Source organism: Choloepus didactylus, chromosome 22, assembly GCF_015220235.1.
Source record: "Choloepus didactylus isolate mChoDid1 chromosome 22, mChoDid1.pri, whole genome shotgun sequence".
In the NCBI taxonomy this organism is placed as follows: domain Eukaryota; kingdom Metazoa; phylum Chordata; class Mammalia; order Pilosa; family Megalonychidae; genus Choloepus; species Choloepus didactylus.
The window spans coordinates 3,971,203-4,115,381 of record NC_051328.1 but is presented as its reverse complement, the minus strand read 5'-3'; the positions used below and the strand labels follow the sequence as shown (position 1 = coordinate 4,115,381).

Here is a 144,179-nt window from a genome sequence, read left to right as displayed (position 1 = left end):
GGTTGAACAATATTCCATTGCATGTATTATGACATTTTGTTTATCCATTCATTTGTTGATGGACACTTGAGTTCCCATCTTTTTGTTATTGTGAATAATGTCGCTCTAAACATTGGTATACAAATATCTTTTAGAGACCCTGTGTTTTACTTTCTGAGCTACTAAAACAAATAACAAACAATGGGTGGCTTAAATAATGGGAATTTATTGGCTCACAGTTTTGAGGCTAGAAGTCCAAAATCAAGGCATCAGCAAGTAATGCTTTCTCCCCAAAGACTGGCCTTCTGGGGCTGGTAATGGGATCCTTGACTTTCCTGCCATGTGACAAGGTACATGGCACCATCTTCTCCTTTCTCTTCCAGGTTCCATTGACTCCAGCTTCTAGCTGCTCCCCATGGCTTCTCCTTCTGTGTCCAATTTCCTTTGTTTAAAAAGACTTCAGCCATATTGGATTAAGGCCCACCCTCATTCAGTTTGGGCACATCTTAACCAATAATAGCATTTTCAAAAGTTCTATTTACAAAAAATATTCACAATCACAGCACCAAGGGTTGGGACCCAAATGTGACTTTTCTGGAGGACATGATTCAATCCTCAACATTAACCAAGAGAAATGAAAACATATGTCCACACAAAGTCTTGAACAGGGAATTTTCAAGGTAGCTTTACTCATAATAGCCCCAAATTGGAAACAACTCAAATATCCACCAACAGGTGAACGAATAAACAAACTGTAATATATCCATACAATGGAAACTAGTCAGCTACAAGCAAACAAACAAATGTTAGACACAACATGGATGAATCTCAGAAACATTATGCTGAAGGAAAATTGGAGGTTAAAACATGGGAAAGTATACCAGTGAATCTTGTAATGGACAATGTGATGAACTTATAAATCTAAAAAAGTTCTTTCATTAACTACAGTAAATGTACGACACTATTACATGGAGTTAATAATAGAGGGGTATATGGGGGAAAATGGACTATATTTAACAGTAATATTTTAAGACTCTTTCATTAACAGTAACAAATGTACCATGCCAATACTACGGATCAATAATAGGAGGGATAAGGAGTATGGGAGAATTAGGCTTTTCTTTTTTCTTTTTATTTCTTTTCTGAAATAATAAAAATGTTCTAAAATTGATCATGGGGATGTATGCACAACTATGTGACGATACTGTGAGCCAGTAATTGCATACTTCAGATGGTTTCTATGGTGTGTGACTATATCTCAATAAAATTGCATTAAAAAAAATAAGCTGAGAGAAAGAAGCTTGACTCAAAAGAATACTTAACTGCATGATTATATGTAAGTGAAATTCTAGAAATGACAAATCTAATCTTTAGTGAGAGAAAGCAGACCAGTGGGGCACAAGGGCACCTTCTGAAATGATGGAAATGTTCTATATTTTGAAGGCGGTAGCAGTGTACACCTGGGTGTATACATTTGTCAACACTCATTGATCTGTAAACTTAAAAACATGCATTTTATGGCATGTATATTATACCCCAATAAAGTCTAGGTCTAATGACTTAAAGCATGGCACCACTGAATTAAGGAAATCAAAATGATTTTCAATATAGTGAGAAAAGGTAAGTTTATTTAGAGATGAAACTTTCCTACTGCACAGCCCTTTCCCAAATGCTCCACCCTCTGCTGGCGTCTCCCAGAGAGCCCAGACTATATTCTTATACTGCCCAGAATAACATCTCTTCAGTATGATAGTCCTTGAAATATGTAAAGAAAGAGAAATCTTTGTAGCGACAACTCCCAGAGTGAGCAGTCGAAAGCCCCTCTGCTTTGCTTCTGGCCAGTGGAGCTGCCAGCCTTGGTCAAGAGAGTGACTTCACTTTGACAATCCTCAGTCTTCTTATCTGCAAAACTGGGGTAATCCCCAAGAGCCCTGATGACTGTTGAGAGGGCAGTTTGTTGAGGTGATGAAGGCAGGAGCCAGGTCTAAGGGGATTTTGAAAGATGGTTCTGAAGAATAGATTATTTAGCATTTCAGATGTTTCATCCAGCTTACTGCAGTTCTTAACTATAGTAGATAGTTCAGTTAAGTCAAGATAACTGGCATGTAAGCCCTTTGTCAATTAAGGGCTAAGCATTCATCAGGGATTGGCATTTTGTCCCACTCCTGCATTTTCTCCCTTCTCCTTTAGTTCCAGTGGTTTTCTAGGGACAGCTCTCTCCCTTGATGTATGTGACTGCACATAGAAAAGGCCAAAGGGCTGGCTTATCAAATTGTATTCCCTTTCTTGCAGTCCAAGTCCTTTTCCTCTAGTCTGTTCCCTCTTTCCCAGTATAATGTCAAAAACTGTAATGCAATCTGTGCTGGAATTAGCCATTTGAAGTAGCTACAATTACGCTGCATGAAAACAGTTTAAAATTAAAGTGCACTCAGACCCAGTCAGAAGTGGAGCACTTTCACCACACCTGAGCATGGCAGGGCTGATCCTGATTTACGCTCAACTTCCCAGGAAAAATACCAGTTATTTGAATATACCTTCATTATTTTTGCTGTATCGCATATCACACAGTAATTTTCTTTAAATCAACTCATATTTTTTAACTTAGCTTATTCTAAACAACAATAACCAAACCATGGGATTGATGTGTTAATAATATTTTTCCCTACTTAAACCATTTATTTATTCATTCATTCATTCATTAGTTCATTCATTTATCTCTCATGTTCATCCATGTACCCTTAATATCATTTCATGTGCCATCAGGTTCCACGTACCACACTTAGGGAAACAACACCTGAACTCACAGTAATAATCCAAGACCACCACTGGGAAGGTCTGTGCTCCCCTCCAAGGCCTCAACTTTGCAGTCATACCTGTTGACATACTCACTTTTTTAATAGGGCTGCCACTGCATCTGCTCAGTCTGGATTGAGGTTGTTGCAACGGCGGGGAAGGTCCACATTCAGCCTACGAGAAATGAGTCAAGGTCATCAGATGTGGTGGCTTTTAGAGTGCACTTTGATGTAGAAGGAATCGTTGGGGGAATCAGATTGCAAGGGATTTCATAGGAAAAGTTAAACTTCAAAAATGAAATGAGAAAAAAAACAACAAGCAAGATGAAGGTCCAAACACCTGAAAATAATGCTCATGGCCAAGAATAGCTTTTGGTCAAAAATATCGACAAGTTCCTAGAACATCCTCAATCTTGTCAAAGCAACCAGAGAGTCATCTGGTAATAAATGGAACTGGGCAGGCATAAATGTAACTGACTGAGAGGTCCCTATTCAAAAGGAATGAGTGTAGGACATCTCAGGAAAATAAGGGAGAAATGCAGGTGTCAGTATGTTTCAGGCACTATCCAGAAGCAGGTAGAGAGGGAGAGTTGGGGGCAGATGACTGACCTAGGGATGCCAGTATCTGGAGCCACCTTACATGGGACATCATGAACCATGCCCATATAAGATGGCAAACTTAATTGACAAATGCTGTGTGCGTTCTGACTGATGCATTAAGTAGAGTAGAGCTGGATGCATCAAGATGGCCCACCTGATGTCACTGATCATTAGGATGATCCATCTAACATCCTTCCTACAAAGATCTGTCAACTTGTGCCCATCATGAGCACAAGAATAGAGTTAGATTGATGTGTTATGTTTCTCACGGTTTATCAATCAGCCTCCTGTAGGCATGCGTGTGGGGCAGCTTCCAAATATTCCAGCTCCTATCCTTCAAGGCACCTCTTAGGATTGTGTTTCCCCACCCCTTTGAAATTAGGCATGGCCACAAGACTTACTTTGGCCAATGACATGGGACACCTGCAAGTAGAAGCTTTAAGAGACAGTGAGGCCCAAGGGAGTGAATCTCCCTGGCAACGTGGAATATGACTCCTGGGGAGGAATGTAGACCCGGCATTGTGGGATGGAGAACATCTTCTTGACCAAAAGGGGGATGTGAAAGGAAATGAAATAAGCTTGAGTGGCAGAGAGATTCCAAAAGGAGCCGAGAGGTCACTCTGGTGGGCACTCTTATGCACAATTTAGACAACCCTTTTTAGGTTCTAAAGAATTGGGGTAGCTGGTGGTGGATACCTGAAACTATCAAACTACAACCCAGAACCCATGAATCTCGAAGACAATTGTATAAAAATGTAGCTTATGAGGGGTGACAATGGGATTGGGAAAGCCATAAGGACCACACTCCACTTTGTCTAGTTTATGGTTGGATGAGTAGAAAAATAGGGGAAGGAAACAAACAAACAGACAAAGGTACCCAGTGTTTTTTTTACTTCAATTGCTCTTTTTCACTTTAATTATTATTCTTGTTATTTTTGTGTGTGTGCTAATGAAGGTGTCAGGGATTGATTTAGGTGATGAATGTACAACTATGTAATGGTGCTGTGAACAATCGAATGTACGATTTGTTTTGTATGACTGCGTGGTATGTGAATATATCTCAATAAAATGAAGATAAAAAAAAAGAGAGAGACAGTGAGGGATTTGCTGTGGTCCTTTTCTTGCCACTGTAGTTGCTGAACGAGAGCCCCTCTCGGCCTGGATACTTGAGGGACAATGATGAGCAGAACCCCTGCTGACCCGCAACAGATATGTAGCATAAGCCAGAAATACACTTTTGCTGTGTAAAGCCACTGATCTTTGGGGATTATTCATTGCTACTGCAGAACCTAGCCCATCCATTCTGACAGTTAGTGAAAGCCGATACTGCTGAGTCTGTTCACCTCTAAGTATATGGGAAAGAAAAGAAGAATTTCTGAACCAATAAAGCCTAGAACCAGACCTTGAAACAAAGTGGCCAATCTGAGTGGCTAACTAGTCTTCTTTCTGCTTTACCATCTTTTCTTCATCATGCAATCACTTGACTTGTTAACAGTAGCCAACTATGGGATGAAGTCCACATTTTATATCATGCCACAAAACCAGCTGCCCATGGGCCATACCCCACCCACAGATCTGTTCATTTGGTAGTGCTTAAAATATTTAAGTAGTTAAAATAGAAAGATTTCACGTAAAAAGTATGGATTTCTGGCCTCTCAAGAATTTAGACTATCTAGCCCTCTTGGTCCTGCATTCTTCTATGACTTGAAGTGAATTTGGAGCTTCTGCCTTCAGATGGGGAATGAGCATATCAGAATGCCACAATCGCCATCATTCCCTCAATTGACTACATTCATTTATGTTACGTGCCTGAACTCTGAGAGCATTTGAGTTTGTGATCGTGGTGTCTACTGCCATCTCTTCATCCCAGTCACTCCATCTGCCTTACCTTTTCCCAAATGTTCTTTTTCACTCCTCTTTGTCTTTGTACACTCTATTTCCTCTGTCTAGGATTCCCTTCTTCATTTCTATTTACTGAACTAAACCTGTTCATCTGTCATGATACAGTTCAAACATCACCTTCTGGAGCAGCTGATGCCTACTCAACATCCATTTCCCCTCCTGTATCTCCTAGCCTTGCTTGGGCCAAGGGATACACACATTCTAAGTACTGGAAGGTGATGCAAAAATGGAAGTTTGTTTCCAGAGGGCTGCCTAAAGGAAAATGTCTCGACTAGGAATTACCCTGCAGTTTAGGCTCTAGAATGTAGATGCGTCCTCATCTGTTACATTCTCACCTCCTAAAACACTCTTCTCAACTCTCACTTCTAATTCAGACCTTTTGCAATCATCTTATTTAAAATATTGATCCTTCCCCTCGCCAGTACTCCCGATCACCCTCTGCCTGACCTTTTTCTCCATGGCATTTACCCCCCATTGTACTATATCATGTACATACAGGCATACCTCATTTTATTGCATTTGCTTTATTGTGCCTCACAGATACTGTGGTTTTTGCAAATTGAGGGTTTGTGCCAACCCTGCATCGAGCAAATCTGTCTGCACCATTTTTCCAATAGCATGTGCTCACTTAATGTCTCTGCATGACATTTTGGTAATTCTCACAATATTTCAGACTTTTTCCTTATTATTATATCTGTTATGGTGATCTGTGATCTGTGATCTTTAATGTTACTTTTGTAATTGTTTTGGGACACCATAAACCATGCCCATGTAAGATGGTAAACTTAATTGACAAATGCTGTGTGTGTCCTGACTAATCCATGACCAGCTATTTACCCTTCTCACTCCCTCTCCTCAGGCCTCTCTATTCCCTGAGAAACAACAATATTGAAATTAGGCCAATTAATAATCCTACAATGGCCTCTAAGTGTTCAAATGAAAGGAAGAGTCACACGTCTCTCACTTTAATGATTAAACTTAGTGAGGAAGGTATGTCAAAAGCCAAGATAGGCTGAAAACCAGGCCTCTTGCACCAAAAAGTTAGCCAAGCTGTGAATGCAAAGGAAAAGCTCTCAGAGGAAATTAAAAGTGCTACTCCAATGAACATGTAAATGATAAGAAAACAAAAGAGACTTATTGCTAATTGGAGAAAGCTTTAGTGGTCTGGATAGATGATCAAACCAGCCAAATTAAGCCAAAGCCTAATCCAGAGCAAGGCCCTAACTCTCTTCATTTCTGTGAAGGCTGGGAGAGGCGAAGAAGCTACAGAAGAAAAGTTTGAAGCTAGAGAGGTTGGTTCATCAGGTTTAAGGAAAGAAGCCTTCTCCATAACATGAAAGTGCAGGTGAAGCAGTAAGTGATGATGCAGAAGCTGCAGCAAGTTCCATAAGTTCTAGTTTAGATAATTGATGAAGGCGGCTACACTAAACAACAAATTTTCAATGTAGATGAAACAACTTTATGTTGGAAGAAGATGCCATCTAGGACTTTCATATCTTGAGAGGAGAAGACGATGCCTAGCTTCAAAGTTTCAAAGGACCACAGAAACAGAGTTCAGAATCCAACTAGAGATACGAATGAAGTGGACCTGGTCAGGACCAGAGCACAGCAGACTAAAGGGTAAAGGATGATATTGACTGTGTTTTAAAACTTCAAATTTTGTATAAGACCAAAGGAAGATAAGTTTCTTTGATGCAAAATCTATATTTTCTGTAGCACACCAGATAATTTAACTTGTACAATCAGTTTACTCAAGCACCATAAGTACATGGAACTTTGAATAGGGAGTGAGATATAGTTGGTTTGTACAGGTTAGTGTGAAACCTCTGTACATCCCAAAGTAATTTGGGCAGAGAATAAAAATGTATGTGCAGAGCCCCTCTGAGGGACTGGTGGAAAACGTGGAAATATTAAACTTCCCCACCTGGGAAATTACTGGTATTCTCACAAGCATTGGGGACTACCAATTTAGAAGGTTGAGTCCTCAGTATTGGGGCTGGCATTATGAAGCTTGTTACTGCAAAGGAGAGGTTAAGACTACTTACAATTATGCCTAAGAGTCACCACCAGAGAACCTCTTTCATTGCTTAGATGTGGCCTCTCTCTCTAAGCCACCTCTGCAGGTAAACTCACTGCCTTCCCCCTACATGAGATATGACTCCCAAGGGAGTGAATCTCCCTGGCAATGTGGGACATGACTCCCAGGGATGAACCTGGATCTGCCATCATGGGACTGAGAAAGATTTCTTGACCAAAAGGCAGAGGAGAAATGAAACAATGTAAAGTTTCAGTGGCTGAGAGATCTCAAATAGAGACAAGAGGTCATTCTGGAGGTTATTCTTACACATTACATAGATATCCCTTTTAGTTTTTAGTGTATTGGAATAGCTAGAAGGAAATACCTAAAACTGTTGAACTGCAACCCATTAGCCTTGATTTTTGAAGATGATTTTATAACTACATAGCTTACATAGTGTGACTGTGTGACTGTGAAAATCTTGTGGCTCACATTGCCTTTATCCAGTGTATGGACAGATGAGCAGAAAAATGGGAACAAAAAGTAAATGAATAATAGAAGGATGGGATGTTTTGAGTATTCTTCTTCACTTGTATTTTTTTTTTTTAATTTTTTTAATTTTTTTTTGGAGTAATGAAATGTTCAAAAATTGATGTGGTGATGAATGTACAACTACATGATGGTACTGTGAACAACTGATTGTACACTGTGGATGATTGTTGGGTATGTGAATATATGTCAATAAAATTGAATAAAAAAAGATATACAATGGGATGACAGACACAAAAGTGAAAAACTGGAATGTCCTTAACATAAAAATTTGCAAAAAAGAAAAAAGAAGTTTCAAAGGACAGGCTGACTCTCGTGTTAGGGGCTAATGCAGCTTGTGACTTTAAGTCTCTTAACATGAATGAATTTTGAAGGCACAAAACGACAAATACTGTATGATCTCACTGATATAAAATAACTACAATAAGCAAATTCATAGAGTCAGAAATAGAACACAGGTTAACAGTGACCAGGGCATGGGTTGGGAATGGGGAGTTAATGCTTAATTGGTACAGAGTTTCTGTTTGAGATGACGGAAGTTTTGGTAATGGATGGTGGTGATGGTAACACAACATTTCGAATCTAATTAGTGCCTGTGCTGGTTTGAATGTATTATGTCCCCCAGAATGCCATTATCTTTGATGCAATCTTGTGTGGGCAGATGTATTAGTGTTGATTAGATTGTAATTCTTTGATTGAGTGTCTCCATGGAGATGTGACCCACCCAACTGTAGGTGATAATTCTGATTAATTTCCGTGGAGGCGTGGTCCCACCCATTCGGCATGGGCCTTGATTAGTTTACTGGAGCACTATATAAGCTCAGACAAAAGGAATAGCCTTGCTACAGCTAAGAGGGACACTTTGCAGAATGCACAGAAGCTGAGAGAGTAGCTGCAGATGAGAGGCAGTTTGAAGAAGGCCGTTGAAAGCAGACTCTTGCTCCAGAGAAGCTAAGAGAGGACAAACACCCCAAGAGCAACTAAGAGTGACATTTTTGAGGAACTGCAGCCTGGAGAGGAACGTCCTGGGAGAAAGCCATTTTGAATCCAGAACTTTGCAGCAGACACCAGCCAGGTGCCTTCCCAGCTAACAGAGATTTTCCGGACACCATTGGCCATCCTCCAGTGAAGTTGCCCCTTTGTTGATGGACACTTTATGGCCTTAAGACTGTAACTTTGTAACCAAATAAACCCCCTTTTATAAAAGCCAATCCATTTCTGGTGTTTTGTATTCTGGCAGCATTAGCAAACTAGAACATATGTATTTATTTGTTTATGTATAAAAGAAGTCCTGTAGATAGCCCTTGCATATCATCTCTCAGATTTGTCTGTCTTCCCTATCCCCCCAACCTTATTTGAGTTTGAATCTTCATCTCTCTCTAGTTACTGCAATAATTTCCTAACTGCCTTCCCTCTCCCAATCCTTTCTTTAAATCTTTCTGCAGCTCCCATTGCCCTCAGTGGACTTATATGTTCTGCCTTACCATGCCTCTTTATCATCTCATCCATCCACACCAGACTTCAGACTTACAGGACTCCATACAGTAGGCCAAAGAGCTCTCCTGCAGACCTTCATATGTCCTTCTCCTTCTGCCTCTTTTGCCAGACTTGCTCCTACTTGTCCTTGGGGACTTATGTACCACCTCCTCCAGGAAGCCTTCCTTAACTGATCCTCTGGCTGGCTGAGCTGCCCCTTCTCTGTATTCACATATCATCCCACACATATCCCTTTCAGTTTTCCTTTTTTCCCATGATGTCACGTATGCCCTATAGACAAGAGTTTTTTCACATCCTGTAATCCTAGAGGCATTATATGAGAAGAGGAGGAAGGAAAGAAGAAAGAGAAGGAAAGGGGAAAAAAAGGAAGGAAATCACTGGGTCACAAACACTCAGCTCCCTCAGGGCACATGGGTGGAGTGGCACTTTCCTACCCACTTGAACTCAGGCATGACCATGTGCCCTGCTTTGTCCAGTGAAGTGTGAGTGAAATGACCTGTGTCACTTCTGGGCAGAAGCTTCTAGGCCAGCATATGATATCCCTGCCCTTTTTCACTGTCTCTGGAATAGCGTGTTGAGATCTCTGTCAGCCTGGGCCCTGAGCGACCAGATAAGCAGAGCCCCTGCTGACCTGCAGTAGACATGCAGCCTGAGTGAGAATCACACTCTGCTCTTTTAAAGTGCTGAGATCTTACGGATTTTTGTTAATCCAGCATTACCAAGTCTACTTTAACTGGTGCAGTTGGTTTGAGATATTGGTAAAAATCACATCATTTAAAACTTTTATTCCCTGAAACTCTCAGACATTACCTTGCCTTTCCCATGGTCACGTGATTTTTTTTCCCAAACTGGTGAACAGGAATTTATTTGTATGTTTGTGTGTGTGTGTGTGGTTAAAGTTTTAATACTTTTTTAAATTTTGAAATATGTTCAAACTTATAGAACAGTTACAAACATAATACAAAACCCATAAAACAAACTCCGGCATAACCCTACCCTTCAGATACCCAGATCCAATTCACCAAATTTTAACTTTTTGGAATATTTGCTGTATCATCTATCTATCTATCTATCTATCTATCTATCTATCTATCTATTTTCTGAATACTTGGGTGTAGATTGTACACAACATGCTCCTTGAATACTTAATATTGCCATGTACATTGCTTAAGAATAAGGATATTCACTTATGTAACCACTTTAAATGCAGTTACCAAGTTCAAGAAATTTAGCATTGAACTGAAGCTTACAGTCTATATTCCAACTTTATCATATGTCCCAATAATGTCTCTTAGAGTTGTTTCTCCTCCCTTGTTAGATCCCATCTAGGATCACATATTGCATTTATGGATCTCTTTAGTTTAGTTGCTCTTTTTTTTTTTTCTTTTTTAGGCTTTTATAAAGGGGATTTATTAGTTCACAAATTTATAGTTCTAAGGCCATAAAAGTGTCCAAACTAAGGCATCAACAAGAAGATACCTTCTCTGAGGAAAAGGCCAATGGCATCCAGAACACCTCTGTCAACTGGGAAGGCATGTGGCTGGCATCTGTTGATCCTTTGCTCCCAGGCTGCATTGCTTTCAGCTTCTGATTCCAGTGGCTTTCTCCCTAAGTGTCTGTGGGTTCTCACTTAACTTCTCTGGGGTAAACTCTGGGCTTCATCTCTTAGCTTAGCATCTCCAGGCATCTGGGTCTGTGTTGATCTGTTAAGGACTCCAGTAATCTAAGACCCATCTTGAATGGACGCAGGTCACATCTCCATGGAAATAATCTAATCAAAGTTCCCACCCACAATTGGGTGGGTCACATCTGCATGGAAACAATCTAATCAAAATGTATCACCCACAATGGGTCTGTCCCCACAAGATTGGATTAAAAGAACATGGCTTTTTCTTGGGTACATAATAGATTCAAACCAGCACACTCCACCCTCTGGACCACAAAAGACATGTTCTTTCCACATGCAAAATACATTCGTTTCATCACAATATCACAAAAACTTAAATCTTTTTAGTAACAATAGGTAAGTACAAAGTCTTATCAAAATCAGTTGCAGGCATGGTTTGTCCTAAGGCAAAATTCGCCTCTGGTTGTGGACTGTGAAACTTAGAATAAATTATCTGCTTCCAATATACAAAGGAGGGATAGTCATAGGATAAAGATTCCCACTGCCATAGGGAGAAATTGAAAGGAAAACAAGGATCAGGTACCCAAACAGTTCTAAAAAACCTGCAGGGCAAACTCAGTTAGAGTGAGAGTTGTTTATAGAACCATGTTTTATCCTCGGGGCTTGAGAGTGGTGGTCCCAGCCTTTCCGAGGGCCTTCACAGCAGCCCTGTTCTCTCCAAATGCTGGGATGATTGTGCCAACATATCCAAGTATTGGGGAGGCAACTTTGTTCTCAGCGCCTACTTTCTCAAGCATCTGGACTAGGGCACATGCTCAACCCCTTCAGAACATTGGGGTGATGGTCAGGCTCTCCCCAAACCCTGGGGAATGTGCTCCATTCTCGTTGAACTCATCCGCTCCACATGCCTGGGTGGGTCTGCTCTCCAGGCCAGAGGTTTCTTGACTCCGGACCTCAGCTTCTGTGATTCTTCCTTTGAAGAAAGTTTCCTTTCTATCTGTCCCTCTTCTGTCCCTTTGAATCCAGACTGACAGTGGTTCCATTTATACAGATCTCACAAAAAAATGGTTGGTTTGGCATGCAGCGTACAGGAGTCAAAACTGTCAGACAATAAGACTTTCCACAAATCCTTCCTGGGTAACTCCATTTCCAATCCTGGCTTGTAAGGAAATGGCTGCCAGTTTCCATGTTTAGTTAAATCCTCTGTCATATGATTTTAATCCAGTGTTATGTTTTCTGAGGACTTCCTTTGGTCCTCACAAAGATATTATCTGGTAAACATGTCAAATAGGATCCCCTCACTTCACAAACTCAGAAAAAGCTTCTTTGAGTTCCCTGGCTGGGAGGGAGAGGGGCTGATACCAGCAACCAGGCCTCTGAACTCTTCACCCAGTGCTCATTCCCTGGCACCAGTAAATAAAATAGCACAGCTCTAAAAATAGACTAAAACTTGGGCCTCTACATATGAAACGGCTCCTTCTCTTGCTACAGAGGAAATATATCAAAATGGTTATAATCATGGTCCAGAGCTCCATCCCAGCTTCAGCCTTCACTCCCCAGTGACCAAGAGCACCTTGCTTCATCTCTCGATCTCTGTTCCCCCAGCCCTGTATTATGAGGATAACAATAATAACTACTTCATACTCTTGTTGTGAGTTTTAAATAAACTAATCCATAAAGAGGGCTTGGCAGGGCATCTGCCATATAATAAGTCCTCAGTAAGATCTAGCTATTACTGTCCTGTTATTGCAGATAGAATCCCTCAGTCCTTAATTCTTATCAGCAGTATTCTAGGAATGTAATTCTAGGCTCTTGCCACAGGGTGGCACTGTTATCTCTGGCCACCTTCCTGAATCACTAAAGCTTCATTTCTCGAATCGCCAAGTTGAGGAAGGATGGAAGCTGTCCAGAAACATATGACAAAGTCTGAGCACTCCAGCCAAAGAAGTCTCCTCTGTGTCACGACAGGGATGAAGGAAACTGCCTCATTCATTCATTTCTGCTGCCTCTTACAGCCAGGTCCCCAAGACGGGTTATGCAATAAGAAGAGGCTGAAGGAGTTTGTTAAATTGGGTTGTCCAGCCCCAACTGCCACAAACCATAGTTAAAATGAAGATTGCGAGTCAGCTGGTCTGGGATGGGCCTGGGGTTCTGTCTTTCTAACAAGCTCCTAAGTGACACTGATGCAACTGGTCCACAGATCACATACTAAATGCCAAGAGCCTAGAGGACCTGGCAAAGGGGCACAGCATGCACTTCCTGAATGCTTACTGTATGCTAGGCACCGGACTAAGCCCCTCACATGTCCATGTACTAATTCATTTAGTCCTCACAATAGCCTTGGGAGAGCAGAGTTATCATCTCTGTCTTATGGATGAGAAACAAAAACACTTAACTGTCCCAGGGAAAGAGAGATTTGAGGAGCAATTACCCCATGTGACCTGAGGGGATACGGGGTCGCGCTTCATGCTCTTCCAACAGTGACACCCTCCTCTCCACTTAAAGGGCGAAATGAGACAGCAGTGTCCCAATTAAATTAATTCACCAACCATTTATTGAGCACCTGCTGGGCAACAGAGTGGTATATGGGGCACTGAGGGGGCCCCACAGCTGCTTTCTCCATATTCGAGGAAGCAGTGGGGGATAGAAACAGACCCAATCCCCCTTGCTTGCCTGAAGTACTGGTTTTAAGCTTTTATGTCGGAGAAGAAAAGCCATGGTTGGATGTGGCTGTTGCTGCTTGCCAGCTTTCTTGCGGTTCCCTCTGAGGTCCCTTCCATCCATAGGAGTCTTTTACTGCCAATCACCCAGTTCCATTTACTTCGCATCCCAATGCAGCCCTGCCACCTACTCCCGACTCTCTGCCTCCCCTGAATTTCAGCGGGAATTGACTCCCTCACTCGGGGTGAAAGGGGCCCGGGAGTAAATCCTGCTCCGTCGCCCTCGGAGCCTGCAATAGTGCCGTAGGAACAGCAGGTGGCGCCGCGGACTTCAGTGCCGGGGAAAGGAGCCCGGGAGGAACCGAGGCGGCTTTGGTCGAGAGAGCGGAGGTAGACCAGATGTCTGCTGTACAGAGGGGCTCAATAAATACTCAATAAGTGAGTAAGTAGGTGTGTAAAACATGAACTCGTTTACCATTACACGGTCTCATGGTCTAAGCATCCAAGCCGTCAGGACTGTCAAGGAATGAGAACGTCCAGGCTAGAAGGGTTGGAAAACGAAGAGCCAACCTCCTCCTGTCACAGATGGGAGACACAGTCCAGGGAGCGGGGAAGGCTCACCCAGAATCACCCAGGGAGGGAAGCAGAGCCCAGACTCCTGACAGACCAGATCTTTGGCCACACTAAGATTCATAGACATTGCTTTTCCAAAATATGTTCTGCCATTAGCACATCCCCACAAAGTAGCGTGGTGCTTGGTCCTGAACCACCAATGCAGGTGAGCATTTTCCAATTTTGGGTCACCTACAACCCCCTTCATGATTTTTACAAGTTATCTACATACCACCCGTATTTGTCTTTAAATCAGCTCACTTTATAAGTTAAATTTAATTATTATAAGGGAAACGTTTATTGCTACAGTAACTGAGAGCCCAGTATTTCTCACCCTAAACATAAAGGAACTGTAAAAATAAATAACAACTATTTCTTAAAAGTCTGACTAATTACTACTGAAAATCCGTGGACATACCATCAGTGGTGTGTTTTCCACACTTTACGAAAAACTGAGATTCCAGTACAAACTCTTCCAGTAATTCTGAGTGGGATGAAGCAAGAGGTGGTGATGAGAGAGTAGCAGAAGGAAGCCCGAGAGAGAGAGGCTGTTACACTTTTTACCCCATTGCAGAACAAATGGGACCCTGGCCATGCAGCAAATTCCATGTCCTTCCTGCATTACGCACACAATTCTGGAGCTGAGTTATACTTTCCTCTGGAAAGCTGGAGGGGAAGGGCAGAAAACTGGTTTCCTGTGCATCTGCTCCACCCATTGGGGCCCTGGAGCCAAGCATGACAGCATCTCAGGGTGATCCTTAGCAGTCACCCGACTTCCTTCTGATGCCTAATTCCCTCCCCCACATCCTGCTGGGTGGACTTCTTGCCTCCTCCTGAGCTCATTGCCTGCTCTGAAGGTAGCCTATCGCAGGGCAGGAGCAAGGCAGCAAGAAAGATGTGTGTGACCTGGAGCTAGAGAAAGAGGAAGCAGGGGTGGCCGTTCCCTAGACACTGCCTCAGGGAGGCTGTCATTAAAAAGGTTTATCTACACTGGGTTAAGTTGTAGGAAAAGATAACCATGGGACTGTGAGCAAGCTGCTTCCTCTCTCTGAGTCTAGATTTCCTCATCTATAAAACAAAAAAGGGTAGATTAGACAGGGTCTGCTAGTCGGGAGCCAGCCCCAAATCCCTCTCCAGCCCCTCTGGACAGCTCTGCCTCCAGGTGCAGGCAGGAGTTTAGAAAAGGATGTCTACATGCTCTCCTCCATTTCTTCAGAGGACCAAAAGACAATGGTCAAGTGGAAGAAAGACCTTCCTCCTTGCTATGTCCTGCAATACTCAAACATGCTGCTGGGAGACATTGTTTGGACCCTCTTGTCCTAGAGATCTTTAAGTTAAGAAGACCCAGTTATAGGTCCTGAACCATCAGTGAATGAGCCTGGCACACATTTGAGTGTGGGCAAGTTCAAAGGGAGCCAGGCACGTGGGAGCCTCCATCCCTACAGGTTCTACAGGGTAGACTTCAATACCTGGAGTTGTGAGTCAGGCAGAGTAGGGCACCAGTTCTGACTCCATCCTCTCCCTAGTGTTGGGACCTCAGACATGTCACTTAACCTCACTAAGCCTCAGTTTCCTCATCTGTAAATTGGACACAATACCTACTGTGTAGAGTTGTTTGTGGGGGCAACATGACATTGTGCACATAGAATTGCTCAATCAACAGTTGCTGAGCACCTAGTTCTAGCATTGGGTGTATAGCCAGTTCCTTGTACAAGGTTTAGCATGCAAGGAGTATTTGGAAGAGCAATAAATAGATATGTGTGTTTATATAGAACATCATCCATGCCACAGCACTGCCATCCATTTCCCTTCCTCATATCTGGTCTCTTTCCCGCTCTGAACTCGCCTCAGCATTTGATAGCCATCTCTTGCAGTACTGACATTCTATCTTTTATTATGGAGACATTACCTTCCTTTACTCCCTCTCCAGGAAGGTCAGCTTGATCAGAGACCACCTTATTTATCATTGTCCCCCTCCTCCTTCCACCCCAGTATCTACAGAACACCTTGCCCACTATAGGCACTCATGTGATGTTTGTTATCTGCAATCCAACTGACCTGGGTGGTTTAGACCAAAGATCCCAGGAAGCAGACACAAGTTGTTTGGCCATTTCGTTCTGACAGTGTCTGTTACCAGCCATGTGTTAGATCTGATTGCAATATACACAGCTGAGCACCTGGGGTCCCACACCCAGCCTGGCAGTTCTACCCACTTATGTTCACCATATAGCCCCTCCAACCCTGGCTCAGACACAGGAAATTAGACTGTAAGGACTCTGAGGCCCTTGCACTTGGCAATTTGAAGACTCTATCAGGGAGCACTGATCACCTTCTATGGATTCGCATCATAATCAAGAAAGTCCAACAAGGCCTTCATGTTCCGTCCTCTGCCTGCCTCTCAATCTCAATCCCTTCTCCTCCCTCTCTTACCCCACTCTAGACACTCAGGCCTCCTTGCTGTTCTTCAAATACCTCAGAGGCTTTACACCAACTGTTCCCTCTGCCTAGAAGCTCTTCTCCAGATAGCTGCATGGTTCTCCTACTCCATTTAACTTTCTGCTCAACAAATGGCACCTTTAGGAGAGGCCGTCACAGTCCAGACTCACACACCTCCCCCGTTCCAGAACGCTCACCATAACCTTTCGTCATCTCCATTCCCCATATTGCCACGTGCAAGGAAATTGGTCAGACCGTCTCTCCCGCCCTGTCACACCCTCTTTTCCATGGGAAGATTGAGTTGTCTGATTGGTGAGTTTGGTAGGAGACAATGAACTCAGCTCAGCTCACCCCTCTCTTTGGGAGCCAGTCTGTCTGCATACACGTGTTCTTGTCTGTTCTCTGTCTCACAGGAGAGGGGTCCCACTGACCCAGGGAAAGTAGAAAGTAGAGAAGGCCTGGAGTGTCCAGTGTGCCACTCACTGGCTTCTGTCTGGTCCAGGATTAAGGCATTAATTAGCCACACCTTCCAATTAAAATTATCAGTTAAAAGTTTAAATATCAGTCCGGCTCCTATATCAGTTTCCTAGTTGATTATAAATTTATATGGCGTTTATTTTACCTATTGCTGTATAACAAACCACCCCAAAACCTGGTAGCTTCAGTGAACAGTTTATTGTTACTCATGAGTCTTTGGGTTGATTAGCTGGTTCTTTTCCTTTGTGTGGTGTCAGCTGGGATGCTAGACCAGCTAAAGGTCTAAATGGCCTGATTCACATGGCTGGTATTTGGTCTTGGCCACTCAGCAGGAGCTCACCTGGGACTATTGGCTGGGCAGAGGGGAAGTGGGGCTGTTTGTGATTTGGTTCTCCTCCGCATGGCTGTTAAGACTTCCTCTTGATATGGCAGCTAGGTCTCAAATAGAACTGCTCCACAAGCAAGCGGTCTAAGAGGAATGAAGGAAAAGCTGCCTATCTTCTTAAGACTTGATCTTGAAAGCCCCAGAATATCACTGCCACTGAATTCTACTGGTCAGTGCAGTCACTGGGCCAGCCAGATTTTTGATGTAAAGAGCCACATGCCCATACAGGGAGAGAAGAACCTGTTGAGGGGCATTTTTGGAGACTACCTACTACAGATTGGGAATAGAATATTGAGTCTGCTAATTTCCAAGTCACTACCCAGCACTATACTATTCATTGGTTCATTTGTTCAGTCATTCATTCATTGTCTGTTGTCCCCTGTAGTATGTAAGCTGATGAGGTCAAATGCTTTGCTTTGTTCATGGCTATATTCCCAGCACCTAGAACAATTCCTAGCACATAGCAGGTGCTCAGTAAATATTTGTTGAAAGAATGAGTAAATGAATCAATCATTAAATCTCTCCAACCACCCACAGGAAATTGGAAGAAGTGAGACTTAAGCTGGGCTTTAAAGACAGGTAGGCCTGGCAAGAACATGTTCTATGGATAAGCTGATGAGAAACAGTGATGGATAACGGGCGATTGTCCAGTCACTTGTTTGGTGGACACACAACCAAGCAGGATCCTTTCAACCCATTGTTATTCCACCCTCAACACCAGCAGCATGTTAGAGGGAACTCAGAGAGCTTTCATTAGATTTGATGTGTGTATGTGTGTCCTGCAGGGAGTATGTAGAAAGGAGGAGACTGATTTCCCAGTAGCTCAGCTCCAGCACAGGGATTTCTCTTATTTTGCACCGTAGACCAATGGTTTTTCAACTGGAGATGATTCCCTCCCTCCCCCCACCCCCCACCAAAATGCCTCTTAAATTCTTCCTCTCCATCTCCACTCCAACTTCCCTGACCAAGCCACCATCATCTCCTGCCTGGACCAATACCCTCTAGGTGCTCTTCCCATGTCCACTTTGGTGCCCCCTCTATGCTTTCTTTCCCAGGGAAGGGAGAGAGAATTTAGAGCACAAATTAGATGATGCGCTCACTGCTTAAAAACCAAAGAAGGCTTCCCATTGTGCTTAAAATAAAATACAAAACCCATAATTGGCCTGCCAAGTCCAGAAGGATCCAGCCTCATCCTACCTCTTGGTGCTGCCCTTTCCTCAATACACTCCAGCCAATGAGAGCTGCATGTTGGCCTGAATTCAGTTCCTGGGATACTTTAGCTTCAGGTCACTGCCCCAGTAGAGCTGACAATCTGATGGTGATGGACATAAATCAATTCTATCACACAAGCATAAAGCTGGCCCTAGTTCTAGGAACCAGGGGGCCACAGTGCCCAGGGAGCCCATGACAAGGGGATTTGGCCCATCAGAGAAGTCAGTGGACAAATTCTTGAAGAAGTGACTCTTGAGATGAGATCTGCAGGATGAGGAGGAGTTAACTAAGTGAAAAGGAAAGCAGAAGGAACAGCAGGTGCCAATGCCCTGAGGCCTTCAGGGAAGGGCCAGGTGGAGAAAGAAGCAGGGATTGAATATGCAGGAGACAGATCTTGCAACGGCAGCAGCCCAAAGGTAGGAGTTTGGATTTTATTCTGAATATGAGGGGAGAAGGAGGGAACTCTTCGAAGGTCTTAAGCAAGGGGTCAACTGATCGGATTTGCAGTTTGAGATGATCACCCTGGCTGCAGCCATCAACACTCATAAATAACTTCTCCCAACCTTGCAGCAGTTGTAGCTGTTGAAATTCAGAGAGTTCTGGAAGAATGTGGGGAGGAGACCCTTTAGGAGGTCGCTACGGTTGTCCAAGGGAGAGATGATGGTGGCTTGGACTGGTGACAGGGGAGATGAGACAAGTTGAACAGTTTGTATGTTTATTAAAACTCGTTTGTAGATGAAGCATTAATGTATCTGTGTTTTTTTTGCAATGAATTCCTGTCTTAACTCTAAAGCCCTAAATGTGACTACACCAAAGACACAGAACCCAGGAAGACAACACACCGACCTACAGGCTGCTAGCCAGGGAGGATCTTCAGTCTGGCTGGGTGTATTGAGTCTTTCTGACAACATGCCAAGGCAGCCAGGGGTGAGCAACAGGGAGCTGGTCATGAATACACATTATCTCCACTATGTACTTTTGCCATTAGAGCATAGATATAAGAGCACCTGGCACAGAGTCAGTCTGCTTGGATTTCAAGGTCTACTCCTATTGCTTTGCATATCAGCTGTGTGGCCTTGGGCAAGTTCCAGAACCCTCTATGCTTCTGTTTCCTCATCTTTAAAATAGGAATGATAATAATAGCAAACACTGTTGGCATTTTAGAAAGCCAGTAAACACTCTTTCTGCCCCTTCTTAGTTCAAAACAGAAATAAAGCAGGTGTCAGACAAGTAGAGATCAAAATGTCATCTTTATTACTAACAAAAGCTGGACTGGAGGATGTGGCTGAGTTGCAAATACCTCACCCAGTCACTGACACAGCGGGCAACCACAGACAGCAGATCACAGAGAACACTCTCCAGTAGCATGGTTTTGACCCGGCACTGAGACTTCTCAGAAAGTCATGGGTAAGAGAAGTCCCCTTCTGCTCTGCGGAAGACTGATTACAAGGCTGAAGGAAGTGGGATATGTTCCTCCATTCTTGCTCTGCTGGGGTTCAGGAACCCCCAACCCATGGATATATGAGAAACGGAGAATAAGTCATTCTCCCTAACACCTATCTTATGGGGTGGTCATGGGAATTAATTATAGGTAAAGAGCCTGGAATATAGACTCAATAAAGATCTCCTCTTGGGCATTAATTGTCTTGGGCAGGGAGGCCAGCCAGACAGGCCAGGCTGGTCAGCTGAGGGAAGCTGAGGTTCAGACACTGCACAAAGCAAAAGAGTTTCTTGGATGGAGATCGCTCTTTGTCTTTGCTCCCTTCACTCAAGAAACCTTGAGAATACCCTAAAGGGAAATGCTGACCAGATTGGATGAACTGACAACTGAGTAATAAATAAATAAATAAATAAATAACCAGACAACTGCATCTGTGGTGATACACCCACCCAGGAACTTAGGAACACAGTATAACGTCCCAGATTTTACGGGTGTGTTTATGCACTACTTTTTTCTTACAGTGTTGTGTGGTTTGTTTGTTTGTTTGTTTGTTTGTTTTGGGGGGGGTGTGAGTAGGGTGGTGGAAGGGGCTGTTGTATGCTATAACTTTTCAAGGTAGCTTCCCTCTTCGTCCCATACAATTAAGCAATTAAAAATCACTGGCAGAGATATCACTGGGACTTTGGAACCAGCCCTGGGGAAAGCCCTGTCCAATTTCTGAACAAGTGTATCTCCATTTAAGGTGAGCGCAATGAGAAAACAGGAAATAACGTGGAGTTTACTGCACTCTGCAATCTATAGGCAAGGCCACGCTCGCTCACCACCAGCTCTGCCTCAGCCAATCCCTGCTCATCTACCTGATGGAGCAAGGCTGTTACAGTAGTGTCTACATCAAGGGAAAAGCCCAGGGGAGCAGGAAGTTGATCTGTGAGACTAGTGGTTAAGCTTCCTTGCTGAGTCATTTCTTGGTGGGGCACTATAGGACCACACCTGCCTGAGTTTCTGAGGCATTTGGAAAATCCCCACAGCCTGGATCCCTGACATGTTTTACCTTGGGTAATCCCTCTTACCAAGGTCATTCCCACTGGGCATTTCCAACTGCAGGCTCTTTGAATCCCCTTCTTTCTCCTCAAGGGGGGAATCTACAGAGATGGAGCTGGCTCCCAGGCCCACCAGTTCAGACATATTACATAAAACTTCTTTTTCAGGAAAATTGAATCTTAAATACATTGCTAATTTGGCAATAATCATATGGCTAATATTTAGTGGGCATTTACCATGTCCAGATACTATAATTCTCACAATAGTAACAACTTTCATCTGCATTTTACAGATAAGGAGACTAAGGAATAGAGAATATTCCCATAGCCCCTAACTAGATAGTTATTAGATTATCCAGCCCAGAAGAAGGAAACCAATATTTTATCTTCCACAGTCTGTGGACTCAGAAAATGTAAGATCTGGAAAAGTCTTACAGACTCTTGATTTTTTTTTTTTTTAAGGAAAATCAAGTTTTATTTGATGGGAGACGCTTATAATAGAAAACGTGATTATATTCAATCTCATTTCTTTATTGGATAGATAAAAATAATTTTATAGGCAAAGGGTATTTCATTTATTAAGGGGAATTCACATAGACGAAATAATCTGAAATTCTGAGAGATTCAGTGGTCTATCTAATATCATACATATGTATCATATATTAGGATACAGCCAGGAATAAAATAATTTCCCCTGAGTTTCTGAGTTATTGTCCTCACTGGGCATGATTGGTTCTGGAAAGCTGACAAGAAGCATCTAATTAATAATTCTCTTTTAAACTGTAGCTGATTGATTTCATTTAATCTGTGACCCTTCTCTTTACATTCAAATGGAACACTGAGCTACAACAAAATCATTATCAAAAATTTTTGAGCCATCAGTGGCTGCCTAAAACTCTAATTCTTCATCATTTCTGGCATGTCATGCCTATAGATAATCTAAGTACTCTTCTGAGAGATGCGTAATATTGTCCAATAATTTCACATCATTATAGCTAGGATCCTTTCCTGAGCGCATCTTAGTTTCACATTAATTAATATGGTATGCATTAGTGTTAGCATAAGTGGGTAAATCATTCAACATCCTTTAAATTTACTTTGCTTATCTGAAAGTGGTGCAGATAAATGCCACATTCAGTTAAAATAAATATGAAATAACTATGTGCATTTACTATGCATTTTGTATATCATTCATGAAATATTAGTTGTATTCTCTCTCTTCTTCCATCCTATTCCTCTCTCTCTTCTTCCTTTTTTCTGTGGGCTATAGTAGATAGAGGCACAAAGAAAGCACATTTCTCCTCTATGTTCAGAGAAGGCATTTTCCTTTCCTGATGTGTTGATAAATATTAGTGCTACATTCAAAAGAAAATACCACATTCATCGAAGAGCTTACTTCTGGGGAAAGGGGCTAGAACAGAGTTTCTGAGGCTACAAGTCCAAAATCAAGGCATTGTCAAGACCAAACTTTCTGCCGAAAGCCTAGTGTTCTGGTGCTGGCTTGTTGCAGTCCTGGAGTCCCTTGGCTCCTATCTCCGACTCACATTACCTAGAGACATTTTCTCCTTTCTCCGTGCTCTTCTGGTTTCTACCCCAAACTCTTGATTTTGATGGAAAAACTGAGGCCAGGAGAGGGGTGAGGGCTTATTTGCCCAATACCCCACAGAAAAATCATGGGATGAGCTCCCAATCCCCTTCGCAATCCTCCCACCCCACACGCATGCCTCTTTCCCTCCCAGAAGAAATCAGGTTCCTGAATTTGTCTTAATCATTTCCTTGCTTTTCAATTCTCCAAACTTATTATTACCGTTTTCTTTTTGTCCCGTGACCATTTTTACTGGAAGGAAGAAGGAAGGGGGGGGGAAGAAAGGAGACAGGGAAGAAAGAAGGAAAGGAAAAAAAGCCCCATCAGCCTATTAATTAATGAGAAGCAGGATAGGGCTTCAAGATGGCTGAGAGCAAGTCAACTCCTTTGTGCGCTTTCTAGCTCTGGGCCTCAATTTCTCCTCGGTCAAACCAGAAATACACGCCTCTAAGTATGTACCAGATAGCATTGTGCCGTCACCAAAGTAAGCTGTCAAGACTGCCCTCAGTCAATATGGCGACTATGAGTGACGTCAACTTCTGGCGCCTCCGCCCTCTCCCCCCTCCCTTGGGGGGGCGGCGAGCCTGGATGACGGCCGCGGGCCGGGCGCATGCGCGGCGGCGGGGCCCGGCCCGCAGTGGCGGCGGAGAAAGGGTTCGCCGTCCGCAGTTGCCAAGCTCGGCTGCGGCGGCCAGATGGTGTAACCGGGTCTGCAGGCGGGTGGCGGGCTGCCGGCGGGGCGAGGCGGCCAAGGGCCGACGCTGCCTGACGGGCTTGGGCGCAGCGACAGCACGCTGAGGGGGCGTCGCCGCCGCGGGAGGCCGCGCCCGCCATGGCGGCCCGGGCAGTGCTGGATGAGTTCACGGCGCCGGCCGAGAAGGCGGCGCTGCTGGAACTGAGCCGCAGCCGCATCGAGGGCCTGTTCGGCGTGAACCTGGCGGTGCTTGGCGCGCTCGGCGCGGAAGAACCGCTGCCCGCGCGCATCTGGTTGCAGCTCCACGGGGCGCAGGAGGCGGTGCACAGCGCCAAGGTGAGTTCGGCCGCCGCCCCCGCCCACCTCCCCGGCGGGCCCCCCACTCCCTCCTCCTGTTGGGGGTGGGGGGACTCTGGGCCCCCCTTCCCCGCCTCCGTGTGGAGACGCAGAAAAGCGCAGTGGCTAAGAGCGCAGTCTCTGGAGCCAGCGGACCTGCGTTCTCAGCCTCCCGAACCATGTGACCTTGGGCTAGCGGATTAATCCCGGGGAATCTCAGTTTCCCCATTTGTAAAGGGGCGCTGATGATATCAGCTACCCCAGATGGCTGTCTCAAAGATTAGAGCGAGTGATGATAGAAGCCGAGCACCGTGCCTGGCACAGAGTAAGCGCGCAGCGAATGTTGACTGTAGTTATCTGTCCCCCGTCTGCGCAGGATGGTGCGCAGGGCTTGATGGCTGAACCCGCAGTTTCCTTGTCCACTATCTCGTCCTCCTTTTCCTCCTAGATCTCTGCTACAGGGATTTTGAACCTTTTGGGGATCCCAGTCCCCTTTGAGAGCCTTACAAAATCTTAATAGTAGTAAAATACCCAGAATGTCAAGGAAAGATAGAGATCTTTAATAATAATGTTAAAAATAGCATTATTACCGAAGAGGCTAGTCGAAGTGAGAACATGACAGCTCGGATATCAGGATTGAGGATTCTGGTGAATCAGATATCAGGATTTTTATTCAAAGACAGGAAGTAGGATGAGTGGTACTAGAGTTAGGGCATTGGGAAGGGAGGTGGTTTTAGGAGGGAAGATGCTAAATTTGGACATTTTCAGCATATAGCACTGTCAGACAACAAAGGAGAGCTGTCTTGTGGACAGTTGGAGGCAGGGGATAGCACCCAGTAGGTGTTGAGTTCAGCTGAATTGACTCTGGGCAGGAAAGGGTTAATACTGGAGGTGTAGATTTAGGTGGTGCTAAAAAAAATTATCACTCCTTGTATTGAAGTTTTGTATAACTTTTATAGAATGCTTATAGCACATCGAAAGTAATGCTGAATACTTTAGAAGGACTACCTCATGCAGCCCTTAAAAACCCCAATGAGGTAGATTTTACATAACCCCTCCCCCTTTTTTTAATTAACAGCTGGGGAAACTGAAACTCAAAGAAGTGACTCACCTTCTGTCTAAATCAGCATTTCAGGCTTACACAGACTCAACACTTTCATCTACTCCCCCCCCACTCTTTCCCAGGTGAAAAACAAAATACATCTCTCCTCCCAGGTACCCAAGGTCCTCCAGTTTTTTTCCAGCCAGCACTGGGGGAACCCAGGATTCATACCTAGGGAGTTTGCCTCCAAAGTTCTTGTTCTTTATATGTGCCTCCCAAGTGATGAGCCCTCTCATCTGGAGTGGGAAGGAGATCCTTGTTTTACATTCCATTTCAGAGGTTTCACAGTGACCTTGAAGACTCTGATTACCTGTAGATCCTGACTTGCCTAGATTAAAAAAAAGCTAGATCTTGCTTTTAACATCTTTGGATGGGATAGGACACTTAGCTGTATGATTCAGTTATTCTGATTTCACACAACTGGTCTTCTAGACCTTCTTCCCTGTCAGTTCCCTCCTTCCTTTCTCCCTAGCTACTCAATTTCTTCCAGTCTCCAGGGCTAAAAAAGTTTGACATGACTAAATCCTATAATTTCTTTTGAAAGTCTCTTATATGCTTTCATTCCTCTCCTTTCAATTGCTTTCACCCCATTCCTATACAACCCGCATTAGACCTCCTGTTGCCTAGCTCATCCAGTCTAAACTCCTCCCCTGGCTTACAAAACCCTTCTTAATCCAAAACCACCTTTTTATTTCCAGTTTTCCATCTTTGCAGTTCTCACCTTAAACCTCCACTGTAGTCATACTAGTCTCACTGCTCTTGCTGTTTGTTTTGCTTGCTCCCAGTTCTGCTTTTTCTCACTCCAAGCATGGACAGCGCTTCCCTTGCTCTAACAGGAAAACCCAGCCTGTCCTGCCAGACCCTCCCAACTGGAGTTCTCTTGGCTGTTCCAGTCACTCAGTTTAGCATAAACCAATTAGGACAGGTGTGTCTTAGAGTATCTTGGTAGTATGTATAACCTGCCCAGTTATCTATTACTCATAACCCAACCCGCCAGCTTGCTAAGAAATCCTTTCTTTACTTGAGATTCACTGGTAAGAATTGAATGCCACACTCAACAGATTTTGGTTTTCTTTCCAATTAATTCGTTTTGGAGCTTCTTTTACATTTTTTGAAGAAGAAAAAACTATTAACCTGATTTTAAAAATTAAAAACAGGAAAGCAAACTTCGTTTAACATCTACAGTATTTTAAGTTAAGCTGTGGAGGAGAAGAAAGTTGGGGGGAAGGAACATTTAGTCTAAGGAAGAGTTTTTAACACTACCTGGTATAGAGTCTCTGCTCAAAATAAGATGAGATCGGCTGTCCTGGGTCTTATTCTGTGGTTAACTTTGTTGTCAATGCTAATTCACTACCATTTGCCAATTCTAGGAAAAGAATATGGAGATTTAGTTAGCTTAGGACTCCATTTGCTGGTGGGTGGTGAGATGAGGGACTGATAGAAAGTGATGATACTAGAGTGGCCACTTTTGTCAAAGAGGAAATTTGGCTGTGGAAGTGGCACTTCAGCTGGGCTTCAAAGAGCAGTATTCCTGGGTGCCTGGCATTCTAGGAAGAAGTGGCTGTGAGCAAAGGCCTAGAAGCCAGGAGACACAGTGTTATGGTGGGACATATCAGGTTCCCTCTATGGGAGATGAAGCCTTGAGGAACCGAACACCAGGCTAAGACTTTTGGACCTTATTCCATAGCGGGTCAGAGAGGATTTTGAGAGGGGAATGACTTGAAACTGTACAGGATGACTTGGAAGCAGGGAGTTCTGACAGTGGAAGGAACAGAATTATGTTGTTCCAAGTTAGAGTTGGGCATGGGTAGAGGTGGGGTTGGGTGACAGTCTCACAAGGACCTGCTATTGAGTGGATGTGGGGATCAAGGTAGAGGTTTTGAGCCCAGGTGGCAGGCTCACCTCTTAGTTGGAGAGACTGCCAGGTAAACCAACCAGTGCTTCTCATGTGCCAGGAAATGCACCAGCTGTTGACCTTTGACCTCAAGGAACCCATACAACCTAACAAGGGAGACAAACATGGAAACAACAGTACAGAATGATACACGTATCAGAGGAAGTATGTACAAGGTGATAGAGTAATACAAAAAAGGAAGGATTATTCTGCAGAACTGGATTCTAAAGGATGAGTGAGTTCTCCAGGGGACAATGAGTTTCTGGCAGTGGGAAGAGCATGTGCAAAACCACAGGAGTATGAAACAGTGCAGCTTTATCACTGAGTACTCAAATGTAAGGGGAGGATGGAGGAAATGGCCAGAGGTAGAAAGGGACCAGGTCACAAAGGTTTTGAGGCCTGTTAAAGAACATGAATTTTATTCTACAGTGGAGAGTCATGTAAAGGTTGTGAGAAGTGAGAAATGCAGCCAGATATACATTTCTAAAAAGCTGTTCCATTTGTCAGTGTTCACACCTCCAGGATTGTACTACCCAGTGTGGTCCACAGACAGTGCTGATTTCTGACAGTATAGAAATTGAGAGTCACTGTTGAGCGACTTCGTTAGCGATTTGACATTGTTACCACATTTTAATGGCAAGTTACAAAAATAATTCAGTCTGCAGTGAGTTATGAGGTAAGGCCATGTGTGTAATTTACCTGTGCTGGGAGAGAGACTGGAGAGCAAAGGACCAGGGACAGGAGCTTAGGAGGATGCCTGTGCTTGGGGGACTGCAATAACCTGCACAGAGACCGGAGAGGCAATATTTGAAAGCGGGAGGAAAACTGGAAGAGGGCATTGCCCACAGGGGGAGGGGGCTGAAGTCAGTGGTGGAGTATGTTATGGAAGCAAAAGGAAGTTTAAGGAAAAAGAAAAAGCCTTCAGGTTTCAGAGAGAAAGTGGAGGTACTGACTAGATGCTGCTCATTTGCAAAGAGAAGAGATCAAAAATGCAAAACTGGGGTGGGATACTCTAGTCAAGCGTGATGGGAAGAGGTGAGATTGAGGAGCTCTCAGCCCAGGGAGTGAGAAGATTCACAATATCTTCTTCTGTTAGATCAGAGAGCCACAGCCTCACTTGGAATGCTCGCTGGGACCAGGCAGGGAGCCTGTATAGGGAAGCAGATGCTTGTTAGGGGGATCTGTGGTGCCCTGTCCGGGATGGCAGATGCCCATACTTGGTAGCACAATGTGGGCCCTGTGATGTCTGATCTTCTCATTCCCCAAGAGAAGCCAGGAGTCTGGATTTTATAATGTCAAAGCCGTTTCATTGTAAGTTGGCACTAATTTATGTTTTTAAAACCATGTATGCTGTGGATTTTATCTAAAAAATTTGCATTAATATTTTTTAAAGTTAAAGTAGGTACTCTAAAAAAAAAAAAAACACCCCCAAAGCGTTCATGTTAAATAAAGCGTATCAGTAGGCCCAGGTTCAGCTTTTGTCCTACCTTTTTGGGACCTCTGCTATAGATGGTGGAAGAAGACAGGATGGTGAAGATACACTTTTTTTTCCTCATTTACAGAAGAGGGCAATTGCAGGCTTTAGTGGCAGTACTGTGTCCGTACAGGAGGATGCTAATTCATTCCTAGAGAGGGAGGATGAGACTGCAGACAGTGGAACATGTCAGGATAGGTACTGCTGGGTGTGCATTGGGAAAGAAAGAAGATCAAAGGACTGATACAAGGTCCAGGGAAGGTTAGATACCATGAATTTATGATGTCACTTGAGCCAGAAATGCTCAAATGGATTCTAATTTCCCCCATTCTGGAGTAAAGAAGAATTGGAAATAAAGGAGTCTAAGGTGCAATTAACCAAAGCAAAATGGGGCCCAGAAACTGTTTCTGGATGGTCAACTTTTGAGGGGCTATGACAGTTCAAAAATATACAAGTCTTGCTTCCTGCTTTCAGTGAACTAACAGTCTGGAGGGATTCAGATTACAGAGGAGGTAGATAAAAGCAGAAGGGGCGCAACGAACTGTGAAAGTAAAGAAAGGGGCAAGACCTTAGACCCTGTCCCTTTATAGACTCAGGCAGTCATGCAGACAGGGGATGGTCATTCAGTGTTTGGGAGAATTCTAGAGGTTATGGTCAAAGAGGAATTACAGAACTCAGAATCTTGGCTGTGGAGAAATGTTGAGGATGACTGGCACCAAGGGGTTCCTCAGTGGTTGTGGGTGAAGTGGAAGTTTTTCTTTCAGCTTGGAGAAGTCAGAAGGAGGAGGAGGTCCAAGTGTGAGGTATCTGGAGATAGTCTGTGCTGAGGTCATTCAGCAGGGAATCAAGTGTCAGAGTCAGTAGGTGAGCAGGAGCCTGTCCTGGAGGCTAACGAATAAAGAGAAGGGAGGAGGAATGTGGTGTGGCTGTTTCTCCATGAGGCCCTTGGGTGCCTGGCTGAATTTGCTAACCCAGCTGCGAATCAGTAGATGTTTTGTTTCAGGCAGCAGCCTGGGCTTGCCTCATGGCAATGAGGAACCACTCTGAGGCCTAGCCAGTGGTCTACCAAGAGCAGGAGCCTGGAGAACTCACCATAAGGAGAGCAATTTGGAGGACTTCTCAATCTTAAAACATTGGAATTACAGTACGCCTAAGAAGCTGTGCTAACATAGACTAACATCCAGTCCATTTTTAATTTGTGATGAAAAGAAAAAGAGAGATGGGAAGAGAGGGTCTTGTGAAGAGCTGGTAATTGTACTTTTCCTAATGTCTAGTTTTTTATTTGCGTATTTGTCCAGTGAAGGAGGAAGAGAAAAATAAGAATAAAGAAAATGCAGTTCAGGTAGAGGTGGCCTATTACTACACTGACTTTAAAGGGTTAAACTGACCCTGGATTTCATTTCCTTTTCTGTGGAAGAACTTGGTACCTGGTTTCATGAATGAATTAGTTGAACAGTAGATTTGTTCATGGAAGAAATGATTTGTAGATGTAATACTGGGTAGTAACATAAAGTTTTTGTTTTGATTTTACCAGAAAAGAGGTTGGTGTCCTTTTTGTACTTCCTAGAATTATTATTTTTTTTTACTCACTATGGTTGTGAAAATCATCTTCTTAAGAAACAATGGTTTTTGTTCAGCATCTTTTTATGGTTAATATTCTGGGGTTATACCAGAATGTTGAAATAAGGGATACTCAGATTATTTGTGCTGAAACCAAAAGTGATTGCTCATGACTGTAGTTTCCTCTTCCTTATCCATTTTCTAGCCAGTATTTTAGGGTTTTAATTAAATCAAGGACCAAAGCTTGTTCTGTGTTGGCTTTTTGCTAAGTTGACATAATTGTATAATGCTAGCTGTCTTGAGTTTCAAAAACAAAATAATAGGAGGAAAAATGCTTGCAGATATTAAAGAACTTTTTATAAAACCGGTTATGTCATGGAAGCAACATAAGGAAAGTTATTTTGCTTAAAGAAATTAGAAGCTTTTGTTCAGTCTTAGTATTGACAGAATTAATCATTCACATTATATAAATTCATATGTGAATTTTCTGCATGGAAATAGTTGTGATTATGGCCTCTTTTGATTGTAACTCCCTATTTGCCAGTCATCTGGGATTTTTATCCATTCTTGAACCAACTCATTTAGTTCATAATATGCATCATTATTATTTTTTTAAACTTTATCATTGTCACATGTATACAACATAATTTCCATTTTAACCACTTTCAAGTGTACAATTTAGTAGTATTCGTTACATTCACATTTTTTTTCATGTTGTTCTGTCACTACCATACATTGCCAAAATTTGTCCATCACTCCAAACTGTAAATAGGTTTCATTATTGACCCTGGAATTTTTTTAAATTAGGATAATGAAGTTGTTACCTTGTTATAATGGGTAGGTTAATGCAGATAAACAATCTCTCTCAGTTAGGCAATGAATTTAGCTGCAGTAATAGAAGCCAAACAAAATAGGAGCTGAGTTTTCATCACTCAACAAGATGTCTAAATATAAGAAACAGTCCAAGGCTGAGTAGGGGTTAGAATCCACCAAAGTGGGGTGGGTCTCTGTAGTTTTCTTGGCCTTTCCCTCATGATCACAACATGATTGCTGCAGCTCCTGCCATCAGGTCTCTGTTTTAAGAAGGAAGAGAGAAAAGAGGAAGCAACACCTTTCCAGAAAACCCCAGCAGATTTTTGCTTGCCTCTCGTGGGCCAAAACTATGTCACATTGCCACTGTTAGCAGCAAAAGGAGCTAGGAAATAATTCAGTTTTAACTAGGTACTTTGCTACCTTGAACGAAATCTGGGTTCTGTGATTAAAGGAAAAGAAAATAGATATTGGTAGACGATTGGCAGTGCTGCCATATCATATTAAGTTATTTCAAAATATGTGCTAACTGCCTACAATGTTGCCTAAGAGTCACCTGCAGAGAATCTCTTTTGTTGCTTAGATGTGGCCTCTGTAAGCCCACTCAGCTGGTAAACTCACTGCCCTTCCCCCTACATGGGATATGACTCCCGGGGTGTGGATCTCCCTGGAAATGTGGGACATGACTCTCAGGTATGAGCCTGGACCCGGCATTGTGGGATTGAGAAAACCTTCCTGATCAAAAGGGGGAAGAGAAATTAAACAAAATAAAATTTCAGTAGTTGAGAGATCTCAAATGGAGTCAAGAGGTCATTCTGGAGGTTATTCTTATGCATTATATAGATATTCCTTTCTAGTTTTTAGTGTACTAGAATAGCTAGAAGGAAATACCTGAAATTGTTGAACTGCAATCCAGTATCCTTGATTCTTGACGACAGTCAAATAACTATATAGCTTATGTGGTGTGAATGTGTGATTATGAAAACCTTGTGGCTCACACTCCTTTTATCCAGTGTGTGGACAAATGAGTAGAAAAAAGGGGGACAAAAAGTAAATGAATAATGAGGGAAAAGGAGTATGAGATGTTTTGGGTGTACTTTTTTACTTTTATTTTTATTTTTATTCTTATTTTTTGGAGTAATGAAAATGTTCAAAAAATTGGTTGTGATGAATACACAACTATGGAATGATACTGTGAACAATTGATTGTGCACTTTGAATGATTTTATGTTATGTGAATATATCTCAATAAAATTGCATTAAAAGAAAGTGTGCTAAGTCACCCTACCCCATTTTTTTGGTAAATAGGAACTTTAAAAATGGGTGCTTCTTATTTTGTTTGTTTTTTAAATTAAAATATAATTTCTAAAACTGAAATGAGCATAAATCAAACCTTTAACTCATTTATGAAGGAGCCAGCAGGATGGGAAAACTACTTCAAAGACCATTGGAGGAATTGAGTACTTACAGATACTGAAAAAAGAATGTTGAAATACGATTGAATAAAAAACTGGTTAATGTCCTACAGGCTAATGAAACCATAACCTTTGGTGTTAGCTTTTATAACAGACAGAAATCATTTGTATCTCTTCTGGGCAAAAACCTGTAAGTTAACATGTAATTTCACAGGGCCTCGATATAAATTGTCAAACAAAAAGTACATTCCTATAGAGCATATGTCAGCAATTTTTTTCTGTAAAGGACTATGTAATAAATACTTTACAAAGTCTTAAGTATTTACTGGTGATGCAGGGTCTTACTCTTTCTTTCTCCTCTTCCTCTTCCTTCTTACAATCCTTTAAAAAATGTTAAAACATTTCTTAACTCAGGGACTGCAAAAATATTCTGGGAGCTGCATTTATACTGTCCAATACATGTGGCTATTTAAACTTAAATTATTTAAAACTCAAAATTAAATACCAATTCCATTTCAACAGCTCAATATCCACAGCTAGTGTCTACCAATTTGGTCAACGTAGATATAGACCATTTCTATCATTGCAGAAAGTTCTATCAGACAGTGCTGCCCTAGAGACTAAATAATCTTTGGATGCCCTGTTAGATAATACTCTAGTGAGATAGTGAAAGGACATGCAGCCATGCTTTTACCTATTTCCAAGGATTTTATAAATGTTGTTAATTGTGCTCCCTTGTGAGCCTAACTCCAAATATTAATCTTGATGACACACACACACCTACACACAGGCTGGTCTGATTGTATCTCAAGTATAGCAGGAGATATTAGCAATGAATAAGACTACAGAATTAACTTCTGGAAATTTCATAAGGAGTCTCAGATTGCATTTTCAGTAGCCAGATGGGCTTTTGATTGTTTTTGTTTTTAATTGCTGCTTTTACTGGCTTTTCCATTCCAAAGCTAGGAAACTAACCCCCCCAAAAAATCAAGAAAGTCGTCTCTACACATTTTACCTGCAGTGTCTATACTATATATTTGGGTGAATTCCTCTCTCCTCAAGGTTCCCAAAATATGCTGAAATTCCTTGCCTGCCAGGAAGTGGTTTTCTTTCTTGCTTGTAAGGCTGGGTCCCTGTAAGCTGTAAAATAGACCAGTTTCCCAAAAGGGATTTGAACATTGGTCCCACACATGGAGTACAATCCTTGTTCTTTAATGGTGGACTAGCCATGCCTGATTTAATGAGGTATACCCATAAATATGACCCTCTACTTTACCTGAGTTATACAATCAATTTGTCTAATTCTATCCTAGTGAAAAATAGGACAGATTCTTTTTTTTTAAGGCAGTTTTATTGAGATATATTCATATATCATATAATCCATACAAAGTGTACAATCAGTGGCTTTTAGTATATTCACAGAATTGTGCATTCATCACCACAATCAATTTTAGAACATTTTCATTACTCCAGAAAGAAAAACCCCATACCCATGAGCAGTCACCTCTCAATCCCTCTGTCCTTCCCCAGCCCTACATAACTATTAATCTGTATCAAACTCTATAGATTTATTTATATTTACATTTTATATAAATTGAATCATACACTATGTGGTACTTTGTGCCTGGTTTCTTTCACTTCACGTAAATTTTTTTAAATTATTATTATTTCTTCTAATCAGAATAGTTGTAGGTTTACAAAGAAGTAGAAAAAGACAGTGTTCCGTGTACTCCCGTTGTTGACACTTTGCTTTAGTGTGGTACCTTTGTTACAACTGAGGAAAGAATATTAAAATAATACTACATTAGGTGTATTTCTCCCTATATACCACCTATTGTTAACATCTTGTATTAGTGTCATACTTTTGTTGTAATTCATGGAAGAACATTCTTATACTTGTACTATTAACCACAGTCCATCATCCACAACAGGGATCAACTGTTACATAGTCTTGTGTTTTATCTTCTTTCATTCTAGTTAACATACACAACATTAAATTTCCCCTTTTAACCACATTCATGTACATAATTCAGCACTGTTAATTACTCTCAGCATAATATGCATTTCCAAACCTTTATTAAGTAGAAATTCTGTACAAATTAAGCATCAACTTCCCATTCTCTACCCCCAGTCTATCCTCTTGTAACCTATATAGATTCTAACACTGTGATTTTGCTTATTATAATTAGCTCATATCAGTGAGATCATACAATATTTGTCCTTTTGTGTGTGGTTTATTTCACTCAACATAATGTCCTCAAGGATCATCCATATTGGCACATGCATCAGGACTTCATTTCTTTTTACAGCCGAATAACATTCCATCATATGTGTATGCCATTGTTCCAGTTTGCTAATGCTCCCGTTATGCAAAACACCAGAAATGGATTGGGTTTTATAAAGGGGGGTTATTTGGTTACAAAGTTACAGTCTTAAGGCCATGAAGTGTCCAAGGTAAGGCATCAACAATAGGGTAACCTCACTGAAGGATGGCTGATGGCATCCAGAAAACCTTTTTTAGCTGGGAAGGCACGTGGCTGGCATCTCCTGATCCCAGGTTATGTTCCAGCTCCTCCCTTAGCTCCTGTGCATTCTTCATAGTGTTGCTCTTGGGGCGTTTGTCCTCTCTTAGTTTCTCTGGGGCAAAGTGTCAGCAAAAGTCTGCCTTCAAAGGCCATCTCCAAAATGTCTCTCTAAGCTGCAGCAGCACTGAGCTCCTTCTGTCTGAGCTCTTACAGGGCTCAGGTAAAACTAATCAAGACCCGCTGAATGGGCAGGGCCACACCTCCATGTAAATAATCTAATCAAAGGTTCTACCCACAGTTGGATGGGTCACATCTCCATGGAAACAACCTAATCCAAAGATTCCCATCCTAATCAACAGTAATACATCTGCCCCCAAAGATTGCATCAAAGAACATGGCGTTTTGGGGGTCATAATACATCCAAATCAGCACAGCCACATTTTGTTTATCCGTTCATTGATTAATGGATGCTTGGGGTTGCTTCCATCTTTTGGCAATTGTGAATAATGCCACTGTGAACATGAGTGTGCAAATATGTGTTCAAGTCTTTGATTTCAATTCTTGGTATATACTTAGTAAGGGGATTGACAGTGTTAGGTTTTTTGACCGGGAAGAGAAGAGACCAAAACTTAATTGAAGAAAGTTTTATTTATGCACAGGCAGGCTGAAGCCAAAAATGGCGACAGCCCTGAACAAAGGCAGGAGTACAATTTTATAGCTTTTGGGAGAGGAGTTGAAGTAAGATAGAGAAGTAAGAAGTTGGCATAAGGGGATTGGTTTGCTTAGGGTGGGTAAGATAAGAAGTTGACTTCAGGAGGTTGGTTTGTTTAGGGTAGGATAAGGAGTTGACATCAGGGAGATTATTAAGTTATGGAAAATCTTTGTTTTTTGTTCTTGCTCAGTCTGCTGCATTAGCTAAGAGTGGGTTTTATGTAAACAGTCACATCCACTGTGGTTGCGGAGGGCTTCCTGGAATATTTGCTAAGGGTGGGTTGTATGTGTGTTGGGGGTGGGGAGTTTTGCCTAACAACCAGATCATAAGTAATTCTATATTTAGCCTTCTAAGGAACTCACCATTTTACATTCCCACCAGCAATGAGTTAGTGTTCCTATTTCTCCACATCTTTTCCGACACTTGTAATTTTCTGTTGTTTTTTTTTTTAATAGTAGCCATTGTAGTGGCTGTGAAATGGTATCTCATTGTCGTTTTGATTTGCATTTCCCTAACAGCTATTGATGTTGAGCATCTTTTCATGTGTTTTTTAGCCATTTGTATTTTCTTTTTGAAGAACTATCTGTTAAAGTCTTTTGCCCTTTTTGTAATGGGCTTATTTGTCTTTTTATTATTGAGTTGTAGGATTTCTTTAAATATTCTGGATATTAAACCCTTATCAGATTATGTGGTTTCCAAATATTTTTTCTCATTGAGTAGGTTGTCTTTTCACTTTCGTGACAAAGTCCTTTGATACACAAAAGTTTTTAGTTTTGAGGAGGTCCCATTTATCTATTTTTTCTTCCATTGCTTGTGCTTTGAGTGTAAAGTCTAAGAAACCATTGCTTAGTGCAAGATCTTGAAGATGCTTCCCTACATTTTCATTCAGGAGTTCTATAGTCCTGGCTCTTCTATTTAGATGTTTGATCCATTTTGAGTTAATTTTTGTATAAGGTGTGAGATAGGGGTTCTCTTTCATTCTTTTGCATATGGATATTCAGTTCTCCCAGCACCATTGGTTGAAGAGACAATTCTTCCCCAATTGAGTGAACTCGGCAGCCTTGTTAAAAATCAGTTGGCCAGAGGATGGCAGATGGCGTCCAGAAAACCTCTGTTAGCTGGGAAGGCACATGGCTGGCGTCTGCTCCAAAGTTCTGGTTTCAAAATGGCTTTCTCCCAGGACATTCCTCTCTAGCAAGCTTGCTCCTCTTCAAAACGTCACTCACAGCTGCACTCAGTCCCATCTCCTTGAGCCAGCACGTTCATATGGCTCCACTGATCAAGGCCCACCCCCTGGAAGCTTGTAACTTTCAGCTTCTGGTCTCTTTGAACCCAAGAGTTCAGTTCTAAGTTTATCTCTTTCCGCTCGCATTTTACTATAAGCTTCAAGGAGAAGCCAGGTTATGTCCTCCCCATGTAGTCTGGAGATCTCCTCAGCTAAGTATTCCAGGTTGTTGCTTCCAGATTCTTCCTTCCATCTGACACCAGGACTCAATTTTGCCAAATTCTCTGCCACTTTAAAACAAGGATCGCCTTTCTGCCAGTTCACAACAAAACGTCCATCATTTCTGTTCAAGACCTCATCAGAAGTATCTTTAGAGTCCATATTTCCACAAACAGTCTCTTTAAAGCAGTTTTGGCCTTTTCTATCAAGCTCATCCCAATTCTTCCAGAATCTTCCCCTTATCCATTTAAAAAGCCGTTCCAACATGTTTGGTATTTGCAAACACAGCAGCAAAAGCACCCTACTTCTCTGGTATCTTCTTAACCAAAAGGGGGATGCAAAATGAGACGAAATAGTTTCAGTGGCTGAGAGATTCCAAATGGAATCGAGAGGTCACTCTGGTGGACATTCTTATGCACTATATAGATAGCACCTCTTAGGCTTTAATGTATTGGAATAGCTAGAAGTAAATACCTGAAACTATCAAACTCCAACCCAGCAGTCTGGACTCCTGAAGGCAATTATATAATAATGTAGATTACAAGGGGTGACAGTGTGATTGTGAAGACCTTGTGGATCACACCCCCTTTATCTAGTGTATGGATGAGTGGAGGAATGGGGATAAAAACTAAAGGACAAATGGGGTGGGATGGGGGGATGATTTGGGTGTTCTTTTTTCACTTTTATTTTTTATTCTTGTTCTGGTTCTTTCTGATGTAAGGAAAATGTTCAGAGATAGATTGTGGTGATGAACGCATAACTATGTTATCATACTGTGGACAGTGGATTGTATACCATGGATGATTGTATGGTGTGTGAGTGTATTTCAATAAAACTGAATTTAATAAAAAAAAAAAAAAGAAAAGAAAAAAAATCAGTTGGCCATAGGTGTGAGGGTCTGTTTCTGAACTCTCAGTTCAATTCCATTGGTTAATATATCTCTCCTTGTGCCAGTACCATGCAGTTGTGACCACTCTAGCTTTGTAATATGCTTTAAAATCAGTAGGTGTCAGTCCTCCAACTTTGTTCTTCTTTTTCAAGATGTTTTTGGCTACCTGGGGCCCCTTACCCTTACAAATAAATTTGATAATTTTATTTTCCATTTCTGCAAAGTAGGCTGTTAGAATTTTGATTGGGGTTGCGTTGAATCTGTAGATCATTTTGGGTAGAATTGACATCTTAGCAACATTTACCCTTCCAGTCAATGAACACAGAATGCTCTTCCATTTGTTTAGGTCTTCTTTGATTTCTTTTAGCAATGTTTTATCGTTTTCTGTGTACAAGTCATTTACATCCTTGGTTAAATTTATTCCTAGATACTTGATTCTTTTAGTTGCTATTATAAATGGAATTTTTTACTTGATTTCTTCCTCAGCTTGCTCATTACTGATAATAGAAACACTGCTAATTTTTGCATGTTGATCTTGTACCCCACCACTTTGCTGAAGTTGTTTATTAGCTGTAGTAGCTTTGTTGTCAGTTTCTCAGGACTTCCTATATATGGGATCATGTCATCCACAAATAGTGGAAGTTTTACTTCTTCCTTTCCAATTTGGATGTCTTTTATTTCTTTTTCTTCCCTAATTATTCTGGCTAGGACTTCCAGTACAATGTTGAATACCAGTGGTGAGAGCGTGTGTTCCGGTTTGCTAAAGCTGCCATTATGCAAAATACCAGGAATGGATTGACTTTTGTAAAGGGGATTTATTAGGTTACAGATTTACAGTTCTGAGGCCATAAAAGTGTCCAAACTAAGGCATCAACAAGAGGATACCGTCACTGAAAAACTGCCAGTGGCATCTGGAACACCTCTGTCAACTGGGAAGGCATATGTCTGGCATCTGCTTGTCCTTTGCTCGCAGGTTGTGTTTCAAAATGGCTTTCTTCTGAACATCTGTGGGCATCTGTCTTAGCTTCTCTCTCTCAGCTTCTCTGTGTCCTTGCTTCTTTCTCCCAGGACATTTCTCTCTAAGCATCTGGGGATCCTCTCTTAGCTTCTCCAGGGCAAACTCTAGGCTTCATCTCTTAGCATCTCCAAATATCCTTCTGCCCACATCTCCAAGCATCTCTAAGCATCTGTGTGTGCTCCTGAACTCTTTTAATTACTCCAGTGAACTAATCAAGATTCACTGTGAATGGGCAGCATCCACCCCTCCTTGAACATAATTTAATCAAAGGTCTCACCCATAGTTGGGTGAGTCACATCTCCATGGAAACACTCAATCAAAAAGTTCCACCCCACAGGATTAGATTAAAAGATCCTGTCTCTTCTGGGGTCCATAACAGTTTCAAATTGGCACCATGGGCAACCTTGTCTTGTTCCATACCTTAGAGGGGAAGATTTCAGTCTTTCACTGAGTATGACGTTAGCTGTGGGCTTTACATGTATACGCTTTGTCATATTGAAGACATTTCCCTATTTTCATAAGTACTTTTTTATCAAGAAAGGATGCTGAGTTTTGTAAAGTGCCTTTTCTGTGTCAATTGAGATGACCATGTGGTTTTATCTCTTTGTCTTACTGTTGTGGTATATATTACACTCATTGATTTTCTTATGTTGAACCACCCTTGCACAACCTGGGATAAAACCGCTTGATCGATAAGTCTTCAGATGGGCTGTTGGATTTGACTTCCAAGTATGACTTTTGCATTAAAGTCTATTTCCTTTTGCATCTATACTCATAAGAGAAATTTGTCTGTAATTTTCTTTTCTTGTGGTATTTTTATCTGGCTTTGGTATTAAGAGCGATATTGGCCTCATGGAATGAGTTAGGGTTCTCCTCTTCAATTTTTTGTAAGAGGTTGGGAAGAATTCACATTAGTTTTTCTTGGAATGATTGGTGCAGTTCACCTGTGCAGCCATCCGGTCCTGGGCTTTCTATTTTGGAAGGTTTTTGAGGACTGATTCAATATTTTGCTTCTAATTGGTCTGCTGAGGTCTTCTTTTTCTTGTAAAGTCAGTGTAGGTTGTTAGTGTGTTTTCTAGGAATTTGTCCATGTCATCTAGGTTGTCTTAATTTGTTGGCATACAGTTGTTCATAATAGCCTCTTTTTTCCCCCCTCTTAAATAGTTGTTTGTTGGCAGTGGGCTGGAAAGGATGGAATTAATGTATACAGACAACACCACGCACCAATATCACAAGGGAAGCAAAAGAGTGATGGGAAAGAGCAGCCTGGAGGCCCAGATGGGCCCCTCCTCAAGAGTGAGTGGAGGAGGGGGCAGGGGCCTGGAGTGTTGAGGGGGCAGCCTTAAGACACCTCTGCTTAGTAGGCATGGTTAGAGATGAAGAGGGACTCGCTGGCTGCAGCCCCAGCCGGACCGCTTGGGGTGTACTTTCCTTGGCAGGCGAGACTGTTGGCCAGGGCTCGCTTGACGTACTCTTCCTGGGCAGCCTTCAGGTTCTCCTTCTTCCCACCCCAGGCCTTCAGGGCAGAGGCCTGAAGGACTTGGCCATAAAAGGAGGTTAGGGCTCAGGGCTTCAGCACGGGGCACTTGTTGATGGTGTTGGGGTTGATAGATGCCTCCTCCTCACTCTGACCTCCAGACAGAAAGGTGACTCCAGGGACAGCAGGGGGCACTGTGTGACACAGTGTTGTGACAGTTGCCATGGCAGTCTCCTTGTGAGAAAGCTTCTGGGTGCAGGCGGACCTGAGGTTACCATATTGGGCTTCAGCAAAGTGCCTTCCAGGTAGACACGGTGGTCACTCAGAGCCTTGTAAACAGCAGCTAGCACCTTCTCGGTTACATGCTGACAGTGTTTCAAGTCATGGTCCCCATCGGGGAGGATCTCTGGCTCCACGATAGGCACAGTGCCGTTCTGCTGACAGATGCTGGCATAATGGGCCAGTGCATTGGTGTTCTCCAAGATGGCAAGGGTGGAGGGGGTATGCTCCCCGATCTTCAGCGCGCAACTTGGCAAAGTCAGCTCCATCTTTCTTGTATTGGGCACAGCGCTCAGCCAGCCCATCTAGCCCTTGGGTGGTGGTCTCACCATTTGTTCCTGCCAAGGGTGCCACGCCCTTGTCTACCTTGATGTCTACAACACTGCCCTTGGATTTGATGACTTGGGGGAAGGGACTTCCATCATCTGCTTTCTGGTAGAGCGTCTCATGGAAGAGAATGACACCGCCGATGCAGGGGTTCACGTGGTCGTCATCAGTCAGCAGCAGCTAGCGGTAGAAGCTCCGGTTCTCCTCAGTGTTCTCTGTGCCGATGGACTGCAGCTGCTTGGCAGTGCTTCCAGTGGACTCATCTGCAGCCAGGATGCCCTTACCCGGAGCCACGATACATTGAGCGATGTCAGAGAGCGCCGCCTTCTGCTCTGGGGTCAGCGCTGGATATGGGTAGGGCATGGTGGTGGTGGTGGTGGTGGTACGTTCCAGCACTTCAGAGAAAATGTCTTCCGTTGAAAAGGCCCTGGGTTGTCACGAGAAAGTAACTTGGGACAGGGATCTGTGGGGAGGGAAGAAAGGGTGAGGGGCACTCGGGTCATCCATAGTAGCTTGTTATGATCCTTTTTATTTCTGTGCGTGGTCAGTAGTAATGTTCCTCCTCACATTTCTGACTTATTTACATTTCCTCCCCCCCTCCCTTGGGTCAGTGTAGCTAAGGTTTTATCAATTTTATTAATCTTTTCAAAGCACCAACTTTTGGTTTTGTTCTCTATCTTTTTAAATTGCCAATTACACTTTATTTCTGCTCTTATCTTTATTTCTTTCCTTCTGCTTGCTTTGTGGTTAGTTTGCTGTTCTTTTTCTAGTTCTTCTAGAGCTGCAGTTAGTTTTTTGATTTTAGCTCTTCTTTTTTAATTTAAGTATTTAGTGCTGCCTTTGCTACATCCCATAAATTTTGATATGTTGTGTTCTCATTTTTATTTGTTTCAAGATATTTACTGATTTCCCTTGCAATTTCTTCTGTGACCCACTGATTGTTTGAGTGTTGTTTAACTTCCCTTTATTTGCGGATTTTCCAGTTCTCTGCCTGTTATTGATTTTGAGCTTCAATCCATGATGGTCAAAGATGCTTTGTATGATTTCATTCTTTCTAAATTTATTGTCACTTGTTTGTGATTTAACATGTGATCTGTCCTGGAGAATTATCATGTGCAATTGAGTAAAATTTATCTCCTACTGTTTGGGGCAGCAGTGTTCTGTATATGTCTCTTAGGTCTAATTCATTTATCATATTATTCAAGTTCTCTGTTTCTTTATTGATCTTCCATTTAAATGTTCTATCTATTGATGAGAGTGGTGTAATGGAATCTCCAACTATTATTGTAGAGATGTCTATTTTTCCCTTTGGTTTTGCCAGTATTTGCCTTACATATTTTGGGGCACTATGGTTAGGTACGTAAATATTTATGATAGTTATTTCTTCTTGGTAGAGTGCCCCTTTTATTAATATATATTGTTGTCCTTTGTTTCTTGTAACATTTTTGCATTAAAGTCTATTTTGTATGATATTAGTATAGCTACCCAAGCTCTTTTTTAATTACTATTTGCATGGAATATCTTTTTCCATCCTTTCACTGTCAACCTATTTGCATCTTTTAGTCTAAGATGAGTCTCTTGTCTGGCAGTTTGATGTACTGAGCCCTCAATCATGGGACTTGCCCTTATGAAGCTCGTTACTGCAAAGGAGAGTCTAAACTTGCATGTAATTGTGCCTAAGCATCTCCTCCTGAGTACCTCTTTGTTGCTCAGATGTGGCCCTCTCTCTCTCTAACTGAGCAATCTCAACAGGTGAACTCTCTGCCCTCCCCGCTATGTGGGACCCGACTCCCAGGGTTGTAAATCTCCCTGGCAATGCAGAATATGACTCCTGGGGATGAATATGGACCCAGCATCGTGGGACTGAGAGTATCTTCTTGACCAAAAGGGGGATGCAAAATGAGACGAAATAGTTTCAGTGGCTGAGAGATTTCAAATGGAGTCGAGAGGTCACTCTGGTGGACATTCTTATGCACTATATAGATAACACATCTTAGGTTTTAATGTATTGGAATAGCTAGAAGTAAATACCTGAAACTACCAAACTCCAACCCAGCAGTCTGGACTCCTGAAGACAATTATATAATAATGTAGATTACAAGGGGTGACAGTGTGATTGTGAAGACTTTGTGGATCACACCCCCTTTATCTAGTGTATGGATGAGTAGAACAATGGGGATAAAAACTAAAGGACAAATGGGGTGGGATGGGGGGATGATTTGGGTGTTCTTTTCTCACTTTTATTTTTTATTTTTGTTCTGGTTCTTTCTGATGTAAGGAAGATGTTCAGAGATAGATTGTGGTGGTGAACGCATAACTATGTTATCATACTATGGACAGTGGATTGTATACCATGGATGATTGTATGGTGTGTGAATGTATTTCAATAAAACTGAATTTAATAAAAAAAAAAAAAGATGAGTCTCTTGTAAAAAACATATAGTTGAATCATGCTTTTTTAATCCATTTTGCCAACCTGTGTCTTTTAATGGGGACTTTAATCCATTAACATTCGATATTGTTACTGTAAAGGCAGTACTTCACCCATTGTCCTTTGGATTTATGTGTTGTATCTTTTTTTGTGTCTCTCTTTTCCTTTATTGCAACTCCTTTTCTGTATAGTTGATCTTTTGTGATGTATCTCACTGATCATTTTCTCACTTCTGTTTCTGTATGTTTTTAAAATACTCTGTGGTTATATCGGGGTTTAGATCATACAACTTACATCTGTAACCTAATTTGAAAAGATACCAACTTAGCTTCAATACCATACTTGTTCTCTACTCCCATGTCTCTGTTTCCTCTCTTTATGTTGTTTTTGTCCCACTTTACCACTTTTTATTTTGCATGTTTGTTGTCAGGAAATATGCATTTTTCTTATACAATTGTATTCTGATTCTTATATGAATTAAAGAGTCGAGTTGTATATTGAGGGTACAGGACTGTTGGGTTTTTCATTTACCCTTTTAGTTACCCTTACTCATTTAATGTGTTTAGGATTTAAATTAGGGCCACATTTCTTCACACTACTCCAAGCCACTCTCTCCTGTCTTTTTAACCTGCAAAACTCTCTTTAGTATTTCTTGTAGGGCCGGTCTCTTGTTGATAAACTTGGTTTCTGTTTATGAATATCTTAAGCTCTTCCTCATTTTTGAAGGGCAGTTTTTCTGGATAAAGGATTTTGGGCTGGCAGTTTTTCTCTTTTAGTACTTTAAATATATCATACCTCTGCCTTCTTGCCTTCATGATTTCTGATGAGTTATTGGCACTTAGTCTTATTGAGGTTCCCTTGTATGTGATGAATTGTAGAACTTAGCTGAGGGGTGTGTGGTTGTTCACTATATAATTCTTTAAACTTTTCTGAATGTTTGGAAATGTTCATAATAAAATGTTGGAAGGAGAAAAAAGAGATGTTTAAGAGACATTTGTATCTAATAAACCCATTGTGTGGCCCTAATTTAAATCCTGTTTAGAACAAATAAACTGGAAAAAGACATTAAACACAGATTAGTAGATAGTAGATGATAGTAAGGAATTGTTCATTTTCTTAGGTGCAATAATGGCCTTGTGATTATATTAGAAAGAAAATGTATGTGTGTGTTAAAACTATACTTGGTGGTGTTTTCCTTATTGGAAATTAGCCATGTTTCCAAAGAGTATCCATTAATTAACATGATTTAACATTAGTCCAACCAAGGTCTTAAAGTTAACTGAAGATGTTGGAAGTTATGCTTAAGCTGACAGCTACTTAGCAACACAAACTCATGTCACAAAGTTTATCAGCATTATAATTCAATTTAGTTGAATATATAATTATGTGTTTTTCATAATCATAAACACATTATGTATGAGTAATATTAGCTTAATTGATCAGTAAAACATTATGAATGAGTAATAATAGCTTAATTGAGCAGTAAAATTTAGGAAAGTTCAGCTTAATTAGTCTCTTCATAAGAGAAATTCTTAATTTTTAAAAATGTATGTATGCATTGTGCTGATAAAATCAGGGAAAAGACTTTTAAATTAAAATTATTAAATCATTTATTTTTCTAAGGATTATTTTCATTATATGAATTTGGATTCTTATATAAAAATTCTTCTGAAGTATTAATTTCTGTGAATGTTTAGTTTTGGTTTCTTTTTTTTTTTTTTTTTTATCCTTAAAAGGCTAACACATTTAAAGTATTGGACAATTATTTTTTTATTTTCTGGGAATTCTGTGGCTATAGGTTTCTGTAAATCCTTACTCTCTACAAACCATTTAGAACAGAGTTTCTTTAAGAAACTTTATAATCTAATTTATTAATACCCTTGAAGATAGGAATATATTTCTCCTTCACACAATGAGAAATAAAGGTTTTTCTCATTTATAGGCACAAAAACATGCAGAGAGCTTTCAACTCTGTAAACTGACAGAACTGGCCAAGAACCAGAAAACACACTGATAAAATTGAATACTTCTATGCTTCAAAGGACTTTGTCAAAAGGGTGAAAAGGCAGCTGACTCAATGGAAACCACATATCTGATAAGGGTTTGATATCCAGATTATACAAAGAAATCCTACAACTCAACAACAAAAAGCAAACAGTCCAGTTTAAAAATGGGCAAAACAGATGAATAGACATTTTTCCATAGAGGAAATAAGAATGGCTAAAAAGCGCCTGAAAAGATGCTCATCTTTAGTAGGTATTAGGGAAATCAAATCAAAACTACAATGAGATGTAATTTCACACCTATTAGAATGTAATTGCACACTGTTGTAGAACAGGGAATTACAAGTGTTGGAGAGGATTTAGAGAAATAGGAACACTTACTCACTGCTGGTGGGAATGTAAGATGGTACACTCACTGTGGAAGACAGTTTGACAGTTCCTCAGAAAATTAAGTATAGAGTTGTTCTACGATCTGGCAATCCTGCTACTGGGTATATAGCCAGAAGAACTGAAAGTAGGCATGTGAACAAACATTTGCATGCCAGTGTTCACGGCGGCATATTCACAAATGCCAAAAGATGGAAGTAACCCAGGTGTCCATCAAATGATGAATGGATAAAGAAAATGTGGTATATACATAGAATGGAATATTATTCAGCATTAAGAAGGAATGAAGTTCTGAAGCATGTGACAACATGGTGGATGAATCTTGAGGACATTATATGGAGTGAAATAAGTCAGACACAAAAGGACAAATATTGTATGATTTCACTAATATGAACTAATATAATATGTAAACTCATAGACATAGAATCTAGAATATAGGTTACCAGCAAATAAAATGAGGCTAGAGAATGGGGAGCGGTTGCTTAAGATGTACGGAATTTTTAACTAGGTTGAATTTAAATGAGTGGAAACAGATAGAGGTGATGGTAGCACATTATTGTGTGTATAATTAACAGTGCTGAATTGTGTATGAATGTGGTTGATTGGGGAATTTTAGAGTCATATATGTCACCAGAAGAAAAGCCAGAGGTTAAAATTTGGAACTGTATAACTCAGTAAATCTTGTGGTGGATGATGACTGTGATTAACGGCACAAATATAAAAAATTTCTTCCATAAACTAGAACAAATGTATGAAACTATTGCAAGGAGTTAATAATAAAGTGGTATATGGGAAGAAACGTATCTGTTGCAAACTGTGGACTGTAGTTAACAGTAATATCTTAATATTTTTTCATCAGTAGTAACAAATGTACCACACCAATGCTAGGGATCATGATGGGGTAGATAAAGGAGTATGGGATGTTTGGGGTTTTTGGTGTTTTTTTTGGGGGGGGGGGGTCTTTTTTTTTTTGGAGTAATGAAAATGTTCTAAAATTGATTGTGGTGATGAATGCACAACTATGTGATGATGCTGTGAGCCATTGTACACTTTCAATGGATTGTATGGTGTGTGAATATACAATCAAATTGTATTTTTTTTTTTTAAAGACTGATAATTGACATCTGTATTTTAACATGTAACTTCAAAGTCTTGGCCCTAATCAATAATAAGTGGTGTATCAAACAAAAGTATATTTCCTAGAGAATTAAATAATCTTTGGGTGGGCCAAAGGCAGTTTGATTGAAAGGCAATCCTTTTGCCTTCTTTAGAAGCACTTGATCATTTTTCTCAATCATTTTGGCACTCTTTCTCTTAAACAATGTTACCCACATCATCGATGCTAGGCTGGATGTCAACCTGTGTTTCCAAATCTCCTAATTCCTGTTCTGACATGTATTTATTTGACATTTATTGATTTGTTCAGGGTTTCTCAACAGTGGCACTACTTGTATTTTAGGCCGGAAAATTGTTTGTTACCAGGGACTCTACTTTGCATTATAGGATGCTTAGCAGTATCCCTGACCTCCACCCTCTAAGTTGCCAGGAAAACTCCCTCAATTGTGACTGTCAGAATGTCTCCCGACTTTGCCAGATGCCCCAGGAGGAGCAAAATCACCCTGATTGAGAACGATTGCATTAGAAAATATAAACATAAGACAACCAAGTTCATCCCTGATCCAATAACCTTACAGACTAGGAGAATTGTGATAGATACTAATCTAAAAAATAATAATAAATAAGATACTGTTGTGTGTAGAAAACAGATTAACCCTCCCTTCCCCCACCCCAGAATTCTTGGAAGGTATGTGGATAAGGGTGGAAAGAAAGGTAGAAAGATAGGCCACAGAATAAGAAAACATGTTAAAGGCCCAATCACAGGGGACTTCGAATATGGTTTTCAGGATCTTGAACTTAATCCTTTATGGTTAATGTAGTGAGGAGCTTTAGAAAGTTTTTGAGAAAGGAAGTGAAACAGATGTGCTTTCAGAAATAACTTTGATGCTATAACAGGGGAGTGGCGTGTAAGGACTGGTAGCAGAAGAGGAGTTGCAGTGTTCACATTAGACAAGATTTGACTCCATGTCACTGAAAGGGAACTTGAACTGAGAATAGAGTGGAAGAGAGTCATGAGCTCTGATTCAGACCTGTTAAGTTTGAGGATCCAAAAGTGTGCAGCCAGAGTTGACTTCACTGAACTATTTTAGAAGTCTCTCTGTAAAGTATTAAGAGCTTCCTTGACAGCTTAGTTTCTCTTTCCTTAGCAACTTGTGGTCTGTTTAATTTTGCCATGGCTCAGTGCCAGCATGCCAAAGCTACACCCATGATAGCCAGATTGCCATGGTTTTTAACATCATATCTGCTTTAAATTTGTTTTGCCCTGCGCTATCAGTTGTCACTCGCTCTTGAGTGCTCCTGCAGGTAGCACCCTATGCTGTTCCTTCTCACTTTCAGTCAGCTGCTTCTAACCATATGTGCTCTTAGAGACAGCTGACAAAGCCCCTTAAGTATGTACCCATAATAAGAGATGGTAAGTGATTAATAGAGATTCCAAGAAACTTCTTTACTCAGGTCAAACCTGCAGGATCTTGAGTAGCCCTCCACTTTGAGTGTTTCTGGTTCTAGCTATGCTCTAGATGTCACGGGTTGCCAGGAGCTTCTCTGGATTCATGAAGTGTTATGAGAGTGTTGAAGAGCTGAGTGTATAGAAGGTAGAATAATAGAAATTCCTTTTGCCATACGAAATGGAATATGCATCTCCCACCCAGGTTTTCTTGAAATCCTGAGTAAAGTAAAACAGAATAAGGACATTGCGGGACAAAGGAGAGAGTTTCTGATTAACGTTAAAATGTTCAGGTGACCAAATATAGCCAAGTGCAAATAATGTATATTTTTACTTACAGAATCTTTCTTATCAATGCCTCTGACAGCCAAACATCTCCTAGAATGTAACAGTACTATGTACTTTATTGTTTACTTCTGAACTTGAGTATAATAATCAATTGTTGCAGTCAGTAATTCATAAGATTAAATTGTTAATTAAAAATTTGAGTCTGAACACGAAGGAAAAATTACCTCTGTGGTTCTTACACAAAAATGGGTTTTGTGTGTGAAACTGTAATGAGCTTTAGCACAATTCTTTCTCAAAACTATGAGTTTAATCCTTTGGGGGATAAACATCAGATAACTCTGCATTTCTCTGCCAGTCTTCCTGGTGCTAATAAACCAAAGGCCACAGGAACTCTCTAAGTCCCTCTGTAGTCTCATAGCATCTGACTTTTACTTGATTTTTTTTTTTTCTCTAAAGAAACTAATCTAAATAGTGTCTGGATATATCCCCCAGAATACCATTTTCCATGAAACGATTGTATATGCTATGAAATGTATGTAGGTTTCTTTGTAAATAATACAGCAGGTTACAAATTTTATGCTATAAATTTTCTATAGGTTTAAATATATAAGATTGACTTAAGTTGACCATTAAAAAAATTGGGGCTTTGTAATTGTCATACATGCAAAAAGTTTTAACAGCTCTTCCTGCAGAATATTCTTGAATTAAATGAATCCAGAAAAATATCAGAGTACTAGTAGAAAATGTTTGTTTCGAAGATGAATCACTCACATTTCATAGCTGCTTAAGCTATGAGTAATACAATATCATAGCATGCTGTTCATCCTCTTTTTTATTTTTTATTTTTATCAAAATCAGGGGGTAAGCCCTGGCAAGCAAGAAACAGTTACGGAAGACAGACCCCCATCCCTCAGCAACCCTTAAGATGAAGGGGCAGGAACTCTGAGGGGAAAGTTGAGGCAGGCTAGAGCAGGGAGAGAGGGGAGAGAAGAGACCATGAAGGAGCCCTTGAGCAAAGAAGGTTACTCAAGGTCGGGAGGGCCTGTCCTGGACAGACAACCTGCCTGGGGCTACCCACTTACGGGGAAACACCCGGCATCAACCAGCCCACCTAAATGCACTATCCACCACCAGGCCCTAGAGAGAAGGGAGGGTAGCAAAGAAGGAAGGGGGAGGGAAAGTAAGTAAAGCTATTCTGTAAAAGCAAATGGCCCCACATTGCCTCTGATCTTTCTTTTCTTTGAAAGAATGCCCGCATGTTCCTCTCACATGCGTTCTCAATAAATTTTCTACCTGCATTTAAAAAAAAACGGGCGGGGGGGAGTGTACCCAAAAAATACATGCACATGGTTAAAACAAAAAACCAAGTAGTACTGAAAGGTTTAAATGATGAATAGCAGCAGTACCCTGCTTCTACCCCTTCCCAACTTCCTAGAATTGTTTCTTCTCTAAGGTTTCTTCTGAGAGTTACTTAACTGGTTATAAATAATATACTGTGCTTTCCTATCAATTTTAGGCATTATTTACTTAAGATAGGTGAGGAAAACAGTACTCCCATTATCCCAATATAGTGGTTTTTTTTTTTTTTTGGTTTTAGTTAAAGCAATAAACAGGATTTATGTAATTGTGACTTATCTACATATTACTCACTGCAGAGCCAAGTGCTATATATTACATTACATTTTCTTTCTGATACAGCTTTTAAATTTTCATCAGCCCTGTTTTTATGAAATTTGCTTTATTCATAACCCTAATATTTTGCAAATATTCCTTTATATCATTGTTCTGGTTTGCTAATGCTGCCATTACGCAAAATACTAGAAATGGATTGGCTTTTGTAAAGGGGGTTCATTTGATTACAAATTTACAGTCGAAGGCCACGAAAATATCCAAATTAAGGCATCAACACATGTATACCTTCAGCAAGGGAGGGCCAGTGGCGTCCGGAAAACCTGTTAGCTTGGAAGGCACGTGGCAGGCATCTGCTGATCCTGGATTGTCCATCTCCTCTCTCAGCTCCTGTGCGTTCTTCAAAATGTTGATCTTGGGGCGTTTTGTCCTCTCTTAGCTTCTCCAGAGCAAACTCTGGGCTAGTATTTCCAAAGCATCAGCAAAAGTCTGCTTTCCACAGCCATCTCCAAAATGTGTCTCTACACTGCAGCAGCATCAGCGGTCCGCAACTCCAAGCATATCTTAAGCATCAGCATCAGCAAGCATCTGGGCCTCTGTGGCTCGCTTTTAAAGTGCTCTAGTGATTAAATCAATACCCAGGTTGAATGGGCTGGGCACACCTCGATGAAAATAATGTAATCAAAGGTATTACCCACAGCTGGGTGGGTCACATCTCCAAGGAAACAGCCTAATCCAAAGATTCCAGCCTAATCAACACTAATATGTCTGCCCCCACAAGATTGCATCAAAGAACATAGCTTTTTGGGGGACATAATACATCCCAACTGGCACAATCATCTATCCATTGAGCCTCTTTTCTGGGAGAACAGCCCTAGCAAAGGATAGCCTCTATCCTCTTCCAGTCTCAGCTGATTGCTCAGTTTGTCTGCTGCACAGTTATAATCTTTGGACTTACATTTACCACTCTTGAATTGTTGTTGACTGATTACTTTATCTCCTGTATGTTTGGAGAACTTTATCCTCATATAGTTTCCCATGGAAAGGGTCCATGGGAATAACTTTCTGAGCCTCCAGCATGTCTAGAAATGTTCTACCTTTATATTTTATATGTAATGTGGATGGATATAGACTTGGATTGAAAATCATTTTTCCTGAAAATTTTGAATACATTGCTTCCCTTTTTCCCTGTCATCCTGAATTGCTGTTGAGAATTTGTGACATTCTGATGGTTATTTTTCCTCTGTGCCCTGTTTCTACTCCCCACCCATACTCCAGGAATTTTCTCTTGTGGGCTTCCTAAAAGTAATCATGCCAGGGTAGTCTGTGGGCCCTTTCAGGACAGAATGTGTGTCCTTTAGTTCCAAGAAAGGATTTTATGTTATTTCTTCACTAATTTTACATAGTCTTGCATATTTTTGTTCCAGGAAATGATTTTTTGTTACTACTTTATTAATTGCCCTTCTATGTTTTGGAATGCCAGTTAATTAGAGTTGGGATATACTAGATGGACTCATAATCTCTTTTAATTTTCCCATTTATTTGTTTTTGTGGTACATTTGGAGTGATTTCTTCCACTTAATTTTTGAGTTCTTCTGCTGACTCTTATTTTGGCCATCATTTTCTTAATTTACCAGTGTTCTCATTCTGATTGTTGTTTTCCTTTTTTAGAATCATGATTGCTGTTTTATGACTTCATTGTCATTTTGTATCTGCCCCAAAGCACTAACTAAAATTTTGTTGGAATTTTCTTTTTGTACCCTGCATTATCTAGTTTTATCCAGTTTCCTTTATTTTGTGTTCCACTTTACTAGTCTCTGTCTTTCATATAATAGGCTTTATTCGAACATGGGTGTTTTTTGTATTTTAGACTAAGTCTGAAAAGCTGATTGGAAGCTCTGTGTCTGGATAGGATCTGTTGATATATGGGCTTTATTTTGGGTGAATAAGCCTTTTGTTTAGAGGGCATTTCTTTTGGAAGGTCTTTTATCTAGAGAAGAAACCTCTCCTTTCCAGCTTGAATAATTTTCGAGTGAATGTGATCAACTTTTCCTTATCCAGTGGCTACATTTACAGCAGTCTTGACAGCATTTCATGTGAATTCAACCATACACTTATGTTAAACAGGGCAGAGTCACTTACGTTAACAGACACAAGAAATTTCCAGTTCCGGGTAAGATAGAGTAAGCATTCTCCATCCTGTTACTCCTACTGAATACAGCAATAAAACCTGAACAGAATGCATGGAGCAGCTATTTGAGGACTCTGAAAAGTAAATATTAGCAGGCAGAATGGAAAGAAGACCCGAATTTGAAGCACCACCAAACTGGCGGTGAGTTTACCATTTTTTCCGCACCTGTTATCCCCCAGGCTGTACTCAACTCAGCTCAACTTGGGTGTGGAAGTGGGTACCAGGGCACAGAAAGAGCACCAGGAAAAGCCCTCTAGTTTTGGCTCAAGAGACAGAAAAAGGAACATCTAACATTTATATTGTGGAAATCCCCTGGGTTTTTTTTGTGGGGGGGGGGTTGTTTTGGTTTTGTTTTGTTTTGTTTTTCCTGTTTCTTTTCTCCAATCTCTCACACCCTAGCCCTCAAACAATCCCATGGTGAAGGCACCTGGTGCCTGTGGGGCCAAAACTCCAGAAGGATGGGACCAGAACCCATTATTTTTTCTCTCTGCCTTTCAGTTAGATCCAGACACAGTTGCAGAGTATAAAGCAGAGTGGGGTAACCAAAGCCCCAGCTTTCTGGCTGGAGGGCCGAAAGGAAGAATCTCAGGGACCAGAAAATATAAGGACGATGGTCGAAGGAGGAGCTCAGGAAAGTGGCCCCATGAAGTTGTTTATGATCTCATCCTTAAGCTACATATGCGTGTCTCTTTCCAATTCAGCATAGCAAAGACTTTGGGGAACTGAACTAACAAAAAGACCACCATCCAGGTCCCAGAAGTCACTGGGTGACACACGTAAGAGACATATCCAAATAACACTGTAGAAGTTTTGAAAACTGAACTGCAGTTTTCGTTTGAACCACAGCCCACAGAAGGCAGTTTGCAGCTTGCAGCCTTGATCTAAGTCAATTACCTGGTAAACAAGTGTCAACATTCATCGTAGGATTTAAACAAGACTCAGAGTCTCGTAACATAATGTTTAAGATGGACAGGATATATAATCCAAAATTACTTGACATATGAAGAACCAAGAAAGTCTCAGTCCACATGGGAAAAGCAGACACCAATGCCAAGATGATACAAATGTTGGAATTACTTGGCAAAGACTTTAAAATAGCTAGTATAAAAATATTCCAAAAGGCAGTCACAAATACTTCTGAAACCAATAGAAAAAATAGAAAATTTAAGCAAAGAAATGATCCAAAATGAATACTATCAAAAGGGGATAAGAGATTAAATGAAAAGAGCTCCAGGGACCTTTGGGATAATTACAGAAGGTCTAATATTCATGCTCTCAGAGTCCTAGAAGGAAAGTGTGGTATTGAATAAATAATGGCTGCAAACTTGGGAAAATTTGGCAAAAGATGTAAATGTACATTCAGGAAGCTCTAGTGAACAAACTAAACACAAAGAATTCCATACCCAGACACATCATAACTACGCTCTGAAAACTGAAAACAAAAATCATGAAAGCATTCAAAAAAAAAAACACTTTACATGTATGAGAACAACAAGTAGAATGACTACAGATTTCTCATCAGAAACCATGGAGGCCTGAAGGAACTAGCACAGTATTTTTCTTAAGTGCTGAAAGAAAAGGACTGTTAACTCAGAATTCTCTATCCAGAGAAATTGTTCTTTGAGAATGAAAGTGAAATAAAGACACCCTCAGTTGAAGAAAAAAAACTAAAGAGAAATGACTGCCAGCAGCCTGCTCCAAAAGGAAGTTCTTCAGACAAAAGTGGTAAACATCTGGGTAAATTTAATTAGATTATATTCTTCTCTTTAGTTCTTTAAAATGAGCTTGATGTTTGAAAGCAGAAATTATAATATTGTCTGAGGTGTTTTGATCGTGTGTACGTGTAACACGTAAGACAACTATAACATGTAAGGAAGAGGGGAAAGGGACTGAGGGTTAAGGAACCTATAAGAGGGTAAGGTTTATACCTTTTTCTTGAAATGGCAGATTACTGCTTCTGAGTGGACTGTGAAAAGTTAAGTGTTTATATTGCAATTACTAGTGACCACTAAAACTACACAGATATGTAGTCAAAAATGCAGTAGATAAATTAAGTTGTAATACTAATAAATGTTCATTCATGTAATACTAATAAATGTAATAATAATAAATGTAATACTAATAAATGTAATACTAATAAATGTTCATTCCAAAAGAGGACTGGAAAGGGGAAGCAGGACTAAAAATAGTGAACTCTACATTCAGGAAAACAAATAAAATGGTAGATTTAAATGCAAACTTACCAATAATTACATTGATGTAAATAGTTTTAAACACACCAATTAAAGACAGAGACCGTGAGAATGGGTTAAGAAACAAAACTGAACTATATGCAGCCTTCTGGAATCTCATTTTATAAGAAATTGGTAGATTGAAAGTAAAAGGAGAGAAAAAACATATACTATGCAAATATTAAAGCTGTGGTGACAATGTTACTATCAAAGTAGACTTCAGAGCAAAGAAAATTATCACAGATAAAGAGGGATATTACATAATGAAAAAAAGGGTCATTTCATCAAGAAGATAGTGCTAAATGTGTATATAGCTAATCGTAGAGCTGCGGAATATGTGAAGCAAAACTGACAAAACTGAAAGGAGAAATTGAAAAATTCACAGTTATAGCTGGAGATTTCGGCACCCTTTTCTAAACAATTGAAAATCAGCAAGGATATGAAAGAATTCAGCAACAACATTAACCAGTGAAGTTCTAATGGACATTTATAGAACCCTCTGCTCAAGAATAGCAGAGTACACATTCTTCTCAGACACCTACAGGAAATTTCTAAGATAGATGATATTCTGGGACATAAAACAAACCTCAATTTAAATAAAAGAATTGAATAATAACAAGTATGTTCTTTCATTACTAGGAGTCAAACTAGAAATCAATAAAAGAAAAATAACAGAAAATCTCCACATACTTCTGTATAGTTCATGGGTCAAAGAGGAAGTCCCAAGGAAAAATTTTTAAAAATACATTGTACTGAATGAAAATGAGGATACAACATATCAAAAGTTGTGGGATGCAGCTGAAACAGTGCTGAAAGGGAAATTTGAAGTACTAAATGCTTGTATTAGAAAAGTCCCAAATCAGTAATATAAGCTCCCACTTCAAAGAACTAGAAAAAGAAGAGGAAAATAAGCCTCAACAAAGCAGGAGGAAAATATAATAAAGATAAGAGCAAAAATGAATGAAATTGAAATGAGAGAAGCAGTGGAGGAAATCAGTGAAACAAGAAGCTGGTTCTTTTGAAAAGACCAATAAAACTTACAGACCTCTAGCAACACTGACAAAGACAAAAGACACAAATTACTAATAAGAGAAATGAAACAGGGTTTTACTGCCAACCCTGCACACATCAAAAGATAAGGAAATACTATGAATAATTCTACACATATAAATTTTGCAGCCTAGACGAAATGAAACAATTCCTCAAAAAGTACAAACTATACCACAACTCACTTAATATGATAGAGATCGTTTGAATAGCCTTATAGCTTTTAAGAAAATTTAATTAGTAATTTTTAAATTCCCAAAAAAGAATCTCCAGGCCCACGTTGTTTCACTGAAGAATTCTATGAAATGTTTTAGGCAGAAGTAACATGAATTCAATATAGTCTCTTCCAGAAAATGGAAAAGGAGAGAATACTTCCCAACTCAGTTGTAGCTAGTATTATCCTGATGCTAAAATCAGAGAAAAACAATGCAAAAAGAAAACTACAGACCAAAATCAGCAATTCCTAACAAAATATTAGCAGATAGAATTCAGCAATATATAAAAAGATTTTTACACCATGACAGAGTAAAGCTTATTCAGGAATGCAAGACTGGTTCAAGTATTCAAAAATCTATTAATGTAATACATCATATTAACAGTCTACAGAAGAAAGATCACATGATTATAGCAATTGATGCAGATAAGCATTTGATAAAATTCAACACGCATTAATTATAAAAACTCAGAATAGGAATACAGGGTAACTTCCTCAGCTATATCTAACATACTTAATGGTGAAAGACTAAAAGTGCTTCCAGGAACAAGCATGTCAGCTCTCACCACTGTTCTTTAACATAGTACTAGAAGTTCTAGCCAGTGCAATGAGGCATGAAATGGAAATAAAAATCATTCAGATCAGAAAGGAAGAAATATTTGTAGATGGTATGATTGCATAGAAAATCCCAATGAATTTACCAAAAAAAAATCTTAAAACTAAGTGAATTCAGCAAGGTCGCAGGATACAAGATAAACACTTGTATAGATTCTATATACTAGCAGTGAACACATAGAAACCAAAATTTAAAGTGCAGGAGCATTTGCAGTTGCTCAGTGTTAAAAATGAAATACTTAAGTGTAAATCTTACTTAGGTATGTAGAACTTAAATGCTCAAAACTACGAAACTGATGAAAGAAGTCAAAGATCTAAATAAATGGAGAAATGTCCTCTGTTCGTGGGTTGGAAGACTCAGCATAGTAAAGACATCGGTTACCCTTGAATAATTCCTACCAGAATCCCAGCAAGATTTTGCAGACATAGACAAGATTATTCTAAAATTTATTTGGAAAGGCAAAAGAATTAGAATAGCTAAAACAATTTTAAAAATAAAAATAAAGTGGGAGTAACCAATTTCAAGACTTACATAGTTAATAGAAATCTAGACTGTGTGGTATTGGTGAAGGAATAAATACACGGGTTGATGGAACAGAATGAGGAACTCAGAAATAACCACATACAATTACAGACAACTGCTTTTTGACAAAGGTACAAAGGCAACTCAATGAGGAAAGGATAGTCTTGCCAAGAAATGGTGCTAAAGTAATTGGACATCCCTAAACAAAAACATGAACCTCAACCTAAACCTCACACCTTATGTAAAAATTAAGTCAAAATGGATCATAGTTTTAAATGTAAAATGTAAAATTCTAAAACTTTTAGAAGATAATATAGGAGAGAATCTTTGGGACCTGGGCCTTGGTGAAGCATTCTTAGACATGACAACAAAAGCACTATCCATAAAAGAAAAAATCAGTACCTTGGACTTCTTTAAAATTAAAAACTTTTGCTCATAAAAGACCTTGATAAGAGGACGAAGGACAAACTATGACTGGGAGAAAACATTTGCAAACTGCAAACTATCTGACAAAGACACACATGTAAGATTTGTATCTAACTAAAAACCAAACAATCCGCTTAGGAAATGGAGAAAAGAAATGAGCAGACATTGCGCTGAATAAGAGCATATTGAACAGCTAAAATAAAAAATAGTGACAGTACCAACTGCTGGCAAGGATGTGAGAAGCTGGATTTCTCATCCATTACTGGTGGAAATGTTAAATGTTATAGCCATTTTGGAAAATAGTTTGGCAGTTCCTTAAATAACTAAACATATACTTTCCGTACAATCCAGCAGTTGCACTCCTGGGCATTTATACCAGAGAAATTAAAACTTGATTTCACATACAAACCTGTACACAGTTGTTCATAGCAGCTTTATTTGTAATAGCCCCAAACGGGAAACAACTAAAATGTGCCTCAGTTAGGTGAATGGTTAAAAAACTATGGTGCATCTATACTGTACTCAGCATTAACAAGGAATGAACTATTCATACATCCAATAATTTTGATCTATCTCAGGAGCATTATGTAGAGTAAAAAAAAGCCACTCGCAAAAGTAATGTACCATATGATTATGTTTCTATAACATTCTTGAAATCACAAAATTATAGAGCTAAGAAAACAGTTAATGGTTGTCTGGGGTTTGGGTTGGTAGGGGGAAGTGGCCAGGCTCTCACTCTAAGGAAGATCTTTCTAAGGGAGATCTTTATGGTGATAGAATAAGGCTACACCTTGATTAGGGTGGTGATTACATGAATCTATACCTGTGATAAAATGGCATAGAACCGTATACACACGATGTGCCAATATAAATTTCCTGCTTTTGATATTGTACTATAATTATGGAAGATACAACAATTTGTAGAACCTGGGGGAAGAATACAAAGGACCTTTCTGTACTACTTCCAACTTCCTGTGAGCCTCTATTTCAACGTAAAATGTTTACACACACAGACACACACACATAAATTACTTTAAGCCACAAGCTAAATTCAGCATAAGTTTAAACAGAAGCAGTAGCCAAATGGTGCCCATTTGGAGATCTTCAGAGTTGCTGATGTTTAACCCTCTTCTTGTATATCCAGAAAGAAAGGATGATCAGTTACTGTACTTTGTATTTAACTCAGTTACCATGTTCCAAAAATAACAAACGACCTTAATAAAAAACCAGGCTCCTGTATCCAGAACCAGTTATCTCCATTCTTCACCACCAAGCCTAACACTGTTGGTGTGTCCAGAGGACAAAAGGGAGCATAGAAAGCACGGCTGACCTTCACGCCACTTAGTTTGTGCTTTTTCTCTATGGCATTTTTCTCGTATTTTTGGTGTTTCATCTACTCATAGGGATTTTGTAGTTCTGAATTATAGGTGAACAAGAAATGTGCACACCTATTTGAGTATAAACTTTAACTGAAGATGAATGGCCATCTACATAGTGAGTGGGGCTGCACAGGTGGAACTTTTAAATAGCACCATTTTTTGATAATATTCTAGTTTTAGTTTAAGAATAGGTCAGCTGTCCCCAGGCTCATTTCTCACAAACATTTGTCCAGAAAATTTTGTCTGGTAATAATTTAACTAACGGTGTTATTTGTTGTTATTTAGCTAGCATTTAACAGTGTGCAAGGCAGTATTGTCAGGATGTAGTCATCTCGTTTAATTCCCATGAGTTTGCGTTGTCCTTATCTCCCTGTTTGCAGTTAAAGAAACTGGGGCTTAGAGGGGCTAGGTAACTTAAGTTGTGCAAGTTATATGTCTGGAATTTGAGCCCAGGACATGGATTCCAGAGCCCAGGTTCTTAACCAGTATGTTCTACTGTTCTGTTCTTTTTGGGGGAAGAGGGGACGGGCTTGCTCACTTGATTTCACACCTCTGAATGCCTTCAATATCAATTTTTTTATATGGAAAAACAAGAATAAGAGTAGCAAGACAGAATTCGAGGTTCATTCTCAAGTAAATAGTTTGACTTGCTTAATGTCTTATGTCATAGTAGTAATAAATGACTGGTAGTACAGCAAAGATGTTTGTCTTTCATAGATGTAAATAAATCTAGTCTTGTGATCATCCACTGTGTAGCTGGTCAAGCCCCTAATATCACATTGCAAGATACTCAATTGATAATTTTACAAATACCTGCCTTTTAGATTTAGATGCAGAGTTCTCAGTTCCTCTGAGGACAATTAAGCAATATTTAAAACATGGCATTTTTTTTTCCCCAAAGTAACAAAAATGCTTTTGATTTGTGTAAAATCAGCTTGACGTTTGTGTAACTTAATATGTGCTGTAAGGAGCTTTTGTAAAATGATCTAATTTCCTATCATCTCTTAACAGGAATACATTAAAGGAATCTGTGAACCTGAACTAGAAGAAAGAGAACGTTACCCCAAGGCCATGCACTGCGTTTTTGTTGGAGCACAGAGCCTGTTTCTAAAGAGCTTGATTCAGGATACCTGTGCTGACCTCTGCATTTTGGACATTGGTCTTCTTGGCATTAGAGGGAGTGCTGAGGCTGTGGTCATGGCTAGGAGTCACATTCAGCAGTTTGTGAAGCTTTTTGAGAATAATGAGAACCTACCCAGCAGTCAAAAAGAATCAGAGGTAAAAAGGGAATTTAAACAATTTGTTGAAGCCCATGCAGACAATTATACAATGGACTTGTTGATTTTGCCCACGTCCTTGAAAAAAGAACTTTTGACACTCACTCAGGGTGAGGAAAATCTGTTTGAAACAGAAGATGATGATGTTATTGAAATTAGAGATTCTAAACAAACAGAGTTTACACAGGATGCTGCCACAGGACTGAATATTTCCAGAAATGAACTTGTTTTGCAGGAAGATGCAAGAAATAAAGCAGGGACTCCTGTTTCTGAGCTTACAAAACAAATGGATACAATCTTTTCTAGTTCCCCAGATGTACTTTTTGTTCCAATAAATGGCTTAACCCCAAATGAAGAGGCTCTTTCCAAAGAGAGAGTTTGTAACAAAAGGAGATTTTCTGATTCTGAAGAAAGACATACCAAGAAGCAGTTTTCCTTGGAAAAGGTTCAAGAGGGGGAGCTTTTACGTGATGGTAAGACATCAGCTGGAAATGCAATCATTGACCTATCTGATTCTTCTACTGATTCTGAAAATTTAAGTCCAGATATAAAAGACGCTACTGAGGAAATGGAATACAACATCCTCGTAAACTTTTTTAAAACAATGGGCTATTCCCAAGAAATTGTTGAAAAGGTCATTACGGAGTTTGGGCCCTCAACTGAGCCATTGTTGCTCTTAGAGGAAATTGAAAAAGAAAATAAAAGGTTTCAAGAAGACAGAGAATTTTCACCTGGTACCATGTATCTAGAGACCAACAAAACCAAAAATAAAGGCATTTGTAGCAGCATAAAGGATCTTAAAATGGATTCCACTCCAAAGAAAACACAAACTCACTCACAGCAAAATATGGTAGAAAAATGTTCTCAGTTACCATTCAGAGTAGAATCAAAACCGTGTACCTCAAATTGCAAAACTAATACCTTCAAAACAGTGCAAATAGAACAGAAAAAAGATATCTGGAGTTCAAACCAGAACTACATTTGTAACATAGACCTTGAAACTGATGGCAGTTCACCCTCTGTTGCTCCTTCAAGCCCCAAAGAAGTTGTCAATTTTGTTTCAAGGGGAGCTGCAAGACCCCAGGCCAGAATTCCAGGTTTTCCTGAAAATGGTTTCCAGCAGCAAGCAGAACCCTTGCTTCCAAGTAATATGAAGTCTGCCTGTGAAAGCCATTCAGGCTGTTGTAGCTCTCCTCACTCTAAGTCAAATTGTCCACCCCTTTCTCCACCGATGCTGCCATCCCAGTTGCTGCCTTCAATTACTGATGCAAGGTTGGCAGGACCGTCTGATCATATTGATTCCTCAGTTACAGGGGTTCAAAGATTTCGAGATACTCTAAAAGTACCCTACAAGCTGGAATTAAAAAATGAACCAGGGAGAACAGATTTGAAGCACATTGTTATTGATGGGAGCAATGTTGCAATTACGTAAGTCCACTCTCTGCAAATTATATTCTAATTTAACTAGGCTCTCCACAGGGTTTCAAAATCACATGTATTTATAGGAATTCTATGTATCTATCTGGTTGACCTGTAGTCTTATCTGGAAAAAAATGTTGGAAAAGTTTTGTTCTGTCTCCTGGAGTTAATGACCTTTGTTTCACCCTGCAGACCTTATATTTCTGAGGGCAAGAGATGATAGAAAATTCATCTTTTCACATTGTATTTCCCAGTTATAAGCAATATAAAGATTTTTTATTCTTTAGGTTCTGAATATGAGGATGGAGGCAAAAAAGAGATTTTTCTGTCTTTTTATGCCAGAATGTGCTAGGTCTCTAGCCATGAGTGTGCAGTGTGGCAGGCGTAAGGCACTTCTGTTACACTCCTGTTGCTAGATGGATAGCAGTTTCCTTTTAATGAAACTAGTCCATTTGAGCTTTGTTGTGGACTTCTGTTCTTACTAACATTTAAATATTTGCTTTTAATGAAAAGAGTTAACCAATAATTTCCAGTTAGTCTTCCTAGAATCCCTCTTAGTAGTCTCATTTTAGATCCGTGGTGTGGTATTTGTTTTTTTGTTTTTTTTTCCTGGAGGGCAGTTTAATATAGTCAAGGAGAGTGTGAGGGTTGAGTCAGAATCTCTGATCCACTGTGGAACTTAACTCCTCTGGGCTTCATTTCCTGCAGTCTGTAGCCTTGGACCTAAACTACATCTTTATCATCCGTTTCAACAACTGCTAGGTAAAGTCTTCTTCCAGTTTTCAGTCAGTCACCCATTGATTTTGAAGAAATCTTCAAAGTCTAGCATTTTAAACAGCCACAATTCAATAAAAGGGGCACTTAGATGTAGAATAAGGTAGAAGTTACTGAATCTTAAAAAACTTTTCAGAATTGCTGAGTCTGTGTGGCGTCTTTCCTAGGAGTTCTGAAAGATCAGCTAGTGCCTTGAGTTTTTAGACATACCTGATGAGATTGAAAAATAAATTTTATTACTGAGATATATAAGTTCTTATGTATTTGTTATTTTTTGTTTTAATTTTTTTATTGTAAGAATTTGCTACAAATACACAAGAAACAGAATAACATAATGGATCCCCATGTGTTCCCCACCCAACTTCAACAATTATCAACTAATGGCCAATCTTGTTTCATCTATGCCCCCACCTACTTTTCCCCAAATTATTCTGAAAGAAATCTCAAGTATATCATTTAATCCATGAATGTTTTAGTAATATATTTCTAAAAATATGAAGACGCTTTTGTTTTTTATGTTTTGAATGAATTATTGATGCTGTTTTTCTGTCCAAAAAAAATGCAAGCATTTTAAATGTTAAAGTTTGAAGATGGGGTAAAAATTTATAATATACTTTTCTTCATTTCCAAATATTACTGTTTATTGTCATTTCACTTTTTTTTTTTTTTTTTTTTTTCTTGGCAGCTATATTCAGGGGAAATCCACAGCTGCATAGCATTACCTAACTAAAAATGTAAAATGCAATTTCAGTCACCCACATTTCAAGCCCGCACCAGTTCCTCATTGTTACGATTTCTTGACTCAAATGGTGGAAAAAAATTTAGGTCATGATTGTGAGTAATATTAATCCTTTTTCACTTTTCAGTATGTGGAAAGATTTCCCAAATTGATGTTCAAAGAATAAGAAATGCAAATTAACGCAGAATGAGAGTGATATGGCACTTTTGGAGTGGTTAACAAGTCTGTTTCCCAGGGGTTATGGGGCGTCGCTATTGGAATTTGAAATGATATTGTGTATCTATCACAGGGTGTTTTGCTTGTCTAGTCCCTCCTACCTGGCCAGTAGCCTTCCCACCCCACCCCATTGTTGTGGCACCCCAAAACTACCATGCATTTCCTAACACCCCCTAGGGTATGCTACTTTATCTTTTAAAAACTGCTTAAGTTCAGTGAGGACACACACTGATAGGACTTGCTTTAATTTTTTTTTGAAAACGGAGTATTTCAGGAGAATTTGAATTTTCTTTGAATTCACAGAGATCCCAGTTTAAAAGCAACACTTTTACAAAAGAACATGATACCCTAAGAAGACAGACTCCTACTTAACGTAGATTAATCTGAAAATAGCAATAATTAAAATGAGCCCTTATTCTAAATCAGTTGCTTCAGTATTAAGTCTGAATTAGGTTGACTGTAAATTCCATGCAGGGAATGATTTGTGTCTGTTCTGTTCACTTGAACTGTCCCGAGTGTCCATGCTACCTGGCCCCGAGTGCGTACTCCATAAAGAGTTGCTAAATAAATGAATTAATTAAAGACTTGAGAAAGATTAGGATCTTTTAAAATGACTTTTCAGTACATTTTCAACTTCAAGTTTGCTGTTCCAGTGATCAATTTAGATTAAATTTTAACTGAGGCCGTATATTAATATATTTAATTCAGCACGTATTTGGACTCTTAAAGCTGGAATGCCTGTTTTGTGTCAGTTATAGATAGGAGATTTGGACCCTTAATGTCTGGTCCTAAAGCCACCATATCATTCTCCTCCCACAGAAGCTGAGGTTGGAATTTTCGGGCTTTGGCGACATTAGGGTTGCTTGAGTACTGCTGAGCAAACCTCACTCATTTGACTAGCTCTTAGGGGAAGTATAAAAGGAAATTTGAGTCCTTAAGCAATAGCATCTATTGGTTTGAATCCCACCCTAAAGCAGCCCAAGCCCACCTCTCCCTGGATTTCTGCAAAGCTTTTGTTTATTTGCTACCCAGCATGATGTCTGCTGCTCATACACACCTGTGAAAAATTCCAAAATACCCTACTTTCTGCTGTGGAGTGTGTATAGCTTAGTTTTTCCCCCTTACCACCATGAATGAGTCAGATGATGAGTAAATGGAAATTGTGGTATGTGGCTAGACATCACATTGGTAGCCAAGTAACCCATGGGCTCTGTCAGTCTGAAACTTCAGCATAAGAACAGCTGACTTAGCGGAGTTGGTAATTTTCCACAAAGGTGAGGTTTGCCCCTTCACTTGCCCAAATGATGTATTTTAATCATTTTTCATGCTAGCCTTTCTAAAGCAGGGTTTCACAACTATTTTTATTAAGTGGAGGATATAGAAGGAAATTGCCCTTCCCTGGGGAACTCAGGAAGGGTTTTTCACTATTGCACCACAGCGCCCTGTCTGATTCTGTGACGGCCATGAGTTTTTCTCAGGTGTCTGTCGCCTGTCTCTCCTCCACTTTGGATGTTGCTCCTTCTGGCCGACTGCCTGCTGTAAGACGGAAAACAACCAGATGCTAGTACCAGTCGTATGGAAACAGGCATATGACTCGGCATGCTCTCTGTTGAGAGCTACATACCTGGCCCCCCAGGTCGAGTGTTCATTATGTTGCGCTTAAAGGTAGGAACACCCCCAAATAGAGGGGTGTTAAGTGTCTCTTAAGTCAAAATAAATAGATGGTCTGGGTCTGCCTGTCAGTATGCTATGCAGCTTTGATTGCAAAGGGGCTGGGAACCACTGATAATTAAGCACATTGCTGCTTGGTCAGGATGTGGGAATTGAAATAGGAAGGGTTCTTTGGTGGATCTTCTTTATTATTTTGAGAACAGTGATTTGGCTCCACTTCATTTTTTTCTGTAGTTTTATGTTCTAGGTTGATCTATATGTTCTCCAGAATTCTGAACCACTGCTTTTATTTCCAAAACAGCTCTAGAGATATTTCAGGATATCAGAGTGATATCACTGAGGATATCACTTTGGGAATTAGTTTTTAGGGCTGTGTTCTAGAAATTCAATTCTTTTCCCTCTCCGCTTATTAAGGGTCCAGAGCAGGAAAATTTCCCCTATCTGCACTTCCTTCTTTTTTCCTCAGTGACATGGTGGAATGGAACTGGATCTCTACCTGTACTGGGTTTCTGCTATTGCCATCAACAGAAACATTTGAGAAAATTTGAGAAAATTTATCTCATGAATAAGCGAAGGAGGTGCTTGACAAGCCTTTTTAGTGCCTTCCTCTCAAGGCATCCTTTTGAGGACTAAACCTGTGTTCCATGGTTTTTCTGAGAATAGAAGGCTGTTGTGTTTCGGATTTTCATGTTTGGGCTGTGGCTGACATTAACTCTAGGCCTGTCCTTGCCGTTAAGCAATTAAAGATTAAAAAAAAAAGAAAAAAAAAAGCCCCCCCCCCCCCCAAAAAAAAACCATCCCCAGTCTTCTTTCCAGTAATAAATGTTATATTGTTACATTCTTGCTGTATTTAAATGCTGTTAGATAAATAAATCACTACTGAATTACTTCATCAAGAATGGAGTTGTTATTTGAATGTGTTTCCTGGGGTATAGCTGATGCCTGTGCAGTCTCTTATTAATGGTTCACTGAAAAGAGAGTGGGCTTTGGTCTCTAAAAGGAGGGTTTCTGAGTGGCTCTTCTGAATCTCTCACCATGTTAGATGTTTGTGAATGTCCGGCCCATTCCTGCTCTCGAACATAGATTTGGTTGGGGCATCAAGACCACTGCTGTGGTAGAAGGGACACTGGTGTAGGAGTGAGGAGGCCCGAGTCCTGGCCCAGCTCATCCACGTTGCTCTGCCTCAGTGCTTTGTTCTTTGTATCTCTAAGTGGAATCTAAATTCCTGGTGTACAGTGCAGGAGGAGGGCATCAGAGGAGGGGAAGGGAGATGATGATGGCCTGTGTCTAGAGAAGGCGTTGTAGGGGAAGAGGGACTGGAATCAAGTGCTGTGAAAAGGGGAGCAGAGGAAGTGGGTAGAGACTTGTACACAAAGAAAAAGCTTAGGGTCCTGGTGTGACATGGCAAGACCACCTGGCCTAAACTGAGAATGTGTCCCACAAAGAAGTTCACTTTGCCCAGATCCCTTCTGACTGCTCAGCTGTGGAGGGGGACTCAAAGCCAGGCAGAGGACCTTGTCTAGAAGGGGAGAGTGCCCGTGAAGGGCTGGAGCAGTTTCAGTCAATCTGACTGAAGTTTGCAGGGTGGGTTGGAATTAGGAGAGCCTGGATTGGACTCGGAGCACATCCTGCGTGCTGGAGGTGGCAGGACTTCCAAGTGAACAGACACGAAGCAGTGTGGAAAGAAGACAGGTCTGAAGATGTAGAATTCATGGTCTTTGGAATATAGGTGATTACTGAAGCAGTGAACACAGATTGTGCTGATTTCATAAATGATAACATCCCAGTTTTGGATTTTATTTTTTTCCTTTCTAATACCCACAGGTACTAACATTTGTGAATGGATTACCACAGAATTTTAAACTTTTTAAAAATTATTTTTTTACTTCCACTTCTCCTTAGTTTATGGAGAATAAAATTTAAATATTTTTCTTAGTTTATTTTGAAATTTGTTACCAGTTCTTTTTTGGGGACAGGGGCGTGTGTATGCAATTTTTAATCCTCTATGCTGGGGGTCGCAAACTCTGGGCCAAATCCAGACCACCACCTGTTTTTGTAATTGTGGAACACAGCCACACTCATTCATTTGCAGTAGTTTCTGGTGCTTTCACACTACAACAGCAGAGTTGAATAGCTGTGACAGAGACCGGATAGCCCACAAAGCCTGTCTGGCCCCTTGCAGAAAAAGACCCCTGTTGTACGCACTTCCTTGTTTGTTTATATATTTTTCCCAGCTTTCTGTTTTCTGCAGCAAAACCACCTACCCTGCCCCCCAGTTAGAATCATTTGAATCTTGCCCTCAACTTGTTTCCTGTAAGTCATCAACTAGGCAAGTTCCCAGTTCCACAGAAAGGGGATGTAGCCCTCCCTGGAGCAGGCGGTGGCCTTTGGGAGTGGTGATGGCCATGTCACATTTTCATCCCTTCCCTCCGTCATAGACAAGGGTAGTCATGACCACAGCTACTAAATTGTTTCTGCTTCAGCAACAGATTTCTTAATAGAATTCAGAAAAGATTCTTAGAACTTATAAATAGTATTTTTTTCCCAATAAAGAGCCAATAGAATGGGCTCTTTGCCTTAAAAAGTGAAAATTAAAAGTAGGATAAAAATGTATTCCCATGAAGCTCAAACTGCCTTATATCACAACAGCATATCCAGTTAAGTCAACTGAACACAAGAATACAAGAAAAGTCATAAAACTGTCAATTGCATCTCCGACAATAGATTTTATCTGGCTTTGCAAAGCAGCAAACCTTGCAATTTAATGCCAAAAAAAGTAAAAATTTTGTTTCATTTGTTTCTGTTGTATCTGTTTTACCTTTTCACTTTTTCATAGTGAAAATGTGTTTTAAATGTGATAAAGTATAATAATTTTACTTATTTTATTTTCTTATAGCCATGGTCTGAAAAAGTTCTTTTCTTGTCGTGGAATTGCAATTGCAGTTGAATATTTTTGGAAACTTGGCAACAGAAACATCACTGTATTTGTCCCACAGTGGAGAACAAGGCGTGATCCTAATGTCACAGGTGAGGCAAACTGATTTTTCCGGATTTCTAATTAGATGGTTAAAGAGTTGGCTTATAGTTGGAACCTTCACTACGTAGAACAGAGCCATGTGCCATAGGTAGTAGCTTTTTAAAAGTAAAATTGTAAATCAGTTGACCCATTAATTGCCATTTCTGAAATCTTTTAACTCTGAAATCTTTTAACTTCTGTGTTGTTTTTCACTGATATTCTAAATCCAAGAATTATCTTAAAACGTCAGTTGAGGAGAGTGAACAGCATAAGAAACCCTTGGGGGTGGGGTGGAAATTTAACATAGTTATTAATATAAAAAGTTATATTAGAGTTCACTATATCTAGAGTAAACATATCTTTCCATTAGGCTGGATTTCTGAGTGTTTGTCTAGATACTATTTTTGAAAATGGTCACTTGATAAAATTTGGTACCCTCAGAATGGGTTTTTAACGGTCTGCTTTATAGCTTAGTATAGATCCTTTCTGTTAATCACGTGGCACTGTGTGGCTGACCTGCATGTCACACACAAAAGGTTTGGACTTACTGTGTATCATGAAACGTTCCAGAAAAACTTAAGGATGGTTCTTTCTTAGGTCATAATAGGAAGACAGGTGAAAGAACCGTGCCAGGCAGCTTAACACTTCAGAGTGACTAGAAATAAATGATAGACTGGCAGGGGCAGCAGAGGGTTGAATATAGTACTCAGTCAGTGAGGTATGAAGTGGTGAAGCCACACATTTCTGAAGTGTCTCCATTGGCCAGTAGCCTTCATTTTGGAGAGCATATTCATTCTAACGGAAGGTACTTGAGGAATGAGACAGATGCATTCATTTTGTAGTTATTTTTGCAATTGGATCCTTAACAGAGTCTTATAATGCTATATACTATGCAGTTCTAGGAACTAAAACACTGTTTGGGGGCATTTTGGCTTATTTCAGTAGTGAGTACCATTGTAAAGAATGCAAGTGTGGGAATCGTAGGCTCTTTTAACTTCTTTTTGCCATTGCTTGTTTTCTAAAATGTGACTTTGGCCTTCCTCTCTCCTTTGTCACCACCCATTTCCATGAAAATCAGTAAATATTTGATATTTTCAGTAAATATTTGAACAGATAACTAAGTGAGATTGGATATGAGGCCAACTGGGAGATTTTGACAGATTGTTCGATTAGGGACCAAGCATTCCTTTCTTGGGATTGGGGCAGAGTGGTTTGCCCCTCCTCCTTTCTCTCTTAGCCTTGCTCCTCCCTTTCCCCACCCCACAGTCTCACAGGGACTCTTGCCATTGCTATCTGGTCCTCCATTGCTTCTAATGGGGCTCTGAAGATTCTTGATGGTGGAGTTCATTAAATATAGGTATATGGTTTTCTCTTCTTAATTTAAGAAGCAAATGAATTGAATCTTACTATGTTTTAAAAATTCCTGAAGTCAGTTACACATTCCACTTACCTTAGTATGGTCCTTGCTTGATTTTTTTTTTTTCCCCTTCCCGGTGAGTTAGTAAAATTTGAGTCATCTTGAGTTGATAGAAACAAGAATTGTCACAGCTCTGAAAGTGAAACATTTGGTTATACTTTCATTTACTTAAAATGTTTGGGAAAATACCCTTTTTTCTGAATGTGTGTTCAACTTATTCCATGAACAGAACAGCACTTCTTAACCCAGCTCCAGGAGCTCGGAATATTATCTTTAACTCCTGCACGGATGGTCTTTGGAGAAAGAATTGCTTCTCATGATGACAGGTATGAAAGGCCATTTTCCTTTTTAAGATGGGTATGGGGTAAGAAGGAACCAACCACCTGCTCCTTTGGGTAGTTCATCGTGTGTGTCTGGACCCACATTTTTAAGGACTCACTTGTTTCAGAGGTTTGAGAATTTTAATATTTATGGACATTAAGGTTATATGTTCAGTCTTTGCTGCGTGAGTATAGGAATATCTCTCCAGAAAGCTGTGAAGTTTGTTTTTGTTTTTTTCCCTGAAGAGTTAGTGATCCTAAGGGAAAGGCAGATGCACAAATAATAGAGGGGTTGCTACTGTGGTTGAAGAAAAGGAGGCTCCAGACTTGATCAGTGTCATCGGACCAATTCGTAATCCTGCTCAGGTGGCGTGAAGTCAGTAGCAACAAGTCTGCCAGCCTCTGGGAATATAATTGATGGCTGCTTTTATTCTTTCTTCTTCCACATTTCCCCAGCTTATTTTCTTCTGGTTTATAACACTGAACGCTTCTGTGGTGTTTGCCTCAGTGGTCCACTAATGTGCTCCCCCTATTGAAGATAAATGTTCTGCTTGTGACCCAATTTATTGAATGACAGTCAGATGGGTCAGAGATGAAACGAGGGCTTGGTGGAGAATGGGGGGCTGGGGGTGACAGCAGACATCCATTCAGCAAAAGGTCCAACGGGCCTTCTCATTGACAACCCTTGGCTCTTTACCAGGCTGGTAGGAGAGACCAGATTTGGTCGGGACAGTTGAGGAGACAACATATACAGTATGGAAGGGGGCAACATGTGGAGCAGGGGCATGGCGTGAGAGGGAACTGGGAGGCTAGGGCTCAAGGGCCCTTCTGCTCCAGCCCTGTGAGCCAGGGTAGGGACCCTGGAGTGCTCAGTTGGGAAGACACGATGGCTTCTGGGCTGTGGGGCTCACGAGGGACCTTCAGGTCCTCTAATGCTGCAGCTTCGTTCTTACACCATGTGCCAGAGCACAGGCTAAGCTTCTGTATAATGTATGTGGCTATCTGGGATTTTAGAGAATGTGAATACATGTCCTAATTCATAGTACATGTGCTCAGAAGTCTTACTACCTATTTTTTGTTAATTCCTTTGGGCAAACATCACCACTTACAACTCAGAGTAGTTCATTAATAAATCCAAAGAACCAAATCATATTTACTTTCCAAGGTTTACTATTATCTCTGAAACGAATGAGTTTCATTTTTTTAATCGCCTCTAAGTACTCACTGCTAGTAATAAAGACAGTTGTTTGCACCTTTAATATCAGTAATTCTCTGAATTTTTTGTTTCTTTATCTTTGTCTATGTTGCTTAGACAAAGGTCATCCTAAGGGATCACCTTATCATCACATTAAGAGAGTTTGAATATGAGTAATACCAGGAATGAACAGAAATTTTCCTTCATGTATAGTTCTCACCCTTTTTCATCACCATGTATCCCTTCATAACTTTTTTTTGAGTGAATCTGTAACTTAGGTAGACAGAACGGCAGTTCTAGACTTCTCTTCGTACATTAGAGCAGAAAATGTTAAAAAGGCATAATTGACTACTAAGCAACTAATCTTAGAATCAAAATACTGTAGCTTAAGCAACTAAAAGCTGAATAGCAATTTCAGTCTTATCAACTCTAATTCATTTTCTGTCTTGATCCTTATCTTATTACCAATATTTATTGATAATACATTTCTGTGAATGCATAAATTATAGTTATTACAAAAGAAAAAATCAGGTTGTAGGAAAACCAGTCCCTCTTTTATGATCACACTAATAATTTCAGGGGTATTCATTATCTCTGATCAATCATCAGTTGGCCAAGAGCTTCATTTTTCTGCTTTCCTGCGCCAGTTAAATTCTTGGGTGGTTTCCTGTGAAGAGGAAATCCTTTTGTTTTCTTATAACACAGCTTGTCTAAGCTGGCGATGCCTGCCTACCCATGTTAACCTCTTTTATGTTGCCATAGGTTTCTGCTACACTTAGCGGACAAAACTGGTGGCATAATTGTAACAAATGATAACTTCAGAGAATTTGTGACTGAGTCAGTCTCTTGGAGAGAAATTATTACGAAAAGGTAATATTTTCTTTGTCTTCGGTCAAAAATGTATTTTGCTGTTACTGGTTTTTGTTTGCATTTTTGTTTTGTTTTTGTCCACCTTGGCCCGACAGAAGGCAGTATAGGGGACGAAAGTATCATAAGCATATGCTCCCAGTCCATAGATGGTAAATAGAATGAGGCCCTAGCAAAAAACCGCTAAGCCAGCAAGTGACACGATCATGCTGTGCCTACTTGCATGATCGGTGTTATCCATACATGAAACAAGAGGCACATATTTGTGGCACAGTTAACTCTGTTGACTGTGTGATGGAGCGGAATTTGTCTCCTAACCTGTCCCTACCCTGATGCCCTGGGAGACATTGGCAGCTCTTCAGACCTTCCTACTTTACTCAGCTATGATAAAAGTGTCAGGGTTAGACTTAACATAAAATAAATATACCTCATGGGCGAGGGGTTTTATGTTGGAGTGATGGAAATGTTTTGGAACTAGATAGGACTGTGGTGGTACAACATTGAGAATATAGTATATGCCACTGAATTGTTCATTTGGTTTTATGTTGCTTTTCATCTCAATAAATTATTAAAAATAAAGAAGTAAACAGTCAAACCTCAGGCCAAGTATGAATCACACTAGATATTTCCCTCTGCTGGGATTTCACAGTTGCCCCTTGTCTGATATGTATGTGGATTTTTAGAAAATGATTATCTGCTAAAAATACCCAGGTGAGAGTTAATTCCTGTATGTATTTTGACCCATATGCTGCCAAAAGCTGTTGTGGACAGCTGAACCAAAAATTGGTCTTTGGCCTTCTGTGCACAATTAACCAGTCATTGGTCTCGCAAGAACATGTCTCTGTTGGGTCTTCACCCTGGGCTTGTTGTCAGTATTTATTGGACACTCATCTGTGGGCATAGAGGGTTTGAATGCAGTCAGGAATTGTGTTGTCACACCTACCTGTTCGTCTTCAGAGTTTACAAAAGCAAGGCAGAAACTAAAGTCTGGGCAATACACACAGATACTTGGACCTTTTTTTTTGCAAATTTCTCCGGACATGATAAATAATACCCTACAGACCTCAGATTTTCTTTCTTTATATATCATATTGTTTTTTCTTTTAGAAAAGATTATCTTCGATAGGTTTGCCTTTCGACACATTTATTACCAGTTTTATTCAAAATAAACATTTATTGAGCATCTGTTGTGTCTTAAACTGACAGTCTTTAAATCTTGTTCTTCGGAGTTAAATTTGAAAGTTATTTTAGGAGAAGAAACTGTTTCCCAAGCCCAGGTAAAAATCCAGAAGGCTTGATAAGGCCTGGGCTGCTACGTAAGGCCTGGATAAAACCAGTGACCTGCCTTAAGGGCCAACTGATAGAATTTCTTACTCTGTTGTGTTTGTATCCAGAAGAGAAATGAAATGGTTTAACTTTGGGTGTTTGTGTTTATGTTTTGTTTTGTTTTGTTTTTTCCTTTAGGCAGTTAAGCAATCCTAGAATTTATAGGCTGGCCTTTGCTTTGGAATTGGGTACCTACTTTGGGAGATTTTCTTCTCACTTCACTTAAGAGTAAAGACCTGGTGTTCTCCTCAGTGTTGTCATTGTTCTCTGTGTTGTAGATTGCTTCAGTATACATTTGTGGGGGACATATTTATGGTTCCTGATGATCCTCTGGGAAGAAGTGGACCTCGATTAGAAGAATTTCTTAAGAAGGAAGTCTTCCTTAGGTATTTCCTTTTTCAGATTGTCTTATATTTAGAAGTTTATTTTAAGTTCTTTGGCTTTAGTGCAAGTGCTGTCTTTGAAGATTAAAAATGGTATTTTATTAAAAAAAAATAATAAACCGTAGAATTGATGATACACATAATGTATGTGGAAGCCAATCAAACCAGCACCCCAAAAGACCAAATATTCAATTGTGGTCCCTTTGGTCTAGGAGAGACAGGAGAGCCAAACATTTGTTGTGGGTTTAAAAAAAAAAAGAAAAGCATATATTGTTTTGAATTACTTGGGTTCATTATGTATGTGTAAATATCTTTTTACATTTCATTTCCAAAGACATTCACTTTGAATATATTATGCTTAGATTTGTTTATTTAATAACTATTCAGGAATTACTGCCTGGGACCTGTCTGTTACTTCTTACTCCACTGAATTGAGAAGTCACAATTTCATATTTATCTGGAGTTCATTTGATAATTTTCCATTTTCTTTGATTTAGTTTGGGTTTTGTTTTGGGATTTCCTTTTTTAGATACGTTGCTCCCTATTGGTTCTATTTTCAGAGTACTTAGGTAATGGACAGTTACCTAAAGTATGCTCGGTGCACTAACTGGCAGTTCTTACAACGCAGTCACAGACCTTTCTCCTTTTAAAACTGTATTAGGCTATCCTTTTTTTTTTTTTTTGTCTTTTTTTTTTTTTATTTTATTTTATTTTGAAATAAATTCAAAGTTATAGGAACAGTTGCAAAAGCAATACAAACCCCATACACAGAACTCCAGCATACCCTGACCCCCCTACCCTGACACCCCAATCCACCAACTTTAACATGCTGTCACACCGGTATTTCTTTCCCTCCCTCCCTATCCATCATCTATTGCTCTGTCTTCTGAACATATGAGAGCTAGCTGCACACATCCTTGAACAAACACTTTAATTCACATATACAATTCCCATGAACAAGAATGTTCTTTTATGCAACCCCATTAGATGCAGCTAAGAAGTACTAGAGATTCGACATTGATACAAAGCATACATTCTATATTTTCTTTCTTTTTTTTTTTTTTTCTGCTATGTCTCAACTGTGTCCCTTTGAGCCTCCGGTCCTCCATCCTCAGATCCCATCCAGGGTCATCCTTGGCATTCAATTGTCATCTATTTAGACTGTCCTTTTTTTTTCCCAATTGTGGAAACGTATATACATAGGCTATCTTCTGTGTATTTCCCAGCAGATGTTGACATGGGGGTATTGTGGGAATCTAAGCTGAGAAGAAGCCGCACAGCACTCAGAGCTTTTTCAGGTGTTGAAACTTCAGAGCCGAGCTTTTCCTCTGGGGATTCTAGGTTTAGTGAGTGTTGGTGGTTGGTTTTTATCACACAGAAGTATGTTCTGCAGAAGAGACCAGCATGGTTCCTGCTCCCTAGTCTTGAGTCATTTCTCTGTAGACTTTGGGTTGTATTACACAGATGAATTCTTTCCCAAAGGTCACACTTCTCTACCCACACCAAGAGAATGGTAGACATTTTTACCACCTGCCGATGTCAGTACATCTCATTTCTCATCTGAATGTCTTCGCGTGGTAGTCCTCTGCTGGGCCTTCAGACCTGAGGCCTGTGTGCAAGCATCAAAGCTCATGGATAACACTTAATGAAAAATGGAAAAAGGCGTTCTCTGGCTCCTTACCCTCCCTGAGCAGCACGGCAGCAGGGTCAATCCCATTGGCTCATTACAAAGGTAGTAAGTAATTGATCAGGAAGTTAGTGATAACCCCCTTCACAGAGGGATTAACATTTTGGAAGAGAGCTTTTAAAGTTGGAAAGTGTTCAGCTAGTCTCACTCCTGAGATCAAGCCAGGATCAGCCAGGAGGCTTTTTAACAGCACAGATGCCCTGTACATACACATTTATACATGTGTATACATACAGATTATGGGCACTGGTTCCTCGCCTGGATTTAGGAGAGGGGGAGGGAAGGTGGGAATCCATGAGTTTGTGGGGTGCCTCTGTTCAAAGGGGGCCCCTTTTCCTAAAGTCTTTCATCCAGGACCCCAATCAGAAACAGAATCTCCTGAGGAGGGGGGGCGGGGCCTGTTATCCCTTTTTTTTTTTAAAGCTTCTCCAGGCGATTCTGAAACACTGGTTTCGAACCAAAGAGCTGGAAGGGCCAGTCCTTTTGGCAGCAGGCTTGGGAGGATGGTGACAGCTCCTGAAGAATGAGCATTCCTTCTCACAAGCAGTCTAGAAATGGTGACAGTGAGGTCACCACAGGCTCCTCCCTAGGCCACAGACATTACAGCTTCCACTGTACTCTTATTTCTTGCCTTCAAAAGCCAGGGAGCAGCATCTTAAGCCTCAAGGGCAGCGGGAGAAATTTTAGAAGCATTTTTCATTTACCTTACAATCCAACTCACCGAGACTCACTTCCATTCACAGAGATATGCAGCCCCTACTCAATGCCCTGCCAAATGTGGGTGTGTTTGACCCCAGCTTCAGAGTCCCTGGCGCCCAGGCAGCCAGCACCAGCCACCAGCCTCTGGCCCGGATTCAAGGGGCCCCTCCAAGCCACTGGCTGCCTCAGCAGCCCCACTTCCCACTCCTGCCCAGCCTTCCCAATATCCAACAGAATCTGCCCATACCAGCGCAGAGATCTTCTGCAGAAACCAGTGAGCTGAGAGAAGCCCTTCTGAAGATCTTCCCTGACTCAGAGCAAAGACTGAAGATTGACCAGATCTTGGTGGCACACCCCTTCATGAAGGACCTGAATGCACTCTCTGCCATGGTGTTGGACTGAAGGTCACGTCGAGGAGCTGCAGCTCAGGGCTGACCGTCCACATGAGCTAGCATCTGTCCACAGTGGAAAGTGGCGTAATGTGAAGAAACTGATTTTCCAGTGTAAACGTTGTCATATTGTATAGGAGAAAAAAAAAAAGATGTTTTGTGTATTAAAAAACCTGGGTTTTCAAAACCAGCTTTTTTCTATATATAAATTATGCTGCTATTACAGATTTAACATTTTCTGTAAAAGGGAAGTCCACATTTTCTGCCTGTTCAGAACTGTTTAATAGCAGTTACTCTTGAGTGTATTTACATTTTTATGTTTTTTAAACTATTTTCCTTAAAACTGAAAATATTGACATGAATACGATTAGCCTTTCTAAATAAAAAAAAAAAGAGCTGCTCTCTTAAGGAAAGCAAGACTTCTTAAAGTATATTTTCTTGAGATGAATATGTTACATCCACTAACATGAAGTGTACTCCCCTTTCCCCACCTCCCTTGCCCTCTCCCCTGAAATCAAGTTGGGAGGAGTTGGTTTTGCTCCTTTGGGGGACTGGGAAACTTTGACTGGGAAACCATTTGTGAGTGGACAGGTGGTGCCACTAGATGGCACCTTGTGCCTATTTGTTCTTAATGACCAGGGCAAAGTTTGACTCACAGAATATCAGGGCTGGAAGAAATTTTCAAGCTTATATAATCCAACCCTTCTTCCCCTCCCGCTCCACAGAAGAGGAAACCGAGGCCCAAGTGCTTGCTGGCCGTGCCCAAGGCCCACAGCTTGGGGGTGGCCAGCAGGAACTGGACCCCACGTCTGGTGTTCCAACCCACTCACCAGGTGGAGGCCCCTCTCCACCTGCCCTGCCTCTGCAGACAGTGGTGGTCATGGGGAGGTTCAAGGAAAGGCTCCATTACTGTGGCCTTCTGTGTCCACAGCCAGGAGAGGCATCCTGTGTAGAGTTTGTGCAGTGTTGCCAAAACATGGCTTTCTGTTCCCAAAAATGACCCAAGCCAATTAATAGCATTAGTGGCTCCTGTGGGGACTCCAGAGCCCTGTGTTTATTTTTCCTGGGTTTGCCTCTTTAGAATCCTTCCTCCTAAGCAGCCTTTCCTGTGAGTCTTTCTCAGAATTGATATCTTGTTGGCTCTGTATTTTCAGTGTTGCCCAAATGCTGTGCCAGTGAAGTTCTTTTCCTGGGTAATTATTAACATCTTTACTGTTATCTAAACCTTCAAAGGGCTTTGTACTTTATATCTGTCTCTTCCCAGCTGTACACGGTCAGTTCATATCTGCCCTGTGGATTGTGTCTTCTCCAGCCCCCGGACACAGCAGCTGGGGACTCACTGTTGCAAGTGCCCTTTGTTCTGCGTAGTAAGGGGACTTGAGCAGCCACTAGCAGAGCTGGGGCTGGCCCAGGCTGTTCCCAACAGGATGTTTCCTCATAGCCTCGTTTGATCTCTGCATCCCTCGGCAGTTTGCAGGTGGTGATGAATCCAGAGCCCTCCAGGTGGCCGGACTCCTACCTCAATCAGGTTTTCTCTTAGATGCCTTGAAGGTCCATCCGAGTGTGGAACTAGCTGTCAGCTGTCACTCTGGGGCAGGTAGTCTGAGTCACCCAGCTGTGGAAGTAAGTAGAGGTGGAAGACTTGAGGCCAGTCAGGAAGATGACTTCAGTCACAGCAACCTGTGCCTTGGCTTCAGAACTGGTTGTTCTAAAAACCTCAGTGAAGTATCAGGGCTTGGGCTGTTTCTGTGACCTTCTGTTTGAAAGTTCAGTCCAGCAGCCTTGCCAATGCAGTATTTCTCCTCTGTTTCAGAGAAGGGACACAGGAAAATAGCCATCATGGCCAGAAGCTTAGCTGCACGTCTGCCTGTAAGGTTGCTGAGCTTCCACTAATGCCAGTGGAGCTGGCTAGGCCCAGGAGTCCAAAGTTTTCCAGGGTCTAAAAGTGACTTGACCCTTGACCTTTGACTTCTGTACCCTTTGTGTTCTCAGTATTGTTTCTGAGAGATCTATCTGTTCCCTCTTTGCTTTTGATTGTGGGAAGGAAGGATGCAGGAGAGTAGGTGGGAGTAGTACAGGAAAATATTAATTTTTTACCTTTGTAAAGCATGAAACATAATTCACAGTCCTTTTTGAGATCTGTCAAATTTAGTTCAATGTAATGTTTCAAAATCCCATTATGAAACCATTTTTAAAAAAAGTCAGTATCTGCTCCCAGCTTCCTCGTAATGCGGGGCTGAGTGTTGGTACCAACGATGGTGTAGCTCCTGTGGGAGGCATCTAAACTGTGCTGCCCCATCCTGTAAGGAGCTCCTCCAGGCGTTCTCGCACGGTGGCTCTGCGACCTGGATTCCATGTCGTCCTTGTGAAGTAGGCAGCAGGGCAGAAGATGCCACTCATTCAGTAGATGAGGTATCTGGTGCTCTGAGAGGTTGTCCAAGTTCAGAGAATAAGTAGCGGGGGGAGCCGAATGATTCCCAGGCCTGTCTTCTTCCCTGGGCCCTAGGCTGCATCCTGTAGGAGGAAAAGGGGACTAGTCTGGCCTGTCAGGTAGCCTCTGCCTGAGACCCCTGCTAGCTGCCAGTTAGGAGGAGGAAGGAGGTGTCTCAGCCTACCTGGATGTGGTCTGTGTGGTCGGGCAGGCTGGGCTGTGGCCCGTTCACGTCACCAGGTACTCAGGCTTGTTGTGACTTTGGTGTCGGGGAGAGGAGGGAGGGAGTCCTGCTTACGGTGGCTTGTGGTGGCACTTGCGGAACTTGAAGTGGGGGCGCCCGTGCTCTCCAGGACTCCCGGGGCACCCCTTCCCCGCTCAGTGGGAGGTAGCTCTGGGCCTTCAGGGCACCTTCCGCACCTCGCATCCCAGCCAGCCTCTCCGTACCTCTCTTGGGGTTCCCTTCTCCCTTCTCCCTCGCCACCCACATCCCTTGTTCTCACCCATTCTTTCCTTCTGTGTCCCTGAGCCTGTCCCCTCCCCTCTCCTCGCCACAAACAGCTGCCAATGGCCCACCCCCCTTTCTTCATGATCTTTCTCCCCTTTACTCTTCCCCACATACTTTGGATCCTTTAAGTTACAATAAAGTAAATGGCAGGATTCCCCCTAAGAATCATCTCTCTTCATTGCTGACACTCGCCCTCCCCTTCCACCCTTCACTTCCCAGTCTGCAAAGTTGGCTCCCACCATGTGGATGTAGCCTAGGAAAAGTTGCCAGCGATCTGACTGGCAGATTCAGAGGCTCCTTCTCAGTCCTTCATCTCAGTGAGCACAGCATTTAACCACTGACCTTACTAGCCCTGTTTTCTGAGATTTCCCTCACTCTTAGATGGTCTTCATGCCTTTCCTTCTTTGTTTTGTCTAAAAGCCAGTCCTTGACACCCTTTTCTTTCCCAACAGGGAGTCCTCGAACTTTAGACCACCTGCGGTACTCCTGGGGAGGGAAGGGTGGCTCTTGTTCAAAATGCAGATTTCCTGGGCCCCTCCTTGGAGATGCTTAACATGTTTATTCAGTCACTCTGGAGTACATCGTGGGACTCTAGCTTCAGCAGGTTCCCTTAGTGAGGCCATGCAGATGGCCCCTGGACTGCGTTCGGAGAAATTTCATTGTCCCTTACAGATCACACCACCCTTCCCTGACTCCAACCTGTGCCCTCTTCCTAATGACTCTAGGCCCATTTCTAGCCATCCGGGAGTGCTTCTCCAGCTCGACCTAGAAGCCCCGTGAAGTCTTCACATTTGCTCCCCAGACCCTCAGCCTGCATCTTCTACCCCCCTTTCCTTCCCAGCCCTCCCCCCGCCTCCAGTGGAGCCCACTGTCCTCCTCTCCATGCCATTACCCCCAGCCATGCTTTCACAGCCCATCTCTCAGCTCTCCCCTTTCCTAGATTCCACAGTGCTGCTAGATTTATCTCCAGACACACCTGTCTGGTCACCACTCTCCTGTTCAGTGATCTTCAGTGACTCGCTAGGCCAGAGCATCAGGGCCAGTCTCCCGAGCTTCGTACTGGTGACCGTCTGCCTCCTGGCCCATGCTTGAGCACCCACTTCGCAGAGCCCTTTCCTAATGCTGCTCTGTAGCCACAGATTTCCCCACAAATACCAGTGGGTGCCTGCCCACATATGTGCCGCCTCTCTGCTAGAATTGCCCTTCTCCCAGATGGCTCCCCCATCAAAGGCCAGCCCTGAGACTTCTTTGTATCCTTGTCCCAGGCTTCTGACCGGAAGCAATTCCATGGTGTTCTGTGACCCCACAGCACTTACTTTTGTATCTTGCTTTCAGCACTCGCCACTCGGGCTGGTGTCGCTGCAGCTGGCTGTGTACTGTGTCTTACCTCCCTTCCTAGACTGTGAGCTCCTCGCGGGCAGAGACGCTCTGTGTTCTCTCTCTGTGTTTCCCTTGCACCTAGCACAGTGCCTTGCACTTACAGGTGCTCAATAAACGTCTGTTGATCCAACTGGAAGATAGTGCCCTCGTGATTGCGGCGCCTGGCAGCAGTTGCCAGTAAGACCATTGGAAGTCAAGTTTCCAGTAGCGAGTTCACGAATCCATTCCTCTGTTGTGGTAGAGCCAGGGCAGGTGTCTGCCTGTCTCACGCCAGTCTCCCTTCTCTTAAAGGCTTCAACGCACACCACCTGGGCAGATGGTCCAGGAGCAGGCACCAGATGCAGGCTGAGCCAGTTATAGTCTGAATTCCTGGTCACAAGTTGGCCAGGTGTGGACACCTGGCCCAAGCTAGGCCAATCAGTCATTCTTGGGATTATTTTCCCCTCTGGTGGTGGGAGCAGTGGGGCGTCATGCCCAGGCTGTTAGCCATTTCTTGCCATGGTGGGGAGCTGGGGTTTTGTGGGAGAGAAGTGGAAACGAGACAGATTCCTGGGAGCATTTGAGTTCCAGGTTCCCATCGTGTCAGAAGCACCAATCGCTGCCCATTACCTTCCTCAGATGTTGAGAGGCCCCCGTATTCTCACGCACTTCCCTTTTTGCATAAGCTAGTTGAAGTTGGGTTTATGTCTCGAAATCAAGAGCCCTGAGTAAACCTTTAGCAAGGACTTTTAGGTTACATGGGAGAGGTTCATCTTATCTTTAGAAAGCTCCCGAAACACTTGTGCAAACAGAACTTTGGGAATGTTCACCCCAGTCCAACCATTTCTGAGTGACTCGAAACATTCCCCCTTCCTTTTGCCTCAGAAGAGAACTTCCACCCCCACCCCCAAGCAGGCTGTTTCCTGCTGCTGCTTTTCCAGCTCAGCATCCTGCTTCCTCTCAAGGTCATGTCTTCAACTCCCTGAGGTGGGTTGCTTGGCTCTGTGTCCTCACTGGGCAGAGGCCAGCCTGTCCACTTGGAGTCTGACCTTCCCACCCACCCCAGTTTCTTCATCTGTGAAGTAGGTGTATGAGAAGAATAGTTCTGCTTCCAGGCTGTTGGGAGGAATGAATGTGCCAGTAGCTGTGAGCAAGCCCAGTGCCTGGCCCAACCCCGACCCGTGACTGTTACCGTGTGGCTCTGACTCGCAGCCTGTGGCCCCTGTGCACCAGCACCGCTCCACCCCTACACACAGTGCCTTGGAGAGCTCGTCTTCCAGGTGCTGACCAAGACGGGGTGGACTGGGATGTGGGCACCTGGCGAGTGCTTTCTCCTCAGGGCCTCAGTAGCTGACAGTGAGTACTCAGCGTGTATGGACCAAGCAGGGTGGTTTCGTGTAATCCTCATCATGATCCTCTGAGGTAGGTATTTGTTATTATCCCCACTTTACAAAGTAGGAAACTGAGGCACAAAGGGTCTAAGGAACATGCAGGTCTCCAAGCTAACGTGTCCGGGGTTCAGGATTTGAATTCCACTGGACCGCCCTACCGTCCCCAAAAGCCAAGTTCCCAAGAGGAAACCAGCCGTGCAGCCAGGGTGGCGCCTAAGGTGGCCCGGGATAGACCCGGGTCAAGGTTGTCAGCCTGCTGGGAGGACGGAGAGAGGCTGTGGGAGGAAACTGCCTGCCTCCTCTCACCTTCCAGCGTGATACGGCCCACGTCATCTCTGTTCTGTGGGAGGACACTAAGCACTTTGTAAGAAAGAAAGCATTGGATCAACGCAGCCGAAGCTTTGTCAGTCGTGAGCCCGTGTGTGTATCACACTCACCTTCCTCTTCGTTTAAGTCACAGGTCACTTAAATGGCCCTTGATGTAATTTGAAAATGGAAAGCATCCTTCTTCACAGCTCAGGTTTCAATCCTCTAAACATCCATGGCGACAAGGCTGGTGGGCAGGGCAGAGGTGTGCTCAGGATCAGCAAGTCCCCACAGCCAGCACTGGGGCTGGAAGCCCAGGGCCTTAAGGCCTCCTGCGTCAGCCCCTGTCGTCTGCCTTCTCCCACCGGGTGGCTCTTGCCCTGAGAGGCCCAGGGCTCCACACTACAGACTGTGTTTCCTTCCCACCCCCACCAGGCCCCCAGGGAGCCCTGCTTGGCCCCACAGCCTGAAACCCGGCCCTGCTCTCCACCCCCAAGCCAACCCCCCCTGCTCCTAGAGAAAGGAGGCCTGTGGGACGGGGTGGGAGGGCCTCCCAGGGAAGAATGTGCTGTCTGCCCGCCTGTCTGGCTCCAGGATCAGTCTAAGGTTTCAACCACCAACAAAGGCAGCAGGAAGAGGAGAGCCTCCCGCAGCAAGATGCTGTTTTGCTCACAAGACTTCCACAAACCAGAGTGTCTTTGGATGCCAGCAGGCCCCTCTCCCCTTGCCTGCCCCTCACGAGGGAACAGCAGCTCACACCTCCCCTCTGAGATGGGCAGGACATCCATTCTTACTCCCATTACATGGCTGAGGCCCAGCTGCTAAGTGGTGGGGGAAAGGCCAGATCTCCTGAGGCTTCTGCTCCCCAACCCCCCTGTGACTCCTCCGTGGCCCCTTTTCATCAGCCCTCCTTGACAGCAACTGTGTGCGGGGGACAATGCTGGGGGAGAAAATGCCAGACGGCCCTTTTACTGGAGGGCCCCAGAGACGCACGTGTGGGCGCTCCTCTGACACTCTGCTGTGTGTGGCCCAGACGCAGTGGCTCAGCGTCTCAAGGCCCCGCTGATGGGAACAACAACGCTGCACCTTAGACTCATCCAGAGCGAGTGCGGTTGAAACACTCATGCCCGAGCCACCCCCAGCCAGGGAGGGCAGCGTCTCTGGTGCTGGAGTTCCTGTAATCTGGCCCTCCCTCCCCTAGGTGCCCCAGTGTGCACCAGGGTGGGGAAGCACCGCCTCCTCAAGGGTTTGCAGCTTGGCCGGGGTCTGCCCTTCCCCAGAACCCCACCACTGGGAACGCTGCCTTCAGGTCCTGAAGGCCGTCTGAATGCACAGTCCTCAAGGCCTCATCTGACTTTGGGGGCTTTTCAGAGCCAAAACCTTGCAGGGGCAGGACAGGGTGGGGAACACCGAACCGGGAAGATAGGGAAATCCTTTTCAGCTTCCTCCTGCCTCCTCAGGGACCGCCTTGGTGGGCTTGGCTTTGGTAGATTCTCCCCCACCTCCAGCCCAGCTGTGACTTCCTGGCAGTAGCTGGCTCTAATTATATCTGAGGACAGTTTATAAAGGAGAAAGAAGAGAAGGAGGGGAGCAACTGACATCCATTGAGCGTGCAAGCATCTTTCCACCAAACCAGGTTCCTTCGGGTCCTTGGAGCCCCCACATTGCCCCCCACTGTTGTGGGGCCGGGAGAGGAGCCCAGATGGGCAGCACCCAGCACTGAGATGGCAGGAGGGGTCTGCCAAGTGGAGAGCATGCACAACCGGCATCCACAGAGTGAGGCAAGGCCCGAATCTGGATCTTATCCCAAGTGTGTTCTTACTGCTCTAACTATACTGCCTCCCCAGAAGATACAGGTGTCTTTTCTCCTAGAGTGTGTTTCCGGTTGTCTGACTCCGACTGTGTCTCCACCGAGCAGGGCCTTGGTGTTGAGGGCCAATCTGAGGATCGCACAGAGACGGAGATTCTGCGGAGGTAGGGGCGGTGGCAGGTGACTGCCTGGGTCCCCTGGCAAGACTCGAGGAGGCTGGTAGGAGGAGGCCCTCGCCCACCACAGCTGTGGGAGTGAGTCAGATGGCCCAGTGCCTGGCCTGGGATCCATTTGCTAGCCTTAAGCTTATGGGAGTGTGCATTCCCAACCTCAACCCGCTTTAGGGCTTTGACCTCCTAGCATTGTTGCCTGGTCACCCCTGCTTGGTAAAATAATCCCTATTGTCAGTTTATATCTGATAAACTCTGTATTCATCAAGGTGGGGCTAGTTTCTTTTTCCTTTTTTTCACTTTTTTTGAAGCATGACTGGCCTGTTGGAGAGTGCACAAATCATACAAGTGAATGTTCACAAACTGGACACACCTCCCCCACCAGCACCCACATCAAGAGACAGAGCAGATCAGCTCCCCAGAGCCCCCTCGTGCCCCCTCTGTCTGTCCCCACCTGGGCTAACCACAATCCTGGCTTCTAAGATGCTTTCGGAACACTTCACTTACTTCTCCATATACAGGGCAGACCAGAGAGAGCAAGCTAAAGAGGGTGCGGAAGCCAGCAGCCAGGCCCGGCTCCTGCCTCCAGTGCAGGACGCCTCGCTCCAGTGACTGAGGGGAGTTCTTCACCCGCAGCATTCGGCACCTGCAGCACCGCAAAGCCCCAGCACTGGGTGGGGATCACCACTGTCCCCAGGGCTTTGACCTTCTGCCCCTGTCAAGGAGAACCCAGAAGGAACCTCCTGAGAGCAAATTCTACAGAAAATTGCCCATGCACAGCTTCCCAATAAAAAGAGATTCGTCTTGTCTTTCAAAATTGTATGAAGTTTTCAAAATCATATGCCCAGTTGGTGGGTCGGGGAAAAGTAGCTAAAAGAAGACTGTCATATTTTTTTAAAAATTGAGCAGTGGATGAAGATTCTATATTCTAATGTCCTTTTCAGCACCAGGACTTCCGTTGCCCCTTCCCCTGAGGGAGTGCACCCCATGGCTGCCTGTCCCTCAGTGACTGCAGCCGTCCGTCCGGAGCAGGACTCCCCTTTCCAGGCCCACTCAGGGCTGCTCTCTGGAGGGGTTGTTGTGGGGGGACCTGAGGGTGGTCACCCCACCCCACCCCACCCTGCAGCTCCAGAGCACATCTCTTCTTGGATCAAGAACCACAGTTCTAGTCCCAGCTCTGCTCTAGACCCCCTCGGGCTCATCCTTTCCCCTCTCTGGGTGTTAGGGTTCCAATAGGCAATGCATGGATGGGAGTCCCCACAAATGGACCAATTGCTGGGAGAGCCATGAAAGTAAGAGCACTCTGAGACTTGTAAAGAGGGGACTCCAGCCATCAGCCCCGCACCCGCTCTTTAGGAAGTCTCCTGGGAGCCCCCAGAGCACCTCAGCCTCTGGCAGCTTGTACTGCTTATTCACTCGGCAATCATTTATTGGGCAGGCGCCAGGGACACCTAGCTGTGGAAGGCGCAGGTGTGGTCTCTTCCCTCGCGGAGCTGGCAGCCTGGTTCACTCTCCTGGCTGGCATCGCCAGTTACCCTCCCCGCCCCCCACCCCCAGGGCAAGTGTATATGGACTGGTAAGTGGGGGGCTCTATCTCACACTTGTACAAGTTTCTCTCAAGAAACTTTCGGTTGCAAGAACAGAAACCCTCTCAACTGGGGTGAAGTTGAAGCAGATTTATTGGGAGCACCAACAATATCTACAGGAAGCCAGAACTGGAACCAGGAGCGGGACTGCTGTCACTGCCATCCAGACCCAGGGCCACCACCCTCTCCATCTCTCCTCACTCTTCTTTCCATGTGTTTGCGTTTGTTTCATTTGCCTCTCTCTGCAGCCTACCAGTTCCCTCTGCTTCTCCATGTACGTGGCAAAAATGGCCATGCCAAACCTCCCTGGTCTCACAGTTCCAAATTCTCAACCAAGACTGACTAGAATCACCACATGCCACTTCCACTTTATGAGAAGTCACGTCTGAGGAACCCATCTCGTGTCCAGAGGTCTACCCCCAGGTGGGAGTGGAGGGGTGGGTCACAGCATAACAACAAGAACGCTTCACATTTGAGTGCCTGCTATGTGCGGGAAACTGCATGCACCAGTAAACTCTCATTTAGCCCTTGGGACAGTCTGCCGAGGCTATAGGTGTTATCCCCACCCAGAGTCCAGATCTGCCATGCCCCAGGCCTGGGTGGGGGATCTAAGTCCAGAGTTCCTTGGGTTCAGCCTGAGTGCCGGAGTTGCTCCAGCTCTCAGCAAGACAGCTGTGGTGCAAACTATGACACTGACTCCAGGGAGGCTAAGACACCAAGATAATGAGGTGCTGAGAGCTGGGGATCTCCAATAACACGGGGTTGATGGCCCAAGAAAATCTGAGGTGCATAAAATAGTCTGTGTGTGCTCTAAAGGAAGATAACTGGTCCCCTCAAGCAGAGCCTCAGACATGGTCTTGAGGAAGCAATTTCTTGAGAAGGGTTCTCAGGGAAGAAGAGGAAGGAAGGCAGGGTAGGCCAGGGGAAAAACTAAGTATGAATGTGGTCTCAGCTGGAGACTGGTGTCAGCCTGATCCCACGGAGCTCAGGAGCATGAAATGCATCAAAGAGTTAGTCCTACCTGGAGCCCAGGGCAACAGCCTTTGTATGGTGGATCGTTAGGGGCAGTCTCCACTCTGCAAAGGGCAGTTATCCAGAGAAAGGGCAAATGGGAGTCATGATCAGCCAACCCTCACAGCAGCAGGAGGTGGTGCACAAACCAGTAATGGGGATCTGGGGGGGCACCAACTGCATCCTCTTTAATCTAGCCCTAGCACCTCCCAGAGCCAGTTGCTTCTGGATCCAATTCATTCCATCAGGCACAGTATCTCCAGGATTTTGTGGTCACCGTGTCTGGGGAAATTTAAGAGGAGGTTAGAGCAACAAACTGCTACAGCTGGTTCAGAAACCATAACTGGTTCTAATCATCTCCTTTCTATATTACCCATTCTAAAATATCCCTCAATTGGCCCTTCTGCTGGTATAGGTGGCTTGTCTGGTCGAATGACCCAGACCCTTATCCCTGTGGGGTTGGAGGCTTTGGCTTTACTTGCACACTTAGAGTTAAAACCATGCATGGGAGTACTAAGTGACACCCCAGTGAATCTCTTGGGTGCTAAACATGTTCCTCCCTACCCCCCGTTGTGCAGCAGGAGTCCTACCTCCTCCTGATGGGCAAGGTCCTTCACCTGTGCCAACACTAACCAGCCTGTGCCTGCTGGTCCACTGGCAGGAGGAGCCCAGAGTGACCAGATGGCAGCCATAGCGTGAAATCTAGTGGGGCTCTTACATGTCATCTGTTGAAAGTGCCCACCCACCCCCCATGGGAACCAGAGCCTCTAGATTCAGGAGTCTAAAGTTGTGGGGACAGGAAGAACAGATTCTTCTAGTGACTCACTGGAAAGAATGGGCCATATAACTACCTCCATCCCTTGGTTCCTAGGCCTATCTAGTTTACCTCTTGGTGTCATAACACCATGCAGTGTTATCCTGAAAGATAACTCCCAACATCACAGGGTGACAGCTCCAAGCTGGTGCTTCAGTTATGCTGTTAAGAGGCCAGCAGCTTTTGGGTGGTGCAGTGTGTGGCAGGCCCAGTGGATGCCATGTACAGTGCCCACTGGGACACCATCTTTGCTGTAAAGCAGGTCCCTTGGTCTGAGGCAGTGTTAGGAGGGCTGTTGTGTGAGCAGAGCCTTCAGATAGTGGTGCTGGCTGGGGCCCTATGGTCAGGAAAGGCAAAACCATACCTGAAATGGGAGTCAATCCCACTAAAGGGAATCTGGGTGGGGACCCAACACACCCATTATAATCTAAATCTCTCTCACACCACCTAAAGATATCTTCAATATCTTAAATGGGAGAAAAAGGGGGTGGGGGGAGGAGAACAAAAAAAACCCCAAATTTAATCTCTGTGAAGGCATTCTGCTACATGTGATATTATTTAGGAATGCAACTGAATCCATTTGGGCCTGAACCAGGGTATATCCCCAGGAAATGGGCAGCTTTTTTCTCTTGGGAAGATGTGGCATCTCTGTCTTCCAAGAACGAGGCCAGAGCCTAGAAACCCAATCCCAGCTCCAGAATTGTCAGCTCTCACCATGATTCCTTGGTCAAATCCTGCCCCTCCCCAGGCCTGAATCCCCATCTCAGGCTGAGGGGTGGGGTCTTGACCTCTGAATGCTCTTGTAGCTCTAAACTTTCCTGACTCTTCAAACTCCACCAAGAGTAGAAGAGTTCAAGAGTAGGAAAGAACAAACTGAGGCTTTCTTAGAAAATAAGTCAGATGTTTCTTACAACAGTAAACACATTTTTCTACCCTATGACCCAGTAATTTCACTCCTAGAGAAATTTCATTTCTAAGAGAATGAAAACACGTGTGTGCAAAAACACTTGCAAGCATGTTCATAGCAGCCTTATTTTTTAAAACATGTTTTATTGTGAAATATAGCATATATACAGAAAAGTGATAAATTTCAAAATACAGATTAACAGGTAGTTTTAGAGCAAATTTCAGTGTGTAGTATGGGTGACAGGTCCACAATTTCAGGTATTTCCTTCTGGCTGTTCTAATACACTAGAATCTAAAAAGAAATATCTATCTAATGAGTCAGTAATCATAATCAAATGTTAAATCCTAACTTCTCTGTTTCAACTCCTCCCTCTCATTTGGTCATTTTCTCATCTTCAGGGATATTTGGGCAATGATCATTCTAACTTCTTCATGTTGAAAAGGGGAATCATCATTATGGGGTAGGGGAATGCAACTGGGATGTTCTGAGCGAGACTGCTAGGTCTAAATTTCAGTGTTTATCTGACATAGGAACAATCTGGATGTTTTAAGTTACTGGAAAATAAACTTAATAAGTAAAACTTTTATAAAGTCTTAGATAAGAGCCTTGGTTTTTCAGGAATACTGTTGGTTGGGGCTTGACATACTATGGCAATTTGTAATATCTGGCTGAAGCTTGCATAAGAGTAACCTCCAGAATGGCCTCTAGACTCTATTTAAAATCTCCTAGCCACTGAAACCTTATTTTGTTACATTTCTTTTCCCCCTTTTGGACAAGAAGGCATTGTCAATCCCACGATGCCAGGGCCAGGGTCATCCCTGGGAGTCATGTCCCATGTTGCCAAGGTGACTTACATCCCTGAAAGTCATATCCCATGTAGAGGGGAGGGTAATGAGTTTATTTGCCGAGTTTGACTTAGAGAAAGGCCACATCTGGAGGTGACTCTTAGGCATGTTTATAAGTAGGTTTAGCTTCACCATCACAGAAAAATTATGGATATACACAGGCACACTAAAAACCCAAAACACCCCATATCCCTTATCCACCCCCTCCCCAATTATTTACTCCTAGTACTGGTGTGGTACTAGTAAGGTATTGCTGTTAAATCTAGTCCATAGCATGCAATAGGTAATTTTTCCCATATATCACTCTACTATTAACTCTTTGTACAAGTATCATACATTTGAAGTAGTTCATGCAAGAACTTATTTATATTTGTAGTATTAATCAGTGAGATACATGACTTTAGACAACCCCTTTCAATCACATTCACCTTCAACAGACACTACTACTTACAATCCCAATAACAAACTAACATCACCTCTATCCATTCCCAAATATTTAAGGTCAATCTCATTAACAAATCTGTACATAGTGGATAATTGTTCCCCCTTCTCTAGCTTCTATCTCTAAGCCCCCTATATTCTACATTTTAAGACTCTGAGTTTACATTTTCTAGATCGTTCATATTAGTGAAATTATACAGTATCCTTTTGTGTCTGACTTATTTCACTCAGCATTATGTCTTCAAAGTTCATCCATGTTGTCATACACTTCAGGACCTCATTCCTTCTTACTGCTACATAATATTCCATCATATATATGTACCACATTTTATTTATCCACTCATCAGTTAATGGACACTGGATTGTTTCCATCTTTTGGCAATTGTGAATAATGCCACTATGAACATCAGTGTGCAAATGTCTGTTCGTGTCACTGCTTTCAGATCTTCTGGATATATACCGAGTAGTGGAATTGCCAGATTGTAGGGCAACTCGCTATTTAGTTTTCTGAGGAATCGCTAAACTGTCTTCCACAGCAGCTGTACTATTTTACAATCACACCAGAAGTGAATAAGTGTTTCAGCCTCTCCATTTGTGGTTTCCTTATTGTTTAATAGTGGTCATTCTTACGGGTGTGAGATGATATCTCATTGTGGTTTTGATTTGCATTTCCCTGATAGCTAGTGAAGGTGAACATTTTTTCACGTGCTTTTTAGCCATGTACATTTCCTCTTCAGAAAAATGTCTATTCATGTCTTTTGCCAATTTTATTATTGGGTTTTTTGTCCCTTTGTTGTTGAGTTGTAGGATTTCTTTATATATACAGGATATCGAACCCTTATCACATATATGATTTCCAAATATTTTCTCCCATTGAGTTGGCTGCCTCTTCACCTTTTTGAAAACAAAGCCCTTTGAAGCACGGAAGTATTCAATCTTGAGGAGTTCCCATTTATCTATTTTCAGTTTTGTTGCTTGTGCTTTGGGTGCAAGATCTAAGAAGCTACCTCCTATCACTAGGTCTTGAAGATGTTTCCCTATATTTTCTTTTAAGAGTCTTATGGTACTGGCTCTTTTATTTAGGTCTTTAATCCACTCTGAGTTAATTTTTGTATAAGGTGTGAGGTAGGGGTCCTGTTTCATTCCCTTGGATATGGATATCCAGTTCTCCCAGCCCCATTTATTGAAGAGACTATTCTGTCCCAGTTCAGTGGATTTGGGGGCCTTGTCGAAAATCACTTGACCATAGATCTGGCTGTCTATCTCCAAACTCTCAATTTTATTCCATTGATCAATATGTCTTATCTGTGTACCAGTGCCATGCTGTTTTAACCACTTTGGCTTTACAATAAGCTTTAAAGTCAGAAAGTGTAAGTCCTCCTACTTCATTCTTCTGTTTAAGGATGTTTTTGGCTATTTGAGGCCCCTTTCCCTTCCAAATAAATTTGATAACTAGCTTTTCCAGGTTTGCAAAGTAGATTGTTGGAATTTTTATTGGTATTGTGTTGCATCTATAGATCAATTTGGGTAGAATTGACATCTTAACAACATTTAGCCTTCCTATCCATGAAAGCATAATGTCTTACCACCTATTTAGGTCTTCTTCAATTTCTTTTAGCAATGTTTTGTAGTTTTCTGTGTACAGGTCCTTCACATCCTTGGTTAGGTTTATTCCTAGTTGATTCTTTTAGTTGCTATTGTGAATTTCTTAATTGCCTCCTTGGTTAGGTCATTATTAGTGTATAGAAGCATTACTGATTTTTGCACATTAATCTTGTATCCTGCTGCTTTGCTGAATGTATTTATTATCTCAAGTAGCTTTGTCAAGGATTTCTCGGGATTTTCCAAGTATAGTATCTTGTCATCTGCAAGTGAGAGTTTTACTTCTTCCTTTCTGATTTGGATGCCTTTTATTTCTTTTTCTTACCTATTTGCTCTGGTTAGAACTTCTAGCACAATGTTGAATAACAGTGGTGACAGTGGTTATCCTTGTCTCATTCCCAATCTTCGGACTGGCTTTTCATATATGTCGTTTATCATGTTGAGGAAGTTTCCTTCAATTCCTACATTTTGAAGTGTTTTTATCAGAAAAGGATGCTGAGTTTTGTCGAAAGGTTTTTCAGCATCAATCAAGATGATTGTGTGATTTTTACCTTTAAAATTGTTTATGTATTGTATTACACTGATTGATCTTCTTGTGTTGAACCACTCTTGCATGATTGGAATAAACCCCACTTGGTCGTGGTGTATAATTCTTTTAATGTGCTGTTGGATTCGATTTGCAAGTATTTTGTTGAGAATTTTTGCCTCTATATTCGTTAGGAAGATTGAGCCCCTTATTTTTAAGAGCCCAACTGGAAGCAACCCAAACATCCAACAGGCAGGTAAATGGATAAACTGATTTTGAAGTGTGCATGCAAGGAACTACTACTTAGCAGATACTGAGATTATGCAGATAGATGTCACAACACAAATGAATCTCACAGACATGAAGTTGAATGAAAGAAGCCAGACACAAAGAGCAAATGTTTTATAATTCCATTATATGAAGTTCTAGAACAGACAAAATGACCCTATGGGAATAGCAATCTGAAAGTCATGGGAGTGGAGGGACACGAGGGAACTTTCTGGGGAATGCCCTATTTCTTGTTTTGTGTGGTGGTTATATGAGTGTATACAATTACCAAAACATTGAGCTGAACAATTAAGATCTGTGCATTTTAATTTATGTAAACAGCATCTTAATTTTTTAAAGTTAATTAATTAAAACTAAGTGAAAGACAATAAGTCAGAGCCCTTGGGACCATGCAGGGAGGCTGCATCCCTGGATTTCCAGCCAGGGCTTCCCAGGCTCTAAGGAGCTTGTTGGTCTTGTTAGAAGTTAGCAGTTCCCAAGCCAGGGACACAGGTATCCTACCCTGGTCCTTTTCACAGGCATGTCATCAAGTGAGCAGGAAGTAAGGAGGGAAGGCATGTATGTGAGGAGCTGCTTGAAGGTTCATCAGCTGCAGCCCAGGAGAAGGGCCCATTTATTCTTGGACTGAAAATTCCTTGAGCATCTACTATGTGCAGGCATCTGCAGTAGGCAATAGAGGACAGCAGTGACCCAAACAGACCTGATCCCTGTCCTCATAAAGCTCCCTGGGGAGACAGACATTGAGCACCTAATCATACCAAGTGTCTCAACCCCAGGGCAATGACTGAGAAGGAGAAGCACAGGGAGCTGTGACACCCCAAGTCTGGAGTCCTCCCCAATCTCCATCAGGGAAAGTCTTTTCGGGGGCCTAAGTTTGAACTGAGCTCTGTATGATGAAAAGAGCCTCATCTAAGATGGGACAGGCAATCATTGTTGCCCTGTGGTGATGCAGGCCTGATATTACCCTATCTTAACATTTCTCAAGAAAACCTAGAAATCTAGAGGTCTTCTAAAATGTAAACGGAATCCATTTTTAACTTTTGACTCAAAATTTTAAATCACTTCTCTAGATTCAAAGCAATCCCAGCCAAAATTCCAGCAGAAATTTTTTTGTAAAAATTTGCAAGCTGATTCTAAAATTTATATGGAAAAGCAAAGGACCTAGAATATCCAAAAACAAATTTTGAAAAAGAAGAACAAAGTTGGAGGACTCACACCTGATTTCCAGATCTGGAATAAAGCTACACAGATCAAGACATTATGTTATTGGCAAAAGGACAGACACATAGTACAATGGAATAGAAGGAAGTGTCCAGAAATAGATTTCACACAAATATGGTTGCTTGATGTTTTACAGAAGTGCAAAGACAATTCAAGGGAGAAAAGATAGCCTTTTTAGCAAATGGTGCATTTACATGGCAGACAGACTCTAAGAAGATCTGCCCATGACCCTGGCCCCATGGTGCTCACACCTTTCTGTGATTCCTTGCCTTGAGTATGGGTGGGACTTGTGACTAGCTTCTAACCAATGGAATATGGCAGAAGTGATGCAATGTCATTCCGGAGATTACATTATCCTACACAAGATTCTGTTTTGCTAGCAGACTTGCTCTAGACACGTCCTTGCTGGCTTGATCATGTAAGCACCCATGTTGGGAATGTCCACATGACAAGGAACTGCAGGCAACCTTTAGGAACTGAGAATGGCTCCAGCTAATTAATAGTCGGTTGCAAAGAAATAAACTCTGCCTGCAACCCTACATCTTGGGGGAGCTTGAAAGCCAATTCTTTCCACTAGAGCCTCCAGATAAGGGTGCGGTCCAGTTGACAACTTGATTGCAGACTGGTGAGACCCTAAAAAGAGACCCTAGCTATGCTCTGCCCAGACTTGCAACCTAGAGGAATTATGAAATAATGAATGTTTTATTTTTTTAATACTCTTGCTTTTTTTTTAATTTAAAAATTTCCAAAATTTAGAACCACTCTATACCCACCAAGCAACCATTCACCCTACTACCTTCCCCCCATCCCTTCGTAACCTCTAATTACTTTCTGTCTACAAATGTGCTATTTCTAGACATTTCATAAGTGAAATCATATAGTATCTGTCCATATGTGCCTTGCTTATTTAACTTAGCATAATGTCTTCAAGGTTCATCGATGTTGTAGCATTTCTCAGAACTTCATTCCTTCTTACAGCTAAATAATATTCCATTGTGTATGTTTTGGATTAAATCATGTCCACTGCAAAAACATTTTCAGGTTTAACCCCCTGCCCTGTGGATGTGAACCATTTCTAAATAGGATCTTTGAAGGTTGTATTAGTTAAGGTAAGACCACATTGAATCAGGGTGGGTCTTAATCTTATCTGACTGGAGTTCTTATACGCAGAGGAAATTTGGACACAGTCAGGGGAGTCAGTAGGAGACAAAGGGAGATAGATGGGCCATGTATCAGAAGTAGAGATTGAGCTATGGATTGCTGGCTCATGAAGCTCCCTGGGGAGACAGACATTGAGCAACTAATCATACCAAGAGTCTCAACTGCAGGGCAATGACCGAGAAGGAGAATCACAGGGAGCTGTGAGACCCCAAGTCTCACAGCCAGAACATTACAGAACATTACAGACATCAGAGAAAGCATGATCTTGCCAACACTTTGATTTTGGACTTCTAGCCTCCAAAACTATGAAACAATAAATTCCTGGTGTTTAAGCCAATCAGTCTGTGGTATATGTTGTAGCAACTCTGGAAAACTAAGTCATATATACGTATCACATTTTATATATACATTCATCTATTGATGGACACTTGGGTTGTTTCACCTTTTGGTTACTGTGAATAATGCTGCATGAAAATTGGTGTTCAAGTATCTGTTTGAGTCTCGGCTTTCAATTTCTTTGGATATATACCTAGAACTAGGATTGCTAGGTCATATGGTAATACTATATTTAAATTTCTGATGAGCCACCATAATGCTTTCCACAATGACTGCATCTGTTTATATTACCACAAACAGTTCACAAGTGTTCCAATTTCTTCACATGTTCTCCAATGATTGTTATTTTCTGGGTTTATTTTTCAATAATAGATATCCTAGTGAGTATGAAATGGTATCTCACTGTGGTTTTGATTTACATTTCCCTAATGGTTAATGATGTTGAGCATTTTTTCATGTACTTTTTGGCCATTTGTATATCCTCTTTGGAGAAATATCTATTCAAGTATTTTGCCCATTTTTTAATTGGGTTGTTTGTCTTTTAGTTGTTGAGTTGTAGGATTTTTTTTTATGTGGTGGATATTAAACTCTTCAGGTATGTAATTTCGAGTATTTTCTCCTATTATGTAAGTTGTCTTTTTACTTTTATGCATAAAAGTTTTTAATTTTGATGAACTTCAGTTTTATCTATGTATTATCTTGTTGCTTGAGCTTTTAGTGTAAACTCTTAAGAATCCACTGCCTAACATAAGGTCCTGAAGATGTTTCCCTATGTTTTTTCCTAGGAGTTTCTTATTTTGATCTTCTATTTAGGCCATTGATCCATTTTGAATTAATTTTTGAATATGGTGTGAGGTAGGGGTCTGTTTTCAATCCTTTTCCTGTGTATATCAAATTTTCCCAGCACCATTTGTTTAGAAACTATTCTTACCCTGCTGAGTAGACTTGGCACCCTTACCAAAAAGCAACTGGCTGAGGCAGATTTGGGAAAGCTTCCCCTGTCTCTTGCCAGCATAAATTAACCCTCTTTTCCTTCTCAGCCTGGTTCGGTGTGACTTCTATTGACAGTGCTGAGTGACGAACCCAGATTTGGGAAGTGCCCCTTCTACAGTTTTGGTGCCCAACATGGGGCACAACGTCTGAATGACATGCTGCTCGGTGGATTCCTAGACCCCCGAGGAAAGACATTCTCAAGTCTCAGCTCTGTGGCCAACAGAGACTTCTCTCTGAGAGCTGGACGAGACAGTTTCTTGCCCCAGGCACCCAGGACCCCAATGGCGGCTGGCTGCAGGGGAAAACTGGTTTGGTGAGTGAGTGTGGATGTCTTGTGTGCTTGTAAAGGCCTTAGTCTTGTTTCGCTGTTTCTTGGTCTCGTCTTCTTTTGTTTGTGGGCCCTGTTTGTTTCTTCTTCAGTGACATAGACTCCTGCCAGAGCTGTAATCAGGAGACCGTGTTTGGTTTGGGTGCTCAGTGGTCACAAATTTATCCCAAAGCTGCTTTTGGAGGGTGCAGCCCCAGGCATGGAGAAATAGCCATTGAGTCTTGATTTGGAAGGAAGCAGCCCCTAGCATTAAGGGAGGTCACCGAATTTGGTGCCTGGGTTTATTTGAGTGCTCAGTGGCACAGAAATTTATGCCAAAGCTGTTTTGGAGGGTGCAGTCCCAGGCAAAGAGGAATAGCTATTGGGACTTGGTTGCCTAAGACATGGTTTTATTTTCTTGGTCTTGTCTTCTTTTTGTGAATGGGTCCTGTTTGGTTTCTTTTTCAGTGACACATAAACCCCTGCCAAAGCTGTAAGCGGGAAACCGCACATGGTTTGGACACTTGATGGCAAATAAATTTATGCCAAAGCTGTTTCTGGAGGGTGCAGCCCCAAGCACAGAGGAAGAGCCATCGTGACTTGGTTTGGAAGGGAGCAGCCCTTGGCTTTAAGAGAGGCCACTGATTTTGGGTGCCTAGGTTTTGGCTGTTTGGGTGCTAGGTGGCAGATAAATTTGTGCCAAAGCTGTTTTTGGAGGGTTCAGCCCCAGGCACAGAGGAATAGCCACTGAGACTTGGTTGCCTAGGACTTGGCTTTGATACTTTGTCTTGTTTTTGTTTGTGGTTTGGTTAAGTTTTGTTCTGTGTTTTGTTTTGTCCTGTTTTGTCTCAAGTTATCTAAAAAAGTATTTTTTAAAAATGGGAAACAACATAAGAAAAGAAATCTAAGGATAAATCTTTAAATTGCATTCTTAAGCATTGAAAGGAATTTGAGTAACAACATGAGTGAGAAATGTAAGGAAATTAAGAAGGATGAACCTTTAAATTGCATTCTTAAGCACTGGAAACATTTTGGGTGAAGGCCCATGACAAAGAAAAGCTTCATGCAAAATAATTTGGCCTCTATGAATTAGAAGATGGCCACAAGTGGCCAAGCCAGGAATTAATTTAAAAAAAAGTTATTTTATAACTAAATTTATTTTGTAAGAAAATAAACAAGATAAAATTCCACATGTACAGTGTTTTATGGCTCTATCTCAGAATAAAAAGCTGCAGAGAGAATGTTTCAGGCATGGCATTGTACCTGTCAGCCAAGCCCCTAACCTCTCCTTGGAAACTCTGGAGCTTATTGCTCCTGGAGAAGTAAAGGAGAATCCTAGTTCCCAGGTGAAAAATAAGAAAACTGCAGTTTCCAAGGTTCAGGCTAAAGAAATAGTAACCAAACTTCCTAAATCCCAAATGAAAGAATACCCTGAGAGCACAACCGGGTCTCAGGAGTCACAGGTTAAGAAAATAGCTGAGGCCTCTGTGCCCCAGGTTGTGGGACACTTAACACTTCCAACTAAGAAATTGGCAACTGGACCACCTGACCCCCCAGGATAAGAACAATGATATTAGTTGCTTAGTGCAAAATATAAAGAAACAGTACAACAGTTAGGCCCTAAACAAGGGAATAATCAAGGCTATGAGTGTCATAAAAAACCCCTCCCTGATTCTGCTCAGTCTAATGAATTTATAAATGCTGTAGTCACCTGTAGGATCGAGGAGGGTGGGGCACCATTGCCTCTATATAAATGCCCATAGCTCCCACATTTCCCTAACCCTCATAACCAGGATGTATGGTTTCTGCAGGGTCTGTAAACTCTGCATTTCTGCAACACCCTCAGCCAGGGTCTATGGTTTCTGTATGGTTTGTGAACTCTACCTTTCCCCAACCCCCACAGCCAGGGTCTATGGTTTATCTACTCTTGTCCTATTTAATGCCTCTTGTCTCTGTGTACTTGTGATGCTTAGGTTCATGTGTCAACTTGGCCATGTGATGGTGCCCCAGACATTTGTGGCTAGTTAATAAACCAGAAGCCTGGTTTATTAAATCCTCAGCCAATCAGCTGCAGCTGTGACTGATTACATTCAACGAAGGGTGTGTCTTTTCATAACAAAAAATTCAATCAATCAACTGGATTTAATCCAAGGAAGTTGAAGACATTTAAGCAAGACAAATAGAGGACCTTCACTTCTTCTTCGGCTGATCATTGAAGCATTTCCTGAGGATCTCATCAAAGTTGCCAGTTTGCTGCCTGAGGAGATCATCGAACATCTTCATTGGAGTTGCCAGTTTGCTGCCTGCCCTACGGAATTTGGACTCATGCATACCCACAGTTACGTGAGACACTTTTATACAATCTTATATTTATAGATATCTCTTGTTGATTCTGTTTCCCTAGAGAACCCTAACTAATACAATACTCAAATAATAACTCATATGTATGAAACCCTTTGAATCTTCCAGAACTCTGGCTAAGAATAATCTGTTCTCCCCTGAAGGAAGTCTACAATACCTTCAAGTTATGAATCAGAAATTCCACCAGGTGACCCCTTAATTATGTCACCCCAATGTCAGCTGGAAGCAGCCAGAATGAATGACAGCCCAATTCCTAAGAATTGGAAATGAATATTGTTTAAGGGGGAAATTGTAACAGTGACTTTTAAAACTGTAAGCAAGCCGGAAATTGTAAATTAACCTTAAAATGTAACCTAAAGCAGCTTTTAAATGTAATCTTAAAATGGGAAGTAGGCAGGGGGTGACAACTTTTAGTCTCACAAAAGAGCAAGAAGTAAAGTCTGCAAAAATATGTAAATGTAAAGTTTGCATCTGTCACAGGTGTCACCTAGTTCCTAAAGGAAATAGGAAATAACTAAATTTTGAAATTCTCCAACCCTTTGTTACATGTTAACTAAAATGATTAACTCTCTTTGTCCAGCTCTAATGGGTTTAGCCAATTAAAGATCAGATTTGGGGGAAATTACCCCAAACCTCCCAAATATAGATAAGCCTTTCATCTATCACTCTTGTTGCATGTTAATTAAATGATTATCTCTCTTTGTCTCTGAATCTGCATAAAAGCCACTTGTAAAAACACTTCAGGGAGACAGATTTGGAAATGCTTCCCCTATCTCCTGTTGGCATAAATTAAACCCTTTTCCCCTTCTGGGAAAAAAAAAAAAAAAAAAAAAAAAAAGCAATTGGCCAAAGATATGATGGTTTATTTCTGAACTCTCCGTTCTATTCCATTGGTCTATATCTCTGTTTTTGTGCCAGTACAACACCATTTTGATTACTGTAGCTATGTAATAAGTCTTAAAATCAGGAAGTGTAGGTCCTCCAATTTTGTTCTTCTTTTTCAAGATGGTTTTGGCTATTCAGTGCCCCTTTCTTTTCCATATGAATTTGATGATTGGCTTTTCCATTTGTGCAAAGAAGGCTGTTGGAATTTTTATTGGAATTGCATTAAATATGTAAATTTCTTTGGGTAGTATCGACATCTTAACAATATTTAGTCTTCCAATCTATGAACATGGGAAGCTCTTCTACCTATATAGGTCTTCTTTAATTGTTTCAGAGATGCTTTGTCATTTCCTGCTTGCAAATTCATTATATCCTTAGTTAAATTATTCTAGATGTGTGATTCTTTGACTTGCTATTGTAAATAGAATGTTCTTTCTTAATTTCCTCTTCAGATTACTTCATTACTACTGCATAGAAACACTTCTGATTTTTGCATGTTAATCTTCTGCCTGGCCAATTTTGCTGAATCCATATATTAGTTCTAGTAGCTTTCTTGTGGATTTTTCAGGATTTTCTATATATATATATATTGTGTCATCCACAAACAGGGAAAGTTTTACTTCTTCCTTTCTAATTTGGAAGTTTTTATTTCTTTTTCTTGCCTAATTGCTCTGGCTAGAATTTCCAGTATACTGTTGAACAGCAGTAGTGGAAATGGGCATCCTAGTTTTGGTCCTGACCTTAGGAGGAAATCTCTCAGTCTTTCACCATTGAGTATCATAGCTAAAGGTTTTTCATATATACCCTTTATCAAATTTGGGAAGTTTCCTTCTGTTCCTAGTTTTCTGCGTGTTTTTATTAAGAAGGAGTACTGCATTTTGTCAGCTGTCTTTTATGCTTCACTTCAGATGATCATTTTTTTGTTTGCTTTTTCCTTTGTTCTATTATGTGGTATATTACATGAATTGATTTTCTTATGTCGACCCACTCTTGCATTCCTGGGATAAATTCCATTTGGTTGTGGCATCTAATCCTTTTAATTCCTGGTGTACTCAGTTTGCTAATATTTTCTTGAGGATTTTTGCATCTATATTTATAAGGGATATTGGTCTGCAGTTTTCTTCTCTTGTGATAGCTTTATCTAGCTTTGGCATTAGAGTGATCAGGTTCATGGAATGAGTTCGGAATTTTTCCCCCTTCTTCAATTTTTTGGAAGAGTTTGAGCAAGATTTGTTTAATTCTTCATTTAACTTTGGTAAAATTGACCAGTGAAGCCTCTGGTCTGAATTTTCCATTTTTGGGAGATTTTTAATGACTGATTCAATGTCTTTGCTTTTAATTGGTGCATTGATATCTTCTATTTCTTCTTGAGTAGTGTATGTAGTTTGTGTGTTCTAGGAATTTCTTACAGTGATATAGCTGTCTGCAAGCTTCTTCTGCATGCATGTCACATTCTGGGAAAACAAGTCAGAGAAGAGTATCTTGGTTCAGTCCTTCAGGCTGCCACCAGATAGACTGGCACAGACATACATGTACCCTAGTATTCACATAGGGTTTAGTCTTCACCCTCTAGAACCAGTCCTGACAGTGCAAGCTGGGTTCATACTGAGCTGGGATATGGGTGGAAGGTTCAGCTAGGGCACCACAGGGTTTTTCTAATGCTTTTGTCTTTTTCTTGATTTGGCACTGATCCAGTTACTGAAAACTGTTAACTATTTTCTGGAGCTCTGAGAAAGAATTGAATTGAACTTTTTGTCAGTATATAATGTCCTTTATGTCCCTTGTAAGAGTTTTTAACTTAAAAGTCTAATTTTTTTGATATTGATATAGCTACCCAAGCTCTCTTTTGGTTCCTATTTGTGTGGAATATTTTTTTCCATCCTTTCAACCTATGTACATCTTTGGATTTAAAGTGAGTCTCTTATAAATAGCATATAATTTTATCATACTTCTTTTTTTTGGGGGGGATGGGAGGCCCTCTTTTTTAAATTGTAGAAACACAAATACAATATAAACTTTTCCATTTCAACCACTCCTAAGGATTCATTGGGATTAATCACATTCACAATGTGCCCTCACCACCATCTGTTAGCAGAACTTTCCCATCATCTCAAATAGAAACCCCATGCTCATTGTGCATTAATTCCCCATTCTGCCTGCCCCCCACCCCTGGTATTCTGTACTCCACTTTCTTCTCTATTAATTTGCATATTCTAACTAGTTTATGTAAGGAGAACTGCACAATTTCTGTCCTTTTCTGTCTGACTTATTTCATTCAATATGATGTCTTCAAGATTCACCCATGTAGTGGCATTTATCAGAATTTCATTCCTTTTTAAGGCTGAATGATATTTCATTCTATCAGTATGATACAATGAATGATTGATATACATTGTATCAAGGATGATACAACATATATCAATGTTCATAGCAGCATTATTCTCAAGAGTCAAAAGGTGGAAGCAACCCAGATATCTATCATTATATGTATATACCACATTTTCTCTATCCATTTATCTGCTGATGGATATCTGGGTTGCTTCCACCTTTTGACTCTTGAGAATAATGCTGCTATGAACATTGATATATGTTGTATCATCCTTATTTATCTGTTCTGCCAAGCTCTGGCTTTTTATTGGAGTGTTTAATCCATTTACATCCAGGTAGTTACTGATAAAAATATTTTTGTATGTTTTGTACCTTTTTAAAACCCCTTCTCCACTCTTCTATTGCTGCCTTCTTTATTCCTTATTATTTATTGTGTGTTCTTTATTGTTTAGATCATCTTTTGTAGTGAGCCATTTTGAATTGATTCTCATTTCCTTTTCTGTAAATTTCTTGGACATTTTCTTTGTGGTTATCATGGGTATTACATTTGTTTGTATTGATACAAACTTAACTTCAGTAGCCAACACTTGCTCTGTTCCTATATCCTTCCATCCCTGCCCTTTATGTTGTTCTTGTCAAAAATTACATCTTTATACAAGTGTGACCAATAGCATATTGGTTTACAGTTATTATGCATTTGTATTTTAAACCATGTAAGGAGAAAAAAAAAGGTGTCACAAAAAAAAAACATGCAATATTACTGGCATTTATATTTATCCATATAGTTACCTCAGAGGTTTTTATTTCTTCATACAGCTTCAATTTACTGTTTAGTGTCCTTTCCTTTCAACCTTCAGAGCTCTCCTTATCATCTTTCATAGGGGCAGTCTAGTGATGATGAACTCCTTCAGCTTTTGTTTATCTGGAAATGTCTTAATTTTCCCCTCACTTCTGAAGGTCAGTTTTGCTGGATATAGTGTTCTTGGTTGCCAGTTTTTTGTTTGTTTGGTTTGGTTTTTTAATCTTTCAGCACTTTAAAAATGTCATCACACTGGCTTCTGGTTTCCATAATTTCCAATGAGAAACCAGCTGTTAATCTTATTGAGTATCTCTTGTATGTGATGAGTCACTTCTCCCTTGCTGATTTTAGAATTCTCTCTTTATCATCCAACAGTTTGATTAAAATGTCCTGTCTGGATCTCTTTGAGTTTATCCTGCTTGGAGTTTGTTGAACTCCTTTGCTGGGTATATTCATGTCTTTCATCAGATTTGGGAAGTTTTCAGTCATTATTTCTTCAGACATTTTTTCTGCCCCTTTGTCTCTCTCCTCTTTTTCTTGGAATCCTATTATAAGAATGTTGGTATACTTGATGGTATCCCACAGGTACCTTATGCTGTGTTCTTTTTTCTTCAGTATTGTTTTCTTTTTGCCCCTCGGACTAGATAATTTCAACTGTCTCATCTTAAAGTTCACAGTTCTTTTCATCTGCCTTCTCAAATCTGCTGTTGAACCCTGTTCTAGTTTGCTAATGCTGCTGGCATGCCAAACACCAGAGATGCATTGGCTTTTTTTAAAGGGTGTTTATTTGGTTACAAACTTACAGTCTTAAGGCCATAAAGTGTCCAAGGTAAGTCATTAACAATCAGGTACCTTCACTGGAGGATGGCCAGTGGTGTCCGGAAAACCTCTGTTAGCTGGGAAGACATGTGGCTGGCATCTGCTCCAAGTTCTGGTTTCAAAATGGCTTTCCCCCAGGACGTTCCTCTCTAGGCTGCAGCTCCTCATAAATGTCAACTCTTAGTTGCTCTTGGGGCATTTCTCCTCTCTTAGCTTCTCTGGAGCCGAAGACTGCTTTCAACAGCCATCTTCAAACTGTCTCTCATCTGCAGCAACTCTCTCAGCGTCTGTGCATTCTTCAAAGTGTCCCTCTTGACTGTAGCTCCTCTTCAAAATGTCACTCTCAGCTGCACTGAGTTCCTTCTGTTTGTCAGCTCATTTATATGGCTCCAGTGATTTAATTTAGACCCACCCTCAATGGGTGGGCTAACATCTCCATGGAAATTATCCAATCAGAGTCATCACCCACAGTTGGCATCTCCATGGAAACACTCAAAGAATTACAATCTAATTAGCACTGATACATCTGCCCCACAAGATTGCATCAAAGAATATGGCTTTTTCTGGGGGACATAACACATTCTAACTGGCACAAACCCCTCTAATGGATTTATCATTTTAGTTATTGTAACTTCCAACTCCATAATTTCTATTTGCTTCTTGTGCCAGTTTGAATGTATTATGTCCCCCAAAGCACCATTATCTTTGATGTAATCTTGTGTGGGCAGACTGTTAGTGAGTATTAAGTTGGAATGTTTGGATTAGGTTGTTTCCATGGAAATGTGCCCCACCCAACTGTGGGTGATAACTCTGATTGGACAATTTCCATGGAGGTGTGGCCTCACCCATTCAGTGTGGGCCTTGATTAGTTTACTAGGGCATTATATAAGCTCAGACAGAAGGAGCGAGCTTGCTGCAGCCAAGAGGGACACTTTGAAGAATGCACTAGAACTGAGAGAGGAGCTTCAGCCTACAGAGACATTTTGGAGATGGCCTTTGAAAGCAGACTTTTGCTCCAGAGAAGCTAAGACAGGACAAACACCCCAAGAGCAACTAACAGTGACATGTATGAGGAGCTAAAGCCTAGAGAGGAACGTCCTGGAAGAAAGCCATTTTGAAACCAGAACTTTGGAGCAGACGCCAGCCACGTGCTTTCCCAGCTGACAGAGGTTTTCCGGACACCATTGTCCACCCTCCAGTGAAGGTACACAATTGTTGATGATTTACCTTGGACACTTTATGGTCTTAAGACTGTAACTGTGTAACCAAATAAACCCCCTTTTATAAAAGCCAATCCATCTCTGGTGTTTTGCATTCCAGCAGCATTAGCAAACTAGAACACTTCTCTTTTTATAATTTCCATCTCTTTATTGTCATAGAAACTGTAAAATAATAAATGCATGTTTTTTTGTTTGTTTTTGTTTTTTTCATTTTCCCCCAGCATTTAATTTTGAAATTTTCAAACATACAGCAAAGTAAAAACAATTTTATGACAAATGCCTGAATACACACAAGGTAGATTTTATCATTAATATTTTGCTGTAGTTATTTTATTCATATCTGTCTGCCTATCTTGTTATCCATTCATTAATCTGCCATATTTTTAATGCATTTCAAAGTAAATTAAAAACATCTGTACACTCCCCTCTGAATACTTCAGCACATATACCATTGTCTAGAGTTCGGTATTTGTTTACATTGTTTATTGTTTGATGTAAAATTAACCTACAATGTGTATTAGTTATTAATTGTCACATAACAAAATACCCCAAAACTTAGCAGCCTGAAATAACAATAAACACATATTATCTTACACAGTTTCTGTGGGTCATAAATTTGGAAGTGGCTTAACAAGTTTACTCTGGCTCAGGATCTCTAATGAAGTTGTAGTCAAGCCATTGGCAGTCATCTGAAGGCTTGACTAGGGCTTTAGGAACCAGTACCAAGATGGCGCACTCACATGGCTATTGGCCAGAGGCCTTGGTTCTTCATCATGTGAGTGTCCTCATGAAATAGCAGTTGCTTCCTCCAGAGCAAGTAATCCAAGAGAACAAGGCAGGAGCTCCAATGTCTTCTATGGCATAGCCTCAGAAATCCTACACCATCACTTCTACAGTATCTTAATGGTTATTAGAATCAACCCTATCCAGTACAGGAGGTAGCTCTATAAGGATGTGAATATGAGACAAGACTCACTGGGGCCATCTTGGAGGCTGGCCACCCCACAAGGAAATACACATATCTCAAGTGGACACTCACTAAGTTTTGATAACTGTGTACATCCATGTATCAAGATAGAGGACATTAATGTCACCCCTGAAAGTTCCCTCATGTCCCTTCCCAATCAATTCCCAACTCCATCCTCCAGAGGCGGTTACTCTTCTGAATTTTTTCCCACCATGAATTAGATATTCCTGTTCTAGGATCTCAGATAAATGGAATCATATATGTTGTTTGTGTAAGGCTTCTTTCACTCAGCATAATATGTTTGAGATTCATCCATTTTTTTGCCTGTATGGTGAGCTTATTCCTTTTTTTTTAAATATTCATTTTTTTGAGATATTTTCACATACCATGCAGTCATACAAAACAAATTGTACAGTTGATTGTTCACAGTACCATTACATAGTTCTACATTCATCACCAAAATCAATCCCTGACACCTTCATTACCACACACACAAAAATAACAATAATAATAATTAAAGTGAAAAAGTGCAATTAAAGTAAAAAAGAACACTGGGGACCTTTGTCTGTCTGTCTGTTTCCTCCCCCTATTTTTCTACTCATCCATCCATAAACTAGACAAAGGGGAGTGTGGTCCTTAGGGCTTTCCCAATCCCATTGTCACCCCTCATAAGCCACATTTTTATACAACTGTCTTCGAGATTCATGGGTTCTGGGTTGTAGTTTGATAGTTTCAGGTATCCACCACCAGCTACCCCAATTCTTTAGAACCTAAAAAGTGTTGTCTATATTGTGTGTAAGAGTGCCCAGCAGAGTGCCCTCTCAGCTCCTTTTGGAATCTCTCTGCCACTGAAGCTTATTTCATTTCCTTTCACATCCCCCTTTTGGTCAAGAAGATGTTCTCCATCCCACGATGCTGGGTCTACATTCCTCCCTGGGAGTCATATTCCACGTTGCCATGGAGATTCACTCCCCTGGGTGTCTGATCCCACGTAGGGGGGAGGGCAGTGATTTCACCTTTCAAGTTGGCTTAGCCAGAGAGAGAGGGCCACATCTGAGCAACAAAGAGGCATTTGGGAGGAAGCTCTTAGGCACAATTATAGGGAGGCCTAGCCTCTCCTTTGCAGCAACAGTCTTCCCAAGGGTAAATCCTGTGGTAGAGGGCTCAACCCATCAAACCACCAGTCCCCAATGTCTGTGGACATGTTAGCAACCATCGAGGTGGGGAAGCCCAATACCCCTGCATTCTCCACCAGCTCCTCAAGGGGGCTCTGCATATTTCATAGAAACTGTGAAATAATAAATGCATGTTGTTTTAAGCTGCTAATTTGTGAAAATTTATTATGCAGAATCGAAAACTCATACAATCCATAAGCCAAGTGTGCCAGTTTGAATGTATTATGTCCCCCAGAAAAAGCCGTATTCTTTGTTGCAATCTTGTGGGGCAGATGTATTAGTGGGGATTAAGTTGGAACATTTGGATTAGGTTGTTTGCATGGAAACAACTGTGGGTGATGACTCTGATTGGATAATTTCCATGGAGGTGTGGCCCCACCCATTCAGGGTGGGTCTAAATTAAATCACTGGAGCCATATAAATGAGCTGACAAACAGAAGGAGGTCAGTGCAGCTGAGAGTGACATTCTGAAGAGGAGCTACAGCCAAGAGGGACACTCTGAAGAAGCTGAGAGAGAGGAGCTGCAGATGAGAGACAGTTTGAAGATGGCTGTTGAAAGCAGACTCTTGCTCCAGAGAAGTTAAGAGAGGACAAATGCCCCAAGAATAACCAAGAGTGACATTTTGAAGAGTGACATTTTGCAGCCTAGAGAGGAACGTCCTGGGAGAAAGCCATTTTGAGACCAGAACTTTGGAGCAGATGCCAGCCATGTGCCTTCCCAGCTAATAGAGGTTTTCCAACACCATTGGCCATCCTCCAGTGAAGGTACCCAATTGCTGATGTGTTACCTTGGACGCTTTATGGCCTTAAGACTGTAACTGTGTAACCAAATAAACCCCCTTTATAAAAGCCGATCTATTTCCAGTGTTTTGCATTCTGGCAGCATTAGCAAACTAGAACACCAAGTAAATGAACCTCCACCCATACCTCATATGCAAAATGAATCATAGGCCTAAATGTAAAACTATAAAACTTAAAGAAGAAAACAGAAGGAAAAAAACAAAACCACTGAAACAAAATCACTAAACACAGTTGTATTTGGGCAGATGGTGGTCAAGATAGGAGCTAAGGCAGGTGATAGATGGGAAACACAGTTGTGGCCCATTAGGTCTTTGAGATCCAGAGCTGCCTAAGGCAGTATGGAAATAGCAGCAGCCTTGGGATTCTTGATCTCTCTAGTTGCATCTCTGGTTCCCTTTGATCTCCCTTTCCTCTCACTTCCCCAGTCCTCTTCGAATTCTCTAGTCTGGTCCAAATCTGACTGCCTTAGATAACACTGCCCTCCATGGGTCAGGGTCCTTTGCCCCAGGCTCTTTTGTAGATGTCTGACCAACATATGGATGCCCAGTCCTTTTGTCTGTGCCCATCTCTGGTCTAATTTTCCACACCTGTTCACAGTCAACCAATCACCACCTAGTAGGGGCCATGGAGGGACACTGGACTAAATAGGTATGGTGACTATGACAAGAAGCAGGTCTCCTCTCTGGGTCTTGACCTCCTCTTCTGCTCAACAAGGGCTGAGTCCCTTCTGCACCCACATTCTGAGGTTCCCTGGAGACACACACAAGCTACTGTGGCCCTCCAGTGCCTCCCATGCCATCCCTGTAGCAGTCAGCTCCTGCAAAGCTGCTGGGTCTGCAAGCCTACACAAGCTGCAGCTGCCAGGAAGCCCTGTCTGGGAAGGCTGGAAAGCAACTCTGTAAAAACCAGGTGTTAGAGGCAGGAGAGGGGGTTGCACAAAACTTCCTGGGAAGTGGGTACCTTTTAAGCAGAGCCTTCAGGGAAATAGGCAGCTCAGCCCTGAGTCATCACTAACAACCTGGGCCAAGTATATTCCTAAGCATTTATGTGTGCCAGAGAGTTGCAGGGTTGGGGAAACAGGTAGACACAAGTATATGAATGGCATTTGCAGAGGGAGGCACAAAGGGGTCCTACGAAACCAGAGTCAAATGGAGACTGCTGGGTACCCAGACTGAGTGGTAGGGAGGAACTTGAAGTTTACACAGCCTTGGCTGATCCCAGGTCAGTCACTGATACAGCCCTCACATCACCCCCACCTGCATTTCCTCACCTGTAGACAGAGCCACCGGGAGATAATCTGTACTCTATTTGCCTTCATCTCCCCTTTGTTTGGTTTGTGGGATTTCAGTTAACATCAGTGCACGCACAGACGGATTAGCTAGCCTCCCAAGTGTGAGTGGATGGAGGAAGGTGGGAAGGGGATTGTCACTCTTGGAATGGCCAAAGGACATGAAAGCTGTTACACAAATTACAAAACATAAATCTCAGTGACCCTCTAAACATGCTAACATTTTCACCAGGCTAGAGAACTGGAACAAAAAAAATCCCTGGGACTATGAAAGTGGGGCACAGGACTCTCCCTTACCCCAAACAAGGGGCCACGCCAAGGCATCCAGCCAATGTATGCTGGATATGGGGGAGGATCCACCAGACCTCAGAGAAGACATCGGAGGCAGAAGACAAGGGTATCGGGTGGAAACCTTCCAGGACAGCTAGAGGCAAGGCTTATGCTTTCCATCTCTCCTCTGAAGCTTCTGTTGCTCTTCATGAGATGTAGGTCATTATGGTAATGAATCGGAGCAGGTACAGCTGGGAGATTATGAAAAATGTCTCAAGAGAACTGTTTGTGCGTGTGTGTGGGGGGGGGGGGTATTTGTTTGTTTTGTTTAGTTGTTTATCCCTATGAGCTTTAGTCACTTTTTACTCATTGGAGGTGATCTGAGGATGTCATTGTCTGCTCCCTGTAGTAAGAGCTAGCCCCTAGGTGCCCAAGCCCTAATGTGACAGGTGATAAAGATGACCCAAGATATTAGGGCTTCACCCTGGAAGACTTCCTGGAGGTGAAGCATGTGGGTGGGTGAGCCGGTTTGGATGTATTATGTCCCCCCATGTGCCATGTTCTTTGATGCAGTCTTGTGTGGGCAGACGTATTAGTGTTGATTGGGTTGGAATCTTTGGATTGAGTGTTTCCATGGAGATGTGACCCACCCAACTATAGGTGATAACTCTGAGTTATTTCCATGGAGGTGTGGCCCCGCCCATTCAGTATGGGTCTTGATTTAATCACTGGAGTCCTTTAAAAATGCTGGCACAGACCCAGAAGCCAGCTGGCTTAGCTCAGAAATGCTTGGAGTTGTGAACCCCTGACATTGGCTACAGCCAAAAGAGACATTTTGGAGATGGCCATTGAAAGCAGACTTTTGCTGACATTGCTCCAGAGAAGCTAAGAGAGGACAAAATGCCCAAGAGCAACATTTTGAAGAATGCACAAGAGCTGAGAGATGAGCTGGAACACAAGCTGAGATCAGCAGACGCCAGCCACATGCCTTCCCAGCCAACAGAGGTTTTCCGGATGCCATTGGCCTTCCTTCGGTGAAGGTATACTTGTGTTGATGCCTTAATCTGGACATTTTCATGGCCTTCAGACTGTAAATTTGGTAACCAAATAAACCCCCTTTATAAAAGACAATCCATTTCTGGTATTTTGCATAATGGCAGCATTAGCAAACTGGAACAGTGGATTTGAAAGGCTGTAGTGGCCACGTGTCATCAGAATGCAGAGGGACAAAGCATTCCAGGTAGTGCTGGGAGTGCCAAGGAGAAACAACAGGGCCCCAGCAGGAATTAGCAAGTTGTGTCCCAAGGATGGGAAGAAACTAAAGCATCATCAACCAGGAGGAAGAGCTGCCAAGCAGGTCAGGGTCAGGCAGAGCAACAAAGACCAGAATGTGTCCTGCTCTGGCGGCTGTTGGGATCTGCCTTCTGCCCACCCCACATCCCCTGCCATCAGCCCATCTGCCACCCAGTGCTCCTCCTGCCTCCTTACTCGCCCTCCCTGCTGGTGCTGAGCTGCCTGCCAAGCATGGGTTCCTAGCCCAGTGGGAGCAGAGAAGAGATGCCTGGAAGGGTTAGAACTCAACCAGAGGCCCAGATCTCTGGTGCAGGCTCCTGCCTCCCACCAGCTTCATTCATTCAAGGATTGTTCTGAACACAGAACCTGGAACTCTGCTCACTGACAGGAACAACAGACATGGTTCCTGTTCTCCTGGAGCTTATGCCTCAGTAGCAGAGTAAGACATAACTCAAACAAGCATATAAATAGTCGTAACAGCAATGATGATAAATGTAAAGAAGAAAGTACGGGGTGCTGTAAGCCTATAATGAGAGGGGACAGGAAGAAGGGTGTTGGTTAGTCTATTAGTTATCTCTTGCTGAATAGCAAATTACCCCCAAATGTAGTGCCTTAAACAACAGTAGGCATTTATTATCTCTCATTGTTTTTGTGGGTCAGAAATATAGCAAGGGCACAGTGGGGATGGCTTGTCTCTGCACCAGGATGTCTAGGGACTCGGCCAGAAGATTTGAAGGCTGAGTGCTAGAATCATCTGGAAACTTGTTCACTCCAGTGTGGGCCTAGCTAGGGCTGTTGGTCAGGACATGGTCGTGTGGCCTTTCCATGTGGCCTGTGCTTCCTCACACATGGTGTTGGGGTCAAAGGATGAGCATCCCAAGAGAAGGAGCCAAGAGGACGCCATATTGCTTTGTACAGGCTTTGGAAATCCTGTCACGTCTACCATATTCTACCGGTCGAGGCAGTTATCAAGTTCCACACAGGTTCAAGGGGGAAGAAACAGAGCCTACCTCAGAAAAGGAGCATCACTGTCTTGTAAGAAGAGCATGTGGGATGGGATATACATTGGTGCATTCATCTTTGGAAAATAGTAAACGCCTCCCAGAGCAAGCAAAACTTCAGGCCTGAAGGATGAGCTGAAGTTAGCCAGGTTATGAAAAGGAGCATTCCAAGCAGAGGGAATGGCATATGGGATGATCCTGAGCTGGGAAGGGGTTGGGCACATTTGAGCACAAGGGAGGAGGCCCTTATGCCTGGAGTGAGGTTGCCAAGGAGCAAGCAGTGAGCCTGGAAAGGGAGGCAGAGCCAGAGGGTGTGGTGCTCCACAGGCCATGGATTTAGGTTTGTAGCCTAAGAGCATCATGAGCCAAGAAACAACTTGATCAAACAGCTCATTCTGCTGCTGTGTGGAGAACAGGGAGGGGGCAAGAGTGGGCAAATGGAGACGGACACATGAGGATCCACGTGCCCAGGGTGGGAGGAGAGAGGACCGATCCCACGCAGGGACATAAGGGGGGCTTCCAGACAGGACAGTGCCCGACAGAGAAGAGGGAAAGGTGTCCCTGAAGGGGACACAAGCCAACGTGAGCACAGGTCAGGCCATGGGAAACTGCCAGACCCACTGAAGGAAACTTGTAAAAATACCTTTAACAGGCACAAAGCAGCCGAGGCACTCAAGGTAAAAGAAATGGCATGTTTCTTGGTATTTCTAAATCAAATTTCTTGGTCTTTCTAAATCAAATTAAATTCATTTGGAGCCCCACTTTACCAAGGTTGTTGAGATCCAATACCAGCCATTTATTGTGGCTTTTCCCCTGCCTGGGGTTGTACAAGGACTCCCAGCTTCTTGGCTGGGACATCCCTGCTGCTGGGACTGCTGGTTTAGACTGGAGAGGTCCATTTGAAGGCAGAGGTCTCTGGGCCGGGTTTGCCACACAGGTGTTGCTGAGGCTGCTACAGACAGGAAAGCCTTTACCCTACAACCACCCTATGGACCGAAAGTGCTAGGTTTGAGGGGCACCCAGGTCTCCACCTTGAAGAAAACCGCCATCGTTCTGGACTCCAGCTCTTTGGATTGGTCCACTCCCCTCTCAAAGCTCATGGCCTCATCTTCTCCCCACCATGGACAGCCTGTCCAGTCCTGTCAATGGACATGCCCTTTCATAAGACAAAGCCCTCTCTGAGGAACTCTGCCTGGAAAACACACGCCATCCATTTCCTCCCTGGGCTTTAGGACCATCACAGTCCTGACTTCACATCTGAGGGGATGCTTGACATGCTGGGGTGGAAAGCACACCCAGGTGTTCTGGTTTGCTAATGCTGCCAGAATGCAAAACACCAGAAATGGATTGGCTTTTATAAAAGGGGGTTTATTTGGTTACAAAGTTACAGTCTTAAGGCCATCAAGTGTCCAAGGTAACGCATCGATAATCGGGTGTGTTCACTGGAGGATGGCCAGTGGTGTCCCGAAATCCTCTGTTAGCTGGGAAGGCATGTGGCCGGCGTCTGCTTGCTCCCAGGTTGCATTTCAAAATGGCATTCTCCAAAATGTCTGCACCAGCTTCCAACGGCTGTCTTCAAAATGTCTGTCTCAGCTGTTCTCTCAGCTCCTGTGCATTCTTCAAAGTGTCCCTCTTGGCTGTAGCAAGCTCGCTCCTTCTGTCTGAGCTTATATAGTGCTCCAGTAAACCAAACAAGGCCCATGCTGAACGGGCAGGGCCACACCTCCATGGAAATTATCTAATCAGAGTTATCTCCTACAGTTGGGTGGGTCACATCTCCATGGAAACACTCAATCAGAGAATTCCAATCTAATCAACGCTAATACATCTGCCCACCCAAGATTGCATCAAAGACAATGGTGTTTTGAGGGACATAGTACATCCAAACCAGCACACTGGTTACCTGTTTCAGTAAACCATCCTGCTGCATATCCTTGGGTGACAGTGTGGTAGGGCCTCAGTTTCCCCAACTGTGGAGTGAAGAGCTGGTTTAACTGATTTCTGAGGGCCCCTCCAGCCCTGCTCTCCTGAGATTCTGTGCCAGTGGTGCCAAGTGCAGCAATAACTGCATGAGCAGAGAGGGGAGCCCCTTCCCCAGGCCTGCTCGGTAGGGCCTTACGGGCAGGCCCAGAAAAGCAGACAATCACCACCAGGGGATAGAAACCACTACCAGGGGATAGAAACCACCAGCCAGCCAGGATTGGCTTCCCAAACAAAGGCTGCTTTTTTTTTTTTTTTTTTTTTTGTCTTCCCACACATGCTTCCAAAGCAAAACCCAACACGCTTTTCCCAGCTCCTGCAAGTCACTGTTACAGATGCCAGATGGGGCACATTCCCTGGAGACCTTGGGGATCCTGGCAGGCCTGAATCCAGCCAGGAGCCAAGGGCTGCCCTACAGCACTGGGGGAGGAGGTGGATTTTAAGAACTCAGGCACTTTCATCTCATGGTCAGGGCTCTATTATTGGTAGAAATTTGGTCACCAATGGTGGCCCCAAAAGCTGGGTGAAGCTGGGTGGCAGGGGCCACTGAGCCATTTCCCTACCAACATGGGGGAGGGTCCGGAGCCCAGGGATTCCAATACCCTGGGCAGAACCTGTCTTTGGCACTCCAAGCCCTGAGCTAGACTTCTGCATGGACTTCTAGCAGAGTCTCATTGCTAGGATTGACTTCTTGGGCCCCTGAGCCTGCCCAAGGTCCTGGGTGGCCTCCCACACTTAGAGCCCACGGCTGCTGCTGCTTGCTCTGGACCACTCATTCATCTCGTCACCCACTCCCTAGTGGATTGCTTGCTTCTCTGTGTGTCTCCTCCTCTGCTCTTGGCCAACAGTCATACCTTCCCCTTAGCGCTGCTGCCTGGGGCCAGAGTCCTTCCCTCTGGGGGGCCCTGGAAGGACGCTGGGTTTTCAGGGCAATTCCAGCACCTTCAGACCGTCTTGGGATCAAAGAAAAATTCCCCACTTCTCAGACACCTGCCATGTGCCAGATGATGAATGTGACGTCCACACACTGTCTTCCTAAATCCCCATTTCATAAAGGATTTCAGACAGGCTCAGGGATTCAAACCTAGACCTGTCTGATCCCAAAGCCCATGCATCATCTTCCTAGCACACCCTGTCTTAACTTCTGCCCACAGCCTCAGCTGATTCATACCCCTCCCGGCCCCACCTTGGGCTATTTTGGCTGCTACCTGCTTCCTTGGGAGCAAACAACACATCCTGTCAGTTAGGACAGGCCTCCCGGGAAGAACTCTCTGGGCCAGACATCCCCCAACCACCTGGCTGGGCTGGGACTTCCCAGGTGATCTTTCCACAGTGCGAGCGGGTTCCTTCTGAACTCTGCACCCTTCCTGCCCGCCCCCTGCTAGAACCCTCAGTAGAGAAACAGGCCCCCCTTTACTCCTTGGGGATTGTGCTGGTTTGAATGTATTATGTCCCCCAGAAAAAGCCATATTCTTTGATGCAATCTTGTGGGGCAGACATATTAGTGGGGATTAAGTTGGAACATTTGGGTTAGGTTGTTTGCATGGAAATGCGCCCCACCCAACTGTAGGTGATAACTCTGATGAGATATTTCCATGGAGGCGTGGCCCCACCCATTCAGGGTGGGCCTTGATCAGTGGAGCTATATAAATGAGCTGAGGGGCAGAGGGAATTCAGTGCAGCTGTGAGTGACAGTTTGAAGAGGAGCTACAGCCAAGAGGGACACTTTGAAGAAAGCACAGGAGCTGCAGATGAGAGACATTTTGAAGATGGCCGTTGAAAGCAGACTCTTGCTCCGGAGAAGCTGAGAGAGGATAAATGTCCCAAGAGCAACTAAGAGAGACATTTTTGAGGAACTGCAGCCTAGAGAGGAACATCCTGGGAGAAAGCCATTTGAAACCAGAACTTTGGAGCAGACGCCAGCCAGTTGCCTTCCCAGATAACAGAGGTTTTCCGGACACCATTGGCCATCCTCCAGTGAAGGTACCCAACTGTTGATGTGTTACCCTGGACACTTTATGGCCTTAAGACTGTAACTTTGTAACCAAATAAACCCCCTTTATACAAGCCGATCCCTCTCTGGTGCTTTGCATTCTGCAGCATTAGCAAACCAGGACAGGCATCAAGACAGTCCCACCAAACCCCTGCTTCTGATCTAGGAGCCGGGGCCCTTTCTGGATGGGTCTCCCACCCAGGTCCCCAGGAAGCTGCCAATTCCTAGGAAACTGCTGGGCAGCTGGTGGATGGGGTGTGTCCCCAGGAGCATGGGTCCCCCACACCGGGTCTTCATACCTGTTCACTTTATCATCTCTCACGTCTTCTGGAGGGTGGTCTCTGACCCAGCCCACCGTGGGTGCAGGCCTGACTGGTAACCGAAGACGTATGAAGAACCAGGTGTCCCAATCCATCTTCTCTAGTCTTTCCTCCCCCTTTCCTCAAGGACATGTGTGTGTGCTTTATATTGGATTGAAAAGAAGGACATCAATCAAGAAATGTTTACTGAGCACCTGCTTTATACCCAGGGACACAGATGGCCCTGCCACCAACTTTTCAGCTAGGTTTGGAGACAGTGATGAATTCAGGCGCAGCTGCTCTCCCGGCTCCCCTCTTGCCCTTCAAACTGTTCTCCACACCACAGCCGGAATGACCACCATAGATCATACCCCTCCTCTGTTGAAACCGTTCAGTGGCTCCCCCTTTGCTTTAGGGTGTTGTCCAAACTCCTTAGCATAGACCTCAGGTCCTTCCTGCTCCTTCTGGCCTCTGCCCATGCTGTTCCCTCTGCCTGGAACCCTTCCCCAGCCCCTACTCCATCCCACCCCAACCCTGCTTGGTCTGAGATGCTCTGACCCCTCCTCTGGATCCCTTCCTGAGAAAGGCTCTTCTGACCCTCGCAGACCAGGATCTGTACCCTTAGCGTGGTTACCATTAGAACTATTGCACTATTGTTGTTAATGCTTGTGCACAACCCTATCTCTCCCACGGTGTTTCTCAACCTGCAGTGCACTTCCAGATCTCCTGAGAAACTTGTAAAAGTTCTGACACCGGGTCCCACCCCCAGAGATTCTGATTCAACTGGTCTGAAGTTCCTCCTGCGATTACAACATAGAGCCAGGGTTGACAGCTGCTACTCTAGACTCTAGTTCTCCAGCAGGAGCTGAGCCTCATTTATCAGTGTCCCCAGGGTGACACTTAGTAGGTTTCACTCACTTTTGACTGGACAACTCCACATGGTCCAGGATTGCTGGGGGGGCGGGGGGTGGAGGCAGGAGGGAAATCTGCCAGGCCTGCCTCTGACTTCTAATGCCTGCCCTCCAGCAACCCCTTCCCATTCATGGAAAGGCCCGTCTGATGGCTCTCCTGGGCCCCAGGGACAGGGAGTGGAGGGTACCTGGGGGAGGTTCATTTCCACCAGTGAAATGCACTAGAAAGTGGCACAGGGACCCAGCACCACCCCTTACTCCCTACCACACTCTCCTTCCTGGGCCCCAGTGCCTTCCTCTTAACAGTAAGTGCCAGGGGCTGTGCACGTGCTCTCCCCTCAGTCTGGAACACACTCCCCACCCACTCACCCCAGACCTGAAACTCAGGCAGCCTGACCCCCAGACAGCCTGACCCCCCAGCTTGACCAGTATTCAATTTAATTTCCTTCTCTCTCTCTCCCCCGCCACATCCTTCCCTTCCTGCCCCCTCCCTTCTTTTCTTCCTTCCTTCCTTCCTTCTTTCTTTCTAAATTTTATTGTGGTAAGATATATATATATAGATATATAGTTATATATATCATAAAATTTGCCCTTTTAACCATTTTTAAGTGTATGATGCAGTGACATTAATTACATTTACAATGTTGTACTACCATCACTCCCACCCATTACCAAAATGTTTTCATTACCCAAAACAGAAACTCTTTCTCTTTTAAGCAATAAATAATAACTCCCCTTTCCCCACTCCCCCCAGCCCCTGGTGACCTCTAAATCTACTTTCTGTCTCTATGAATTTGCCTATTCTAGATATTGCATTTAAGCAGAATCATATAAAATTTGTCCTTTAGTGTCTGGCTTATTTTGCTTGGCATAATGTCTTCCAGGTTCACCCATGCTGAGCGGGTGTTAGAGCTTCATTCCTTTTTATGGCTGGACACTGTTCCATTGTATAGATACAGCACATTTGTTTATCCATCCACCTGTTGCGGGACACTCAGGTTGCTTCCCCCTTTTGTGGGCCTAGACTTTCTGAGAAACACCATCACGGAACAGAGCGTGGCACAGAGAAGGCCTTCAGAAAATATCTTTAGAGCGAATGATTGCACAGAACCATGCCTTTTCCTTTGGGGCACGCTGGGCATGTTGTAATCCCACACTCGTTGGTGTATTTATATAATAATGTCCATCTCCTGCCAGGCCATGAGGACTGACTTTGCTCACAACTCTATCTCCTACACTTAGCCCAAGGTCTGGCATATAGTAAGTGCTCAGTAAATATGCAGTGAGTGCATGAATGAATGATGAGAGGTTTAACATTATTTAGGAGCCCAAGAGGAGCCCAAGTTGTGTACAGGGCAGTAGAGATTGGGAAAGCAAAGTTCTAGGAGGATGAAACTCACCACGCAGCAGTCAACAGACAGCCTTGTACCTGGAGGCCAAATTCCTTGTGGATTATGCAAAGGCTTGTGTTTGCACGTTTTGGTGGCTGCACTGGGATGGTGGGGAAAGGAGGCATTTCACCCCAGTCTGCAGCTCCTGTCAAAGGCAGGCAGGGAGACAGCAGACAGGCAGGGTGGGAGGATGGCTTGTCAGGACCAGACGCCCAGAAACAAGTCTGCTTTCCCGGCAGCTCCTGACTCACGCTGCAGCCTCTGGGTGGGGGCACTCCCGCCCACCCCCGTGACCAGCGGTCACAGCCAAGAAGCAATTCCCCCATCCAGGGGTCTGGGGCTCTGTGCCGGGAGGTGGGGTCCTGGTTAGTGGGCCGTAGGGAAACCAAGCAGGATGAGAGAGGCTCTCGTGGGGGCCTCAGGGAAGGAGAGGATCGGGGGTCCTAGCAGAGGAGGCTGATGTCAGCAAGCAGGATCCCCCCTATATGATCAGAACCCTCAGTGGGAGTGTGGAAGGCCATATCCTCATGGACCTAGCCTTAGACTTCCACCACTCCCTGGATGGAGCCCCATGCTGGGTGGGCTGGAAGCTTCTGGTTCTTCCCAGCTGTGGGACCCCAGACTTGTGGGAACCGAGCAGGCCTGAGCTGAAAGTTCCCACAGACTTGCTGCATGGAGGGTGAGTAGGCCCGGGTGGGGACAACAGTGTTCAGATACCACGGGAAGCCAGCAGTTGCCAAAAACGAGGTGGGGGTTCCAAGATTCCAGGGCCCCCATTTACCATCTCAAGGCATGTTGCTTCAACTTCTGTGCCTCGGTGTCCTCATCTCTAAGGAGGATTGTTGTGAGGATAAATGAGATGGTCCCTTCATTCAGTAAATATTTATTGAAGGCTGTGGCAGACTCTGCTCATTTTTCTCCCTTTCTTGGAAATAGAGCCCTAACCTTTAGCTGGGAACACAGCCACCTGGTCTAGGTGACATTTCCCCATGCCCTTACATTTGTGGTGGTGTGACTTTGGAATGTAAGTGGAGGGAGTGTGTGCAACTTCTGGAAAGCATCTGTCAGGCATGGGAAGCGTGAGCCTCATCCCTTTCTCCTGAGAGTGACATCTTGGACCGTGGCGTAGAAGCCACCGGCAGGGGATGGCAGAGGAACAGGGTAGACGCAGCCTGGGTCCCTGATAATCGTGGGGTCACCATTCCTCCCTTGTGCTGCTTACCACCGGACTCTGTTTACATGAGGCAGAAATAAATGTGTATTCTGTAAGTCACCATCATTTTGAGTTTTCTGTCACTCACAACTGAACCAAGTCATAATTGATACAAGGGCCATTTATGTGGCAGTCTCTGGGCTCTGAACTGGGGAAAAAATGGGGAGCAAAACCAGAAGCAGTTCCCTCCCAAAGCTTCTGGGCTAATGGAGGTGAGAGACCATCAGAAAAGCACATGCACAAGTGAAAAATTATGGTACATGGTGCTTTGAAGGCATACAGTGGAGGCACTTGCCCTCCCCTTGAGAGGCCACAGAAGGAGGGGAGGAGGAAGGAAACACCCTGCGGCCAGGGGGGCTGTGACAGAGATGAAGGAGCAGTGTGTGAGGCAAGGCAGGGACCAGGCTGTGTGGGCCCCGAGTTCAGTCTTGCTCCTAAAAGCAATATTGACAATAATGCATGTAAAGTGCTCGGCACAGGCCTGGCTCATGGGAAGTGCTTACTGTATGGTAGCTATTGTTGTTTAGCAAAAAGTATGGTTTTATTTAAAATCACAGCCATACACAATAGAAAGGCTAAAATGAATATTTTAGTAACTATCAAGTGTTGGTAAGGATGTGGAGCAACTGGAATGCTCTGCCATAATCTATTGGCAGAAATGTAAATTGTTACAACTTTGGAAAGCTATTTGGAAACATGCACCCCCTATTCCTTCCCAGTAGAAATCCATGCACGTGGTCCCCAGGAAACAGTAGGACCTTCCACAGCAGCACTGTAAATAAAATAGCAGGCCAATAAAGCAGGGAATGGATAAAAGAATTGTGATATTTCACGTAATGGAACACCACACAACAATGAGAATAAAAGATCCACAGCTGCAACACAACATGGATGAGTCTCACAAACGTGCTGTAGAGAAAAGGAAGCCAGAACCAACAGAGCACATACGGTGTGATTCCACTGACAGGAAGACCAGAACGAGCTCTGCTGCAGAAGTCAGGAGAGGGTTATCCCTGGGGAAGGAGGTCAGAGGGGGCTTCTGGATCTGGTCGTCTTCTAGTTTTTGTTCAGTGTGCTAGTTACATGGGTGTGTTCAGTTTGTTGAAATTCATATCGTATGTGTGCACTTTTCGATCTGTTATGTCATACTTCAAAAACAATGGTTAATAATAAAAATGCAGCTGCCGTCAGTGGAGGGTGGCCCCCAGCAAACGTGCAGCTGGGCTGTCTGCTGTGCACTTGGAGAGGTTCTGGTGACAAATAAGAGCCAGACTAGTCAGCAACTCGAGGGGGATTGTCTAGCTTTGTGAACGGAGGGCTTAGGAGCAGGGTACGGAGGGGGCCGAGGGGGCAGCCCAGGCAAGGAGCCAGGAGGAACCCAGGAAGGCCCTCAAAGAGTCCACAGCTGACCCTTTCTTGAGATACATCAGACAAATTCCTCACTCATGAGCTCCTGGTGAGGATGGCTTTCGTTTTTTTATTTTTGTTTTGAGGATGGCTTTTCTTTCTTTTCTTTCCTTCCATCCTTCCTTCCTTCCTTCCATCCTTCCTTCCTTCCTTCCTTCTTATAGAAACTAACAAGGGGGCTGAGTTTGTCCAGGGGTCCCCAGGTGCAGAGTAGAAGCAGCAGGCATAGAAGAGTCAAAAAGGCAAAAACCAAGCATGAGAACGTGCAGCTGCCTCTGGGAATCTGCCCCACCCCTGGGAAAAACTTCGGGCCCCCCAGAGCAGGCAGGGGTTCAAACCTGGTTCTTCTGGATTTTAAGGGCCAGACCCCCGCTGACAGCAGGTGCACAGCTGCCGTCTGCCTCTCTTGGGTGGTTGGGGGTTGGGGTGAGTCCCTGGCTCTCAGAGGGTTTTGGAGAAACATGAAAAGCCCTGGGCTGGGGCAATGGAATGTTTGGTTCTCTCAGCGCTTCTGAGTCATCCACCGGCCAGACCTACCCAGCCCCCTGCACAGCAGAGACGCAGCTTCCCAAGGGGAGAGTGGGCTGCTGCTGGGATTGGGACCGAGATGGCGGCTCGGGGCCCCTCAGCTCCGGAAGGGGGCAGCTCTTGGAAAACCTATAATGGGGTCCTAAGAGAACCCAGGCCACAGGGGAGCACCAAGGCGCCTCCAGGACCCAGGCCCGCCAGCAGCCCCCTCCTGCGCCCCGAAACTCGGCCTTGACTGTGTGCTTGCAATGCCCTTTATCATTCTTAATTCCTTCTGTCTGTCTGCCTTCCTTTTCTTTCTTTCCTCCATTCTTTCTTTCTCCCTCCATCTTCTTTTCCTCCTTCCTTTCTTTAAATTTTAAAAATTTGGTGTACTAAATGCAAAAAACACTATCTGAAAGAATAAGGCAGAAAATAATAATTATCCCATATCCCACCTCCTGCTCTGGGATAATCACCGTTCTGGTGAAAATCTTTTTTTTTTTTTAATGGGTACTTTAAAAAATAAACTCTTTACTTTAGAATAGATTTAGATTTACAGAAAATGTATAAAGAGAGCACAGAAGAGTCTTCGCATACTGCACGGCCAGATTCCCCTACTATTAACATTTTACATTAGCATGCTATATTTGTCATAACTAATGAACCAACACTGATACATTATTATTAGCTAAAATCCATACCATAGTTAGATTTCCTTACTTTTACCTAATGCTGTTTTTCTGATCCAGGATCCCACCCAGGACACCACATCACATTTAGTCCTCATGTCTCCTTTGGCTCCTCTTGGCTGTGACAGTTTCTCAGCCTTTCCTTGTTGTTGATGACATTGACAGTGTTGAGGAGAACTGGTCAGGTATTTTGTAGAATGCCCCTCAGCTTGGATTTCTTCTTAAATTGTGCTGACATTTAAACAACATAAAATGTCCCATTTTCATCACTTTCATCTGCAAGTAGAAACTCTGTGCCCCTTAATCATTAACTCTCCATCCCCCAGTCCTGTCTCTGGTAAACTCTAATCTACTTTATGTCTCCATGAGTTTGTCTATTCTAGTTATTTCATATCATATAAGTAAAATTATAACAATAGCTGTTCTTTTGTGCTTGGTTTATTTTACTCAACGTGGTGTCTCCAAGGTTGATCCATGTTGAAGCATATATCAAACCTTCATCCCTTTTTACAGCTGCATAATACTCCATCGTGCATCGTGGTAGGTTAAATTATGTATTCCAGAAAGAAAACATGTCCTTAATCTTAATCCATTCTGTGGGTGTGAAGCTGTTGTAAATAAGATCTCTTGAAGATGTTATTTTTAGTTAAGGTGTGACCAACTGAATCCGGTTGAACATGACTCTGGATTCCTAGACTCCTTTATAAGAAGAATAAAATTCAGACATAGAGAAAGAAAATTAAAAAGCCATGGGAAGAGCCTGACAAAAGCCAGGGACTCAAAGACTGCCAGCAACCAGCCCCAGAACATCAGTTTTTGGGGAGAAAGCATCACCTGCTGATGCCTCCATTTTGGACTTCTCCTAGCCTCGAAACTGTGAGCCTACAAATTCCTGTTGTTAAGCCAACCCACTATAAGTTACTTATCTTAGAGGCTAGGAAATGAAGACATGTATATACCACATTTTGTTTAACCATTCATCTGTTGCTGGATACTTGGATTGCTTCTACCTTTTGGCTATTGTGACTAATGCTACTATGAACACTGGTGTACCTGTTCTAGTTCCTTTTGGGTATATACCTAGAAGCGGGATTGCCAGGTCATGTAGTAATTCTGTATTTTACTTCCTGAGGAACTGTCAAACTATTTTCCACAGCAGCTGCACCTTTTTACATTCTCATCAACAATGCACAAGTCTACCTATTTCTCTGCATCCTTGTCACCTAGTGGGTATGAAAAGGTATCTCATTGTGGTTTTGATTTGCATTTCCCTAATGGCTAATGATGTGGAGTGTCTTCTCATGTACTTATTGTCCATTTGTATATATTATTTGGAGAAATATCTATTCAAGTCCTTTGACCATTTTTTAAATGAGGTTGCTTGTCTTTTTGTTATTGAATTATAGTATTTCTTTATATAGTCTGGATATTAAACCCTTATCAGATATATATTAGGTTTCCAAATATTTTCTCCCATTCTATAAGCTGTCTTCGTACTTTCTTGGTAATATCCTTTGATGCACAAAAGTTTTTATTTTGATGAAGTCCGATTTATCTATTTTTTTGTTGTTGTTGCTTGTGCTTTGGGTGTAAATTTTAAGAGTTGTTTGCCTAATACAAGGTCCTGAAGATATTTCCCTATGTTTCCTTTTAAGACTTCTATAGTTTTAGCTCTTATATTTAGGTCATTGATCCATACTGAGTTAATTTTTGTACCTTGTGTGAAATAAGGTTCCACCTCCATCCTTTTACATATGGATATCCAATTTTTCCAGCACTATTTGTGAAGAGACTATTCTTTCCCCATCGAGTGGACATGGCACCTTTGTCAATAGTCAATTAACCAAAGATGTGAGGCTTTATTTCTGAACTCTTATGTCTTCTTCCATTGGTCTGTATGTCTGTCCTTGTGTCAGTACCACACTGTTGTGATTACTGTAGCTTTGTAATAAATCTTAAAATTATAAAGTCATCCTCCAACTTTGTGCTTCTTTTTCAAAATGATATTGGCTATTTGAGACCCCTTGCCTGTCCATATTAATTTGAGGATTGGAAAGAAGGCTATTGAAATTTTGTCTGGGATTGCATTGAATCTGTAAATCACTTTGAGTTGTATTGACATCTTAACGATATTAACTCTTAATGAAATGAACACAGGATGTCTTTCCATTTATTTTAGGCCTTCTTTGATTTCTTTCAGGAACGATTTGTAGCTCTCCATGTACAAATCCTTTACATCCTTGGTTAAATTTATTCCTAGATAGCTTATTCTTTTAGTTACTATGTAAACAGGATTTTATTTTTATTGATTTCCTCTTCGGATTCCTTGTGGTGTACGGAAATCCCACTGATTTTGTACCCTGCCACTTTGCTGTCTTCAACTGGGATTTCCATGAAGCTTTTCTCATGTTGACTGGAGTTATGGGCTGGGGTTGGGAGAAAGAGGCCTCTCTGGAAAGGCAGACTCCAGTATGTAGAGTAAAAACAAGGCCCTTCCCCTAGGGAGAGGGGCTCGTCTGGCTCCTGCAGTCCTGGATGATTTCCCAGACCAGCTTAGCTGAGGAATGCGGATGCAGCCAGACTGGGAATCCCTACGGAGGGCTTCTTTCGTAAATGCCTCAAGTTCACGGCTTTAAGCTGATTATTAATGATGATGACGAGCATGTGTGCAGCCCTTCAGAGCTTACAGAGGACTTTATTAATAACAAAAGGAACGCTTTAGCTAAGCTGCTACTGCACACTGAGGTAATCACCTTGGTTAATGGCCCTGGAGGGTGCACTTTTCATGCCCATTTCACAGATGCCCATTTCACTGATTTTCCTAGTCACACCTCTAGGAAGGGAGAAAACTGAAGTTTAAATCCAGGCTGGCCCTGTCTCGATTTCATGCTTCCTCTTTAATTAATTTACAGCCACTGTTCTCCTTTATACAGATGAAGAAACACGGCTCAACAGAGAAGAGGTGCCTCAGCCCACCCATCATTACAGAGAGAGCTGGACCAGAGCCGGGGGTCCCGATCTGCCCAGGGCCGGTCCGGGAATCAGGTCAGCGCTGGGGCCCCGGGGTGCCCAGGCAGGTGGCATTCAGTAGAGAAGCTCTGCGTGGGCAGAGGTTGGTGTCCCTCAGCTCTCTCTCCCCGGCCTCCAGGGTTGCCCGCGAGTGGCGAGTGTCCCTGCCAGACTCAGCAGTGCGGGCAGGGACTGGAAAGGACCTCCATGATCACCCCTTACTGGACGCTGTGTAGCCTGAGCGCTTCAGTTCACAGCTGTTTCCTCTGTGTGGTCCCACGCCTGGCACAAAGTCGCCACTCGAGCAATATTTAAGGCATGAGTCTACCCAGTCCAGGCCCCACCCCTGCTGGAAACCATCTGCATCAGCCCCGATGACCCACCAGTCCCTCTCCTCCAGAGAAGGGACCCCCACTCTGCTGTCTCAGAACTACTCCCCCTGCCCCTTCAACTGTCCTACCTCTTAACATAGAAGTTGCCCTCGAACTCAGCTAAAACATCCCCTCTTTGGATTCAATTCCACCCTCTGGAGCCACACAGAAGTGGAGGACCATTTTCACTTCTCGTTTAACACTTAACTGGGTGTCTCCCGCCCCCAACCACAAACAGCCTGGGCTTCCTCCCCAGCCTCGCCCTTCCCCCAGGGCCTTCACCCTGCCCCCTACCCCAGCTACAGTCCCTCTTTCCCCTTCCAGCTCCCCCCTCCTCATTCATTCACTCAAAAAATACTTCCTGAACCCCTGCCACATGCTGGGGATAAAGCAATGAGGATAAATACAAGCCTTCCTGGGGTTTACATCCTACTGGGGAAGACAGGCAGACTGACAAGAAATACCTAAAAAGAGAAAATAACTCCAGACTGCGATGAGACTATGAAGAAATATAATGTGGGCCCCTTTGGCTCTTTATCCTCTTCCTCAAAAAGGGCTTGGTGCTCTTTCATCTTAAGGGGTCTTTGCTGAACCCCAGCCTGGTCCCACCATTCTCCATCTCCTTGCTGGAGAAATCACTGACAGAATTCCCCACTCCAGCCTATGACCCTCAGCTCTCCTGCACTCCTAAATCTGCATTTAGACTGGCAGCATCTCCCCGCTGCTCCCCAGACTGTGCTTCATCCTCACGCCACCATTCCAGAGCCTTTGTTGTCTTCCTGTACCCACCCCCTCTCCTCTCCTCTCTGGGCTGCCAGGATCCTACCCTGCACCAGTTTGGATGTATTATTTCCCCCAAAACTCTGTGTTCTTAGATGCAGTCTTGTGGGGGCAGACATATTGGTGTTGATTAGGTTGGAACCTATTGGTTCAGTGTTTCCATGGCGATGTGACTCAATCAACTGTGGGCGAGACTTTTCATTGGATTATTTCCATGGAGGTGTGACCGCACCCATTTAGGGTGGGTCCTAATTGAATCACTGGAGTACTTTAAAAAGAGCCATGCAGGCCCAGATGCTTGCTGCAGATGAGAGACTGTTTGAAAATGGCCGTTAAAAGCAGACTTTTGCTCTGGAGAAGCTAAGAGAGGACAAATGCTCTAAGAGCAACTGAGGGTGATACTTTGGAGAGCAGCTGCAGCTAAAAGAGAACAAAACACCCCAAGAGCAACACTTTGGAAAACACCATTTTGAAACACAACCTGGGAGCAAGCAGATGCGAGCCATGTGCCTTCCCAGCTAACAGAGGTTTTCCAGAAGCCAATGGCCTTTCTCCGGTGAAGGTACCCTTGTCGATGCCTTGTGTTGGATACTTTATGGCCTTAAGACTGTAACTTTGTAACCAAGTAACCCTCCTTTATAACAGCCAACCATTTCTGGTATTTTGCAAAAGGGCAGCATTAGCAAACCGAAACATACCCTCTCCTGGGTTTCCTTCTGCCCAAACTCTTTTTTAATGTTCTCCTTTGCTGGCTCCTCTTCCTGTTTCCACTTCTTTCCTTTATTATTTTTTTTTTCTTTTGAAAAATTTCAAGCCTAGAGAAAAGTTGCAATAGTACAACGAATACCCATATAACTTTGGTGTAAGTTCACCAATTGCTAATATTTTGACACTTGGCTTTGTCTGTATGTATATACACACATTATTATTATTATCATTATTTGCTGAGCCATTGGAGACTAAGTTAGAGACATCATGCCCCATCACCCTTAAGTACTCCAGCTGTATCTCTTAAGAATAGGACCTTCTCAGACATAACTGCAACTTAAATATCAGTTAAGGAAATTTTATAAAGACACACCACTATTATCGAAAATATAGTCCATATTCAGATTTCATCACCTGCCTCAAAAATTTCCTTTGTAGCATTTTTGTGTTTTGATCGGGGATCCAATCCAGGATCACACACTGATGTCCTGCTCGAGGCCAGAGGCCCAGTGTCTCTGGGGCTGTGCGTGGCCTCTGCCTCCACGATGACTGCAGCAGTCACCTCCTTGCCGACAGCCAAGTTTGCATCTGCAGCCACGACTCTCCCTCCACGCCAACCGCCCCCACCCTTCTTGGCTCACATTTCACACTGTCACTGGTTGCAGCAGCCTGTTTCCTCCTGCCTGGAGCCCCTCCCCAAGGACAGGAATTCCGGCTCACCTCGTCATCCCCAGTGCCAGGCACATGCTGCTAAGTGCACCAGGGAAGACTATGGAAAACGCTAACCCGAATCAGCCAGACCTGGATTACACTGTGGCTCCACCAGCCTCTGCTACTGTCACCTGGATCAAGTTATTTAGCAGCTGCCCTGGGCAGATGCCAGCCTCCCTCCCGGGGCTCCCAGGAGCATGCAAGGAGATAGTGTCTTTGAATGCCTGACACACAGCACACCTGGAAGGAGTGAGGCAAGGGGGCAGGGGAGGGGAGCAAAGGAGAAAGGAAGGGAGGAAGGATTGTCTGCAATGACCAGTACTGCTCAAAAAGAATAGGAGGCGATGGCTCACCTGTCCTCTGCCCCTGACTCTACCCCTTCACATCTCTGAGCAGCTTGGTCTTCCCAAGTTCAGTGGAGAAAGAGCCTTGTGTTAAGGAAAGCACATGTAATGACTCGAGAAATCAAGCTGGTCTGGAGCTGATTCCCAAGATGGAGAATGGGATTCAAGTACCTTTGAAAGAGACCCAGCACATCATCACTGCCAGACAGTTCAAGAAAGAGATAACCTGGCCTTAAATTAGACCAACTACCTGCCCCACAGAAGAAACCACCTGGGGTCCCTTCCAGTCCAGGGCCCCTCTAAAACCTCAGCCCCACTCTAGGTGGAGGTAGGAGCTGTTACTGTGGCTCCACTGCTGCCCCAGGAACGTGGCTGTTAACATCAGATTCCTCCACAACATCTGGATCCAATTTAGCTGCGGGACACAGAAAGGCAGGCCTGGCTGCCAGCCCGCTCTCCGCAGGATAGAGTTGCTGAGGACTCGGCCCAGGTCCTTCCAGCCCCCTTGTGCCTTCCGAGTCTCCTGGGGAAGAAGGATGGGTGGTAAGCAGCACTCACCGGGAACTGATCTTTGTCTCTTGCAGAAGGTCTTGCTGTCAGGCTCTCCTGTTTCCAAAGCATTGAAGTGACCGCCACCGTGACCTGGAGACTTTCAGGACATGGTGGCAGGAAGCTGAAAGGCAGAGAAGCATAGGGGTTCGGGGTAGCATCTCCATGTAGTGCAAAGACACACACATAAACCGTGACTTATGCACACCTGCAGGTGCATGTCTACAAGCACCCATGCCTCTGTCTGGCATTGTGCTCCACCATGCCCTGCACTGGGAAATCCCAGGACCTCAGAGCAAGCAGGCAATCCAGACCAGCCCTCACTGTCCAGGGAGAGCAGGGACTTGGCAAAGGACAGCCAGCAAGGCAGGTTCCCTGTCCCAGTGCTCCACACTGTGACATATTTATTAATAATAATAATATTACATTTCCTGGGGATTGAAATATAGTATGTCTTTTAAACTATCCTCAACATTACTGGGGGCTCAGTGAGGTTAAGTATCTTGCCCAAAGCCATGTACTTTATAAGTGTTCAAGCTAGGAATCAACTCTAATCTGCCCCATATCACATTCTATGGTTTCCTCCACTGCAGTCCTGGTGCCTGGAATCCAGTAAGTCTTCCCAAGCCCTGTGTTAGGGAGAGAATCATGTCCCCCAGAAGGACACACTCAAGTCTCAATCTGTGTTCCTGTGGTTGTGAACTCAGTTGTAAATAGGACTTCTGAAGGTGTTATTATTAGTTAAGGTGTGGACACATTTGTGATCTTGTATGAGGCCAACTTGTATCAGGGTAGGCCTTAACCCCTGTGACCGGAGTCCTTATAAGGCAGCAGAAATTCAGACACAGAAGCAACCAGAAGTCAGTGGAAATGAGAGGAGCCGATGCAAGGAGAGGCAGATCACCGTGTGAGGGAGCCCCAAGGACTGCGGCAACCCAGCCCCAGAAAGCTACAGACTCCAGGAGAAAACACATCCCGCCGAGACCTTGATTTTAGGGTTCTGGTGTCCAAAACCATGAGACAATAAATTCCTGTTGCTTAAGCCAAGCAGTGTGTGGTATCTCATAGCAGCCCTGGCAAACCAAGACACTGTTACTAAATGTTCCTGCCTTGAACCTCCGCCAGCCCACAACCGAGTGGGAATTATTTTGTGAACAGTACCTTGGAGGGATGTACACCCAAGGGGACAGGGGGTTTCCTCTAAGGAGGAAGGGTGTTAAAGATGCATTTTACAGCCTTCCCAGAGATGGGCCTTGGAGGTTGAGGCCTCCTGGAAAGAGACGTCCGAGTACCTCTCCCACAGTGGACAGTTTTCCGCTGTGCTGCGCTGGGGCAGGGTCTGGAAGCAGGACCACCGAGGCACAGCGAGAGGGATATAAACAAAGGGAAGCTTTCTGGGGACAGTTTGTTAATTTTTATCAAAAACCTTTCATACTGCTTACTTTGGGGCCCAGGCTTAGTGTACCAACCTCAGTGCCTTGCTTAGAGCACAGTATACTTTAAATGCTCAATAAATAAGTAAAAAGAGCAAGTTGCAAAGTGGACTATACAGACTAGTCCCAGAGTCATATCTGCCTAGGGATTAAAATAGATGTTTACGTTCTCTGTGTTTTGCCTCATCTTTCCTGCTTTTTTTTTTCTTTATGTAGGCACATGTGGAGAAAGCCATTGCCCTTGTCTCTCCAATATTCCCCTCCTTTTGACAATTACAACCCCCTCCCCACACACACACACAGTAAGTCCATGTATTTTGGACCGGGTGGGCCCGTGACCCAGGCATCGTCCATCAGAATCCTCCCACCTGGGCTTAGTGATATATGGGGGTGAGCACAGGGCTCAAACCAGGCAGTGAGATTTATTTCTGAGACTTCTGTCGAAGCTACCAGGGAAGGGAAACTGCTTTTCACAGATGTTGTGAAACTGGCAGGAGGTGAGCCCGGCACTATTGGCAGCCATCCTGCCACCCAGCTCCCAGATGGGACGCGCCTCCTTCCTCATTATAGGGGTCAGTGTGAGAAGCGGGAGTTGAAATCTGCCCAGGCCTTCACCCACAGCAGCTGAAATTCTAACATCATTACTGAGTTCTCTGGGGCAAAGTCGGCCTTCCAGACTCAAGAGGAAAATGCCCTTGGGAAGCAGGGTATCAGCTAATAACTGGGGTCAATCGGAATCATCCCATCTGGCCCCACTTGTTGGGGGCTTGTTGGAGATGTTACTGAGGCAAAAGCTAGAATCCAGTGACGTATGGCAAGACAAGGTTGACAAGAAGGAAGAGGTAGCTTTCTTGCCTTGGGTGTAAAAACCACGCGCTGATGGCTTTGGGTGGCAACCAATTTCCTCTGTCCATTCTCAGTAACTCCTTCAGACAAAGATCCCTGGGGACAGGGTAGAGGGTGGGGGGCGGCAAGGGCATATGGAGGTCAGTCTGCTTTCAGGAAGCAGAGAGAAAGTGTGAGATGGTGGTAGAAAATGCAGGTTGAATGCGATAAGACCTTCCTGGGCCTGAAGAATTAAAAGTGCACAAATTGACTTCCTTGGGAGTCTTTGACAATGTTAGAAAACAGAAGTTTTGCCCATTAGTCCAAGCAAAACATAGTGCACAAAATAGGGCATAGAAATAAGTTTACCAAGATTGGGTGAGTACCGGAAGTAGCCAGAAGAGGGTAAATGCACCTCCAAATCCATTTGTGTTCAAGTCTGCTTATGAATCTGGCAGCAATTGCAGGGAGACCCAAGTAAGGCGGGAGTGAGTGGGATAGACACCCACAGTCTCCCCTCCCTCCACGTTCACTGTCAGCCATAAAACGTTCAACCAGCTGCTGAAATCATAAGGCACCTAATGAAAAGGTGCAACATGTTTTCTTCTAAGTTGGAGTTGCATCTTGTAAGAAGTTGAGCCTGAGGATTCACTGAAGGTCAGCTGGTTAAAAATCTGACCTTAGAGGCCTTCCATAGTCATCTGCAGGGGAAAAGCGTCTTCCCCAGGAAGACAGATTGCCCACTTGGGAACATCAACTTCTGTTTTGTATCTGCAGAGTTCTGTCTTTCATGGCCAAGTGCATTTGTCCCACTGGTTTGGAATTTAGGTCTGGAGTGATATGACAGGCTATCGCTGTTTCATATGTTCCTTTCTTTTACTTGTTGAAAAGTTCCTAAAAGGACCAAGAGTTTACTGTTGAGTTATGATATGTCTCACTTCTTCAAGGCTATGAGAAACATTGCGCTAGTCATGAATCTGAAAAATTTATATATGTGTGTGAATTAGTTAAGAATGTGCTTTCCCTTTTATTTTCTTTTTTTCTGATTCCCTCAGAAGTGTGTTTCTCCATCTCTGTTTGACACCACATTGGCAGAGATCAGCAGGAAAAGAGGGGAGTTTAAATTGGCAGCATGCCTGGAAATGAGAGAAAAAGTTCTTCCTTACTGGAGCAGCCAGCTTATCCAAGGCCACAAAGAAAGAAAGATTCTTATGTTACTTTTTTTCTTTTCCTTAAAATTTTTACCGAAGTAATACAAATATGTCATTTTTAAAAAAAGTCAAGGAAAACAGAATGCTAGCAATGAATAGCAACTGTTTCTTGCCCTGCCCAGGTCCTACTCCTGCTCCTAAGAAGGAATCACAATCCATCTACCTTTTGGTGGATCCTTCCATATCTCTAATACTCACCTTATATAGTTGGAATTTTTTGGTGGTTGTTTTTTATTTCTTGAGATGTAATTCACATGCCATTAAATACACCCTTTTAAAGTGTACAGTTCAGCAGGGTTTAGCATATTCACAAATTTGTGCAACCATCACCACTACCTAATCCCACAATGTTTTCATAACCCCAAAAAGAGACCCCATAGCCATTAGCATTCGTTCCCCCTCCCCCAGTCCCTGGCAACCACTAATCTACTTTCTGTTTCTATGGATTGCCTACTCCAGACATAAATGGAATAATATGGAATCTTTGGTGTCTGGTTTCTTTTGCTTAGTGTAATGTTTCCAAGGCTCATCCACGTTGCAACATTAGCATGAATCAGCACTTCATTCCTTTAATGGCTGAATAATAGTCCGTTGTATGGAGATTATACTTTATCCGTTCATTTGCTGATGGACATGTAGGTTGTTTCCACTTTGGGGCTGTTAATAATGCTGCTATGAATATTCATGTACAAGTTTTTGTGTGGACATGTTTTCAATTCTCTTAGCTGTTTTCATTTTTCCATCCCACCAATATAGTATTATCTAGTTTTACTTCCTCACTGCTTTACATTTGTAATTGTAGCAACTGTGATTGCTTTTCACCAAATAACAGAAACCTGACTACAGCAGCTTAAACACAAAGTGACATTTTTTTTCATAGTCCAGTTTGTTATCAGTTCAGCTGCCAAAAGATGCCACCAGAGGCCTAGGCTCTTCTTATCGTTCCTCTGTACCATGTTTAACAGATTAGCTTCTATATTCATGTGTGTCTTCTCCTGATTACAAGATGGCTGCTGTAGTTCCAGACATCACATCTGCCTTCAAGGAAGAAAGAATGGGAAGGCAAAAAACAGGAGCTATGTCTGCTTACTTTTCTCAAGAAAGCAAAAGTTATATGACACGACAAGTCCACTTCTAGGTATAGAGCCAAAGAATTGAAAGGAGAGACTCAAACGGATACCTGCACACCAATGTTCATAGCAGCATTATTCAGAATACCCCAAAAGTGGAAACTACCCAAGCATCCATCAACAGATGAATGGATAAACAGAATGTGATATATAGCTCCACACAACGGAATATTGCCATAAAAAGAAATGAAGTTCTGATTCATGCTACAGCATGGATGAACCTCGAAAACATTATGCTAAGTACAGTAAGAAAGACATGAACAAATATTGTAAGATTTCACTTATGTGAAATATCTAGAATCAGCAAATTCATAGAGTTATAAAGTAGATTAGAGGTTACCAGGGACTATGGGAAAGGGGATGGGGACTTATTGCTTAATGGGTACAGAGTTTCTCTTTTGGGTGAGAAAAAGTTTTGGTAATGGATGTGTGATGGTTGTGTTCATGTGTCAACTTGGCTGGGTGGCCTAGCTGTCTGGTCAAGCGGGCACTGGCCTGACGATTGCTGTGAGGATATTTGAGGCTGGTTAATAAACCAACTGGCTGGTTTGTCGGATCATCAGTCAATTGACTGCAGCAGACTGATGACTCATCAAGGGGCGTGCTTCCACGGTGAGAGAATGCAATTGGCTGGATTTGGTCCGGGTGATCAGTTGGAGGCTTATAAGCCGGACGGTTAGAGAACCTTCACTTCTTCAGCCGCTCAGTGAAGCATTTCCTGGGGAGCTCGTCGAAGTTGCCAGTTCGTTTCCTGAGGAGTTCGTCAAAGTTGTCGGTTCGTTTCCTGAGGAGTTCGTCAAAGTTGTCGGTTCGTTTCCCGAGGAGTTCGTTGGACATCTTCCTTGGAATTGACAGCTTGTTGACGGCTCTGCAGAATTTGGACTCATGCACTCCTGCAGTTGCATGAGTCACTTTTACAATCTGATAATCAGAGACATCTCTCGTTGATTCTGTTTTCAAGGAGAACCCTAACTAATACAGGATGATATTGATGGTATTGATTAATTACATTCTGAATGTAATTAATGCCACTGAATGTACACTTAAAAATGGTTAAAATGGCAAATCTTATGTGATACACATTATCACAATTTAAAAATGGGGAAAAGAAAAATAGTAAAATCTGTCAGACCTTCTCCTACCCCACCCCACGTCACCCCACCCCCAGAAACTTGGGTGATGTGGCCCCACCTAATTGCAAGGGGAGCTGGAGAGGCAGGAAACATGACTGATGGTTTCCAACCCTGGCTGCACATTAGCCTCTGCTAGGCTTCTTTTTTAATGTTACTGATGGCCAGGGCTCACCCTAGTGCAGTGATTCTCAACTGGGGGTATTTTGCCTCTCACTTCCCCCTGGGGACATTTGGCAATGTTGGGAGACATTTTTGATCATCATGACTGTAGAGGGCGATTAAGGTAGCATGCATGAAGTCCACCTTCAGCTATGCCGGAGATGTGCAACATGGCCGCCAGGGCTGATACAACAATAGCTTAAGTTACCCTCAGCCTTCTTTACGGAAGTAGTTCGCGCCAAAAGTGCTAGTTCACGCCAAAAATGCTAACCCTACATCTGCCATCCGCCCTAGCAACAGCAGCCACCAATCCTAGACCGCCACGAGCCCTTGCTAGCCACTTCCCCTTCTCCTAGAGTATATATGCTCTGCCTCTTCAATAAAGTTTTGCAGCTTGATCAGAAACCTGTCTTGCTGTCATTCTTCGCGTCTCTTGTCCCATACCATTCCTCCCTCACAGGATTTGGAGCCTCCGTTGATCGTCCCGCGGGCCGGGACACATGACAGGGGATGGGAAGCTACTGATATCTCGAGGGTAGAGGCCAGAGATGCTGCTAAACATCCTACAATGTACAAGACAGCCCCCTACAACAAAGAATTATCTGGTCCAAAACGATGGTACTGCCAAGGTTGGGAAACCCTGCCCAAGACCAATTTATAATCCCCTCTAGGTGATTCTATTGTGCGGCCAAGGTTGAGAATCATTGGCTCATGAATGGCCCATCACCTATGGCTGGGCACATTGATGCCCTGAATAAAATGGATTCTGTTGCAAGAAACTAGAGGGGAATGGATATCGGGACTTTTAATTCTTATGCAGTGTCTTTTGGCTCCCTCTTTGTGAGATGAGAATATTAGTCCCTTGCACTTAGGTTGAGATCTTCTTCTTTCTACCTTTCAACTTCTATAATTTGAACTTTTACTTTTACATTGACAAAGTTAAACATTTGCTTTCTGCCCTGTAACCAAAAGTATATCTGTATGGTGTCTAACTATAGATTCTAAAATTTGAAATATATTAAACAGGATTTATATTATAAGAATATAAACATTATTCATTGCAGAACCAAGAAATGTTTTTAAGTTACATTTCCTGTCTTCATAAGCATTTTGTTTTTCCTGGAGTTTGTAATTCATTTTTTTTTCCTTGCACTGACATAGGCCATTTGAAAGGGTTGTTCAGATAATCCCATTTCTGTCTGGTATAGAAGAATCAACAAGGAAAGAGTAAACACTAAGAAAGTTCTTTGGTAATTGGAAATTTTAACAACCACCCTTCATTGCCAATTAGTTGGAAAATAGTTGGGGAATCTAATTAACGTGAGATTGAAAATTCAGAATTTAGCATTAATATTTTAACTCCATGTACCCATGTTCAATAATTATTTGGTGAATGTTGTTGAATTTTTTCATCTAATTGGGAATAGCCTTACTGGATGCTTCTGATCTAAATAGGATAAAAATTTTCCTGAAGCATTTGTCAGATACAATAATATGTGACTCTGTATACTCTGCAATGGCGGAGTCAGAATGTAGCACTGATGTAGCTAGCCAGGAGATAATTATAAACATTTTTATCTGCAATGGATATTTGTCATTGTCAACTTCTCCACCTGCATTTCCCCTTTCTAACAGCATTTCACAGATTGTGATGATGAGATCCTTGGAAGCCCTTTCCCCAAAGCTATCCTGATCCATTCAGTGAGCAGGCCTGTGATCTAAGCTTGGCCAATCAGACTTTCTCTTCTGGAACTTTGAGTCTTAAGTGATTGAAGTGAGGATGAAAGAAAGTTGTGGTCTTCATTCACTCTGGCTTTAGCACCTGCCCACACAGAACCTGCTACAGGTATCTTTCTGTAGTCTCTGCTTCCCAGCCCTCCAGCTCACCCTTGTTGCTGCCCATTTCTTACTTTTCTTAACCTGGTTCACTGTTGGTTTCTGTTGCTTACAACTAAAAAACTTTAAGTGAAATTATGTTCAGACTTCCCATGATTGGGAAGCCAGTTCCTTGCGATTGTGCACATCTGGACACAGCTGCAGCAGGAACACGCTGAGACCTCCGGGCTGCTGAACATACCCTGATGGCAATTCCACATGAATCTCTTCTAGGATTCAGTGGTGATTCAACTAACTTTATGATATGTTTCTTAGAGCTCTACCCAGCAGTGTAGACGAATACCTGGATTCCCAGGGGCTGTGTAATTTATAACCTATCCTGTCAGTAGCATAACATACATTCCCATAGATGACTTTTATATATAGTATAGTTGTATTTTTCTGTTACTCTCAATTGGCCAATTTGTATTGAGGCAAAATTCGCAGGTTGTGAAACTCATGGATCTGAAAGTGTTAAAGAGTTTTGACAAATGTATACACCTATGAACCAACATTTTGATTGGTTACTTTTGTCTTTTGGAAATTTAGAGTAAAGCTCAATTTGAGATAATGCCTCAAGATCTCTGAAAAAGGTCTCATTGTATTTGTCACCCAGGTAGCCCAGGTCTGGTAAGTATGTTCAAGCTCAGAGTTGTAGGATCAAAGTTGTTCCTTCATTGCCTGTTAATTTTTCTAAAAAGTAAAAAAAAAAAAAAAAAAAAAAAAGTCATTGGTGAAACTGCCAAGAAAAATAGGTAGAAAATAGTAATGTTGTTTGGCATGATTTTTGACAACACCCTTGGCCAGTGAGAAACAGAAACGTGAAAATCAGAGAGATGGAGAACAGAGAAGAGGCACTGGTGTGTTTTTAGTTATCAAAACCACAAACTTCTCTAGCATACTGTGTGAAAGGTTTTGATTTCCATGCCTATGTCCAAAGGGGATTGTTTGAACCACACTGGCTTTTTAGTGGCTAGTTGGAACACCAGGTTGAAATGTCTAAATATAAGTAGAGGTGGTAATTACCCAGTTAACACTCCTGGCAACGACTAACCTTGCATTGCAGTGTGCAGATTTCGGGAAGGGGGGAAAGAGTGAGTTAGAGTGAAAATTTGACCTACCCAGGGTAAAGAGCATGCTAATAACTCAGAATCTCACAAAGTTTCCACTGCCCTCTAAACTTGCAACCCAAAGGAATTCCCCCAACCTGGGAAAAAATAAACTGATCTCCTAGCAACCCAAGACCGCTGAGAAAGGGGTGATCTGGGGTGATCCTGAGTGCAGCACCCCCCAATAGGCAGTACAAAAAGCAGTTGAGGACCAGCAGCCTCTCAGCCCAGTGGAACAACAAACACTGCTGTGTCCCTAGTGTTGAAAGCCCTGAAAATATGAAGACAGACCTTGCCAGGGCATTTTCCTCCATCTCTGTGCACTCAGCTCATCGGAAGCAACTGCCCCAGGATAAAAAAATTCCTTTACAATCTGCAGCCCCAGTCTGGTACCACCTGTGTGGTCTTGGGCAAGTTACATGACACATATCTGAACCTTAGCTTCCTCAACTGTAAAATGGGGTTAATAAAAGGAACTCTTCCTTAGGGTTAATGTGAGAATTGAGTTAATCTGTGTAAAGCACTTAGCACAGTGTGGAACATATATAGTCAGTGGCAAACAACATACTACTATGATGATTATTCTGCTGACAAAGTGGCAAGGGCAGGACAGCACTACAGATGAGGCCTCAACAACCTGGGAGCCTGGACTCCCCTAAGGGCCCACAGGTGGGGAAGGGGTGTGCGTGCAGAACTCCAGATAACCTGGGCTGCACCCACAGAAGCCAGAGTCTGCATCTTAGCTGCAGCCTCTAAACATATGGCCTGTCCTGAAAAGCCACTGGGGTTCACCCTGGGCAAAAATATTCCTGCAAATAAAATGCTGTATGTTCTAGTTTGCTAATGCTGCCAGAATGCAAAACACCAGAAATGGATTGGCTTTCATAAAAGGGGGTTTATTTGGTTACACAGTTACAGTTTTTAAGGCCATAAAGTGTCCAAGGTAACGCATCGACAATCAGGTACCTTCACTGGAGGATGGCCAATGGCGTCTGGAAAACCTCTGTTAGCTGGAAAGGCACGTGGCTGGTGTCTGCTCCAGAGTTCTGGTTTCAAAATAGCTTTCTCCCAGGATATTCCTCTCTAGGCTGATGTTCCTCTCTAGGCTGCAGTTCCTCAAAAATGTCACTCCTGGGGCATTTTTCCCCTCTTAGCTTCCCCAGAGCGAAAGTCTGTTTTCAACATCTGTCTCCAAAATGTCCCTCATCTGCAGCTCGTCTCTCAGCTCCTGTGCCTTCTTCAGTGTCCCTCTTGGCTGAGCAAGCTTGCTCCTTCTGTCTGAGCTTATATATGCTCCAGTAAACTAATCAAGGCCCACTCCAAATGGGCGTGGCCACACCTCCATAGAAACCATCCAATCAGAGTTATCACCCACAGTTGGGTGGGACACATCTCCATGGAAACACTCAAAGAATTACAATCCAATCAACACTAATATGTCTGCCCACACAAGATTGCATCAAAGATAATGGCATTTTGGGGAACATAATATATTCAAACTAGCACACCATGTGATTGCAATAATTCTGTAGGAAGTTTAAAGATATAAAAATTTTCTCTTATCCAATCATTGTTACATTCAATAACTATTGATTGATTGCCTACTTTGTGCTAGCCACTGTTTTGGAACCTGGGGATATAGCAACAAATAAGACAGACAAGAATTTCTGCTCTCATGGAGCTTACATTCTTGAGGAGTTTTGCCACATATTACCTGTGTCCTTAACCTCTTTGTCACATACCCTCTTTATGCCTCTCTTTCCTAGTCTATAAAATGCAGATAATAATAATAGCTACCCCATAAGGTTTTTGTAACGTGTTCATTTTATTTTATTTTACTGTGGTAACATTTATATAATATAAAATTTGCCATTTTAACCTTTTTTTTTTTTTTCACAGTTCAGTAGCAAAGCCCCTTTAATAGGAAAATAAGTGTGGCTTCTCAAGGGAGAGCGGTGATGATCAGAATTCAGGAGGCAATAGTTTTGAGACTGTGAAAATGTCCAAATTAAGGCATCATCAAGGCGGTGCTTTCTTCCTGAAGCCTGGCTGCCAGTGATCCTGGGCTCCTCTGCCACATGGCAAGGCACACGGCGGCATCTGCTGATCTCTCCCTTCTCTTCTGGGTTTCATTGCTTTCAGCTTCTTGCTTCCATGGCTTTCTTTCCCATTTTAACTGTTTTTAGTGTACAATTCAGTTGCATTAATTACATTCACAATGTTCTGCTACCCTCAATACCATCTATTGCCAAAACTTTTTCATCACCTCAAAGAGAAACTCTCTACCTGCTAAGTAATAACTCCCCATATCCTCTCCCTCCAGGCCCTGGTAGCCTCTAATTGGAACTTATTGAACATATGGCCTTATTTATCTGGCTTATTTCACTTAGCTTAATGTCTTCAAGATTCATCCATGTCGTAGCATGGATCAGAACTTGATTCCATTTTACAGCTGAGTAATATTCCATTATATGGATATACCACATTTTGTTTATCCACTCATCACTTAATGGACATTTGGGCTGTTTCCACCTATTGGCTATTGTGAACAATACGTCTGTGAATATTGGTGTACAAGCATGTGTTGGAGTTTTTTGCTTTCAATTCTTTGGGGTATATACTTATATATTGTGAGTCAAATTGTGAGTTTTAGATTAGTTAATATTGTCAGGCCCCTAGAACAGAGCATAGCACAGACTAAGCACTGTATAAGTATTGGCTATTCTTTTGAAGAAGGCTGAATGAGAAGCAAGTTTGGAGGAGAAGATCAGGAACTCATTTTGGGGCATGTTAACTTTGAGACAGAAACATCCACATGGAGATTTTTGAATCAGAGCTCTGATACACAAATGAGGAAGATATAGAACAGGTCTGAATTGGAACTATAAATTTGAGGGTAATTGGCCTATAGTTGGTATTTAAAGTCAAGAAACTGATTAAGATCACCAAGGAGCAGAGGCGGAAAAGAGAAATATCCCAAGGACTGAGCCTGGGGCAACCCAAAGTGTAGGAGTTGGGTTGCTGAGGAACAATCAAAGAAAACTGAGAAGGTACAGCCAGAGAGGTAGGAGGTAAACCTGGAGAGCGCAGTCCTGGAAGCCAAGTAAAGACAGCTTTTCAAGAAAGAGGGAGGAGCCAACTGTCAAAACTACCTGATGGGTCAAGTGAGATGAGGACTTGGAGGTGGCCACTGAATTTAGCCACAGGAAGATTCCTACTAAGCTTGACAGGAGCAGCTTTGGAGGAATGATAGGAGAGAACAGCATATGGGAGTGTGTTTAAAAGAGAATGGGAGGAGGTGAATTAAGACCGTAAGTACAGGCACTACTTTTGAAGATATTATGGTAAAGGAGAACAAAGAAATGATAGGTGGAAGGGACTGTGAGGTCAAGGAAATATTTTTTGTTTTTTTTTTTATAAGATGGGCTTTATTACAACGTATTTGCAGTGATATCCATGTATGTTTTAAGTATGCCTTTAGGGGATACTTGAAAAAGGTAAAGTCTTTTCAAAGGAAGGTACAGGACATCAGGAGAAGATGTCACTGTTCTAAGTTATGCTATTGTTCCATGAGGAAACTGTTTCTAATATATTGAGGAAAGTGGGCAAGTTAAACTCAAGAGTCATGATACTACAGGCCATCGGTGTTTAACAGTTGATTTTACAGCATCATTGGAGAGCCTTGTACTTGGGCACATACATTTGGTGTGACATATAGCTTTAGTATACTGTTTCCTGGAAAAGAAGAGAAAAACTGGTAACTTAGAAGGAAAAGAGGTAAAAATTGAAAAGCCTTGTGTAAAATATGGTGAGAAAGGGCTTTAGCGAAGCTCCTGAGCTGTCGATGAAATAAAACTGAGTGGTCTCTCTGGGGTCACCCCAGTGACATCGCACACCTAATACGATGTGTATCCCCATGCCCAGAGTTCATCACTCTCATGCTATCTTTCACCAAAAGAAATCCGAGCATCACTAAGGAGGCTTTAGGGGCTGTATTAGTTAGCGTCCTCTAGGGAAACAGAATCAACAAGAGATCTCTGTAAATAGAAGATTTTATAAAAGTGTCTAATGCAACTGTGGGGATGCACCAGTCCAAATTCCACAGGGCAGGCAGCAAACTGGCAACTCCGATGAAGATGTTTGATGAAATCCTCAGGAAATGCTTTGCTGGCTAGTCAAAGAAGTGAAAGTCATCTATCTTTCTCCCTTAAAAGTCTTCAACTGGTTGGATTAAATCCAGCTGATCGAATTCTCTCATTGAGAAAGACACACCCTTTGTTGATGTAATCAATCACAGGTGAATTCAATTGACTGATGATTTAATAAACCAGTTTTCTGTTTTATTAACCAGCCACAAATGTCCTTGCAGTAACAGTTAGGCAGTGCTTGCTTGACCAGACACCTGGACACCATCACCTGGCCAAGTTGACACATGAATCTAACTATCACAATTCACCCCTTGTAAACTTGGCAGTTACACACGTCAGCTTAAACCATACTTTATCTCTAAATAGAGCACAATTACAGACCTGTATTTCAGCTAACAATACTCAGATGTCCTGTGTACAATGGGAAATGCACTAAATCTTTTCAGAATGGGGTGCAAGTCCTTGGGTAACATTGACTCTTACAATTGATTTCCTATAACTTAAATACTGCAAAATGAACAGTACAGCTTATGTCACATGATAAGGGGATAAGATAGAGAAGAAAACAAAGGTACTTGCTTTAGGACAAATTCAAACATATCCCTAACAAACAAGGAGGAAATATTCATGCCATCATAGTCCTCATTTCTGTAACTGGTCATGTGGTCATAGTTCATATTTATCACTACCTTCTTTCACTACCCATTCTATGTTCCCTTTACCCTCAGCAAACACGCCAGCGGGCGGTGGTTCTTTGCCTGGTGGGGTGACCTACATCTTCATTCCTGAAGTTTCTTGGCCATTGGTAGTCCTGCCTGGATTGGGTTGTTGCAGTTTTCCATTGACTTTAATCACAGGGCATAGTAGTACTAATAGACGCCCTAGGGGATCTCCTGTATTCCAGGAAAACTCTTCTTAACCTCCATTATGTAGTTGCAGTGCTATTTTTCCCTTGATAGTCAAATTCAATCACCTCAGCCAGTACCGTAATCCCCTTCCTTGCCTGTTGATTCAGAGGCATAAGAAGCCCAAAGTGGCCAGGTGGCAGCCTTAACTTCCAGTTCAATGGGATTATTGTGTTTCCTGGTGGAAGCACTCCTCCTTTTGGAACTAAGACTTGTAGACCAGCAGAGCTCAAGGTTTCAGGGACAGGAAGCAAAAATTTTCCTAGTGGATCACTAGGAGTGATAGTGAGTGGTGCTACTCCTGTTTCCACCCCTTGATTCCTGGACCCATGAATCCTGGCTATGGGAGAAACAGCACCATAGAGTGGACCCTGATTCAGAGCATACACAGCCTCCTGGAGAACACTGCCCCAGCCCTGCAAGGTATTGCCACCTAGTTGGCACCATAACTGAGTCTTCAACAGGCCATTCCACCATTCTATCAACCCAGCTGCCTCTGGACGATGGGGAACACGGTAAGACCAGAGAATTCCATGAGCATGTGCCCATCCCCTCACTTCATTTGCTGTGAAGTGGGTTCCTTGGTCTGAAGCAATGCTGTGTGGAATACCATGATGGTGGAAAAGGCATTCCATAAGTCCAGGGATGGTAGTTTTGGTAGAAGCATTGTGTGCAGGGAAGGCAAACCAATATCCAGAGTATGTGTCTATTCCAGAGAGAACAAATTGCTTCCCCTTCCACGATGAAGTGGTCCAATGTAATCAACCTCCCACCAGGTAGCAGGCTGATCACTTTGGGGAATGGTGCCCTATCAGGGACTGAGTGTGGGTCTCTGCTGCTGGCAGATTGGACACTCAGCAGTGGCTGTGGCCAGGTCAGCCTTGGTGAGTGGAAGTCCGTGTTGCTGAGCCCATGCATAACCTCCATCCCTACCACCATGACCACTTTGTTCATGAGCCCATTGGGCAATGACAGGAGTGGCTGGGCAAACAAGCTGTCTAGCATCCACTTGTGTTGGTTAAGTTTATGTATCAACTTGGCCAAGTGATGGTGCCCAGGTGTCCGGTCAAGCAAACACTGCCCTAACTGTTACTGCAAGGACATTTTTGGCTGGTTAACAAACCAGAAATCTGGTTTATTAAATCATCAGTCAATTGATGAAGTCACCTGTGAATGATTACAACAACAAAGGGCGTGTCTTCTGCAATGAAAGAATTCAATCAGCTGGATTTAATCCAAACAGTTGAAGACTTTTAAGGATGAGAGAAAGAGGAACTTCACTTCTTCTTTGGCTAACCAGCAAAGTGTTTCCTGAGTTCATCAAACACCTCCGTTGGAGTTGCCAGTTTGCTGCCTGCCCTGTGAAAGGTGGACTTGTGCATCCCCACAGTTGTGCGACACACTTTTATAAAATCTTATATTTACAGATATCTCTTGTTGATTCTGTTTCCCTAGAAAACCCTAACTAATATACCACTGAAGGGGTCATCTTATCCATTTGATTATTAAAATCTTCCTCTGCTGAAGTCACCCTCTGATAAGCATTCACCTGGGACACAAATACTTCATGTTTTTTGCCCACTCAGAAAGGCCTATCCACATACCCCTTCCCCAGACTTCTTTGTCACCAATTTTCCAGTCATGTTCCTTCCATTTCCCTGACCATCAAGCCAAACCATTAGCAACAGCCTATGAATCAGTATATAAAGGCACCTCTGGCCAGTTCTCCTTCCAAGCAAAGTGAACAACCAGGTGCACTGCTTGAAGTCTGCCCACTGGGAGGATTTCCCCTCATCACTGTCCTTCAGGGACATCCCAGAAAGGGGCTGCAGTGCTGCAGCTGTCCACTTTTGGGTAGAGCCTGCATATTGTGCAGAACCATCTGTAAACCAGGCCTGAGTTTTCTCTTCCTCAGTCAATGATTGTAAGGAAGTCCCCAAGATGCCATAGCTGTGGGCTGGGAAAGAGAAGGTAAGGTGGAAGGGGTGGGGGCCATGGGCATTTGGGCCACTTCCTCGTGTAACTTGTGCCTTCAGGACCAACTTGAGCTCTATCTCATATATACCATTTCCATTTT

General features: G+C 42.7%; 1 protein-coding gene and 1 pseudogene across 7 annotated transcripts; one reads left to right on the top strand and one right to left on the bottom strand.

Moving 5' to 3' along the window:
* The first annotated feature begins 23,421 nt into the window (after positions 1 to 23,421).
* N4BP1 (NEDD4 binding protein 1) lies at positions 23,422 to 131,531 on the top strand. Of its 7 annotated transcripts, none has more exons than XR_005213781.1 (8): positions 23,422 to 23,841; positions 59,706 to 61,399; positions 67,687 to 67,817; positions 69,453 to 69,549; positions 71,501 to 71,608; positions 73,210 to 73,317; positions 124,636 to 124,747; positions 131,488 to 131,531. XR_005213781.1 is itself a non-coding variant. In XM_037815625.1 (7 exons), exons 1-7 carry the CDS (start codon positions 23,644 to 23,646, stop codon positions 124,637 to 124,639), a joined length of 2,340 nt encoding a protein of 779 aa, XP_037671553.1. In that variant the 5' UTR covers positions 23,422 to 23,643; the 3' UTR covers positions 124,640 to 124,762. The 7 variants fall into 7 exon arrangements, 4 of the variants coding, with proteins under 4 accessions (XP_037671553.1, XP_037671552.1, XP_037671551.1 ...); XR_005213780.1 differs by lacking the exons at positions 124,636 to 124,747; positions 131,488 to 131,531 and adding exons at positions 95,843 to 96,108; positions 98,076 to 98,097; XR_005213779.1 differs by lacking the exons at positions 124,636 to 124,747; positions 131,488 to 131,531 and adding exons at positions 74,797 to 75,046; positions 75,745 to 75,873.
* Positions 40,011 to 41,130, bottom strand: LOC119518470 (annotated as a pseudogene).
* Positions 131,532 to 144,179: the final 12,648 nt, after the last annotated feature.

Excerpts from the sequence above, each read along its gene's own strand:
- N4BP1 (XM_037815623.1), top strand. The coding sequence starts at position 23,644 with ATGGCGGCCCGGGCAGTGCTGGATGAGTTCACGGCGCCGGCCGAGAAG. Across the intron at positions 69,550-71,500 it reads ATTGCTTCTCATGATGACAG|GTTTCTGCTACACTTAGCGG; the intron begins GTATGAAAGGCC and ends ATGTTGCCATAG. Across the intron at positions 73,318-75,744 it reads AAGAAGGAAGTCTTCCTTAG|AGATATGCAGCCCCTACTCA; the intron begins GTATTTCCTTTT and ends TTCCATTCACAG.